Raw genomic sequence first — 142,777 nt, forward strand, 5'->3', positions numbered from 1 at the left:
AAATAGGAAAGCTTCACATAAACTTCTGGGCTGGGCAGCAGCCTCTCCCTGCATCCGGGCACATGATATCCAGCTCGTGGGAGTCTCCACCCGCTTCCTTTGCTGAACCTGTGGCCATTTGAGTTTGCACCCTGATCTAGATGGTATGTTCCTCAAGGCTCTGGGCTATGAACTGCTTACAGGGCTGGGCACACAACTGGTGCTCAATAAATGTTGGCCAGGTGGATGGACAGTGTGAGGATTTTAAAACATGTCTACAGATTTCTTAACACTTCTCCCTTCCCAAGGTGGCGGCCCCTTCAGTTGGGCTGCGTTTGGGAACTCACCTTTAAAGAACCAAATGTGGAGGTAGTGGTGGTGGGTGACTTCTGAGAGGAGGTCATCAAGGACATTGTGGCTTCCGCCTTGCCATGTCTTGGATCACTCACTCTGGGAGAAGCAGCCACCGTGCTGTGAGGACACTCAAGCAATTCTACACAAATGCCCACTTGGGGGGATCTGAGGCCTCCTGCCTATAGCCAGCACCCACCTCCAGCCATGTGAGCAAGCCGCTTTGGAAGTGGACTCTCCAGCCCAGTCAAGCCTTCAGACGACTATAGCCCCGGCTGATAACTTGACTGTAAACTCACGAGAGACCCTGAGAGAGAAGCACTCAGCTAAGCTGCTCCCAAAATCCTGATCCACAGAAACCGTGTGAAACAATAAATGTTTACCATTGTTTCAGATGCTGACCTGGAGGTTATTTATTATGTGTTAATAGATAACTAATACGGATGGATGGATGGATGGATGGATGGATGGATGGATGGATGGATCCATGAGGGGATGGATGGATGGATGGGTGTATAGATGGATGGATGGATGGATGGGGGGTTGGGGGGATGGATGGATGGATGGATGGATGGATGGATGGATGGATGGGTATATGGATGGATGGATGGATGGATGGATGGATGGATGGATGGTTGGATGGATGTAGGGTGTATTAGATAGGGAGGGAGATTCCACTGAGAAAGTGAGTTGGGATCAGGTTCCAACTAAGTTTTCATCCTGGAGAGCAAGAAGAAGTGTATAGTCTGCAGTGCTGTGGTCATCTCTAAGTTTCAGGCAGGTCACTCAGGCAGCCAGGTAGGGGAGGACAGAGTTGAAGAGCCTTAAGTCTGAGAGGTAAGAGAGAGGCTGGGTTCATCATCCTGGAGAGACAGGGAGCCCTCTGTCTCCAAACCCGGCTTCCTCAAGCAGCAGCCCCAGCCAGTCCTTCGCAGCCAGTCCCGTGGTCCTGGCTCCATCATTCCTCGGCCCTAGCTGGCCCCCTGAGCTGTGGAGGAGGTCAAGACTTTGGCATTTCTCAGAGGCCAAGTCATCCTTCTCACTCAAGAGTCTTCTTTGTGTGGAGGAAGCAGTTGTTCACCCAGCTGGTGGGGGGCTCAGCGTAGGGTCAGTGGCCTTCAGAAACCCAAGACGGGGAGTGAGGAGCTGCGACTCTGTGGACACCCGGCTGGCCCCTAGGCGTGATGGGGGGCCTCAGCCACCAGCCACCCGGGGGGTTACGTCAAGCCCGATCAGTCTGCTGGGGTTATCTGAAATGGCACACCATGTGTCCTGGGGAAATGTATATACAAATGAGCCTGACACACGGAAGAAGTTTTAATGCAAATCAAACAACACCAAAATGCCATTTCTCATCCATCAAATTGGCAAACGCTCAAAAGCTAGACAGCATGTGTTGGTGAGGCATTGAGCAAACAGACGCTCTCATACGTCATCAGTGGGAGTGCCGGTTGGAACAAGCCTTACAGAAGGGAGTTCAGTAATATCTGACAGGATGACGTGTTCTATACCCAGGAATTCTACTTCCAGGATTTACCCTAAAGTTATAACTCCACAAATGTGAAAAAACTTATGCACAAGTTTACTCATTGAGGCATTATTTGTAATAGCAAAATTTGGAATACCCAAGTGTCCATCCATGCATGACTGAACTGTGGGACCACACAGGGAGTGCTGTGCAGCCATAGAAACGAGGAGGGAGATGCCTATGACCCTGTATGGAGTGAAATACAGCATCAGCTGTTTAGCAAAAGAATAAAGGAAAAGAAAAATGTAAAGGCCTGTACACAGTATGCTACCTTTCGTGTAAGAAAATTTTTTAAAAAACCATGTATTGAGCCCGCCCCCGTGGCCGAGTGGTTAAGTTTGTGCTCTGCTTCGGCAGCCCAGGGTTTCACTGGTTCGGATCCCGGGCGCGAACATGGCACCGCTCATCTGGCCATGCTGAGGTGGCATCCCACATGCCACACTAGAGGGACCCACAACTAAAAATACGTAACTATGTACTGGGGGGATTTGGGGAGAAAAAGGAAAAAATAAAATCTTTTAAAAAAATGTATTTATGCACTTACTTATTTATTTAATTATGCAAAAGAAACCCAGGAAGGGTAAATCAGAAACTTATTGAAAATGGCTACTCATAAGGAGTCGGTGGCAATGCAGGGGAGAAGAAAAAGAGATGAGAGCGAGGCTTCTCTGAATATATTTTTGTACGGTTTTGACTTTTGAAAAGTGTAAATGTTTTACATTCTCAAAAATAAAATTAAATAAAAAGAAAATCTAAACACTAAATTTGAAAACAAAGAAAAAAATGAGCTTAACTGTATGTCAGATTAATAACATAACAACACAAAGAAAATAATTCAAGTAACTTTGGCCCCAGGCCAGCTCTTGGTGGGATATAGTCTAAGGATGAAGAGATTGCAAAAAAATCTTGAACTTTAATTGATAGCAATTTGCAGAGGTGTTAGTGTTATAATTCTGAAACTACTATCCATGTGTTGTCAGATAGAAGAAATGAGTAAATATATTGATGATTTGGGAACTTGGGTTCTCACTTTGAGAAAAGAAAGTTAAAAATATGGCTACGATTTTTAATTGGAGACATTGGTATAAGCTCATGCTTTAAAACACACAGGCACACGCACACACACACACACACACCCCTCCCCTAGCTCCACCCACTGAGAACACCAGGGAACAGCAACACCCCCACAGCAATTAGCACACCCAGAGCCCAGAGCTTGGTTCCTAAATACTATTCCTCAGTAAACAGAACTCCATCCTTAGAGAAATGACTGATTCCAGGACCAGACAGGGAAAGTGCAAGGAGCACCTGAGATATTTCATGTCGGAAAGCAAGGAAGCTCTCAAAGAAGGGTGAGGCCAAGTCGAAAGGAGCCAACTTAAAGGAGATTCCAGTAGCCAAAGTTCAGATGATTTGATCATCAAAAGAAGAATGGTGTGGGTTCCCCACTGTTGAAGTAAGAGGTTACAGACAAGCAAGGGACTAGAATGTTCCATGTGGTAATGGATTAGAGCCAGAGACAATATGATCTCATGCTCAGCTTAACATAGATACAGACACAGACAGATTGAAATGTAGATACATATAGAAATATTGATGGATATGTGTGAACACAGAAGTGAGTCTATACGCGTATATCGTCTTGCTCCATCAGCTGAGAGGGCTTAGAAGCAATGACATCCCAGTAGCAACAAGCACATCTAGCACCCAGATCGTGGTGTCTAATACCATCCTCCAATATAAGAGACCGGGGCTCCTTGGAGAAATGGCTGATTCTAGGACTGGGCCAGGAAATACACAAGACGAGCCTGGAGCTTCCTGTAGAGCCCGAAATGGAGGAAGTGCTAAAAACAGACAAACAAAACCCACAGCGATGGAAAGGGGACACAGGAACAAACTGAAAGGGCTCCTAATGACCAAAGTGGGGACATTTGAGCAAGAAAGCAAAGTATTATAGTGATATAAATAAATAAGTGGGAGAGAACAGGCAAGTCTCCCGTGCAGAGGAATTCCAAATAATTTCTGCAGATGCTTTGCCTTCAAGGAGGTGGAGCAGAACTCCCTGCTCCTAAAGCATCAGCTGTGCAGCACAGTGTGGAAAGGGGAAAAAAGAGTGACTTCACATGGAGAAAGCTGACGAACACCACCTCAGCCAGGGGACCGAGGTCAACCTCAGCAGTAAGTTCTGTTGACAGTAGCTACTCTTGATATGCTGTGCAAGCCTAGGGTAACTGAGTTACAGGCTGCCTTAGACCACCCTCCATTCTGCTCCCACCTGCCTTGCAAAGATGCCCAGAGAGGGCAACAGTCTTTTCCGAACCACACAGCATGTCCATGGTAAGTCAGGATTCAAATCCACCATCCTGACCCATAGCCCAGGGAATCTACCCCAAACTGCAGGCTGCTGGGAATGGCAGGCCCCAAACAGGCCTCCTTAGGGCATTGTCAGAGCTGCCACTGTGGAGAGACCTTTAAGACGGTAAGGGGGCTCGGAGAGCTGGTAGGATGTCCCCATATCACCTCGGAGAGGCAGAGCTGCAGGAAATCGGAAGCAGGGTTCCCCAGCCACACACACCAACAGCCGCAGCTTGGCCTCGTTCCCCGATCCCTGAACTCTACTTAGTTTCCCTCCTTTCTCATGGGGACAGTCCCTTCCTTCCTGTGGCCCCACTTCAGGGCTCTGGGGCCACCCTGGGCCTCTTCCTGCGGTGAAAGAGCCAGGGCAGTGTAAAAAAAACTGAGCAGATGGTGCAGTGGTGGCAGTGACAGGGAGGGGCTGCGGTCATCCTGTGGCCTCTCCCGCCAGCAGCTGGCCGAGAACTGAGCCCCTGATGAAAGGGCTAGATTGTCCTGCGCAGCTGCGCTTGTTTTTCCTCCCGCTTTCAATCTGCAGCCCTGAGCGGGGAGGGAGGGGAGCCGCTTTCTTCCTGCCTGTGTCCCCCTCCCCCAACGAGTCCTCCAGGACTGTCCCCTGGGGGCCATCAAGTGCCAATTTCCCCTTCTGGTTTTTTGTCAAAGCAGAATCTCAGGTCTGCAGAGCAGGAAGGGGCCTCAGAAACCATGGTGTCCAGCTGTTGCACATCAGAATGACCTGTACGGGTGCATTAATGCAGATGCCCCCTCTTCTCCAGGGTCAGAACCCCCAGGGCCAGGACTGGAAATTGTATTTTGAATAAACACAGCTGGTTGGTGAGACACCTGGTTACCAGAAAAACTGGTGTCCAGAGAGGAACACAGACGTGCTTAGGGTCACAGAGCAAGTTTTATGGCTAGACCCAAGCTGACTCATTCATTCATTCATTCATTCATTCATTCATGAAAACATTCTCTCAGCACTGACTACGCCAGGCTATATGCTAAGGATTTACCAGAGAGAGAGTTTGCTCCTAAGATGCTCCCAATAAGCAAGGCAACAAACAAGTCCTTCGAAAGCACAGTGATTAGTACTGCAATTGAGATGTCCAAGATCTCCAGGAACCCAGGAAAGGGTACATAATGCAGGCAAAGGGGCAGTGATCAGGGAAGGCTGCCTGGAGGAGGTGGTAACCCAAGCAGAATCTTAAAGGAGTCCTAGGAAATATGTATGCAAAGGAGGAAGGGTCTTCCAGGCAGGTGGATCAGCATGAGCAGAGGCTTGGAGGTGAAGAGCAGCAGGGTGTGTGTGATGAGGATTATTTTGGGCTGGTCACTTTTAAAAACTGCAGACAGGAAGGAGGGTCTGAGGAGTGGAATTTACTTGCCCTTTGATGAGAGACATTTGCATTTGTGAAGGAAGTCTCCATCTGTGGGGGTGTCTCCCTCTCTGCATCAGGAGGAAGGAGGGATGGTGTTATCTCTAGAAACTCTTACTGGGGACGGCAAGGACTTAAGTTGTTTACTGTCTGGTAACCTCATGTAGCTGACTCCCCCCCCACCACCAACATCCTCCTGGAAGAATAGGACATCCTGACCTGATCTGATTCTTATCTAAAGTTATAGGACCACCCAATAACCAGACCCCACCTGCACTGATACCATTTTAATGACTTTTTTACATATTCTTTCCTTTATCTTGTAAAGAGATAACTCACATACCTATGCCTTATAAATTTAGCCCTACCCTCAACCCATGTTTGCAGCAGCTCTTACTGCCCACAGGTCCTGTCCCCAGGCTATTCCACAGTATTCTCTAAATAGAAGAGCACTACTGCCAGACCTTGAGAGTCCAAGAAATCTTTCTTTCAACTCCTCGCTTCCCGAGCCAGCATCGTGTGTGAGCAGCCAAAAGAGGTTCAGTGTTGCTGGAGCCCAAGATGCGAGGCAAGAAGTTCACACACTGATTACGTCTGTTGAGTGCTTACTGTATGCCAGACCCGACTCAGGCTCTGGGTTTGGGCACAGCGAACAAAGTAGACAAAGCTTTGCCCTCATGAACCTCACATTCTAGTGGGAAGGAGAGAAGGACACAAACCTATAAGCAAATAAATGCATAACATGCATGAAATTCCACAGGAGGGATGCAAAGCTGGGCAAGGGGGTGGGGGTTCCTGTTTCATGAAGGGGAGCCAGGGAAGGCCTGTTCGAGAAAACAGCTGTCAGTGGAGCCTTAAAGGAGGCAAGGCAGTGAGTCATAAAGAATCTGAATGGAATGTGTTCTCCAAGATGGAGCAGCAAGTGCAAAGGCCTGAGGCGGCAGTGAGGTAGCTGCAGAAAGGTGGGGAGGGGCCAATTCAAGGAGGAACTTATGCAACATGCCAAGAATTTTCTTTTATCTTCTTTTTGTAAAGTGTAAGAAGTCACCCAAAGGTTTAAGCAGAGGAGGGAGCATGGTCAAACTTACATTTTAAAAGTCCTCCTGACTGCCTTGTGGAGAATGAAGCAGAGAGCAGCAGGAAGGCAGGCTGTTATGGTGGTCCAAGTGGGAGCAGACGGTGGCCTGGACTGGTGGAAGGGTGTGGGGGGATGAGAAAGAGAGAAGAAATGCTGAGCTAACTATCCAGGGGGCAAATGCACAGGGCTGGAGTGGTTGCTCTTGTTGGAGGAGACGGAGGTGTCCAGGGTGACACGCGGTTCCTGGGGGGGCGGCAGGGCCCCCCTCTTAGATGGAGGAACAGGAAGACAGACGAGCAGGACTGGGGAAAAGATGCAGTCAGCACTCCTGAACCTGAGGCTCCTGTGGGATGTCCCTGTAGTGGGGAGGGATGGGGGGGGCAGCTGAGGGCCTGGGACTCTAGAGAGATCCGAGCTGGAGAGGGTGTTTGGGGAGATGGCAGCATAATGAGGGGCTGTGGGGGGGCTTGACCCACTAGTCCTTTGTGATGGCCCATGACTGCTGAGTGGGAAGGGAAGGGGCTTCGGGACAGAACCCAGGAAGCCCAGGGTTTAAGGGGTGGAATGGAAGCCCATAAGGGAACCAAGAAAGAGTTGTCCAGGCCCCAAGGAGCATGAGGAGAGTCTTTCGGGTAAAGCCAAGGGATGCTTCAATGGGAGAGAGACAGGCAGCCTTAGGGCCGCTCAGAGACCCATTCGATCAAGGACTGAAATGCACCCACGGGCTCTTTGTCAGGCCTTGAATAGCATGACGCTCTCTTCAAGGCTGTGGTCGTTATCCAGTGCTGGGGAACCAGCGACTGCACAACTCAGCGGCTTAAACCAACGAGGTATGTTTACTGTTTCTACCAGTTTCTGTGGCTCAGGAGCTCAGGAATGGTTTAGCTGGCCTGTTCCAGCTCGGAGCCTCCCATGAGACTGCAGTCAAGTTGCTGTCCAGGGCTGCAGCCCTCTGAAGGCTTGACTGGGGCTGACAGACCTGCTTCCAAGATGGCTCACTTTCCTGGCTGATGAGTTGGTGCTGTCTGTTGGCAGGAGGCTCACTTCCTCATCCCGTGGGCCTCTCCACAGGGCAGCCTGAGCAGCCTCGCAACGTGGCGACGGGCTTCCCCCAGAGCGAGTGATCCCAGACAGCAGGTGGAAGCCACAGCATCTTATAACCTGACCTCAGAAGCCACACAGTTATTCCCACAATATCGTATCATGGTCAACTCTTCAGTGTGGGAGGGCACGATACCTGGAGGCAGGGTCCATTGGGGGTCCCCTTGGAGGCTGGCTTGCACAAGGCGAAGAAAGGCAGGATGGAAAGTGCCCAGCAGTGTGTGTGGCGCACAATGGTCTGTGGGAGTCTTTAAAAGGCTGCCATCTACACAACCACAGGACGCTGCCTCACAGGACATCTCTGGGAGGACACGCCTTTCACTGCTCCTCCCTTGGTATCTTTACCACATTTCCCTATTCTAATACATATATATTTTTTAAATAATTATCAGGCAACCTAAAGGAGCGTCCGTCGAGCTTGGAAAGAAGTTCTTTCATTCCTTCAAACAGCAAATATTTGCGCTGAGTTTCTGCTCTGTGCCAGGCATTGTTCTTGGCCCTGGAAACAGTGAAGAGGGCAGAGAAAGTTCCTGTGTCATCAGCTGGATTTGCTTGCTCGGCCGACATAACAGAATACCACAGGCTGGGTGGCGTAAACAACAAGAGGTTTATTTTCTCGAAGTTCTGGAGGCTGGAAGTCCGAAACCAAAGTGTCAGCGGGGCTGGTTCCTCGCCAGGGCCGTGAGGGAAGGAGCTGTTCTCAGGCTCTCTCCTCGGCTTGGGGATGGCCGTCTTCATGGGTGCCATGCCTTCTCCCTGTGTGTATGTGTGTCCGAATGTCCCCTTTTTATAAGGGCACAGGTCACATTGAGTTAGGGCCCCTCTAATGACCTCATTTTAATGTGGTTACCTCTGTAATGACTGTGTCTCCAAATAAGGTCATACTCTGTCCAACTGGGAGTTAGGACTTCAGTGTATGAATTTCGGGGGGGACACGATTCAGCTCATAACATTTGCCTCACAATCTTGGGAGGGAGGCAGACAAGAAGCAAATAAGAATTTAATGCCTCAGGACCGAGGAGGGGGAGACAGCAGGACATGGGGATGAGCAGGCCGACGGTAAGGTGTTGCTCTCATCTAGGGGGTGGAAGTTTCCAGGGCTGCGTGGGAGGGTGGCCGGAGGGCAGGAAGTGGGAGTCTGGGCCTGGGAGACAAACGGGGCTGAGAGGGGATAGAGGCCTAGCTGGAGGGAGGCCTGGGACCAGAGGGAAGTTTCATCTGATTTTAGGATGGAGAATTTTGTGAGCTGAGAAGACTCATAAAGGAAATCAGAAAAGGAGGGCAAGAGCCCAGGTGGAGGGCTGGGGCTCTTCTGGGAGCTGAGAGAAAGGAGGGAGGGAAGAGCCGGTGGCTGGTGAGTGTTGGGGAGGGGAGAGGAGGTGAAGGAGGAGACCCACGGAGAGTGGAGGAGCAGGAGGAGGAAGGATGGGAGGTGGGAGGAGGCTGAGGGCCTGGCTGAGGGACACAGGAAGCTTGAGGGTGGGGACTCTCCAGCCTTCTCTGTTCACTGGGCTCCCTCCCAACGCGCCTCCCCCCAACCCCTCCCCGCAAGAACAGCAGCCTCTGTCCTTCCAGTTTCCTCCCTGTCTCCCGCAGGAGTTCCGATGACACGTCTGGGGGACACTCCCTCCCCACTACTGTCCAGTCTGGTCAATGGACGCTGTGTTCTCTCCGGCGCCCCTTCCACGTGTCCCCCGTCATGGGGACCACATGATCCGTGATCAAGGCAATCTCCATCTGGCCAGAGAGAAGTTCTGCCCCCACATCCAAGACGATATTTGAAATTCTTCTTCTTAAGAAGCTGGGTTTTGTCTTTTCACGTCTGTTGGACCCCGCCCCACTTTTGAAAACCCTCCAGTGACGCCCCGTTGCTCAGAGAGCAGAGTCTAAACATTTCAGAGTAGCTCTGAGGTCTCACATGACTTGGCACCCACAGCCCCTTTAAAACATTTTTCTTTTTAAGATTTTATTTTTTTCGTTTGTCTCCCCAAAGCCCCCCCAGTACATAGTTGTATATTCTTCGTTGTGGGTCCTTCTAGTTGTGGCATGTGGGACGCTGCCTCAGCGTGGTTTGATGAGCAGTGCCATGTCTGCGCCCAGGATTAGAACCAACGAAACACTGGGCAGCCTGCAGCGGAGCGTGCGAACTTAACCACTTGGCCACGAGGCCAGACCCACCTTTAAAACATTTTTTATTTTGAAATAACTTTAGGTTTGCAGAAGAGTTGCAAAGACAATATAAAGAATTCCAATGTACACTTCCCCTACATTCCACTAATGAACGTGAACCTGTTACATAACCAGGGTACATTTATCAAAACTAAGAAATTAACATTGGCGCAATGATGTGTTACTTTTATAGTAAATCAATATGATTATGGATTTTTTCAATTTCATTGCGACATATGCCACAGATACAAAGGTGTATATGTGCAGTTTGAAGAATAAATGACAAATGCCCTTGAACTCACCACCAGTCCATTTAAGAAATAGAACATTCTCGTCACCCTGGAGATGTCTGTGTGCCCCTCGCTGATCAAATCCACCTGCCGCAATGATTGTGCCCATAGATTTTAATTTATGGGGGTGACTGAGTGACGACTTGGAGTGGCTAATGACGTTGAAAGAAGAATCTATTACTTACATTTCCCAAGGGAAGGGGGCACACCACGCCACTCAAGGCCACATGGGAAGGACATCTGGATGGTCAGGAGGTGGAAGCGGGAGCTTGGGGACCTCCTAGCCCATGGCCTTTCTTGGGGTTTCCATGGGAAAGGCAGGGCAGGGCAAGGAAATGGTCTAGGATTGGCTGGTTTGAATAATTCTGGCGGGCTTTGGGCTGTAGGGGTGGTCTCCAGTAGCCTGGTAACTGGCCCTGGGACAATTTAGAGCAGGGGAAATATTGGCTTGATGTGTGAGTGTTAAAGTGGTTGAGAGTAGATAAGGACTTTGCGTTGGTTTGCATATAAAAGGTTTGCTCTGACCAAACCCTTTGCTATCTCTAAGAATTGGCTAGCCCTGGGGCCTGCCCAACGGCCTGATGATTAAGTTCCTGCGCCCTGCTTGGGCGGCCCAGGGTTCACCAGTTCAGATCCTGGGCACGGACCTACACACCACTCATCAAGCCACGCTGTCTGTGGTGGCATCCCACATAGAAGAACTTACAACTGGGATATACAACTATGTACTGGGGATTTGGGGAGAAAAAGAAAAAGAATTGGCTAGCGCTGGAGTGACATCTCCTCAGTCAGCAAGATTCTTAAGATGTCAAAACACTATAAAACACAGAAAATTTAAAAAAAACCATGATTTACACACCCCCTCCTTCTATGCTCCTGCCCCCACCTGAGGTAACTTATCAGTTTTCTCTCTCATTGTACTCCTTATATATAAATCCCTAAACAAAGTATTCCTTTGCTTTGTCTGTTTTCAAACTTTATATAAATGGAAACATGCTGACTATATTCTTCTGTGACTCGCTTTTCCCCCTGGACATTCTACTTTTGAGATTCATCCATGTGGACACAAGCAGCCAAAGTTCATTTGCTTTCACAGCTAGACAGTATTTCATTGCTTGTATTTACAAAGTATATTGTACAACTGCATATTACAGTATGTCTATCTTCTATTGTTAATGGATATTCAAGTTCTCTCCAGGTTTTTTGCTATTGTGAACAATGTTTCTACGAACATTCTTGCATATGTTGCTGATTTACACAGGGGCTTCTTTGGGGTAACCGTAAGAGTGCAAGAGCATAGGCATACACGTTCACATCAGAGCATGGCATCTTCAGCTTTACTGAAGAGCATGGAAAGCTGGTTTTCAAAGCTTACACATCCACCAGCTCCCTCCAGACCCTCACCATCCTTTGGTGCCATCTGACTTTCAAAATTTTGCCAATCCAGTGGGTATGTAATGATACCTCATTGGGTCTTCATCTCTCCGTCTTTGATTGCTCATGAGGTGGAGTGTCTTTCTTCAGGTTGATGGATTGTTTCTGCTTCTACTTTGATGAAATTTCCGTTCCTGTTTTTGCTCATTTTCTATTGTGTTACTTAGTGGCTTCTTTCTTATTGATTCACAGATATTTTTACATATTATGGATGCTACTCTTTTGTTAGTTACATGTGTTGCAAATTTTGCAGATTGTGACTTGTCTTTTCATTCTCTTAATGGGGTCTTTTGCTGAATGGACGTTCCCAATGTTAATATAGTCAAGCTTATCAAATATTTCCTTTATGGTTTAAACCTTTTGTATCTTACTTTAAATTTGGTTAAAGGATCTTTCCATAAAGATGCTCTCCTATATTTTACTCTAAAGTTGTTTTACCACTCACATTTAAATCCTTAATCCAGTTGGAATGGATTTTTAATGTATGGTGTGAGGTAGGGAATCATTTTCATTTTCTTCCATATGATTTATTCTGGCACTGTTTATTGGAAAAACCGTCCTTCCCTTCTGGATTTGCAATGCAGGATGTGTTGTATACTAGCTTTTCATATATGCATGTAAAAAAAGAGTTAAGGAAAAACTAAAATGAAATAAAGGGGAATGCAAGTCTTTGTCCCAGCAAGTCTGTGTCTAGGAATTTATCCTGAAGAAATAACTATTAATGCAAAAAAATGCTTAGTTTAAGGATGTTGTTTTTAAGAGCCAAAAAATAGAAAACAATCGACTTGTATATCCACAAAAAGGGATTGTTTAAACAAATTTTTGTATATCCATACAATGAAACACTGCATAGCAATCTAAAAAGATGTGGTAGATTTTAATGTGGTGACATGGAAAGGCATATCAAAAAAAGCAGACTGTAGAACCACATATATAGTTTAATCCTCTTTATATAATCTAGAGGTATATTCATAGATGCATTTCAAAGAAGGAAGGATTTATATTAAACTACCAGCAGTTTATCTGTATCATTTGAGTTTTTCATAATGAGATCAGACAAACATTTAAAAAAACACCATTAGCTTTTTTCTGTATTAAAAAATAAGTGATGTTGCATATACTAAGATCATACTATAGGATCCACATGTTGATTGTGGTGGTGATTACACGACTATGCATTTGTCAAAACTCAGACATAGGGGCCGGCCCCGTGGCCGAGTGGTTAAATTCTCACGCTCTGCTTCAGCGGCCCAGGGTTTCACTGGTTTGGATCCTGGGCACAGACAAGCCATGCTGACGGGGCATCCTACATGCCACAGCCAGAAGGATCTACAACTGGAATATACAACTATGTACTCGGGGGCTTTGATGAGAAGGAAAAAAAAAAGGACAATTGACAACAGATGTTAGCTTAGGCGCCAATCTTTAAAAAAACAAAACAAAACAAGACTCAGACGTAAACACTAGAAAGGATGACTTTTACTGTATGCAAATTACGCTTCAAGAAAAAAGTGCCAACTATAAAAGGTGCTGCATCTCATACCTTTGTAAATTAAAATAAACCAACAATGTGAAAGCTAGAGAAAAAGATGTTGTGTAAGAATATTTAATGATATGGAAAAACATTCCCAAGATTGTGAAATAAATATCCATGTCACACAATTAATTATACAACAGGCTTCCACCTGCTGCTGTGTATATATGTGTGTACACAAATGCACACATACACCCACACACTAGTAGAAGGACAAACTGCTGGATAACACCAAAAATCCTGTCCAAAAGTCTCTGAGTGGAGCGGTTATAGCTGATCTTCATTTTCTTTTGCTCCTGTGTTTGCTAATTTTCCCACAATGACCACAGTCTCTCCTGGCTCCTTGGAACCGCTGGAGTCCAAGGCCGGCTCGAGGAGGCGGCCACTCCACAGCTGGGAAAACAGCAGCCCCGAGATGAACCCTGAGCCCCATCCTGTCGATGTTTATTTTTCCTCCCCGAGCAGACAAGGCAGGAGACTGGGAGAAGGGGCAGAATTTCAGACTCAGAAGCCCCCTTCACTTGCCACAAGGTAGCCTGGGCATCTCAGAGGCTGCAGCCCCCACCTGCACTCCCCTCCCCTGTGCTCTTGTAGATGACGGAAGGTCAAGGGAGGGGCTCTGGTGCCCCCCGGATCAACTCCCAGTTAATCACTTATCAACTGTGTGTCCCTGGGCCAGTAACTCAACCTCTCTGTGCCTCCTTGGCCTCCCCTGTAACATGGGTTGAAGACGGTGCTTACCTCATCAGGATGCTGTGTGTGTATCCGTGTGTGTGCACATGTACAAAGGGCTTAGAATGATGCCTGGCAGCATTTAAGGGCTCAGTAAATGTTTAGGGAGATTGTTGTGAAAATCCATCTGATGGATGCGTGAGCCTTCTGGTCCCAGCTCAGGGCTTGTGGCATCACAGGGTCACAGTCCTGACATCCCAAAATAAATTTAAAATGACTCAAGCTCTTCACTCGTGATTTAGAGCATCCTGAAGGGAATATGCACAGAAATACTTCCTAGGATTTCCCTCTCTTCAACCAGCCACTTCCCTCCCCACCACTGCTATCAGCTCTTCGGGGGTCCCCCTTCTCCAAACTCCCTTCATTCAGCCAACAAGTGTTTACTGAGCACCTACTGTGTGCTAGGAGCCAGTTTAGGTACTTAGCAAAAAAGACCAGAATCCCCATCGTCCACACGTGGATTACGGAGCCTGGCCCCGAGCCAGCCATAGAGCCTTGGCCTTCTCCCTCTTTCTTTCCCCACCCCATTTCTTCCTCATTCTGCCACTACAAACCAGGAAAACCCTGCAGTGCCCCCTCAGAGGGCGGGGGAGAGGGAGAGGCTGAGTCACAAAGCCAGATCCTCTTCAGCAGGTAGGGCTCGAGCAGAGACTGACACCTCCTGTCATCAACAGCCACCTCCCATTATAAATGGAGAGCATGCACTCCGGCCTGGCACACAGTAGGAGCTCAGCCAGGGGGGCCTCATTTTACAGCGGTCATCTCATCCTCAGTCAGATTGGTCACAACTTCCGGACATACAGGCCCACTGCTCTTCACTCCTTGGGGAGGGTACAGCACGGAGCAAGGCGCACAGTAGGCTCTTGGCGGCCAGCAGGGCGCCCCACGGACTGATCTCTTTCAGAGGCCATGAGTGGCCCACGTCAGAATCCACTGAGATGCTGGACAGGTGTTGGGACCGAGGGGCAGAGCTCACCGGCCCAGCCAGGGTCTTCTCTGCGCTCAGAGAGGTCACGTCACTCCGTTCCTTTAGAAACCCCCACCTGGCCAGTCCCCCACCCATTTCCTCCTCACGGTACCTCTGCGAGCTCCGTGGGGGAGGCAGTGGGTGCCGTGAGAGGAGGCCAGGGTTTGAACTCGTCCTCAGCTCCACCCCTTAATGGCTCTGAGGCCTTGGCGACCTTCTTGACCTTCGGTGTCTTCATCTGTAACAACGCAGACGTTTGCCCCTTCCTGGGTGGAGAGGGCGAAGTGAGGGGTGGGACATGGGAGCATTTAGAAAATGATTGTCTGCCCTTTTCTCTCAGAAAAGAAAGATAGTCAGAAAACAGTCTGACCTTTGGACTATCGGACACCTGGGCACAGACCCCAGAACACTGCCTTGTGTGGTTCTGTTACTGGCACATTGGGTTCTTATTGTCCCCCAGGATGGAAATCAAGAGACAACAAATGGGAATAGAAAGGTAAAAGTTTATTAGCTTGTGCACAGGAGAGGCACAAGGAAGCCTGTGTGGAAAGGAAGGGGGCAGGTGAATGGCTCGTTGGGGAGCAGGATTGTGGAGCTTTTGTTAGGCAAAGGCTGGGGAGGAGGGCCTTGTCAGGGCATGTAGAGGTGGGGTTGTGCTTGCGCTTGCGCTGTTGTTCAACATGCCACCACATGCATTGCATGTATCAGTAGTATGCTAGCTCTCCACTGCTGGGTGTGATTTTTAGTACGGTAGTGGGGCTAGGGTCACCTTCAGTGGACTCCTGGGTGCTAGGGTGCCTGCGTAAGCCCAGGAGAGTCCAGAGGCTGTGGAATGTGGACCTTGGTGGTCTCTATCTGATTCTCCTAGCTTGCGGATTGGTTAGGGGCCCTATCTTGTTAGGCCAGGGGCCTTGCAGATGGCCCTGTCTCGTTAGGCTGGTTCTTGTCTCAGTTCTTATCACTGTGGCCACCTGGGTTCCTCAGATCCACATATGCATGCTTGTATACACCTCACACACACACAGGAACTTATGGGTATTGTACTAATCAAGGTTACTAATTGGAAGCAACAGAAAGCAACTGTGGCTGATTTGAGCAGAAAAGAAATTTACAGAAAGGATAAAAATCTGACTTATGGAACCACAGGAAATTCTTCAGATCTCTACCCTGAAGATAGAGCGAACTTCATTAAAATTGAGAGGCACAGGCAGCATTGTGCCCTACGTAGACTTAGTGCTCCATAAATGCCATCGAAGACAAGAAGAATCTTCTCCAGTGACACCTCTGCTCAAAATCCTTTAACAGCTCCACCTGTCACAGGGAAGTCCTGGCCTCTGGGCAGGAGGTGCTGGAGGTGGGGGTGGGGATGGAGGCTCCGAGGTCTTTCAAAGGGTCTGCAAACTCTTTATCTGGAGGCCAGCACACATCCCCAGGTGGGTGGGAAAATCCCTCATCCCCAGCTGCTTCTCTGCTCTCCCCGTCCTCCCCCCGGCCCCTAGGACTTTGGAACTGCTGCTCTGATTAGCTGGATTCTAGGACACCGGTTGGCCCTGTTTTCTAGTGGGCGGGAGTCTCTGTGGCTAAAGGGCCACATACCCAGGTGCCCTTTCTCTATTCTTCGGACAGTGCCCTGTGACCAGTAAGCTAAAGCCCAGCTCCCTCCCCCTCTCTCCCTCCACCAAAGCCGGTCAGGTCACGTTTGAAATTTCTCCCCGACAGGGCCACCAAAGGCTAGGAGGGGAAGGGTGAGCATGGCCCAGCCCCTGTGCTCCCGCCCAGCCTCAGCCATTGGCCCCCGGCCCAGCTGACCGGGAATCACTACCTAGTCTCTGAGACTGACAGTCTCTGGATTCAGCTCCCCAGGTGTCCTGAGGGCCAGGGGGCAGGGAACTGGCAGGGCAAGTTTTGTCTGTTCAGAGGTCCCTTAGCCAAACTTTCCACTATCATCAAACATGCCCCCGTGCTCCTCATTTCAAATATCTGTAAGCCGGGAGCCAGAAAAATGCAAATTCGCTTAGAAGAGGTGTTCAGTTTGCAGTGGCTCTTTCTCAACCTACTAGTTGTAAACCTATTACCATGGGAGGACCTTCCTACTTGGAAAACTTGGGGGGTCTCTGGCCTCCAAGAACAAGACCACAACATGGCCGCATGGCCCAGGCCCCTTCCTTCCCCCTTGCAATCCCACACTGCACCCCCTGGGGATTTTCGCCCTCAGCGCCTTTGCCCAAGCTGTTCCCTCCACCGGGCCTGCCTTCCCCCACCCTGTCTGGGCAGATGCGGGCTCCCTGGACGTGTTTCTCCAGGAGCCTTGGCATTGCACAGGTACCTCCATCACACAACCCAACAGGAAGTGCTCCCTCCCCTCCTTTCGAAGCCCTCACCCTCCCTTTGCCACTTCTCAGGTGCGTGGCCTTGGGCAAGCTCCTTAACTTCTCTGAGCCTCAATTTTCTCATCTGCGAAATGGAGCCAATGAGACCTACTTTCAGGGACAGGGGAGGATTGAAAGAGAATGTTATCCAAGGGCTTGGCTTGGTTTCTGGCGTGGCTGGAGCCCTCCAAAGATGGGGCTGTGGTTATGGACGAGGACCCTGGAGCCCAGAGAGGAGCAAAGACGGCCAAGTTCACACGGCCTGCGGAAGCACAGCCAGGCCGTTCCTCACTGGCCTCGCTCTAGTCCAGGCCTCTCTGGGACCCCAGCCCCGTGCTCTCGCGGCCCCTGGGCAGGGCCAGGCTGGGAGGGCTGTGTTACTTGCCAGCACAGTTCTCTTTGGGACCAATCCTGGGCCCCCTGGGGCTGGCTGAGCACACACCCATTTCCTAGTGTGGCCGAGGGGAAATGACTCTGGGTGTTGAGGCTGTTGGACATTTGGCTAAGTAATACAACTGACTGTTGCTTTATTTCCTGTGACCCTCCCTCGGGCTGGAGGAGGCCCAGCCCGATGGAGCCAACACCGGAACACAGGTGAAGCTCTTCAGTTTCCGGAGAGAAAGGAGAAGTGAAGCCGAAGCCTTCAGCCTCCTTCTGTCAGGTGGGCTGCCACGCCAGGGCCAAGGCCAATTCTCGCCTCTTCCTGGAAGCCTTCAGGGATTGCCAGGTCAGGCCGAGCTTCTCCTTCTCAGGCTCCAAACACTTACTGTCTGGGATTCATGCTCTGGGTTCTGACCCTTCTTTCATTTCTTCCCTGCTGAACATATCCTGTGATCTACTCTGGGACTGTGGCAATAATCATAAGCATAATCATAATCCCACGGGAAGACGTGTCTCCACCTCCTGGACCAGTGTCCACCCTCTCGGGGTGATCTGCATGGTGCCAAACGTCTGACTGCCTTTTCCATACTCACCTCGTGGCCAGATCTCCATGAGGGCCTAGTCCTCTCCTCCCTTCTACCCCCAGGACACACCAAAAGCCCCCACCTACTCCCGCAGCCCCAGGATCCATCCAGAATCGGAGGAGGCGGGCTGTGCTGGGCAAAGGAGGGAAAGAGTTGGAGAATCAAGGCTGAGGGGGAGGGAGAGGTGATGGGGCCGCAGCTCACCTCAGATGGCCTCATGGTAACATCTGGGCCTGATGAGGGACATGTGCCTGAGGATGGAGTGTGGGGACAAATGAGGAAACTGAGGGTAGCAAGGTTAAGTGACAAGCTCAAACTCACCCAGCGAGTAAGTGGCAAGCTGGGATTTGGGCCCAGGTCTGCAAGGTCCCCAACCTGTGGTCTTAACTGCCTTGCCAGCAGCTGTCTCTCCTCATGGTGCCTGGCCGAGTGGCAGGCTCACACAGGGGATGTGAGCAATGGATTCCTCTCTCTCTGCCCATATCCAGCCCAAACCCAAAGACTAGAGGAGCAAGAGCTCAGTTTACGGTACCCCGTCTGTGTTTTCCTGGGGGCTCCAGAACCCTCCAGCCAGCTGGTGATGAAGACTGAATTATGACTATTTACTGAGCACCTTCTCTGTGCAAATTGATTCAGCTCTATTATCTCATTTAATCCTCAGAAAACCTCCCATGACGGGCATTGTTTCCTGGTCTTGAAATAAAGAATCCAAATTTCAGAAGGGTCAAAAAATTTGACCAGTGTCACACACAGAGTAGGTAGCTGGCTGCTCAGACCATGAACCCCTATGTACCGGTTCCAAACCGAATACACTTTCCTCCGGAAAAAGTCGACATCCTAAGGACCACAGAGTAGAAAGATGAACAGAAGCAGCCCCTGAATTAACCAACTCTTGATCCACCCCACCTCTGAATTCCTGCTGAGATCATTTATTTTCTTTATGAGTTAAGCCATGTTGAGTTGGGAGAGCAGAAGAGAATTTAAGGGGATGATCAAACTATTCTATATCCTTATCGTGGTCCTGGTTACACAGAGCTATACATGTATTAAAATTCATAGAAGTAGAAGAAACTGTTAGAGGTAAATATGTCATAATGGTAAGATTTTATTGACCTGGGTAGTCTCTTCTTATCTATGTTTGAAATATTTTACGACAATAATAAAAAGACCAAAAAGAGGAGGAAGAAGAGGAAGAGGAGGAGGAGGAGGAGGAGACATTGGAATAAGCCTGCTTAGATGTGATGGCTGGAGCTGTTGCAGCCATCCTACAACCATGAAAGAAGCCAGTGTGAGGGTAAATCTGAGACACTGGGATGGCAGAGATGGAGAGACAGTAAATGTCTGTTAGCTGCTGAATCAACCAAAACCTCAAACCTGCAATCTCTCTGGGCTTCTTCTCTGAGATAACAGATGTGCTTAATTGTCAAAGCCAATGGGAGTTGAGGATTTCTGTTACTTGGGTTGAAGACATTCCCACTTATATAGAATTATACAGAGCAGAGAGTCAGATCTGAAGCTGTGGGGCACCTCTATCGCCAGAGGCAACACTGAAAAGGAGGCTGCACCATCACTGACAGCCTCATCCGGACTGGGCTGGGCACCAGCCATCAGAGGGAAGCCTGTAGGGATGGCTTATTCAGAAACTTGCCATCTGGTTTTAAGATCCCGATTTTGTGGCAACGTAAGTCATAGACATGTGAGTTTCATCTCAATGCTCCTTTCCTGTCTGACACCCTTGCAGAGGCAACATCTGTCTGAGTCCAGGGGACTCAGGAATTTCGGGCAATTAGAGCTGCAGGGGTTCAAAACTGTGTAAGATAATTTTTCAAAAATCTAATTTTCTGTCAAGTCATCGATCTATGCCTTTTGGCTGCTACTTAGAGCTCTCTTCCTTGTACAGAGGAGACATCTGACCCTGGGGGCCAGGAAGGTAGAGCTGGGGTGAGGACCTGGGGTGACAAGTCCTCCCCGCAACCGCCCCAGGTAGGGGGAAGAAGTCTCCTCTCCGTGAAAGGCGGTGTGACCTTGACAGAGACATAGCCACTCTGTGACTCAGTTTCCTCATATCCCAAATGGAGAATAATCGTCCCTCCTTGCGGTTGTTTTTAGATAACAGACAGAGATAATGTGTGTAAAGCACCTGGCACACAGTAGGGGCTCTGCACATGGCCACTGTTCTCGTTCTTAAGCAAGCCAGGATTCTTGCTGGTGTGGATGGGGGCAGGAGGGGAGGCCCTTTTAGAACCAGGCAGAGAGAGGAAAGAAAGACAAAACCTCAGGGGGTCTCACGTCCTCCTGGCTCAGCGGGCTTCATTAGACTTTCATAAAATCAGACTGGGGAAACAGGGCGCCAGGGGGCTGATGGGGACCCAGCGGGAGAGAAGCTGGCCTTCCCCTCCGCAGCCCCACCCTTCCTCTCATTACCATGGAGACTAAGCAGGCTGCCCGGCAGGGTTCCTGCCCACCCAGGGCCTGAGGATGCTGCAAAGGGAGGGGCCGGAGCTGAGCAGACAGAGTCCCGTCTGGAAAGCTGGGGTGGTGGGGGGCGTGTCTGCGTGGCCCCAACCATAACGTGCTGAAGGACCCAGGCTGGTGTGGGAAGCTTCTGGTGGTCTGCATTTGAATCCCAGCTCTGCTAGCAGCTAGCTGTGTGACTGTGGGAAAAACACTTCCCTCCAGAAGCCTCAGCTTCCACATCTGTCAAAGGAAGGGGGAAAAAGGAATGAAAACAAAAGCTTGGTGAGGAAAACTGTAGGATGAGGAAGCAATGAAATATGGTGCGTGTGGAAGGATATCTAATCCTGGTAGAGACGGTCACTCCATACCGTTTATTGAAAAAAGGGAACTTTACAAAACTCACCGGTGCGATCCCACTTTTCCTTTTTGTTAGTTTTGGGTTTTTTGTTGTTTGTTTGCTTTTGAGGAAGATTGGCCCTGAGCTAACATCCATACCCATCTTCCTCTACTTTATATGTGGGACGCCTGCCACAGCATGGCTTGACAAGCGGTGCCATGTCCGCACCCGGGATCCGAACCGGCGAACCCTGGGCCATGGAACCGAAATGTGCAAACTTAACCGCTGCGCCACCGGGCCGGCCCCTCGATCCCATTTTTCTTTGTTCAAAAAACACACACTCTACCTATACTTACCAAAAAAAGGCAGGGGGAAGAGAAATACTCTAAAACACACTTCTGTCTGCCTCTGGAATCAGGGATTGCATGTAACTTTTATTCTCTTGGTTGTTTCTCAAATTTTGACCAATGAACATGGATTCCTTTTAGAGTCAGAGAGACATTAGCAGCTACCATCTGTGTGCTTGTCACGCAGGGGCTTTGTGCTAAGTGCTTTACCGGATTTAAAGCCCTTTCTGCTTCACAAGAGTCCAGGGAGTGTGGCAGCTCTGATTGTCCCCACTTTACAGAAGAGGAAATTGAGTTTCGGAGAGGCGAAGGGGCTTGACCAAAGTCAGGCCACCAGACAGTGGGAGAGCTGAGATTTAACAGCACAGCTAAGACCCTGGGCTCCAAAACTCAAGCATGTAATTATTGGCACTACTGCCTCTCAGGACAAGAAAAAGCAAAGGTTCTCTTGTCTTAAATGTTTTACTATGAAAAATAGCAAGGAAACCAAAAGTGGAAAGAAAAATAGAACAGTTACAAAGTGAATAAGTTCTGGGGATCTGACGTACAGCACGGTGACTATAGTCAAGAACAGGACGTCGTATGCCTGGAATTTGCTACGACAGTAGATCTTAAGTGCTCTCATCACACACAAAATACAGTAACTATGTGAGGGGATGGATGTGTTCATTAGCTTGGTTGTGGCGTCATTTCACAATGTATACATGTATCAAATCTTCATGGTGTATACTTTAAATGTATACAGTTTTATTTGTCAACTATACCTCAATAGAGCCGACAAAAAGAAAAGAAAAATATAATGAAACTTGACGTACCCACCACCCAGGTTCAAGGAAATCCATAGACAGAAGGATTTGGGTTAGGGGTCAGAGAGGAGGATGGGGTGCTTAGGGAGGGGAACGATGCCCAGAGCCAGGAGTCTCACACACACACACATGGCTCCCAGGCTCCACTTCCCATTGCCTCTGGGGCTGTGGCCCCAACCATGGTGGGAACAATGGGCAACAGTCCTCCCCCTCGCCCGCCCCGCCCAGGTTCCTTCCTTCTTTCTACATTCTTCTGACGTGTGCTTCCCCAGCCGGCTCCTTTATAGGTCCCCGGTTCCCCTCCGAGGCCTCGAGGCATTGGCAGCTCTAGAGGACGAAGACATGGCCAGGGGTCCTGACAACACACTGCAGTGGGCAACGCTGGTGGTGCTGGCCGCCGTGGGCACAGCAGTGACAGCGGCCACCAACCCCGGCGTTGTGGCCAGGATCACCCAGAAGGGCCTGGATTACGGTAATCAGAGCCTTCCTTCCCTCATCTCCCACCCCTGAGGAGCACTTATTGAGAACCTGCTGTGTGTAGCCCTTTTAATCCAGTGCGTGGCATGCTCACAGCTCCCCCAAGCAGGCCCTCTTACCTCATCTTACGTATGAAGAAACTGAGGCAGGGTGAGTCGCCCAGGGCCACAGGGCTGGGAAGTGGCAGTGCTGGGACTGGAGAGCTGGTCTGGAGGACTCCAAGTCCAGTGCTCAGGCCCCTCAGGTCCTCACGCTCCCTTCCCTCCCTCTACCCAACCCCCAACTCGGGCTTCTAGGCCCTTCACTTCCCTCCACAGCTGGTTCTCAGCCCTGCCGTTTGCCTCGAGACCCCTGGCTCAGTCTTCAGCCTAGGCAGAACTTAGGTACACGAGGAGGCTGAGCAGGGCCAGGGCGAGTGTGGTGAGGGCCCTTCTTATTGGGCTCCCCCAGGGCAGGGGCTGAGCAGCCATACTGTGTAGCCCCCCATCTGGATGACCAGAGGGCCTCCCCCAGGCCACTCTCGAGGCCCAGACAGAGGAGAGAGGGGCCTGAAGCAGCCCCTGCGGACCTGCTCAGATCTGTGCCAGGCACTGTGCTAGGAGCTTGGCACGCTCCATCTCGTTTCGTCTTCATTTCAACGCTGGGTGGGACATCCTGTTGCTAGCAACATTTACAGGTGAGCAACTGAAATTTGGAGTGGGGTCTGGGGAAGTGGGCGGCCTGGCGTTGAGCTCCCGTCTTGCCCCATGCCCCAGCGTGGGCTGCTCGATGCTGCCTCCCTGTGGCAGAGAGATTAACTGCAGAACAGTGGGGCATAGCCAGCCCCAGAGAAATGAGACCAAGCAGAGGGCAGAACCTCTTGGGCCAGTGACCCCTGGGGGAGATCACCTCTGATTCCAAAGGTGCAGACAGAAGGCTCCACGTGAGCTAGGAGGGATGAGGACAGCTGTGCTCCGAACCCAGAGCAGGCATGGCCCCGAAGGCTTCCCGGAGCAGAGGCTTAGGCTCAGCCTTAACCCCATAAGTCTTCATGTTCGGTCCCGGTGGCCTCGGTTTCCCCTTCTTCTCATGCCCCACGGGGCAGCCAGTGGGTTTTCTGAAATGCAGCCATCTGCTCGTGTCCCTCCCCTGACTTACACGAGTCAGGGGTCCCCCAGCGCCTCAGAACATGTCCTGCCCTTCAGCACGGCACTGAGACCCTCCAAGACCCGGCCCCTGCACCCCGGCAGATCCGGGCCGTGTCACATCTTCTCTCCCCTCCAGGCCGTGACTATGTCTGTCTTGTTTAATTTGAACCCCCAGATGGCCTATTTCAGGGCAGGGTCTCTGGGACCAGAAAGCCCGGATTCAAATCCTGCCTCTATCATTTGTCAGCCGAGTGTCCGCCTTTCTGGATCTCAGACTCCTCATCTGTGACTCGGGGGTGGTAGCAGGACCTCCTTCCCAGGATTGTTCCAGCGACTTAATCCACGCGCAGAGCCCTGAGTGGTGCCTGGCCCAGATAAATGTTTATCATTGTTATTCTTATTTCCTAACTGGTTCTTGGAAAACACAAAGCCTGGGGTCCCTCATCTCACGACTTACTCCTCCCCAGGTAACCAGTGTGTCTTTTCATTGGTTCTTTGATGCTGTTAGCCACACAACTGATGGCAGAATTCCTGACCTGGGGGCATTCATTCCTGTATTCATCCAACAAATATTAAGAAGTGCCAGTCATTGTGGTAAATGTGGGGGACATTTATCTACAATAGTAAATAAAACAGATATTGCCACTGACCTTGGGGGGCTTACATCTGGTAAGGGAGAGAGAGATTAATCAAAAAGTCACGTGAATAAAGGCATAACTACAAACAGTAATGGGAGCGCCAAAGGAGATGCCCACAGCATCGTGAGAATGATAACAAGAGGGGTTCCTCTCGTCTGCTGGGTCAGAGGAGGTTCCTGGAGGAAACGGTGATCGAACTGACTAGAAGTTGGCCAGGTGACGATAGGAGGGAAGGGTTTCCCAGTCAGAAGAAATGGCTCATGCAAAGGTCCTGTGAAGACAGAATCCAAAAGCCAGAGAGATGTGTATCTGTGAGGCCACAGCCCAGAGCAAGGCACAGAGGCGGGGTCCAACAAACACCCCTAGAATGCATGACTGGGTGTTTGGGGCTGATATTTCAGACCAGAGTTTGGCAAACTATAGTCCACAGGCCAAGGCTGGCCCACCACATGTTTCTGTAGGCCCATGAACTAAGAGTGCCTTTTACATTTTTAAATGGTTGAAAAAAAATCAAAAGAAGAATAGCTCACAACATGCGAAAATTATATGAAACTCACATTTCTCTGTCCGTAAATCAAGTTTTACTGGAGCACAGCCACGCTCATCCGTTTACACATTGTCTACGGCTGCCCTTGGACGCTAACAACAGGGTTGCGTAGTCATGACAGACAGTCTGACCCACAGAGCCGAAAACCTTTACTACATGGCCCTTTACAGAAAACCTCAGCTGACCCTTGCTTTAGACATTTTTCCAAACCCTGCATCCTTTCTGTGGAGTGGGCGAGGCCCCGCTCACAGCCTGGGCCTCTGACCATGACCTCTGCTCTCTCCCCTCAGCCTGTCAGCAGGGCGTGGCCGTGCTGCAGAAGGAGCTGGAGAAGATGAAGATTCCCGATATGTCAGGAAGTGTTAAGATGAAGCCTTTCGGGAAAGGGCATTACAACTTCTACAGGTAAGGCCTGTCGAGCTCAGTCCGCAAGTGCTCTGGGGCCGCCAACACCTCGAATCCCAGAGTCACAAACTCCTGAACCCAGAGAGGTTAGGATCCCAAAGCCAGCGTCTACACATCCCAAGGGGATGCAACCTCCCAAACTGAGCGTGGAGGAAGCCACAAAAACTGTCTTTCGGGCACTCACCGTGCCCCGTGGAGGGATGTGTCATGAACCCCAGACCTTGGCACTGGGCCCATAGATCAATTAGAATTTTGGGGGGTGGGAGGTGGGGGTTCAAGGATAGAAAACCTAATCCCAAATGGCCTAAGCCAGAACTTACTGGCTCACAGGACTGAAAAGCCCCCAAAGCAGTCTGGCTTCAGGTTCAGCTTGAAGCAGCTTCAAATGCCATCAGACCCCGTTTCTCTCTTGCCATCTATCAGCATCTCTCCCCTTGGGGAGGTCTAACCCTCAGGGAGGGTGTCCCCTCGAGGAGGCAGGACAGTGGCCACCAGGGTCTCCTGAGAGCCCCCAGTCCTGAGGAAAGAGAACGTGTTCTGCTCGCAACTCAGGCAAAAACCCTAAGATTCACCCTGATTGGTCCATCTTCCGTTATGGACACACTCCTGAACCAATCACTGCGGGGAGGGGCACAGAATACGTCGATTAGCTTATGCCTACGTCACAAGCCCCGCCTCCTGAAGATGGAGGTGGACTCGACTTTCTTTGCAGCGGTAGCGGTAGATGTGGGGAGGGGTTCCCCCAAAGTAAAATGGCAGAAGGGGGCATGGGTGCTGGGCAGAAAACCCATAAACGTCCTCTACAGAATTTTATACGCCTGTTCATTCAACGGATATTTTTCAGCACCTACTGTGTGACTAACAACAGAAGGCTTTGCTACAATAGTGAGAAAAGACAGACACGTTCCACCCCCTACCGAGCTTGTAGGCAGTGGGGTAACATTTGTTGTCTTCACTGATGCCACACACCCTGTAAGATGGAGATTACTGTGCCCATTTTACAAATGAGGAAACTGAGGCTCAGGATGACTAAGTGACGTGCGCAGGGTCACACAGTAGTAAACTGAAGAGCAGGATTCAAGGACAGATTTGTCTGACTTCAAAGCCTCGCCCCTCTGCCCATTGCCCACAGAGTTCCCAAGGCTGCTCTGGTAGCTTCTGGGTTCTCCTGGAGTGGGTGGGGTGAAGGGCCAGGGGCGCGCAGTGAGTCTGCGTGAACCATTAACTGAGTCCTTATGTGGGGGCCCGGGAGGCTAACTGAACGTTTCCTCTTTGCAGCATGGATGTCCGTGGATTCCAGCTTCCCAGTTCCCAGATGAAACTGCTTCCCGATGAGGGCCTTGGTCTCTCCATCAGAAACGCCAATGTCAAGATCGGTGGGAAATGGAAGGCACGAAAGAGTTTCATGTGCGTTTCCAGGCTTGGGGTTGTTGATTGATGGGTGAGCTTTAGTGACTTGGAAAGGATGAGAGGAAGGCCCAGTTTTCGCCTTGTCCCTCACCATTTGTCCCCGAGGGGTTCCTGGGGGAATTTTTCACATTTGAAGTTTCAACATAACCCTTGGTTAGTAGCTGAGCATTGGTCCGCCTCTCGATGCAGGGTGCTGGCAAGGCTGAGTTGGTGCATGTGGCTTGGGATGGAAGGCTAAGTGGGACTTCAATTTACTGCCTTATCAGTTAGCCACTGCTGAGTCACAAACCATCCTAGACTCAGAGGCTTAAAACAAGTCACATATCATCGCTTATGGATCTGTCGGCGAGGGCTCCCCGACCTAGGCCGGGCTCAGCTGTGGCGGCTTTGCTCCGCGCGTCGCTCCTCCTCCTCCTGGCCCCGGCGGGCTCCCCAGAGCCTGTGCTTGGTGGTGGCAGAGATGCAGAAAGGGCAGCGGACGCGTGCAGGCCCTCTGAAGGCCTAGACTCAGAACGGGCCCACGGTCGCTTGTGCTCATGGGCCCCTGGCCAAAGCAAGTCACGCAGCTGAGCCCAATGACAAGAGCACGGAAGTGCACACGCCTTCCCACGAGGCAGGTGGTGGTGAGGGTGTGGAAGCCAGGAGGGGCGAAAATTTGGGGCAAAGCATCAGAACGACGGCTCTGACTAGATATCGGGCTCTCGACGCAGCGACCTTGCCCACTGGTGACAGCGGCTCAGAATGACCAATGGCTCTAGCAATTTCTCCTTGTGGGAAATCCAGGGAGAAAATAGAATTGGTGAGGAGAGGGGCGTGAATCTGCCTTCCCCACCGAGGACCGCTGGGTCTGTCCATTCCCCACAACCAGAATTGCTCAGTCCTTCCCCCGGCTCGTTTGCGTCTATCATTTCTCTTATTTATGACCAAAAAAAAAATAACACTTCATCACATTATAGAAGAATTGACAAACTACATTCATGTCCTCTGTCTTATCTAACGCTCATGGCATCCCTGAGGAAGGGGTTATTTACCCCTTTAAATAAACAAGGGCATTAATTAATAAAAGTTATTGGCCCCAAACACCCTGCGTTTTAGTGGCGAAGCTGATGTTCCACTGCTGGTCCAGGGTCTGGGTGAGGAGACTGAAGTTCAGAGAGGTTAAGAAACACGCCCAAAGCCACACAGCACGGAAAGTGGCTGAGGCAGTGGGTAAGAGCAGGGTTCGGCCAGGCAGACATGGGTTCACACTCCAGGGTGGAGTCCTGGTTCTTTCACTGAGCTGCTGTGTGACCTTGAGCAAGCTGTCTCCCCTCTCTGAACTCCACCTCCTCGCCTGGAGTGAGGAGACTAGCAAAACTACCTTCCGGCCCTGGTGTGGAGTTCGAATGGCAATGGGGAAGACCGTGCTTGCTCCAAGTCATTTCTCTTTGTCTCCCATCAGCAAAACCAGCGGCAACTTTGAGCTGAATGTGGAGGGCGTCTCCATCTCTGCTGGTCTGAGGCTGGGCCAAGAGCCCGCCTCAGGCCGCCTCACCGCCTCCTGCTCCAGCTGCAGCAGCAACATTGACGGGGTCCGCCTGCACGTCTCAGGCAGCAGTCTGGGGTACGATCTCCCAGGGCTGTGGATGGGAGGAAGGACCTCAAGGAGGACTGTGCCAGCCATCCCTGGATTCAGGAAACACACCCCGAGTGCCACCTCCTTGCCAGGTCTTGTTCAGAGGCCTCGGGTGAGGGGCAGGGGACAGGACTCCGCAGAGGGAGCCCACACCGTCTGCCTCGAGGAGCCGCTGTGCGTTCAACGTTCCTTCAGCCACCTTTCCTGAGCCCTCGCTGGGCCACGGGCTGTGGGTTACACACTTTACATGTACCAAGTTATACAATCCTCACCCAGATCTGTAGGCGTCCATCCAGCCGCCCCTCCAGCAAATGCCGGCTCAGAGTCTGCCCTGCAGCAGGCTGGTGCCACGCGCTCGGGCGACAGTGGTGGCTGATAAAACTTTCTCAATAGCTAACAGCAGTGGAAGGCTCACTGTATGCCAAGCACAGTTACAAGCCTGTGTGTTATCTCATTCAAGCTGCACCACGGCCCTGTGAGGCTGGTCTCCAATTACCCCATGTTCAGGGGAGAACACCAAGGCACAGACAGGATGGGAAATAATCGGAGTTTTCATACCTAGTGAGTATTGAGAAGGGATTCAGCCCAGGACTAGCTGGCCCCAGACTCTTAGCCACGCAGTCCCTGTTTTCTGGAAGCTTCCAGTCCAGTGGGGAAGACTAACATTAATCAAGTCGTTGCACTTATGAACGGCTCACAAAGAATTACGAGAGGATATCAGAAAGAAAAAAAAAAAGGTACAAAGTGCTGCAAACACATAGAACAGGAGGATCTGACCCAGTCTGGGGACTAGCCACTTCTTCCTTGATGAAATGACATTTGAATTGAGATGAAAAGAGTAAGTAGGAGTGAATTAGGTAGATGTTGGGGACGGGGAGTGTTTTAAGCAGAGGGAGCAGCATGTGCAAAGGCCCTGTGGTGGGAGGACAGAAGAGGATGTGGCAAAGTGGTGTGGCTGGAGTGCAGAGAGGGAGGGGAGTGGTGAGGAAGGAGGCTGGGACAGGGCAGGGGCCCGGGCATGTGCCCATGGAGGGAATAATCTCATAAGCAGGTCCCTGCACACAGGGTGAAGTGTCTTATGGGGGTGTGTGCAGTTGGAGCCCAGGCCCGAGGATGCCTAGGCCTCTTTGGAGGAGGGAGGAAGCCTTCCTGGTTGAGGCAGCCTCCTGAATGCAGCCCAGAGACAACTGGGAAGCTCACACATGTCCCCACGTGTCAATCTCCAGGTGGTTGATCAAACTCTTCCACAAAAAGATCGAGTCTTCGCTCCGAAAAGCCATGAACAACAAGGTAGGAGGGGCTCAGAGTCCCACGGCGGGTCGGGGATGGAGGGGCCCTCGGGGTCCACGCACCTCATGCATCTCTGGACACTCCTACCGTCGCCCCAGCCCCGTCACCAGTCCTTCCCGCCTCTGAAGCCGCTAGCCCAGCTCGGAGGTCAGTCATGTGCCTTCCTGCGGAGTCCAGCAAGGCACGAAGGACAGTCTCCTCACACAGCAGGGCCCCAGGCCGCTCACACCACCTCTGCTCTGCTCGCAGCCTCCTTCCCTGTCTCTGCCCCACCCCGAGCCCCCGTGGTGCTGCCCACCCAGAAAATGCAGTGGATGCAGCTGCTGGCCTGAAGGGTGGCCAGCTGTGCCCTGAGCCTGGAGCTGGTACGGAGGACGGCCCCCCAGCCCTGCCTCCTCCCTCACCCCCACCTGCTTCCCCAGCTGAGCAAAGGGCCTGTCATTGGGCCGGCTCTCTAGTCGCAAGCCGTCGGCTTCCAGGAACCCCCTGAGCGCCTTGCGAGCCGCATGAGCTTGGGCTTTCTCCAGAGGACAGTGGGGAGCCACTGAAGGTCTTAGTGAGGGGGTGACCTGGCCAGATCTGTGCTTTAGAACCATTTCTTTGGCCGTGAGAATGGCTGGAGAGGCCAAGAGTGGGGGCAGGAGGCTCAGGGGGACCGAGGAGGCCTGTGCCGTCTTCCCGATGGGAGACGTTGGTTTCCCAGGCAAAGGCACTGCCGTGTGGGTGGGGAGACGTCTCTCCAATGAGATCATCCAACTGAGGGCACTCTGTCAAAAGTTAAAAAAAAAAATCGGTGCATGTTGGTCAAAATGCGCAACGGTGGGTTAGAGAATGGGTTTTAGAGTCAGGATCTCTGGGTTTTCATTCCGGAGCGCGTAACCAGCTGTGTGATCTTGAGCAAATCACTGGACCTTCCCCAGCCCCCGTTTCAGCATCTGTAAGATGGGGACATGGGTGCCTTCCTCCGCGGCTGCGGTAAGGGCGGCCGAGATGGTGCTGGCCACGTGCAGCCTGCCAACCTGGCTCCCCAGTGCGCCACTGTCTTTGTGGTTAAGTAACAATAACAGTCTGAGGGGAGCGTTAGCAGCTCTTTAACACGTGGGGCCGGGAGAACAGGTTCTTTCCCGGTAGACAAGCTCATGAGGAGGACGAAAGAGCCGCGTGTGCTGCTCCGTGTGCTGAGGTCACAGCGGGCCTGGTGCCGGGCCGAGTTTACGAGGATTCCAGCGTCTAATGCACACAGAGTCCCTGTGAGGGGTGGGCGTCCCCATCACCTCCATTTTACAGATGAGGAGACTGAGACACAGGGAGGAAGCGTCAGTGCTGGGGTTCAAGCCACACCCACCCAGTGCAGAGGCGAAGCTCTTAATAATAATGAGATGTAGTTTAGAAGAGAGACTGAATGAATTAATGAATGAGTGAGTGAAGGAATGAATGAGCTGTCAGGATGTCCGTGGTGCTAGGAAGAGCTGAAAATGGGGAAGAGTGAGTTGTGAGTTAACTCCCAATGAACACGGAGTGAGGGTGGGTGTCCGAGGGAGGGCAGAGCCCGAGGCTGGGAGGGGTGCGTGTGGTGGGGAGGGGAGGCCGCAGGCTGGGTTGTGGTTTGCTGTGGTTTGGAGCCATCTGGTGGCCCTTGTAGGGGAGCGGGACTGGAGGGCCAGCTGGCGCTGCTGCCAGATGTGCCACCCCTGCCACCTCTGGGCCACTTGGAGAAGAGGCTCCAGTTCCTGAGAGGATGCTATTCTAAATCGTCTTGGGATGTCCAGAGTCTTACGTGATAGAAATACACTCCGGGAAACCAAATTTTCTCTCTTTCTTCCCTCCCTCCCCCGGGTAAAATGACTTGACTGGTGGTGGGGAAGGAGAGAGGAAAGTGTGGAGGCTGCCGTCTGGGCAGACGATGGGCCAGCCCTGTGAAGGAGTAAGGACCTGAGGGGCTTCCCTGGGATGTGCTGGCCTTGGGGGCCTATGGGACATCCAGGGACAGCTGTCCAGGAGGCTCAGGGGAGAGTCTGGGAGTTGGCCACGTGTCCGGAGCCTGGAGGAGGTGACTCTGCTTGGGTCCCCACCACCTCCAGGCAGATGCTGAGACAGATTTGGGTGCAAGGAGTTTATGGGGGGGATCCCAGGCAGGACAGCGAGGGGCGGTAGGGAGCCGGGGATAGGAACGTTACTGAGGGGGCCACTGCTGTGGCACCTGGGGCTCACTCAGTCTTGTTCATGAGTCTCAGCAGAACCATCCCCAAGGGGTGAGGAAACTGGGGTATTTATCCACCAGCTCGCACCCCTCTTTGGCTGGGGCTGTTTCTGGAGGCTGTCCCTCCTTGGCACTTGGAGCGAGGCCCAGGGAGTAGAGACTGTCCCGGGCAGGGCGAGGTGCTGGGGCTGTGGGGAGCTGTTCACAGCACGAGCAGGTGACCTCCCTCCCAGCAGGACCACTGATGTCAGAGGCGGGGCTGTGGGTGTGCACGACACGGCTCCGGAAGAGCACCTGAGCGGAGGAGCAGGGAGCCCAGACGGAAGCTCCAAGGAGCTCCGACACTTTCACGAGGGAGGAGCTGCAGACGCGGGTGTCCGGGGGAGAGGGACAGACAGAGAGATCCTGGGGCTCTAGACGGAGCATTTCTGGGAGACAGTGGTCCCTCATGCCAGGGGCCGCCCAGCAGTGGAGAAAGGCGAGGACTGGAGAGACCCCATGGATTGATGAGGCAGAGGTCGCTCGAGACTTGGGGCGAGCAGCCTTGTGAAGGGAGGGCCTAGTCTGCCCAGCTCGCCCTCAGCCCCGGTGCCTGCGGTTAGGGAGGCCGTGTGGTTCAGCCTACGTTCCGGCTCCTTATTGCTTTATGTCGTTTATACATTGCAAGTGTAGCGCCATAAGGCAGCCACGTTTTATGATGCCCATGGGTTCTACGCGTCAGAAAATCAACAGGCACGGTGGGGCCGGCTCAGCTTGTCTCTGCCCCGTGATGTCTGGGCCTCGTCTGGGAAGACTGCAAAGCTCAGGGCTAGAGTCATCCAGAAGGGTCTTCTGTCATCTCCACGGTGCCTGGGTGGGGAAGACCGGAAGGCTTGGCTCAGCTGGGGCTGTTGACCGCAGCAACGACCCGAGGCCCGTCCAGGGAGCTGGGGCTTCTCGCAGCTTCTCACTGGGTCCCCCAGGGAGCGTTTCAGGAGACCGAGGGGGACGCTGCACGGCCTTTGGTGATCTGGCCTCTGAGGTTACACAGTTGCTTCTGCCAGGTTCTGTTGGTCAGAAGCGAGTCACCGCACCCACCCAGGTTCTAGGGGAGAGGTCACAGCCCCCATCTCTTCATGGGGGCGTGGCAAGACCACATTCCAGAAGAGCAAGTGGAATGGAGAACAGAAGCTGCCCCGTCCCATTTTACAGATGAGAAAATAGAGGTCTAGAGAAATGGAGCAACTTCCTCAGTGCTAAAGTCAGCGTGGGACCCGGGTCTTCTCAAACCAGTGCTTGTTGCTCTGGGAGTCAGGTAGGGGAGGGGCGGTTGGGGAAGGCTTCTCTGGCCACACACAGCAAAGGTGAGGGCGCCCACCAAGACTGGAGCAGAGGCCTGACCCCTGCTCCCAGAAGCACAGACAGCGGAAGGCTGACCACTGACCACCTTCTGTTTGTTCTTTCACCACCTCATTCCACAAAGGATCTGAGACAGCAAAAGCAAACAGATAAATAGACCAAAAAATCCCACATTAAAAAATAGAAACATAAATATCCATCAGGAAAGTTCCACACCAGAGAAGGAAATGAAATGCAGATATTCAGGTCATACAGTGATACACACAGTTTCCAAGCTACTTGTTGGACTCTGAGCTTCCTGGTGGCCAAAGAGAAAAGGGAAACTTGATTAGTTACATGGTTTCAAGGAAATAGAAATATTCAAGGAAAGCTAAACATGTCTGGATCATTATTCCCCAAGGACATTTTTTGCTGTGGGAAGCCATCACTGATCACTTCTTTTGTTCTCCCCAGATTTGCGAGATAACGACCCATTCTGTGTCCTCCAAGCTGCAACCTTATTTACAAACACTGCCAGGTGAGGGCTGGGCGGGGTCAAGGAGGCTGGGATAGAAGGGGGAGGGGGTAAGGGAGACAGAGAGAGTGTGATGGAGCCAGCAAGTTTCCCAGGCAGGCCAGGTCTTGGGCGGGAATGGGTGAAATAGGTAATTTTCAGATGGCACTTGGCATTGGATCACTATTGGGCTGGGTCCTTGAGGCAGGTCCAGAAGTGAGATGGGAAAGCAGCCCACCCCTACTCGTTCCCTTGCTGGAGCCAAACAACCAAATACCCCCAGCTCTCTGAAGCCTGAGATCTGAGGCTGCTCATTTCTCCTGTCTGGGCCTCAGTTTCCATGCCTTTAAAATGGGGACGATTCTCTCTGTCCCCAAGTGCTCAGGAAACTGTGAAGAGCTGCGGTAGGTGGGAGACGCCCTCTCTGGCCACGGGCTCACCACGGGCCATGCACCCAGCAGAATTGTCTCCCCTCGGCCTCCCAGCACCTCACTAAGGTTGCTGAATTCTCCCAAATTTACCTGAAGGATACTGAGGCTCAGAAAGGAGCCGTGACTTGCCCAAGGTCACAAAGCCAGTGAGAAGCAGAAACAGGATGCAAATGCAGGTTTTCTGACTCCAGAACCCGTGCCCCAAACTGCAACCTGGGCTGCCTGCCCCGGAGCCCGGCGTGACCAGCACGTGGTACCTGCCCGTTTAAGACGCATTCCTCCCTCCAGGCCCCGCCCAGCGCCCCAGGAGCAGGGCCCATCCTGGGCGTGGGCAGTGCAGTTGCGGTGTCCGAGGTTTGGCCCTGGGACTCAAACTCCCCTCCTTCACGCTCCAGCCACCGTCTGGGACTCGTTACCAATTCTGAGCCTCAGTTTCTTCTGTATCATGGGAGGAATGGCTAAAGGAGGGGTCAATATTTATTTAATTCTCATTGGTTACTGCTGGGAAACAGAAGCCATTCAGGCCTGAGCCAGTCTGGGCTCAGCCCGGGATGTTATCACTGCTAATAAGGATCCCTTCTGGTTTTTGAGCCCTTACCATGTACGGGGCGTCTTCGGGTCACCAGTCTTGCCCCGTCCTACAAACAGCAGAAGGTGACTTGGAGAAGTGAAAGCACTCATCCAAGGTCGTAGAGTTTGATTCAAGCGCAGGTGTCTCTGCTGCTGTGCTGTAGCCACATCTCAAGGCTGCTGAAAGAAGGGAGGGAGGTGATGTCTGTGCATGTGGGGTGTGGGTTCATTTCCCTTTAAAGGGAACTCAGGGAGGGCTCCCTGGAGGAGGCGGGAATGGAACTAGCAGTGCAGTTCTTGATTCAACTTTCAGGGGATGCTAACGCTGCATCCCAGGCCCCAGAGATGCCGTTCAGCTCATGGTCCGTCTTCTTTCCCTCTAGTGACAACCAAAATAGACAAAGTGGCTTGGATCGATTACTCGCTGGTGGCACCTCTGAGAGTCACGGCTGAGAACCTGGATGGGCAGATGAAGGTGAGACTTGTACCGAGAATCATATAGGCTCGCACCTTGGCCTCGGGCCCTCCCGGGGCTCCCCATCAACCTTGGAAACAAATCTTACAAGGACTCCACCCCCTCCTCTCTATCCTCACCGCTCCGCCTAGTCCACCCTCTGTGTCTTCTCCCTGTTCCAGCCACACTGACCTCCTGCCATTCCTGGAATGTTTTGCACCTGCTCCCTCCCCAGGGCCTTTGCACTTGCTGTACCTTCTGCCCAGGGACTCTCCCAGAAATATCCATCTAAGTTCCCCCTCCCTTCGTTCAAGTCTTTGCTGAAATACCCTCTCCCTGGAGATGCCTTCCCAGGCCACTGTCGCTGAAATAGCTCCCTCCTCTTCCCCCATGGCCGGCTTTATTTTTCTCAGCAGCACTTATTACACACACACACACACACACACACACACACACACATGAACACACACACACATGAACACACACACATGAACACGCACATACACACACACACACAAGATGCTGAAACAAGTACGTACAAAAACCACATATACAGACGCAGAAATAAACGCACATATGCATATTCACACGAGTCCTGCTGCACATACCGCTTTACAGCTTTTTAAAAGCAGAACAGTGTGACGTGGACGCCTTCCCATGAAAGCTCCCCCTGCAGCCCTTTCACTGGCTGCTGGGTCTTTGAGGGGACAGCTCGTGATAAAGTGGGTGGACAGCGCCCCCTCCTGGAACATTTGGGCTCTTTCTTTTTTTCCCACGAATGTAACCAGAGCTGCCGTGAGCATCCTTGCCCCTGGATCCCGCTCATCCTTGACTATTGCCGAGAAGTGGAATTGCGGGTCCACATGGTATACTTTGTAAAAGTATACGTGATGCAACAGAGTAAAGGATTTAAACCCTGCCTAATTCTCCCCAGCGAATGAGGAATGAAAATGCCCTATTGACGGTCCCCCCCCCCCAGGCTGCTGCCCAGAGCGAGTGACCATCAGCCCCAGGGGGTGTCAACCCCCACTAGCCCGGGTTCTAAGCATGCGCACACAGGGACGTGTAAACCCATCGCGATTTTCCGGCTAGTCTGAACGGATACGCACGCTTCTTCCACTTGCTCTCCTTACCTCACAATGTGTATAGAGATGAGTCCTGGCTGGGCCGTTGGTCCATCTCATTAGGCTTAGAGTCACGTGGTAATCTACAATATGGGTGGGATGCTCGGTCATTTTAAATGACGAAACGATTCAAAGGTACAGAGAATATTACGCCCTCTCATGTACCCACCACCCACATGTAAGAAATGTTCCCATTTTGTCATATTTGCCTCTGATTTTTTAAAATGAAACACTGTAGAAATAAATAGGCCAGGCCCCCTTGGGCACCCTCTCCAAACCTGCCCGTCCCACCCCCCTGAGATGATCACGCCGATGATGTCAGCGTGTGGCCGTCCTGGGGCTGTTTACATCCTTTTACTACATATCTGTGTGTGTCAACAACTCTTCTATAGTATGTTTTATAGGCCTTTCGGTTTTACATAATGGTATCCTACCATATGTATCCATCTACAATTTGCTCTTTTATAACTCAACGTTATTATTTTTTAGCTAAACGATCTGCTTTTGCAGCATGTTGCCAAATTGCTCTTCAGAAACATATAAACATATATTCTCCAGCAGCATATGAATGCTCTCACCAAAAACTGGGAAGGATGGGTTTAAAATACACACACACTCAGAACAGCTTAGCTCTCTCTTTAAAAATTTTGCTAGCTTGATAGATGGAAACAAACAGAATCTCATTGTTCTATCAGTAGAATTTCTGTGCTTATTTGTAAGGTCAAGGCGGAGCCGGTGGAGCGGCTGGGGGTGTGCTGCTGGACCCTGGATGGCCGGGGTCAGTTCCTGGCTCGGTCACCTACCCCCGAGTGACCTGGGGCAAGTCACTTCACCTCCCCCTGCCTCAGTGTCCTTTTCTGTAAGATGGGCACGACCACACCTACCTCACAGGGTTGGCGTGAAAAGCACGTAGAATCTAGCGCGCAGGAGGCGTTGATGCTCCTGTCGGTTTCCTGCCTCGGCGTTCCCCTCTGTGAATGCACGATTGGTGTCGCCAGCCCGTTTCTTCCTGGAATGGACAGGTCAAATTATGGCTCCTGAAGGATGCCCAGCCTCACTCTGTCGCCTCCGCCGCAGGGGGAGTTTTTCAATCCGGCCCACCGTGACCCGCCTCCCTTTGCTCCGCCGGCGCTGGCCTTTCCCGCCGACCACGACCGCATGGTGTACCTGGGCCTCTCTCACTACCTGTTCAACACGGCCGGGCTCGTGTACCATAAGGCTGGAGTCCTGAAAATGACCCTCAAGGACAGCATGGTAAAGCCGGGCGGGGGGCGCAGGTGGGAGCGCACGGGCCTCCGAGGGCAGTGGGCTTGGATCCGAGTCTGTTCACACCAGAGGAGCTCCAGGTCCCGACTCCAGAGTCAGCCAGACCTGAGGGCCGATAGCAGCCCCCTCTTCTCCAGCTGGGTGACCATCACTAGCTTTTTCACCTCTGAGAACCTCAGTTTCCTCATCTATAAAACACCAGGGACAGTAGCTTCCTCCGAAGGGTGGAAAAGGGGTGAGATGAGATGTGACCGCGTGCAAAGCTCCTATGCAGGCCTGGCTGTAGGAAGCACGGGCTGAATGACAAAGCGACCGAGGACTCGCTAGGTGTCAGCTCTGTAATCCAGCCTTAGCGTCGCATCACCATTAGTGTCCTCATCGTCGTTGTCTCTATTCGTGGCCAAGTCCCTCTCTGGGCCTCAGTTTACCCACCTGTAAAATGAAGAAATGACCATCCTTTCTAGTCTAGGTGCACCCTGATCCCAACCTGGTCACTGACATGTGGGGCTCCTCCTCTGCTGCTCCTGGAAGAGGGACCAGGTTCTCGCTCTCTGTCGTGGCACCGAACGGATGCGGAGCCCCCGCAGGTCCCCTGTGGAAATAAACAAAGCCCACCCGAATGAGAACAATTCAGGGCCAGGGTCAGCTGCCATCACATGCATCTGGCAGAGACTCATAGGCAGGCAGGGGGTGGGAACGCCTTATAGGGAGCAAAAGTGAGGTCTTCAGACATGCTCTGTGGAGGCTGTCTCAAGGGGAAGCTGGAGGTGGGCCAGCAGATGCCGGGCATCCTATGTGATCGCTTTGGGGAGCGTATTTGACTTTGTCAGGGGCAAAAAAATAGGGCAGCTGGCCATCACTGACCACGTCCTGACTGCTCTGGGCTGCTTGCCACAGAAGTTGTGGGTCTGGTTCTATTGTCACATCTGGTCTGGGCATTGTCTGCCTGTATAGTTAGTCTCTCTCTCCTCAGATGGGAATCGCCTCCTACCCCTGATCTGTAACAGAACCCCCCAGAATCCTCTCTTTTTTTTTGTTTTTGAGGAAGATTAGCCCTGAGCTAACATCTGCCACCCATCCTCTTCTTTTTGCTGAGGAAGACTGGCCCTGAGCTAACATCCATGCCCGTCTTCCTCTACTTTATATGTGGGACACCTACCACAGCATGGCTTGCCAAGCGGTGCCATGTCCACACCTGGAATCTGAACCCGTGAACCCCGGGCTGCCAAAGCGGCACATGCGCACTTAACCACTGCACCACCAGGCCAGCCCCCCCAGAATCCTTTCTTCTTCTTCCCTTGCTTACAGCTTCCAAAGGAATCCAAATTCCAACTGACAACCAAGTTCTTCGGAAGGTTCCTGCCCGAGGTGAGAAAGCGCCTGCTCCCCTTTAGTCAGCTCAGGAGGGACTGGGGAAGACGGGTCTGCCGAGTGCCTGATGAGAGCCCCTCTCCAGGTCCAGAGGCGCCCCGGCCCGAGAGAGGGGCAGTAGCTTGTGCAGCCCGTGCGCAGTGCAGAGAATGGCTCGAAGCCCCCGGGCACTGAGCATAAGGGTGGAGGCTGGGGCTGAACCATTCAACAGACGGTTGCTGAGTGCCCGCCCTGTGCTGGGGGCCCCACATGGGCATCCAGCAAAATAGACCGTGTCCCTGCCCTGCCAGAGCTGCAGTCCAGCTGAGAGAGAAAATGATTATTCAGGCACCCAAAACACCAAAAAAGAAGATGCAGACTGTAATAAGTGAAGCCACCAGGTCGATGAGGTCACATTAGACCAGGCAGTCATGGAAGGCCCCATCTCAGTCGGCTCGGGCTGCCGTAACAAAATGCCACAGACCCGGTGGCTTCAACAGCAGAAATTTATTTCTCACCCTCGGGCAGCTGGAAGTCCAAGATCCAGGTGCCCACAGATTCCGTTTTTGGCGAGGGCTCTTTTCCTGGCTTGGAGATGGCTGCCTTCTTGCTGTGTCCTTGCTTGGCCTTTCCTCTGAGCACAGGCAGGGAGAGCGAGCACTGCTGTCCCTTCTTACAAGGACACTAATCCCATAGGATCAGGCCCCCCCATGACCTCATTGAATCTTGATTACTTCCTTAGGGCCCCATCTCCACACACAGCCACATTGGGCTTAGGGCTTCCATAGTATGAAATTGCAGACGGCACAAACACTCAGGCCTTAACAGGCTCTCCAGGGGTGACACTTCCAGAAATTTCTATAGAGAAGGTACTGGTGTGGAAGAGCTGTGGGGGGGAATTACTTGAAGCTTTATTTGCATAACAATCGCATCATTTTTATTCAGACTGAGAGTTTACTTGGGGGAGGTTTGGAGACCAGCAGAGCTGGGAGTGTCGCCAAAGCCCACCTCAGTTCCTCCTTGAAGCCACCCCTGCTCTCTAAGGAGGCAACATGTGAGCTGAGACCTGAAGGAAGGGAAAGAGCCAAGCTATGGGAGAGCAGGGGGACAAGCATTCAGGGAGAGGGAACAGAGTGTACAAAGGGTTTTAGACGGGAAGAAAGCAGGTCATATTTGAGGAACGGGAGCTGCATGTGGCTGAAGTTGGAGGGTAAAGGGGTAGAGGGATGTGGAGTGGGCTGATGTTGGCAGGGCACCAGGTGTCACATCGTGCAGTCTTTAGGATTTATTTGGAAATCAATGGGAAGACATCACAGGTGTTCATGCAGAGCTGGGACAAGACAGGATTTAGAAACATTTTAGGGGCCGGCCCAGTGGCTCAGCGGTTAAGTTCGCACATTTAGCTTCGGCAGCCCGGGGTTTGCCGGTTCAGATCCCGGGTGCAGACATGGCACCGCGTGGCAAGCCATACTGTGGTAGGCATCCCACATATAAAGTGGAGGAAGATGGGCATGAATGTTAGCTCAGGGCCAGTCTTCCTCAGCAAAAAAGAGGAGGACTGGTGCTAGATTTTAGCTCAGGGCTAATCTTCCTCAAAAAAAAAAGAAACATTTTAATAAAATTGCTCCCTTTGTTGGTTGTCCCCGCGGGGGGCTGAAGGTGGCCAAAGTGTTCCCCAACATGAAGATGCAGTTCTTCTTCGGAACCGCCTCCCCACCACAGCTCACCATGAGCCCCGCTGGCCTTGTCCTCACCCCTACCTTGGAGGCCCAGGCCTACGTCGTCTTCCCCAACTCCTCGCTGGTCCCCCTCTTCCTGCTTGAGATGGTAAGCTATTCCCGGGTGTGGGCAGACGGGGAGCCCTGGACAGAGCTGAGAGCACGGCCCTTGGGGTCAGGGCCGGCCGGTGTAAGTCCCACCCAGATTCCATCCTGGACTGTGTGGCTGCAGGGTCTGAGACCAGAGCCACTCTACTAACAGACATGCATTCATTCAATTACGAATCCCGTCGTTGGCTTGAAATAGGTGTACTGCTTCCGGTTCATTCATTCCTAACATTGGTCCTACAATTACGCATTTGTGTATTTGTTCACTCATTCATTTATTCGTTCGATTATTTATTCATTCAATTATCCCTTAGGCTGCTGACTTGCAAATGCTGTACCTTGTCTGCTTCGTACACGCATTCATCTATTCCGTTGCTCATTCACTAGTTCACTTATACGTTCATTCAGTCGTTCATTCGCTTGTGTATTTGTTCTTCCATCCATCGTTCACTCATCCATGCATCTTTGTTTCTGTTTTCACTTGTGTGTTTAATCCTTCGCTTATCCAAGTTTTTATGACCCTGCTGATGTGTGCATTCAACCATTTGGTCACTCTGTCACTCCACAAACACTTGGTGGCACCCTCTACGGCCACCAGGAGTGAGGGCTGGACTCTCTCCCCCCCGAGGAGGCGCTCACAGGCCTCGGGCACATCTGCCCGCTCTCCACTCAAGACCCATTTTGCCCACTTGGCAGATTCCGTGGGTTCCGATGGGGTCACCTTAGGTCACGCAGACAGTGGGCAGAGAGCTGAGGTGGGAGCCTCAGTTTCCCAATTCAGTAAATATTTGTTGAATGAATAAATGAATGAGTGACTGTGAGAATAGGCCTGGCCTGAACTCCAACCCCCCAGTCTGTCTCACCTAGTCCACGGGAGTGGCCTGGGAACTCTGCAAGGGTCTCGGAAGCAGAGGGGAGAAAGTGGTAATTGGTTGAGGGTCCAGGACACACCAACAGGAACAAAGCAGGAGTCCCCCCTTCCTTGGGCTCTGTGGGTCTGCCCCTTGGCGAAGCTGACCCTCCTGGTCTTGGAGGCCCCGCAGAGCCCCGGCCCCGGATCAGGACTTCACCTCTTGGCTTGCTGCTTTGCAGAGCACGAACATTTCTCTGGAGGTCAGCGCCAGGTCCAACAGGCTTGTTGGCAAGGTCAAGATGGACAAGTAAGTGGGCCTGTGGGGATGGGAGGGGGGCTGCCCATCCATTCTTGGTGCCCATGGGCTAGCCAGGAGCTTACGACGTGCCAAGTACTGTTTCGTTGCTTTCCTGTTCATCCATCACATTTAAGCCCAAACAGTGCACCATGGGCACAATAGCCCCATATTGCAGACAGTGAAACAGATGCTCAGACGTGAAGTGACCTGCCCAAGGCCATACATTGTAAGGTGACCAGTCATCTCAGTTTGCCCAGCGTGTCCCAGTTTAACACCCCTCAGTCCTGGGCCGACTCATGGCTGGGCAGCGCCTGCTGGCGATTCTGCTCCACACTGAACCACAGCATCCCCCAGCCACCCCACATCCCTGGCCTTCCTCGGCACTTGGAGGACCCACTTCAACTTCGTCACACCCGGTCCTTGGTCTCGGTCAGCCGCGCCCTGCCGGGAGCCTCTGGAATCCACGTGACCGGGTTGGAGTCTGGCAGGGGAAGTGGCGGTTGGGCCAGTGGGCTCTGGCGTTGAGGCTGCCTGCACCTGAAGTGCGGCTCGCCTCGGCAAGCACCGGACTCCCCAAACTTCAGTTTCCCTGCCTGTGAAACAAGCCCAACGATTATCTTTTGCCAACAGCATCGTTGTGGGGACTAAATGAGGTATCCATATGTGCTGAAGTGTTTGGGACACTTGGTAAGCAAGAGAGAAAGAGAGAGATGCACAGAAAAAGAGAAACACAGACGTGGGGGAGAGACAGACAGACAGATGGAGAGACACATTAAGAGGGAGACTCTGAGAGACAGAGACACAAGAGGAGGAAAGAGGAGAGAGAAGGAGATTGTCAGAGAGAGGGTCAGTCTCTCGGGGACCCCAACACTCAGACCTGGTGTCTCTCTCTTAATCAGCTGCACGCTGTTTAAACTGAGTCTTGACCCACCTTCCTGCTCACTTCTGCCTTCTCGCTTGCACAGAGCTGTCCTTCAGCTTGAGATCAGCTCCTGAGGTTTCTGTACTGCTGAGTTCTCTGGGCATCATTTTGACATGTGTTACTCCTTTGGAAACGTGAATTTCATTTTCCTGGAAACACCCGCGGGCCTCTCCAGTAGAGGAGCCAGAGAGGATACAGCTGGGTGATGGCTGAGCACAGACTCTGTAAAATATGCAGGGTGGAGGTAGTGAGGGTCCAGGGGGCAGGAGTCCTGGGGCTCCCAACTCCTGTTGAAGAAGAGCGAACTTTCAAGTTTTGTATGGTATTGAAGACAACAGGAGTTTTGGCATCAGAGAGACCTGTTTGAAATCCTACTTTGCTAATTGTAAGCTGTGTGATCTTGGGCAGATTGCTTGACCTCTCTGAGTGTCGGTTTCCTCGTCTGTAAATGGGAGTGTGATGGCTCTTGCCTCCTACGGTGTTATAGGAATCTCAATGGGATAAAGTACTCAACATAGTGAATGATAGGGGTTCATTAAAATGCCATTTATTTCCCCCTCTCTGTGAAATCGCTGTTAAAATGCCATAATGGCTGTAAAGAGAGGATAGTTTATTCGCTCAAGTAATTGGAAAGTCCAGGGGTTTCAGACAAGCATGAATCCAGGTCCTCAAATGATGTCCTTAGGACTCTGACTTTGTCCATCTCTTGGCTCTGCCATCCCCTATTGCTGGCTTCCTTTCCCAGCAGGCTGTCACCAAGTGATGGCAAAAATGGCCACCAGCCGCTCCCTAATTTTCCTGGAGAAAAGAGAACACCTCGTTCCCAATATTTCCAGCAGAAGTCCTGGGACCAGCTCTCACTGGGCCAGCATGGGTTGCAGGTCCATCCTTGAAGCAGTCCCTGTGGCAGGGGAGATGCACTCTGCCCTTCGGCCAGCTCTCCCCACAGCCCAGCACTGACCATGTAGGGGATGGGAGTGGATACTGGGTTGGGAAACCAGTGGCATCCACCAGAACGGGCCCCTTCTCCCCAGCAGCTGGGCCCTCGGCAGGGTCAGGTGAATGAGGTCTCAGCTTCCCCTCCCCTCTTCACAGGCTGCTCCTGAAACTGAAGCACTCGGTCATTGGCTCCTTCCCGGTGAGTCTGAGGCCCGTGGTGCCTCCTTCCTTCCCCTGATCTTGAGATAACTGTCCTGAGGGCCGCTCAGGCTCATGGCATCGTTTCTGGAGGCCACCGGTTCATTTGCATCTAATTTGCACCTGACATAGTGATGGGAGGAGCCCTGTGGGCAGAGAGACCTGAGCTGGCATCGCTGCTCTGTGCTTACTAACTGTGGGCCTTGGACAAGTCACTTCTCCTCTCTGAGCTTCAGACCTTCCCCTCAAATCAGCGGTGACCCTTTCTACCTGAGTGAGTGTGGTGAGATTGAAATGGGGTTAAACATGCGCAATCTGGAACAGAAAATCTCAACAAGTGTTTGTTGAATGAGCAAGTTAATTACTTTGTTGAGCACCTACTATGTGGCAGGCACTGCTCCAGGTGTGGGGATATGCTGATAAAGAAGACAGTGACCCCCTTCGAGAGCCTTACTTCATGGTGGGGAAACAGACAATAAGAGGTGAAGATCGTTTCAGTCATGATCAATGCAATGAAAAACAACATGGAGGTGGGGTGGAAAGTGCTGGGGAACCTTGAGGTTAGACCCTGTGATCTGGGAGAGCCTCTCTGAGGAGGTGATATTTGGGCTGAAGGAGCCCTGAAGGGGAAGATCTGTTGCAGGCAGAGGGAATAGCAGGGGCAAAGGTCCTGTGGTGGAAACAAGCTTGGCGCGTTTGGGGAATGGAAGGAAGCCAGTGGGCCAGAGCAGCGAAGTAGGGGGCAGAGGAGGAGATGTGGCTGGAGAGGCAGGCAGGGGCTGGCTCACCTGGGCCTTCTGCGCCACAGTAGATTGTGTTCCAAGGGCAGTGAGAAGCTGGTGAACTGTTTGGTGCAGGGAGTGACGTGATCTGATTTATACCTTGACAAAGATGGCCCTGGCTGGGGCGGGGGAAATGGATTACAGGGAATGAGAGTCAGACCACGTGGATCAGTGGGGAGGCTGGTGGTTTGTCCTTGTGAGAGGTGATGGAGGCTGGGACTAGGCCAGGAAGAAAGAGGAAGATGTATTTTGGAAGTAGAATTAGACAGGACTTGGTGAGAGGTTTGGTGTGTGTGGTGAGAGAAAGGGCGATGAAGAAAGGCCTAGAATTTTGGCTTGAGCAGCTGGCTGAATGGTGGAGTCACTTACTGAGATGGGGAAGGGCAGGTGGGAGGGAGGGGAGGAGGCCCCTCGCCAGCCCACGTGGATGATTTCACTCCCCGGAATCACTGACCATCCTTAAGGAGACTCACCCCTGCCTCCCCACCGGGGCTCTGGGATTGAGTTCCCCATGTAAGTAGCAGCTAAAACGCTCTCCAATAGCCGTCCTGAACGCACATCGCCCTGTGACTTCCATTAGAAGCCACGGCTGCTCACTCCGTCCTCAGCGACTTACTACACGCGGCCCGAATCTCCCAGGGGGCCTCTTGTCGAGCCCCTGGAGAACATTTCCTTAGATCTCTGAAATGCCCTCCAAGATCCCCTCCGCGGGGGTGCCTTGTAAGCCACCCAGCTCCAAAGTCAGACTGTCCCAATGTCCCCTCCAAATCTGATGGAGATCCAGCCAGCCGTTTCCATCTGGTAAGATTACAATAAACGGAAAGATCCTAAGCGACCTCATTGTGTTTTCCTGGAGATACTGGTGCCAAGCCTCTCTCAGTGGCTTGACCTTGTCGGTAACTAACTTCTGCTTCTGCAGAGAATAAAAATGTAAAGTTCCCAGATTCATGGGAAAAAGGGCACCACATTTGATGAACCCAGGGAATTACCGCCTGGGGAAGGAAACTCAATTGTTCCAGAAACGAAAATGTACATATTTACAAGTTGTAAATGTCACCAAGACACGCAATCATCTTGAGGGTGTTACATTATTTTTGAAAAACTTTTTTTATTGCAAAAGCAAAACATATACATTGTAGAACAATCAGAACCTACAGATTTGCAAAACAAAGAAAATCAAGACCATTTCTATTTTCACCACTTAGTTAATAATTTTTTTCTTTTTTTTTTTAAGATTGGCACCTGAGCTAACAACTGTTGCCAATCTTCTTTTTTTTTTCCCTGCTTTTTCTCCCCAAATCCCCCCAGTACATAGTTACATATTTCAGTTGTGGGTCCTTCCAGTCTGCGGCATGTGGGACACCGCCTCAGCGTGGCCTAACGAGCGGTGCCATGTCCGCGCCCAGGATTCGAACTGGCGAAACCCTGGACCGCCACAGCGGAGCACACAAACTTAACCACTCGGCCACAGGGCCAGCCCCTAGTTAATAATATGAGGTGTGCCCTTCCTGACCTTTTGCTGTGCATGTTTAGTAATGAAATGGAATTACGTGGTTTCTATTGCCTACTTTTCCTTACTCAAAAATATATCCTGAATATCTCTGTGTTGATAATGATAGTTCTATAATATCAATAACAGTTGCATAGTATTTCCTAGAATCCAAGTGCCACCATGTCCCCAGATGAATCTCCAGTCATTGGACATGTAGGTTGCTTTTCATTTATTGTTTTGGTTGAATGTATCACTCTGATGAGCATCCTTGCCTCGACACTTCTGCCACACCCTGCGTCATTTCCTGAGGATAAACGCTTCCCGGGCGTGTTGGCTGGCCCACCAGGCACACGCATCTTTAAGGCTTTTGATAAATATTGCCAAACATCTGCCAGAAAGATAGAAGCAATGTGCCCTCTAGTCTGAGGATGCGTTTTCTTACGCAAAGGTTGTCATGTTTGAATCCTCTCTGAGGACCTCCCTTGTCTCTGCCCTGCTCTCTGCAGTGTAGAGCATGCTTTACATCCGGACCTTTTAGAGTGAAAGACATCACTTCAGTGACCTTGATCGGGCTGCAGACTCACACGTCCTCACTTGTGTCCATCTCTCGGTGGTTTTCCCAGCCATGGGGTTGCTCTGCGTGGGAGGGGGGTGATGGAGCACTGCTGAGGCCGCAAGGCCCTGACGGGGGCCCCGTCCTCTGATTTCCAGGTGCAGTTACTGCAGTCCATCATGAACTATGTCGTGCCCACTCTGGTGCTTCCCAAGGTCAATGGTAAGGAGCTTTGGAGAAACAATTCATTTTCCGTCCTGGGGGAAGCAGAGGGGTTAATTCCTAGAGCCACCTAATGCCCGGCCCCTGCTGTGGGAGCTGGTCACCTCAAATGGCCTCTGCCCCGGAGAAGGGATGGAAAAAAGGGAGCACAGGAGGTGAGTTCCTACTGCAGGCCCATCCATTGTTTCAGCCAGCCCTTAACGACAGCGCCATGCGAGGGGGGATATTGATATCTTCAGTTTTCAAGCGAGGCTATAGAAGATCAGAGGAGTTCAGTGACCTATTCCAGGTGACAGAGCAGGTGAGACATGGAGCACAGGTGTGATCCCAGCTCTGAAGCCAGAGTTGGTCTTTTCCTAACTCTGAGAGAAAGGCCAGCGAAGACGGGCTGAGCTTGCTCACCACCCTGGTGACGCCTGCAGAGTCAGGGGAGAACAGAGAGAGGCCACATAACTGTGACTGGAACAGCCAGCAGTCATTCATTAAGACAACAAATTAGTATAGACAGTGTGATTGATCCTCCCACCTTGGCACACATCTCTTCATAATGACCTGGGAGACCAGATTTGATCTAGAATTCTCCAGGGTTCCAGTTCAGAATGTGGTGGTGCTGGGGAGCCGGCCCCCGGCCACTGACCATCTCTGCTTTCATCCTAAACATCGACGGGCTTCATGTGCACACGAGTGGACACCCCCAATGTCATGTCCAGGGACTGTCCACACCCCTGCAAGCAGCCGCCCCTGGCTGTCACTCGGGCCTGGTGACACCAGCAGTGCTGTGGGCAAGAGGCCTGCACAGGTCTTGGATGTGGGCGTGGGGCCGATGGGGTGAGAATGTGAGGGTCCCAGGTCTCTGGAGCACGGTGGAGGACAGGGCAGGAGACCCAGGGCAGCCTTTGTTTCAGTGCCCGTGCCAGCCCCTCCCAGAGCTGGACACACCAGCTCAGGGAGGGCACCCGCCTGGCTCTCTCGGGTCCCTGCCCCTCCACCCCTCCCCTCCCCCGGTCCTTACCTCCACCTCCGTTACAGAGAGGCTGCAAGAAGGCTTCCCTCTCCCGCTGCCCAGCCACATCCAGGTCTTCAACCTGGTGATTCGGTCTTACCAGGTGAGTCCAAAGGTCTGTGTTCACCAAACCTCCCACAACACTGGCAACCCACTGCTGGAGAGCTGCCTCCGTGCCACCCGGTACGGAGCGCCTTCCGCCCTGACGACAGCCCTGGAGGGTGGGGGCTGTGAATGACGGAGTAGAGAGACCATGACGCAGGAAAGCCAGCAGCTGCTACATGAAGCCCAGGGTCAAAATCAGGTCCCTGCTTTTAACCATCATTGTCCCCACACTGCTCCCATGGAAGGGGAGCTCACTGGTGGCCGCTGAGCCTCTTCTATAAAGTGGAGGCGTGTACATATTTGGCAAATACGTATTGCCTGCCTTGCTTAGCATCCAGCATCCTTCTAGGCCCGTGGGGTGTAAAGCGCGGTCAGTGTCTGGCGGCTTTAGATGTCGGGATGGACGGCCTCTGCTTGCCTTTCTCCTCGTCTCACCGCCCCCCCACCCCCACCCCACCGCAGCATCTGTCCTTGGGATGCTTTCTTCTCTCGGCTTTGGAGACCCCCTCTCCTGGTTTTCCAGCCTCCTCTCTGGCTGTTGCCACCTGCTTGGCTGGTTCCTCCTTCCCGGAGGGGATTCTCCAGGCCCCTGCCCAGGCCCCTGCCCTTCCCCCACGATCCGCGTTCCCTGGTCACTTTCATCCACTCTCTAGGGCTGAACAGCCACCTTTGTGCCATCCAGTGGCCCAGCTGCACTTCCAGTTTCTTCTAAACTCCTGACCTGTGCATCTGCTGGCTTCCTCGGTGCCTCCACTCTGAGGCCCCCTACACCCAAGACATCCCAACAAAGCCAGTATCTCTGCAATGAAACCATTACCCACCGTCGCATTCCTTACCCAGACAGTGGCCTTCCTGATAACCTTGAGGCCCCCGGGAAACCCCCTCACCACCCAGATTCCTCACTCTCCCTCGCTCCCAACGTCCTGTCAATCAGTCCCCAATTCTTCCAACCAGGGAGCTAACGGGGCTCAGAGACTTAGGAAAACAGCTGAGAGCACAGAGGAAACATCCCCCGTGTTCCCCACATTTTACCAAGTTTTTTTTTTTTCAAAAAAAAAATACCCCATGGGGCAGTTTAACTTCTTCATTTCTGAAAATCCTGAGTGAAGGGCATGAAAGAGCAAAGAGAAGTGGTTTTTCAGCCTTGCTTGGCACAAGGGCTCCCTGGGGCTGCCATGAGGCCGGGATGACAAATGAAGGCCTCCATGCCGCCCGGGGCTCCCCACGGCTGTGAAGGAAACAGCCACAAGGGAAGTTGCTGGCACATTCATGGGCAGTGATGCGGTCGCCCCGGAGGCGAGACCCCGAGGGCCCCGCATTCGCTCTGACCTTTCTGTCAGCAGACAGGCCCCCCTCTCCTCTCTCCTTCCCGACAGGCAGGCTCCCCAAGTTTCCTTCTAGAAACCCAGCAGCCCCACACCCACCAACAAGGGGTGCCCTTCCAGCTGATGACAGTGTTTCCGTCTCTCCCTAGAATTTCCTGCTGCTCGGCGCAGATGTTCACTATGGCTGAAGTCGCCATGGGTGCCCGGGGCTGTCACCCACACCAGGAGGTGAGGGGTGGCCAGCACCCGCTCCTGACCGGCCTGTGGGGCACAGGCTGCCTTTCTCCAGGCATCCCTTTCTAGCTCTTGACCCAGAGACCCTTGCAAACTTCTCTGAATTCAGATTCAGAAGTGATCTAAACATGGGGGAAGCTTGTCCTTGGAAAAATGTGTCATGTGTATTTTGGGGATTATGAGCTTCTTTTAATGGCTAAGTCGGCATGGTCATTTCCTCCAGGGATTGCATTTCAATTGTAGCCACAGTATTTCTCTTTGTGCTTCACAGAAAAAAAAAAAAAAAAAAAAAAAGGCCTGCTCTTTTTTTTGATGGACTGCTGTGTGACGGTATGGTTTCTTGTTTGGTATCCATGCATTCTCCCATCAGCTGTACCTGCAGCCCAGTGCACAGCACAGATACAATCACCTCTTTACTTCTCTAATTACTTCCTTGAGTCCTCACATCCCTCTGTCAGCAAAAAGCCCCATCAGGGGCCGGCCTGGTGGCGCAGTGGTTAAGTGTGCGCGTTCCGCTTCAGCAGCCCGGGGTTCGCCAGTCCGGATCCCAGGTGCAGATATGGCACCGCTTGGCAAGCCATGCTGTGGCAGGCGTCCCACATATAAAGTAGAGGAAGATGGGCACGGATGTTAGCTCAGGGCCAGTCTTCCTCAGCAAAAAGAGGAGGATTGGCAGCAGATGTTAGCTCAGGGCTAATCTTCCTCAAAAAAAAAGAAAAAGCCCCATCGTTTCTTTTGAGGACAGCTTTCATGCCGCACTGCCCAAGAGTGGGATTTCCTCAGTCCAAAAGAGTGAGTCTTGCTTCCAAGGTCCCACCCAGCGGGTCTGCCCAGCAGATCAGTCCACCGGGCTGTTGTTCTTGTCACCACCACACGGTGTCGCTGTTGAACAGTGAAGCCGCGCAGCCTGTTTTCCCTGCCCACTGGGGCTCCGCGATGGTGGCCCTCCTAGTCCACACTGTCCTGCCCAGCCAGTGGGCCCAAAGCCGAACACTGAGCCAGGGGACAGAGCCCACTGGGGCTTTTTCAGTCACTCACATCCCAGGACCCGCCATATCACCAGCCCAGACTGTCCTTGGACCCTTGGTGAGTTTCCTTGGGGACTTTGGGCCATTTCCTGCCATGGGACATCGGGTGTGGCTATCTCAGGCCGTTAGGCAGGTCCTACTAGCATTGTACTTCACATCAATTGGGCGGTCCTGGAAGGCCCCGTTAGCTGCTGACATTTGGTCTGAGACAGAAGGATGAGGAAGAGTTTGGAGCAGGTAGTGGGTGTGGGACGACATGACCAGCTTTAGTTTTAAAAACGTTTTGTTGTCTCTTCTGAAAGCTTTGGAGGGGCAAGAGTGGAAGGCGGTGGGCACAAATTAGGAGTCTGTTGTTGTCATTCAGACTTCTCCAAGTGGGTGATAGTATAAACGGAGAGACGTCTTTGTAGTGAGGAAAAACAGATAAAAGATATTTTTACAACTGTATTTTTAAAGAAAAATGCACATGCTTCTGCTAACATCATTGATTCTCTGTTAAATGGAGGTAGAGGGTCTGGAGCCACACAGGGGAAGGGAGGGACATCCATCAAGCACAGCACATGAGCGACTTGCTTTAATCCTCACGGCACTCTCCATGCCCCCAGGTGGGAATTGTTCAATGCTTTTAGACTGAGTCACTCTCCTTGGGTCACAGAGCTGCCATGTGACAGAGCTAGGATTCCCCCCCTCCCTCCCTTTCTACCATCAGAGCCCATCCTCTTTCCACTCCTCCCAGATGTCAAAATCGTGTCTGTTTGGGGCTTGACATATTTAAGGCAGGATGACCGTGTTCAGTTGCGTGGGTTGTGCACTGTAAAAAGGCACCAGGCTGAGGAAACAAAATCTGTTCTCTAACTTGTCCCCCAAGAGGGTGCACGTTTCTCTATTTTCCAAAGGCGCTGAGTAGGAACAGACAAGCCACCTGTGAGGCTGGAAGGAAGAGAGCAAGTGGGAGCACTGCATGGGATGGGGCTGGGAGACCCGGAAGACTGTTAAGGACTCTGGATTTTGTTCTGAAAAATAGGGGAAGCCACTGGAAAGTTTTGAGCAGGAGAATGACACAACCTAATTCATATTAAAAAAAATTATTTTATTGAGGGTGTATTGCCGTATAACACTGTGTAAATTTCAGGTGTACGTCGTTCTGCTTCTGTATGGACTACATCATGTTCACCACCAATAGTCTAGTTTTTATCCGTCCCCATACACATGTGCCCCTTGACCCCTTTCACCCTCCCCCTGCCCCCTTCCCCTCTGGTAACCACCAATCTGTTCTCCGTATCTGTGTTTGTTTATCTTCCACATATGAGTGAAATTTGTCTTTCTCTGACTTATTTCACTTAGCATAATACCCTCAAGGTCCATCCATATTGCCACAAGTGGCACGATTCTGTCTTTTTTATGGCTGAGTAGTATTCCATTATATCTATCTACCACATCCTCTTTATCCATTCATCCGTTGATGGGCACTTGGATTGCTTCCACGTCTTGGCTACTGTGATAATTCACGCTTTTAAAGGACCCCTCTGGCTGCTGTGAGAAGCACAGCTGATGAGGATGGGGACACAGCCCTGCTTCCCCTGCCCTCACTTCCTCTTCTGTCATTCTCTTTGGAGATGGTTGGTCCTCTCCCACACCTACCCTCTACTTACCAAAGCATTCAGGCAGTCCCCGCCCCACTCTCTATAGAAAAAATGCACATATTTCTTGGAGCTAAAGCCTGGTGAGTGGAGCACCCTGGGCCCTGGGGACCTCTCTCCAGTGGCTGAGCACAGGCAGGAGTTCGGAGGTGTGACTTGAGGAGCATCCCCAACACGCTCCGCATTGTCTGCCATGCTGCCTGCAAAGCCACTATACATTCTCCCTTCAGGCTCAGCATTGTCTGCTCCGAGTGGCTGCTCATGGGTGCGGGGCTTCTTTTGGGGGTGTTGAAAATGCTCTAAAATTAGATTATGGTGATAGTTGCCCACAGATAGTATATTCTGTGAATATACTACAAACCGCTGAACTGTACACTTTAAATGGGTGAATGTTACGGTATGTGAACTATATGTCAATAAAGCTGTTTAAAAAAGAATTGCCCGCTCCAGACTGCCTGCAAATCTCCCTACCAGAGCCGCTTCCCTCTGGGTTAAGCATTGCCCTCTTGGGCTTCCTTTGGAAATGCTGACATTAAATATGAGGGAGGGGTACCCTATGGGGGGAGATGGGTACCCTATGGAGGGGTTACAGGGAGACTGACCACTGTGTTCACCATTTTGTCACATCCCACTAGTGGCCATGAGTGGCCCTGCCCTGGGCCAGTCTCTTCATGGTCAAAGGCAGATGGAAGCCGCATTTTCCAGCTGAGGAGTCTGAAGTGTACGGAGGTTATGCAGGCTGCCCAAGGTCGCTCAACTCCGTGTTCAGGGCCTGGGCTATGGAGTCACCCGTCCCTGGTTTCAAACATCAACCCAGCCCCTCATGGGCTGGACAACTTTCCAATGTTACTTAACTTCTCTGATCCTTTATTTCTTCCTCTGAAAAGTGGAAGTAAACCCTTGCCCTCCTCTTTGGTGTGAAGTTCTTGGGAAGAATCGGTGATAGAATTGATAAGCTCATAGCATGGTGGTGAAGAGCACGAGCTGGGCTCCAAGACCCCGTGGGTTCAAACCCAGCTCTGCTATTTACCGGCTGTGTGACGCTGGACGATTAGCTCTCTGGCCTTCGATTTTCTCATCTGTAAAGTGAGGATCATCATAGTACCTACCTCACAGGGTCGTTAGGAGAATGAAATACGCGTGCCATCTGTGGTAGGGGACCTGCCAAGTAGTCATCAAAGTCAGTTCTACGTCTTAATAAACCCACTTCTTCTCACTGCGTGGTTAGGACAGTACCCGGCCTGCCATAGCTGTAAATTCCTGATGCCTGGCGTACGCAGGTGCTCGATAAATAGTTATTTTTAAAGTGATCTAGGATTTGAATCCACATCTGTGTGACCCAAAGCCACTATGTCAGCGATTCTCACAGCATGATCCAGGGCTGGCTGCCTGACAGGCCCGATCCCAAGAATTAGAGCCGCTGGCTGGCCAGAAATCCAGGCTGAGCGCTGGGTTCCCCGTGGGACCGGGACCCCTTCCCTCTCTAGGTCTCAGTTTCCCCATCTGGAAAAGCAAAGGCCCTCTGGAATCCCAGGAAAGGAATCCAATAAAGTGAGCTCTGGAAAATATCCAAGAATCTTTTCTTGGTGAGAAATTTTCATTTTAACAGAAGCTCCTTAGGGTCCCCAAAGCCATCAAGACCCAGTGAAATGAGGCCACTGCTGGAATTTTAGATGCAGAGGCAGAGATGGGCTAGAGGGAGAGAAGGGGGTGTCCTCAGGTTCCCTAGAGACCCCCTGGGGTGAGGAGCTGTGTATCCACAGGGACAGCCCTGCTCCACAGGGTCTCCTAGCATCCTAGGTAGGTGACACACAACCTTCACACTGGATTGTCACTGACAGTACTATTTTTCTTCTGTAAATGCACTTGCCTCAGGGCTTGTGTGTGTGTGCGTGTGTACGTGCACACTGAGACCTGGAGGTGATAGGGCTGGGGAGGAGGCTGCCATCAACATCAAAGTGTCAACACCGAAGTGCCCTACAGGGATCCAGAACTGCGGGTTCTCCTCGAACTACAGTGATGTTCTCAGGAGGGTGGGCACCATCATAGACAACTGCGCCGAAAATAGGAGTGAACAGCGTTATAGAAACGCAGAGCTGGCAGGGAACTTAGAGCTCATTTAGTCCCTTGTTCTCCAAGCACGGTCCAAGATCAGCATCTCCTAAGAGCTTGTTAGAAGTACAGAGTCTCAGCCCCCAAAGGAACCTGATGAATGGCATTTGCATTTAAACTAGATCCCTGGTATATTCCACAGCTGCTTTGTCTGTCCATCATTGGACACTCAGGTTGTTTCCATATCTTGGCGATTATGAATAATGCTGCAATAAACACAGAGGTGCAAATATCTCTTCAATATCCTGTTTTCATTTCCTTTGGACACGTACCCTGAAGTGGAATAACAGGATCATATGGTAGTTCTGCTTTTAATTTTGGGGGGAGCCTCCATACCGTTTTCCATAGTGGCTGCACCGATCTGCATTCCCACCAACAGTGTACCAGCATTCCCTTTTCTCCACATCCAGAAGTTGTGCTGTATGTATATTCAACAGAATGTTATTCAGCCACGAGAAAGAAGGAAATCCTGCCATTTGCAACAATGCAGATGGAACTCGAGGGCATTATGCTAAGCGAAGTAAGTCAGTCAGAGAAAGACAAATACTGTGTGATCTCACTTATATATGGACTTTAAAAAAAGCTAAACTTGTAAAAACAGAGAGTAGAATGGTGGTTAGCAGAGGCTGGTGGTGGGGGAGCTGGGGAGATGTTATGTAAGGATACAAACTTGGAATGAGTAGATAAAGAAGTCCCCGAGATCTAATGCACAGCACAGTGATTAGAGACAACAATACTGTATTATAAGCTTCAAAGTTGCTAAGAGACTAGATCTTAATTGTTCCCACCACACACACAAAAAGTAATTATGTAGCGTGGTAGAGGGATCAGCTAAAGCTACAGTGTAATCGTATTATAATATATCAATGTATCAACTCGACACATTGTACACCTTAAACTAGGACCTCAATGAAAATCAATTTTAAAATAAATAAATAAATAAACAAGATCCCTGGGGGATTTGAGAAAAGCTGTCCTGGTCCACCGCTGTCATCTGCATTTGGGGGGAAATTGAGGGTCAGAGAAGGGCATGGTTTGCCCCATGTCACACAGCCCATCAGAAGCAGAGCCTAGACGAGGACCAGGCTTCCTTGCTGCGGGTCCTTCACATGTTGTGTGTCTGTCTTTTGGAACATGCTGCTCCCTCCTCCGGGACGGCCCTTTGCTTTCTCCTCCACAAAATCTCCCTTTGACCTTCAAGATCCTCCAGCAGGATGTCACCTCTGTACAAAATCTTCCTCAGTGACTCCCCAGAGACTTCCTTGGTGGCAGAACATGGGTTGCTGTAGATTTTTAGTCGTGTCTTTCACAGTCTACTGTCTCCGTGGAAGACTTGGACAGACTTGGGAAAAGAATTCAGAGTTCGCTGCCGGAAGAGGAAGGCATTTGCTACAAAAGGTCCATCAAGCAGAAGAAATGCTCGGTGTACTAATTATATCAATCAGGGTCGAGGCAGGAAACCAGAATCCAACTCAGATGGTTCTTGGGATTCGAACTAAGGGGCTATGTATAGCCTTGGGGGGCAGGCTTAGGGACACCGTGAAGGATGCCGAGGCCCCAGAAACTAGCATCCCTTAGCTTGAAGCAGCAAAGAGTCAGGGTCCAAGGCCAGTGAGGGCTGGAGCCACAGGTGAGGGGAGTCAGGAGTGACATGCCACAACCTGAACTGAGACCTGAAGCAAGGAGGGGGCAGGGAAGCAGTGCCCTGACCACTCACTCTCCCTGACCTCTGACCTCTTGTCGTGCTGCCCTTGGGCTCAGCCCAACTACAGATGAGGAAACTGAGTCACAGAGTCAAGCCCAGGCCATCTGGCCCCAGAATCCATGCCCTTAACCTTGCAATGTCTTCTGCCACATGTCCCTTCACTGTCAACAATGATCTATGTTGTGCTGCCCAGTAGGCCAGACACTGTGGTTTCCAAATTGTGGGTTTTCCAGACTCTTTTCAACCAACACTTTTGTAATCCACACAGTGGGTGGAGGCCTGGCCTGGGGCCATGTGGCGTGCTGGCCAGGCAGATCTAAGGTCCACAGGTCGCTGCTATGGGAAATCCCGCCCCTGCAAATAGCCCCCAGCTAGGGACATCCTCGAACTGTTGCCAGAGGAAGAGTGACATCTGTGTCCCCATGAGGTCCTCACTCTTCAGACTGTCCTCTCCCACTCTCCAAGCTGGAAGGGCCTGTGGGAGTCACTTGCTCTGCCCCCCTCATTTCACAGAGGGAAACTGAGGCACACGGAGGAAATTAGGCTTGCTGAGGGTCACACAGCCAGGCAGGGCTGAGTCAGGGCGGGAGCCTGGTTTCCTGACTCCCAGCTTAGGCCCCTCCCCAGGCTGAATCCAGGGAGCAGACCCCCCCCACCATTGCCCCCAGCATGTGGGGAGAACCTGTGAGCCCTTGCCCTCTGCCAGGCCTTGGCCCTGCTCCCTGCTCTGCTGGAATGGCTCTTCCAAAGGCCAACTCCTTCTCCTCCTTAGGGCTCAGCTCAGATGTCATCTTCCCAGGGAACCCTTCCCTGACCTCCTTTTGAAATGGCGTCCCACAGATCTGGGTTCAAATCCTGCTGGGCGACTGTGGCCAAAATCACTTCACCCCTCTGAGCCTCCATTTCCTCAGCTCAGAACAAGACTGGAAGACCCACGTTAGAGGCCACCGCGGGGCCCAAGGAGGAGTGTGCATAACCAAGATGGGATCTGTCATTCAACAGGAGCTCAATAAATGTCAATTTCCTGCCAACCCGCTAGATGCTGCAAGGATGGCGGGATATGGAAGTCTCGGCCCTGCTCTTGGGAGCAACCAGGCTGGTGCAGGACAGACGGGGCCCCGACAAACCTCAGTCAAAGGGACCGGAGCAGCAGGGTACAGAGGAGCAGAGGGGCCTGGGCTGGGGCTTCCCTGTGCTCAGCGTGGGAAGTTCTGATCTTAATGTCTTTTCCGACCCACTGGGAAGAAATTCTGTTACTTCTGCCCCATTCGGCTGTTGAGGCAGTCACAAAGACCTGCTGGATTTCACGGGGCACGGTGCAGAGACTTTATCTTTAGATGGAAAGAGTATCAAAGAATTTGTGGACGTATTTTTACAAGACCACAATTATGAAAAAGCAGGTTGATGCTGTGATGGTGAAAGTGCAGAGGATTCTGGGAGCTCAGAGGAGGACTTTTCCCTAATCCAGGGAAACGAGGGCGTGATCAGGGAAGGCTTCCTGGAGGTGGAGGTAGAACAAAGCTCACAAATATAGGGAGTCCTGGGGCAAGGGGATCCCTACGAATTAAACACAATCCCTACTATAAATTTTGTTTTCCAAATAAAATGCTATTATCTTTACTTACTGCCAATATAGTATATCCCCAAGAAAATTAAAATTTTAAATACCAACAAACAAAAAGACTTTAAAAACACCGGTAATCCTGCCCATCTAACCAGAGATAATCTCTCAAAACTCCTTGCTAAAAAGTCTCCATATGGGCAAACATGGGAGTAGAACAAAGAAGCAGACCCTCGCTGTGTGGTGCCCTTGGAAACCAACCCCTCACCAGCATGTTTCTCTAACAAGAAATACATTAATTTCCACAGCATCACTTTAAATGTGTCATAATGCGTTTAACCGATGCTCTGTCCTTGGCACTTTGGGTCGGGTCCCACTCCCCCTGCCTATTTCACCCAGCGCAGCAATGGGCATCTTCTCGAAGGGACGTATTTGCACGCTGGCTTAATTCTGTCCACAGGGTCAAGTTCCAGAAGTAGAATGACTGGGTTACCAGGCAGACGGGTGTTTAAAGACTGGCCACGTCACCTTCCAGAACATTTTACCGCCAGCAAGGTTTGGGAAAGCCTATTTTCCTAGGGTGGGCGTGGGTTTCTTTTTTAAATAAACAGAGTCGAGCATGAAGAAGAGAGAATTTGGATGGCTCCGGACCTGGCTGTGACTCCCAGCTCTGAGCGAGTGACATGGCCTCTCTGAGCCTGTTTCCTGGTCTGTAACACCGGGCCTTCCTAGCAATGACTGCGGGGTTTTGTTGTGGGAAGAGTGGACAGAGATTATCACCTGGGGCCAGGCCAACCCACCCTCTGATCCTGGGGTGGCAGCAACCAGCTTCTCTGTGTGACCTGTGACCCCAACAGTGTCGCAAGCAGGTTCCGGTCCCTGTGCCTCCCTTTCCCGATCCCAGGAACCCGCCCCCAACCCTCAGGCTGCTTAAAGGATCTGGGCCCAGCCCACAGTTGTGACAGTCCTGGCCCCCTGACCCGGAATCCAGGATGGAGGCCTCGGCTGGGACCCTGTTCTGTCTACTCCTGATATTGCTGTCCACCCCGGGAGCTCTGGGCTCCAACCCCGGCCTGGTTGCCAGGATCACCGACAAGGGCCTGGAGTATGGTAAGAAGCTGCGGGTTTGGTAAGGAATCGGCTGGTTTTGGCTGACCTGCTTGACACCAGGCTGCTCTGGGCGCAGTGGGGGCACAGACCGGGTACTCTCCCTTGGCTGGTGCAGCCTTCCCGGTCAGGTGGCCCTGGCTCAGCTTCTAGCCAAGTCACCCAACCGCTGGGCCACTTGGGCACCTTACTCGTCTTAGCTGGGTCCCCACTAACCATCAGAGATAAGGATTTGGGTCAAGTAGTTGATTTGGGAGATGGTTCCAGAAAAACCATAGGGGAGTGGGAACGTGAGATGGGAAAGGAAAGGCAGCCAGGAGAGGCACATTATTAAACCAGCTGCCACTGCAGTGTCTGGAACAATTCTGCTGGAAAATCCTTGGTAAAGTTTGAAAACATATGCCTTAAAACTAGAAGTCAGAATGGTGGTTGCCTCCGGAGGCAGGTAGAGACCGGAAGGGACGTGAGGGAGCCCGCAGGGGCTCTGGGGGTGAGCTGCATCTTGTCTGGGTGGCGGTGACATGCGTGTACAGACATTTAAAAATTACTTAGCAATACCTTTAAGATTAGTGCCTTTGAGGACTTTACGTATGTCATACCTCAATTTTAAAGGGTAGGAAAAGGAGGACTATTTTTAAGATGCTGAAACAAAGCCTCAGAATTAATCCATCTGAGTGGCCAGGGATCTGGGATGTTTATATACTCCTCCCACAGCAACTGACCAAGGGCTGCTCCTCACGTTTGTGGAGCCTCGATTGCCTTATGTGTTAAATGGGGTCATAACATGCCCTGGGGGTAGGGTTGTTGGGAGCCCAGACTGGCTGAGGGCAGAGAGTGAGTAAGCAGGGAAGGCTTCTGGGAGGAGATGAGGTGAGCAGAAAAGATAAAAGGGAGTTAGGCAGAGACAAAGGGTAGCGTTCTGGCAGAGAGACCAGCATGTGCATTTGCTAGAGGGAGGAAAGTGGTGGAAGTGGGGCTACTGGTCACCGGTGTACACATGCCCTCCTCGAGGGCAGAATCCTGGCTCCCTCACATCTCAGAACAAACAGAAGCTCCTAATAAATGCTGTTTATATTGAAACCCTAAATCGGGCAAAATCTGCCTTTTGTCCCTTCCCACTGTGTGGACATACCATGTTCACTGAACCAATCCTGGAGAGTTGGACATTTGGGTCCTTTCCGTATTTTTAGTAACGTAAACCCTGCTTGCTATTCCAGACACTTACAGGGTGCCCCGCTGTGTGCCGGCACCAAGCTAGGCGTGCTGTGCATCCCCGCAGCCCCATTGGTGATTTGCAACGATCTACTTTAACCTCAGGGCCCCCCATTAGGAAAGCATTGTTGCCATCGCTATTTGACAGAGGCAGGAAGTGAAGGCTGAGGACTTGCTCAAGGTCACCCAGCTAGAAAGATGCTAACGCCAGGATTCTAACCCTACAATCCTTACAGTTTCTTCTACGCAGGCTAGACACCGTGAAGGACAGGAAAGAGGACTGCCCCCAGCCCAAGCACACAGCACTCCACCCCTCGTGGAGTTGCTGACAAAGGCATTCTGTTTGCTCATCCCTCAAATGGGCACGAATGTAACAACACCACATAAAACGTGGTGACCCTCCTGAGTGTTTCTCATGCCACTTGGCACGCAAGAGGGGCTCAGTCAGCTGCAAGTGTAATTAGTGCTAATAAACAAGTTGGCCTCTCTCCCCAGGGCAAGTGGGAGCCCCTGAAGGCTTTAGAGGGGAAGGAGGCAGGCAGAGCAGGCTGACTGCCAGCTTTTTCCTGTCCACAGTGGCCAAGGAGGGGGCGATGGTTCTGCAGAGAAAGCTGCGTGGAATTTCTCTGCCCGACTTCACTGGGGACTTCAAGATCCGCCACTTGGGCCGTGTGCACTATGAGTTCCACAGGTGGACCTCCTTTCTGCTGGGGCCCCGAGGTGGCCGGGCAGGTGGGGGGGTTCTGGAGAGGAAGGGAGGAGAGCCCCAGGATTCCTAGGTGGACAGTGGGCTAGTTCCTCGCAGAGTTCAGAGGGAAGTTCTGGGAGGGACTCGGGCTCCTGCATTCATTCATACAACAAAGATGAATGGAGACCTCCTGGCTGTGTGGCTGAGCCTCAGTTTGCCGATCTGTACAACGGGGAAGACACCTCTCCTCCTCGGAGGGACGTGCAGGCTCTGGTCTGGCGACTGGAGGGTGTCTGGAAGGGAAGACAGACCTTCAACTTTAAATATAGTAGCCCAGCTGTTAGAGCCGCGCTTTGTTCATCCAGGGGAGTCAACAAAGGCTTCCCAGAGGCAGTGGCATCTGAGCCTAGTCTCCAAAGGGTCATTCGACATGAGCAGCTGATGCTGAAAAGAGACATGAGACACTTTTTGACGGACGGCAATGGGAGGAGGGCAGCTGAGCCCACTGCTCATCAGGGCCCTTCCTGCTCCCTACCATTGATTGCTTCCTTCATGCCTTCTTTTATTCAGTCCACCGCAATCGTTTATTGAGCACCTACTGTGTGCCAGGCAAATAAAATGGAACCTGACAGCTTTTTTCCCACGGACGACCCCACAATGTGTGTCATCGTCTTGGTTTGCCGGTCCCAGCCATTTTGTGTCTTGAGGCTGCCCTTGACCTTCCCTGAACCCAGTTCCCAGACATGGATGTAGGGAAGGGATGGCTGGGAGAAGGAGCTGCAACCCCAAAGGGGTGTGTCTACGTGCCCTGCTCCGGATCCCACCCAGGATCACGAGTTCGTGGGCTCTGATCCTGACCATGTGGCTTTGGGCAAATGCACCCCTTCCAAGAGGTTCTGTTTCCCTCTGTGAAGAGGGAACAAGAAGCATTTGGACTCCTCTGTGAGGCCTAACTGACTTAACAGAAGGAGAGCACTCCTCACGGCAGCAGCAGTGCAGGCATACAGCAGGCACTGGAGAAGTGGGGGCGCCAGACACCTGCCCGAAGCAGACTCTGCTGGCCTGGTCCCCACGGGGAGTGGGGGAGGAAGCAAGATCCAGGCTGAGGCTGGACCCAAGCTGGGGCTGATGCTGCCCTGCCTGCATCTCTTTCCGCAGCCTGGACATCTCCAGCTGTGAGCTGCTCGGCTCTGCTCTGATGCCTCTCCCCGGCCAGGGCCTGAGGCTCACCCTCTACGACTCTTTCATCGGGGCCCACGGCAAGTGGAAGGTGCGCAAGTCATTCTTGTAAGTAGACTCTGCTCCTAGGCTTTCCAGCCCTTGGCCTTGATTTCAGCCTTGGCCTTGGCCCTCTTCCCATCCTTCTTGGGTCAAAGGTCTTCCTAACTCAACAGAAAGGCCACATGGTGGGTGGAAGGAGCCCAAGCCCAGAGGTCGACCTGCCTGAGTCCTGGCTCTTAGATGAGTCTCTTGCCCCCTCACGCTTCCCTGACGGGCTTGTGGGCGAGCTAAACCAGACAGAGTTGTCTTCTCGGTTTGCTTTCCCCAGCAGCCAACCCCAAGGCAAGAATTCAAGGGCACTTAAGCCCCTTAGCTGGGATCTTTCTAAGGAAAGATCCGGATGGGTCTGGAGTGAGACAGGGAGCTAAGGAAGTCAGTTTGGCGGCCCATTGGCACTCTGCGCTCCTGGGGACCTCTGCAGACACTGTGGGCAGAGCCCAGCTCTGAGTTACCCCAACTCGGCCGCGTGACCCCGTCTTCCTGTTTGCGTTGGTCAAGGCTGGCTCCCAGGGCCCTGACTCTCCAGCGCTCCGAACCCCTCTCTGACTCCGAGGTCCTTGCGGGGAGGGTGGGTTAGTCCCCCCAGGCTGCCTTACCGAAATATCACCGCCTGGGGGGCTTCAACAGCGGAAATGTACTTTCTCACACTTTGGGGGCTCCAAGTCCCAGATCAAGATGTCGGCAGGGTTAGTTTGTTCTGAGGCCTCTCTCCCGGGCTTGCAGGGGACCCTCTTGTGCTGCATCCTCGTGTGGTTGCCCCCTCTGTGCTAATCTCTTCTTAGAAGGTCACCAGTCAGACTGGATTCTGGCCTACCCAGTGGCCTCACTTTAACTCAATCACCTCTTTTAAGGTTCTGTCCCAAATATGGGCACATTCTGAGATGATGGGGTTTGGGCCTTCAACACATGAATTTGGGGGGACCATTCAGCCCGTGACAGGAGGGTTGACCAGTCTCTCCTGGGTGACCTGACCACATTTACACTTTAGACCTGCCCCATCCAATACGTAGCCTCCAGCCACATGTCTTCATGGAGTACTTGAAAAGTGGCCCAAGGAAGACCTGCTGTAAGTGGGAAACAGTAGATTTGAAGATTTAGGACGGAAAAGAACATAAGAAATCTTCTTAATAACTTATTTATTGATTACACGTTGAAATGATAATATATACTATTAAAATTAATTTCACTTCCTTCTTTTTGCCTTTCTTTTTTTTTCTTTGAGAAAGATTAGCCCTGAGCTAACATCTGCCAATCCTCCTCTTTTTGCTGAGGAAGACTGGCCCTGAGCTAACATCCGTGCCCATCTTCCTCTACTTTATATGTGGGATGCCTCCCACAGCGTGGCTTGCCAAGCAGTATGTTGGTCCACACCCGGGATCCAAACTGGCGAACCCCGGGCCGCCGAAGCAGAGCCTGTGAACTTAACTGCTGCGCCACCAGGCCTGCCCCTTCTTTCTGCCTTGTTTAATGTGGCTACTGGAAATTTTAAGGTATCTATGGGGCTCACCGTCTATTTCTTTTGGACAGCGCTGTTTTAGAAAGCCGCTCAGGACATGTAGCACCTGTTAAGTGCACACCCTTTCAATCTTCACGAGAGGAGTCAGACCGTGCTCTTCTGTCCTGGCCTTTTTCGCTGACGTGTCTCAAAGCTTTCATTATATGAGCCTACGAAGACCTACCTCACTCTTTTTTAAACTTTTTTTTAATGTTCTATTTTTATTGAGGGGAAGTTCATATAACATAAAATTAACCATTTTAAAGCGTACAATTCAGGGGCATTTAGTACATCCACCACGTGCTGCAATCACCACCCACATCTACTTCCAAAACTTTTTCATCACCCAAGAGACAACTCCGAACCCATTAAACGGTCGCTCCCCGCTTCGCCCTCCTCCGGCCCCGGGTGACCACCCGTCTGCCCTCTGTCTCTGTGGATTTGCCCGGTGCGGACATTTCGTATAAACAGAATCTTACAATACGTGACATTTTGTGTCTGGCTTCTTTCACTTAGCATAATGTTTTTGAGGTTTATCCACATTGTAGCACGCATCAGTACCTTATTCCTTTTTATGGATGAGCAATATTCCACTGTATAGATAGATAGACCACATTTGGCCTCATTCTCTCTAAAGGCTGCATAGCATAGACGCCAGTGACTTCCAATCCTGTCCCTACTAGCTGACATTTAGGCTGCTTCCTCATTTCTTGCTATTACCCATGATGCTTCAGTGAGCTGCCCCCCACACACATCTTGGCAGGAAGAGCCACAAAGTAACAACTTAGAAGCAAAATTCCTGGGCCAAAGATATGTGTGTGAAAATTCGGAGAGATTGTACCAATTTGTGCTCCAGACACGCTGTCCTGGATGCAGTCTCTGGGGCTTCCACTTAACCTGCACCTTCGCAAGCGCTGGGTGTTAAAACTCCACAGCTTTTATTAAGCTGATAGGCAAAAGCTGGCATCATTGTTATTTCCATTTTTAATAACTTTCATATGCTTCTTTGCAATTGAACTTCTTGTTCATATCTTTAATCTTTTTTTTTTTTTCCTTCTTTTGGGTTGTTTTATCCTTTCCATATTAATTTATAAAGGCTTGTTCTTTGTGATTTAAGGAAATTAGTCATGTATTAGCTCAAGATAAGGAAATTACTCTTTGTCTGGCTCATGATGCCTTTCTTTGTTTTGCTCTCATATGGCATTTGTTTGTTGACTGAACTTTTAATTTCCTATGGTAGCAAGTGTATCAGTCATTTCCTCTATGGCGTCTGAGATTGGGTCCTGCCTAGAAAACCCTTTGCCCTTCCCTGACCAGGAATAAGTGAACACAGGCTTTCTTCTAGATTTTCTATGATCTTATTTATAATAAATCCTTGCTTTCTAATAAATATTTGTAACAGCTATTTGTAATTAAATGTTTACTCCAGCTCCACTTATTTTCGGGTAAGAATTGAGCTCATATTTCCCCCCTAAATGGTGGCCAGCCCTGGCCTACGGCTCAGTCACGGCTTCTCCAATCTCCTCCAGGAAACTAGATGGCTCTTTTGACGTGGGGGTCAAGGACATCACCATTTCGGTCGACCTCCTCCTGGGCAGCGAGCCCTCAGGGAGGCCCACAGTCACTGTCTCCAGCTGCAGCAGCCACATCTCTGACGTGGAGGTGGACATATCAGGAGATTTGGGGTAGGTCACCTCTGGGACACTCACCAACTTAAGTCCTGGTTGCCGCTCGAGGCCCATCCAGCCCGCAGCCTGGCCTCTGATAGGCGTAAGAGTCCAGGCTTAATGCAGGAGCCCATCACAGGCACTTGCAGGTAATTCTTTGGGGGACCCTGCTGAAATTGACAGATGCAGATTCAAGCCAGAATATTGGTGTGCTGTTTCCACCAAAACATGAACTTCTGGGGGCCACCATCAGGAAATGAAATTTGGCTGTCGGCTGAACACAAAGGTTTTAGGCCAAAGGAGAGTTTGTGAAAAATATATAAGCCCTTGGGCAAGTCTCTTTGAGTCTCAATTTCCTTGATGAGAACAATGTGGATTCTTGAGCCCCTCCCTCAAATCTGCTGAATCTGATTGGGGCTCAGCCAGGGCCTGGGGTGCCAGAGGCACCGAATCAGTGAGTGCGCTCAAGCCGGGACTGGCGTGTTCGTCCTGTTCCAGACCAGACACAGCAGGGTACCAGGATGGGGTGTGAGGGGTTCCCTTGGAGACTGGCCTGGTCAGAGGCCAGGGCCTAGCCTTCTCAGCCACCCTGCCATCCCTGCATTCAGTGGCACACAGCTGACCATCCACTGTGCTCCATTCCCCAGGTGGCTGCTGAATCTCTTCCACAGCCAGATCGAGTCCAGGTTCCAAGAAGCATTAGAGAGCAAGGTAAGAATGTCTGAGCTGCTGGTGTCCCCTGAGCCACCCAAAAGCTGGATGCAAGTCCTCAGTGACCTCTGGTCCTTGACAGCTGTGGGAGCTGGCCCAGACATACTTGGGTCCAAGGCCCAGAGAGGACAAATAATTTCCCAAGGTCACAGAGCCAGTGTGTGGCAAAACTGGGGGCAAAAAGTAGGTCTCTGGACTTCAAGTCTGTCCAGCTAGGGAGAGAATGGTTATATGGTTGGCCAAGTGTCACACAGCAGGGGCCGAGCGGAGACTCCCACCCCTCCCTCTGCTTGCTCACTGCCCCCCACTGCCCTGCATTCCACAAAGACCAAAAAGGAGGTCAGCGGGGACCAGGCAGGAAACTTCCGGAGCGAGTTCGTGAACCAGGTGGGTGAGCTCATGAGCACCTGCCTTGGATGGAGAGGCAGCGACGCAGCATCAAATTTTCTCATTAAAAAAATAATACGAAATCTCTTAATTTTGTAATCTCTGGCTAAAACAAAGAGGTTTCCTGTTGACCTTCTGTTACCCCCGAAATCCTATTTCTGAAGTATCGTGTAACTGGAGCTGTGTCTGTAGCAAGGGCTGTGCTTGGGAAAGGAGAAAATGATGAAGGAGGAAAGGAGAAACACAAACACACACACACACACACACACACACACACGAACACACACACACACACACGAACACGCACCTCTCTTGGTCCAACCTCTGGTCTGCCTTTGAGTGCCCCCTGGTGGTCTAATCGAGAATAGCAGGTAGACCCCACAGTTGGGCGTGACAAGCTGCACACGTTCCTGTTTTTGTTCTGGGGTCCTGGGGTCTGGGTGAGCTTGGGAAATATGCCACCCTCCTTCTCAAGCCCCCTGCTACCATGTTGCCATGCCATTCTGAGTGGGACATAATATTCTTTAGCGGTGTGGATTTATACTCCCCTGTTGATGGGGATGATAATAATGACTAATAATATTATATAGCAATAGCAATATATTATAATTAATTGTAACATAATAATTATCAAAGTAATAAAGTACCATGACAATTACTGTTTTGATAAATTAATATGATTACTGTTATATAGAATATATCATTGTATAACTATTCTTATTTGTAATAATAATGGCGGCTATTTATGGAGCCGGGGGTTTGGCCAGGAATAGCGTGCTAAGCACCTGGCACAGGCTTTTGAAGGAGTTGCCCTTTTGCACATCTGACAGAGGAGGCTGCAAGAGGCAGAGTAACTTGCCCGTGGTCACCCTGTTGGTGGGAGGCTAGGTCGGGAGTTGAACTTCCCAGAGCGGGGAACAGCTTGTACCAAAGGCCTTATAGGGCTGAGTGTCTCTCACCTGACTCCCGAACAGCGTGGGTCTTCAGAAATCTCCTTCTCCGGGGAAAATGTATTGCCCCGCACAAGATCCTTCTAATTCCCTGCTCAGGGCAGGACGTGGTGTCTGACCAGCAGGGCCAAGATGAACGAGCACTCACTGCGTGCTTGCACTCTGGGTCAGATATACTCATGCACCCTGCGAACAGTTGGCCTTGTCACTGTATCCTGTGGGTGAGGACCCAACAGCAGAGAGAGATCTGCAAAGGTCACACAGCCAGTGGGGCTGGACAGGATTTGAACCCAGGTTTGTCCAACTCACCTACTACACCTTTAACCACTACCTCAATCTGCTTCTCCAGGAGGCCCTACTGTGTGTCTGGGACAGAGGTACCAGAGTGCCTCCTCCCCGCCCCCCCCCCCCCCCCATCATTCAGGTCCCCTCGGGGTGGGGCATCCAGGCTCAGGCCTTTGGGATGGTCTGAAGGAAAAGCAAGAAGGAACAGCCTTGGGCGAGTTTTCTCATTCCCGTGAAATCAACCATGAACGTTCCTCACCATCCCTTTGCATTGCTTTCTGGCAGCTCCCCACTGCCAAAGCCCTCTCCCCAAACTGTGCCGGCTCCAAAGGGGGCTTAAGATTTCACCCCTCGCCTGCCCAGCCGCTCGCATAGCCCTCCCCACTGCCCTGTCCCTGATCAATGCCTGCTCACCCCTTTTAGCTTGTCCTTACAGTGTCACCTCTTCAAGGGAGCCATCTGTGACCCGACACTAGGCCAGGACCCCATCACGTGCTCGTGCAGCGCCCCCATGTTCCTCTCCTTTGCTGCACATGTGGATTCACTTGCACAAGAGGTGGTAGCTGGTTAATCAGAAAAGCTGTTTAAAGAGAGGACTCTCTCACACGTGTATAAAGGAAGAAAATATTTACATATAAATCCAAATGTTTTAAGATAACAGCCAATGTAAATTCATTTGATGTCAGGCTCAGAACTGTTCTCTGAAAATAGTCTCCCACAACTCGTAGGACCCACAACTAAAAAAATATACAACTATGTACTGGGGGGATTTGGGGAGGAAAAAAAGCAGGGGAAAAAAAAGAAGATTGGCAACAGTTGTTAGCTCACAGTCTCTTGATTGGCGTTGCCTTTCTTGCATAAAACATCAATCTGCTACAAATTCCAGCTCCGATTTCTTTAACCACAAGGAGAATTTAAAGACATTTGCAAAGAAATCCCAGTGCAGAATCCTTCTAGATGTTTTTGATTTTTTTCCTCCTAAGCTTTTCTTGTCCACACCAAATTTAACAGCATTTTCTTTAAGCAACGTACCTTTCCAAAGGGTTTATCGTCACACTCCATCAGTTTACATAATAAATAATCTGAGTGATTACAATAGCAAGTGCAGCAAACGGGTTTGGGAACACACAGTTCCTTTTCCTGAGAAGCATGCACCTCAGGCAGTGGCACTCAATCCCATGTGCCCGCCTCCTGGGGCAGCACCCTCAGCGTGAGCATCCGGTCTTCCCTGGGCGTCAGGGCAAACGAGGAATATTCGTCAGTGCAGCCAGCCTAAGTGATGACATTTAAGAAGCATCTACACTAATTACGCATTCATTCGTGTGGCCATTTCTACCTACTGTCTAGTTCTGCTGCTCAACTCTAAACTCTGGGCAGCCAGGGCCTCCCAAAGGAAACACCTTCAGTGGCAGAGCTGCAGTCAGTGCCTCTAGGCTCTGTCCCCTCATCAGGCTGTAGACGTGAGTAGCTAGCACAGATGTCCAGCCTTGGAACTGACTTTGAAAGGGCCAGTGGGACTCTACTGGGGTCCACACAGGGGTCTACATGTTTTTGATCATTTCTGTTTCCTCAGTACCCAACACATGATAAGTGCTTATAAATTTTTATAGAATCAATGATGAATGAGCAAATACGTGAAATAACGGGACTAAAGCAAACAGCACAGCACAGGGCCAGACCAAAGCCAGGGAACTCACGCAGGCTTTCTCTTTCATTTCTTTCAGATTTGTGAAAAGATCCAGAATTCAGTGACCTCTGACCTACAGCCTTATCTCCAAACTCTGCCAGGTAGGGCACCTCACCCGCTCCTGGCTCAGTTTATTTCTGTTAATTTTTATAAAAGCATATACATCCATTATAAAACCTTAAATGGGGCAGAAGTATAGAAAGTAAAAATTAAAAGTCCCTTTTTCTCCTCAAATTTTCTTCTAAGAGGTAACTTCTATTTTGAGTGTATCCTTTTGGATATTTTCTTTGCTTGCACAAATATAAATATACACATACATAAGCATATGAATATACCTTGATATATGTATTCCTTTTGTTCATGAATATGTGTATATATGCATAATTATGAATATCTATTAATCTAATCGTTGTATAGACATTGTCCTTTTGTAACTTGTGTATCTCGGAGATCTTTCTATATCAGCACACGTAAGTTGATTTCATTTTTTAAGTTTTCTGTGGAAGTTAATATATAGAGAAAAGTGCTCAAACCACAAGGGAACAGTTTAAAGAATTTTCACAAACTGAGCACACGCACGTAACCAGCTCCCAGATCAAGAAACAGAACATGAATGGCCCTTCAGAGCCCCCTGGTGTCTCCTTCTGTCCCCGCCCACCTCTCCAGGGTAACCAGCATCCCAACTTCTACCAGCAAAGATTAGGTTTGTAACTTGTACATGAATAGAATCATCCAATATTTGTCCATTCTACTGTTGAAGGCCATTTGGGAAGTTTCAGTTTTAGACCATTTTGGGGAGTGCTGTTATGAATATTCTAGAACATGTGGACGCACGTCTTTGGGTCTATAGCTGGGAGTGAAGTTGCAGGCTCATGTGGTCTGCACAGATTCAGTATTATCAGATCCTGCCCGACAGTCTTCCGAGGTGGTTGGAACAGACGTCATTTTAACAGCTGCATAGTATTCCATCACATGGATGTGGGTTCATTTGTTTAATAAGTCCCCAGCTGCTTGACATGGAGGGTTGTTGCCATCCTTTGCTATTGCACAACCTCTTTGCCCGCACACGTAAGTGTAACTGTAGGAGAGTCCCCTAGAAGTGGAGGCCCCAGATCTAGGGTGCACACCTAGAGTTTGGAGAGACAGTCTGACAAGTTGTCTGAGGTGTTCTCTGATGCCTTGGCCTCCAGGGCCCCCCACGCTCACTTATTGACATTCCCTTTCAGTGGGGTCCCAGGCAGGCACAGACGGCCCAAGGCGTGGGACATAGGACCCCTGTTCCCCTAAGGCTTTATAAGGGAGTGGCTGGGCCCTGGACATGGCCTGACCTTCCTGGTTATTTGGTTCATGTTGATAGGAGGCTGGTTTCCCCGAAGATCGAGGCCTCTGTTGTAAACCTGGGGAGTAATACCTTTGGCTGGAGAATTTTCCGCATTGTGTGGCTTCCTTGGCATGAAGCTCCAGGGGTGGAGGGGCAGCCAGAACTGAACTCCCCTGCCCTTGGGGTGTGTGCGTGTGTGCATGTGTGTGTGACCCTGGAACCCACTCAGGCTCCACCCTGAGCATACCGCACCCCCCACGGGTAATTCACCGGCGGGACAAGAGAACCCCCGTCGTCTCTTTCTTGGAGAAGCAGCTCTTTGCCCCAGGGCTGGGCTGGCTGGAGGGCCTTAAGGCAGAGGGGCAGGGGGTTCTGAAGAAAGTCACAGGGAGTGTGTGTCAGCCAGAGCCCCTACCCTTTCCCCATCCCCTGGCTCCTAACTCCGCCCTTCCCCCACTTCACAGTCACAACAGAGATTGACAATCTCACCAGCATCGACTACAGCTTAATGGAGGCCCCTCGGGTAACAGACCACGTGCTGGATGTAATGTTTAAGGTGAGGGTCCTGGAGCAGGGGCTTGGGTGGGTCCAGCCCCAGTGTGGATCCAGCTCCTCTTTCTTGGAGCCTCCTATCCCCTTGGCTTCAGATCTGTCCTCATCTCCCCAGTGGTTCCAGCTGCATCGAGGATAAGGCAATATGGAGTGGTGGGGAGTGTTCCCAGAGCCAGGATCCTCCCAGAGGTGTCTTACAATTCTTAGGCCTTGAAACTTCCCCTCCCCCTACTTCCCATCCTTCGCCTGTCCCACCATGCAGGTGAGGTCTATCACAGCTGGCCCTGGGTGGGGGAGAGGAGCCGGCCAGTAAGTCCTGTGGGTTAATATACCAAAGCTTCTGGGGAGCTTTTCATTAAGAGATTCTGGAAGCACAACACTTAGACCCAAAGTCTGTAACGGTGGAGTTTCAGACAGTATCTCTAGCCAATGCAACCTCATCAGGCTGTGGAGGTGGCGACCTAGCCCAGAGGTTCAGCCCTGGGATAGACTCTGAAAAGTTCAAATGAACCCTACTTCTCTCTCCAGGGTGAAATTTTTAACCATGATCACCGCTCCCCAGTTACCTTTGTTGCTCCTGCCATGAGTCTTCCTGAGGAACACAGCCGAATGGTCTACTTTGCCATCTCGGATTATGTCTTCAACACAGCCAGCCTAGTTTATCAAGAGGCGGGGTACCTGAACTTCTCCATCACAGATGACATGGTAAGGATGGTGGCAGAACAGGACTCACGAATGACAATGTAACTTGACCTTCCTTCCTTCTTTCCTTTCCACCTCATTTACATCAGTGACATAGTAAATTATAACTAGGAAAAAAGATCAAAGACCAGGAAAAATATGTTAGCACAATTTCCCTTTTCACTTTGGCTGCCAGGAACCTCAAAGTCAAAGTTCTTTCTCCCTTATATAACAACTGTGGAAGACTTTGTGGCTTGCTTGTCTGTTTTATTTTCCCCTAGTCTAGATCTGTTGTTCTGATTCATATTTTCTCTCATCCTGATGGTTTTTGGAGGATTTTTTTGAGAAAAATATGTTAGTGAATGAAGCAGAATAATAGACACACTGATAAATGCATAAAGTCACATAGAGCAGGAAATAAAGACCGAGTGAAAAGTAAAGCACAATTATGAAGACACTGGATCCAGAAACTGATTTTTTTTTTTTTCAATCACAAGCCTGTCTGGGAGCTTCTTTGTAGCCAGAAGGGAAAGGGTACATGGTTTAGTGACTCATGGTAAAAAGGAGAGACCAAGTCCTCCTAGCATTTATCTCTGAAATAACTGTCTCCAATGTGACTTTGTCTATAGGATACTAAATTTGGTAGTATAATGTAATATTCTGGGTTTCAGATGGTTGTTTCTTGTAGCTCTTGGTAAAAGCTGAGGCCTCGTGTACAGTGTCAGGATGGCGACGCAACACGATGTGGTCCAGCTTGGAGGATCCAGCTTCCCCTGGTGATAAGTCGGGGACCACCCGCTGGATGGGTGGAGTGACTTTTTGTCCTTCAAATGGCTTCTCTCTCACACACAGGCTTTCTCCCTCTATTATCACATTTGATACCCCATCCCCGCTGCAGGTCGTCCTTTCTCTTGGTGAATGGGACCACACGGCTGTGTTTAATTGAGTGCTCACCATGTGCTAGGCCACGTGCTGGATACTTTGGACCCACCACCTCATTTATCCCTCTCACACTGACCCAATAGGTGTGGACCATTATTGTTCCCATTTTATACGTAAGGAAGTTGAGGCTCAGAGAGGTGAAGAGACTGGTCTAAGACCACACAGTAGCAAAGCCAGGAGCCAACCCTAGGTCTGTATGACTGCAAATCTCACCCTCGGGGACCCTCTGAGTGGGTCCTGCATGTCACCTAAGCTCCAAGGAGAGCAGCCAAGACCCTGGGGACTCACGTGCTCATGGTGAATGCAGGATGGGCATCTTGTCACTGCCGTGGTGAGCCCAGGCAGTCGAGAAGCTACAAGATTGAACCTCCCTCCACCTCCCTATGTCTCTTTACATCTTCAGCTTCAGCAGGAGCACCGTAAAACTTCTTTGTGTCTCTTTGCTATAGGTTCCGCCTGACTCTCCCATCCGACTGACCACTAAGTCCTTCCGCGTCTTTGTCCCCAGGGTGAGTCCCCTCAGCCCTTCTTGCGCGCAGGTCGGGCCCACTAGCCTTCAGGGGTTTCTGTTTAAAACCTTCGCACTCTCTCAGTTTACCCAAGAGCCAGAAGGCGGCAGCAAGGCCCCCAGTGAAGCCTGGAGTGCTGCAGGCTTCAGGGCTCCCTTCTCTTCAAAGCCCACGTAACAGATGTCTGAGTCCCGTGTCTCATGGGACCACAGCTTGTCCGGTCTTTTATTGGTGATATCTGAGGGTCCCAAGGAATGCCAACATGTCCCACAAAATGTACGCTAATCAATATCATCAAACAATTACAGAGGCGTCCTGGGGTCCAGGCACTGTCCATGGTGCTTAAAAAATTATTTTTTGACTGAATAATAAATTCTCATGGCTCAACATTCAAAAGACATAAAAGGTCATAGAGAAGAAAGTCTCCCATCCATGCTGTCCCCTAACCACCCAGTCCCCATCCCGAGCCCACCAGTATGATCAGATATACATCCTTCTGGGGATGCTCCATGTATATACAAACAAACGTCGTGTGCCTTTTCCCTCATTTTTTTACACAAGTAGAGGCACCACTTTGTACCTTACTTTTCCCCTTGCTGTACCAGGAGATCATTCCATATAGGTAGATAAAGAGCTTCCTCGCTCTTGTTCTCCTGGGTATCCAGTCTGCCAGTGAATGGATTTACCGTAGCTGTTAAGCCAGCCTCCCATGGGAGGACTCATAGGTTGTTTCCGGTCTTTGGCTCTCTCAGCGTTGCAGTCAATAGCCTTGAGCCCCATCATCACTGGGCAGCATCTCGTTTAATCCCACAGAAACCCACCTGTCCTCTCCCCCACCTTCCGAGTCCCCCAAGATGCGCTCAGACAGGCGGTAGTGTTCAACATGTCCTGGCATCAGGCAAGAAGGCCTGATGACGGTTGAGGGGAATTAAAATGGTGGGAAAAGTTTTAAATTTCACATCCTGCTGTGCCTGGGTCATGTCCTTCCATAAGTTTCCCCCTACAGGCCCTTCCCCTCCCTAGAGACCTGCGACAGCCCAACCAGCCTCCGTACTGTGGGTGCTAGCTTTGCAGGGCCTGTGGCCACATCCTGGCTCCAATGTCCTTTTGCTCCAGCAAGAGGAGGGAACGCTCTCTCCCCCTTCCTGCTTGTATGATAATCAACTCAGCCCACCTTCCAAGTAAAGTGGTTGCCCCCCTCAACCTTCTCTACATCCCCCTTTTACAACTGAATGTAGATTTCACATTTGCATAACCAAAAGGCTCACGGGACTCTCGCTCTTCCACCAACCTCCCCCTAAAAAGGAACAGTCTCACCTCAAAATTAAATTCTAGTTAAACAGAAAATTGCGGGCACTTTTGAAATAGTGGCATCTAGTGGTATCGTATTTCCAAAACATTGGCGTCCGGTCTCCGCATGTACAGTTACCCGAGTGTGATGAGGATGCGGAGAAACCACAGCTCTCGCCTGCTGCCCGGGGAGGGGTGGCCGGTGAGAAAATTGGCCCGACCTTTCTGGAGGACAGTTTGGTAATGCCTGTCAGACGCTTGAAAAATATCGCTGCCCTTTGAGTCTGCAATTCCCCCAAAATAACAGCCAAGGGCACACAGAGGGGTGGTCATTTTAATGGCGAAAACTTGGAGACAACTTGATGCCCAGCGGGGCTCGATCAGTCACAGTACTCATGCACGATGGAACACAATGCGGCCACGAAACAGATGATGCAGACTCTGGCGTGGGAAGATGGTCCGTTGTGTGGTTAAGAAGAAAGCACTCAGCATTTGTGGAAATAAAACCAGCCCAGAAGCATTCTCAGTTTTATCTGACTCCCTCAAGCCTCTCCCAGCAAGCATGCATCTTTCCTTCTCTTGACCTAATCTCCTCATTTTGCCCCCAGTTAGCCAAGCTGTACCCCAACATGAACTTGGAGCTCCAGGGAGCAGTGGTCCCGGCCCCATTCCTGAACTTCAGCCCTGGGAATCTGTCCTTGGCCCCCAACATGGAGATTGACGCCTTTGTGCTCCTGCCCAGCTCTGCCAGGGAGCCTGTCTTCCGGCTTGGTGTGGTAAGTTTCAAAGCCTTTGCAAATTTCTGCATACTTTTCCCCTCACTCACGTCCTGGCTAATTCCTTCAGATCTCGACTTAAACATCACTTCTTCGGAAAGCCCTTTCTTGGTTGCCCTGACCCCTGACCCACCTCAGGCCCCTTGTCCTTTTTTTCTTGTAACACGTAATATTTTTCTTCATGGCATTTATAATAAAGATGCTGATGCAGCTGTTGGCAGGTTTATTTGTTTAAGCATGTATCTCCCACTGAGTGAGTCTGGGCTGTGGCGGGGAGGAAGGTACAGGGGTCTTTGACCCATTTTCTCTGCTCTGTGCCTGTATCTGACCCCGGAAGACTACATTTCCCAGGCTCCCTTGCACTCTGACTTCCACCTAGGTCAGCCAATGGAAGGTACTGTCAGGAGAATGGAGGGGGAGAGGAAAGAAGTGAGTGTTTTTCCTCTCTCTTTGTCTTGCACAGAGACTGTCTCCTGCACGGCGGCTCCCATAACCCCACTCCCCACTCTGTCCCCCAGGTCCTGGGGTGGAAGCAGCTTCCTCCTCTGCTAACCTCTGAGCTGCCTCTCCAGCTCTTTTATTGGCTTCTCAGCAATTCCATCACTTGTATAGCAATTCCCTGTATTAAATTCCCTCTGCATTAAATACCCAGAGTGGTTTCTCCTTTCCCAAGGGGCCCCACCTAGTAGGGAAGGGATCTGAGTCCTTCGGGGTCCTGCTCACTGGATGGAGAACGTTGCTCACTTGTTTCAGGTTTGAAACTCAACAACACAAACCTCTGGAAGGGTAATTGCTCCTAGATGCTGTATCTGCAATTTGATGTTGTCATCAATATATTTTAAATTAAAACAGAATCTATTATTATTATTACTAAGGCTGAATCTTGAGATAGCTAAATCCACCCCATTTAGAGATCTCCATGGATCGACCTTCTCCTGGTGGTCTGTTCAAAGTTGAACTGCTGTCATAGTCAGCAATTCCAAGTGGAGATGTTCAAGGTCACACACGTATTGAGTACCCACCGTGAGCCTCCTGGAAGTCCACAGTTAGTGGACAAGTCCCTGCTCTGACTCACGGAGCTGTTGTTTAGAGGAGAGAGCTGGTCCTCATAGGCATCCTTCCTGTCTGTGACAACCTCCCTCATTGGGACCCGTTTCCTTCTACTGGCATTTCCAGACCACTAATGTGTCCGCCGTGTTGACCTTCAACACTACCAAGATCACTGGGTTCCTGAAGCCAGGAAAGTAAGTCCTCCTCCTGCCCCCTGGGCTCCATCTGGGCACTGTCTCTGAGGCTCTGTGGCTGGGGTGGGATGTGAGGAGACCCTCCTGTCAATATTGGGGGCCCGCCATTTGGGAAGGAAACTTAAATTTCACCCCAGGTGGCTCAATTCTTTTGCCCCACTGGTCATGCCCCCACAAACTTCCTTTCCACCTAACCCCCATTACTTCCAAATTTCTAAAGAATTTACTAACACTGCTTTTTCTTAAGCTATCGATTTTAGATATCCGCTGTACTGACTTCCTGAAATGATAAAGATTGAGGTCTTTTTACACCACCTCCCTCCCCTCTGCCAGTCTTCATAATGTAATTGTACCACTGTTTTTTGTTACTCACTCATCTTTTCCACTCCCACCTCTACCCCACCTTTGGCCCTGTGACTTCTCAAGTAGGTACCTCCTACTTTCTTGGGACCCCCACATTGCTTAGGTTTCCCACGGATGTAATACCTATGTCTCTGAATCTTCCCTGATTCCTTGTAGGGTACAAGTGGAACTGAAAGAGTCCAAAGTTGGAGTATTCAATGTAAGTTATCTTTGTTTTTATTTATGACATGATTAGGGCATTAGTCAATTTAGAGTGTATACTAAGCAATGCTATGGCGCCTATTGAAGGAAATAGAAAAGAAGAAGAGCAGCTATCTGCCCCAAAGAAGTACAGAAGCTCTCAAGGACACAAAACATAGGGCCAAGAACAATTACCTCCCAAAATAAGACAATATATAATTAAACATTAATTAAACATATAATTAAATCATCTATTGGACAGAATTCTTTTAACTGCAAGGAAAAGATAACCAACTCAAATTGTCTTAAGCAAACAGGAGGAACGTAGACAGTCATATACCTAAAAAGCAAAAACCAAAAACCAAAAAATTAGGGCCACAGGTTTCAGGCATAGCTGGATCCAGGTGCTCAAATTAGTGCATCAAGAATCTCTCTCTGTCTGTCCATTCTGCTTTCATCAGTGTTGGCTTCATTCTCAGGAAGGTTCTTCCCATTAGAGGAAAACCCCCAAATTTTCTGTAGTTTCACTTTCTTAAAAAAAAACTTACCAAAAAGAAATCCATATAGTAACTCATTGGATTAATCTTAGTCATGTGCCCATTCTTAAGCCAATCACCGTGGCCAGAAATTGGACCAATCAGCAAGCATCCATTTTATCTACAGTCCTGGAACCAGGATTTGCAGTCCCAAATCATGTGGACTAAGACTGGAAAGGCAGGTTCCCCAGGGGAAATTAAGGACCCTGTGACAAAACCAAGAGGAATTGCTTGCTGGGCAGGCAAAACCAAGAGATGATTTCTCAAGGAGGACAAAGTGGTGAAATAGGCAGTCCCCTATTAAAGGAGGAAAGAGAATGGGAAGATCAGGGTGGGCTGAAGGCATCAAGGAGAGATCTCTGAAAAGAGGGAAGGCGGACGATGGCAGCTGCTCTTCCCAGGCCAATGGAGAGATGCAGTAGTCGTCTTCCTTTCTCCCATCCCACAATGCCTGCCCCCTCTCACCACCCTCCCCCCGCCCTCCTCTTCCCATGGAGAGACACTGCCCACAGGGACCCCAGAGGATGACTCCTTTCAGAGACTAAAGGATAAAGTGAATAATGACACACTAACATCGTATCTGCGCATGGCATATAAAAATGTCCTAGAAAGTAAAATGATCATATGTAAAGATTCACAAAAAGTCATCCCTATCAGGTTTCCTGAACATGGCATGTAACAAGCAAGAGCTATAGAATCAGATAAATCTGGATTCAAATTCTGACCTGCTGCCCAGTTTCTAGCCAGTCACTTTCCTTCTGGGGTCCTCAGTTTTCTTATCTGTGAAGTGGGGGCATTAATATCAACTTCGAGGGGCTGTTGTGAAGGTTGACTCAGATACAAATGTAATGCTCTGAGCCGACAGCTGGCACACAGTGAGTGCTCAAAGTTGTATTTCATAATTTTCGTTTTGACTTACAAATTTCTTTATTACACAGGTACTTCAGGAGAACATTCTCAATGCAAAAAAATTAAATACTAGAGATAAGGCTAGGCCAAGCCTTGATGTTCTTCCCAGAGGAAAGACAGTTGGCTGTGCAATCTTCCAAAATTTTTCTATTCCTTTGCACACATATAAATGTGCATCTCAAAATAGTTTTATCTTATAAAATAGTAGATATCTGTCCGCAATTTGCTTTTTTCAAGGCTTTTGCCATGTCAGCACTTACAGAACCCCCCCCACCCCCGTGCCCGGGGGCGGGGGTTGGGGGGGGAGCCTGGTGGAGGGTTATTGGTGAGCAAGAGGCTGCCGGTGGTGACAGTGTACCTCTCCTGCTCTCCACCAGGTGGAGCTGTTGGAGGCGCTGATCAACTTCCACATTCTCAACACCCTCTACCCCAAAATCAACGGTAAGAACACTGGATTTTTCCAGTCAAGAGGGGACATTGCCCTTTGGGTGAAAGAGAGCTGGCCTTGCAGTTGGAAGACAGGGCTCTCCTACAGGCTGTGTGATCTTGGGCGAGTCACTTCTCCTCTCTGAGTTTCGGTGGCTTGTCCGTGAGATGGGAGTGTGGAAGCTGGTGTCATCTTCCTTCAGAGCTCTAATGAGGCTTGGGGACTGAGCTCTTTGGAGCATGGGAAACCTCTTCATAAAAGGGAAGGACGGACTCACGGACGTGTCCCCCACACCCTGAAGTGGCAGGTGACAGATTGAGGACCAAGTTAATATAGAGGACATAAGGCAGCCCACCTCTGAATTCATTTTCCCAGGCAATTGCCAACTCTCTAGTCAAAAATTAAAGCGTAAAGACCTAAACCCTGTTTCCGTGAGGCCCTGCTTCATTGGGCTGAAAGAGAAAGCAGGGGAGGGTGGGGAACGGGTCCACCAGCTTCTCATCGTGAGTATCTGCTGCCCCAGACCAGCCACTTCCTCCATAAAGTGCCCTGGGCTCAGGCTCCTGGGTCAGCCTGCCTGGGTTCAAATCCCACTTCTGCCACTTTATAGCTCTGTGACCCAGGACAAGTTGCTTGGCCTCTCTGTGCCTCAGTTTCCCTATCTGTAAAATGGGAATAGTAATTATACTTACCTCATAGTCTTTGGTGATAATTAAATGGGTATAGCGTTTGCAGAGATAACCTTTTCATTTTGTGTAAAACTTCATCTATAATCGTTATTTATTAACTAATCTCTCTCATTGTCATGCCTCAACTTCCAGATAAGTTGGCAAAAGGCCTCCCCCTCCCTCTGCTGAAGCATATTCGGCTCTACGACCTTGTTCTCCAGATCCACAAGGTCAGTGGGTTCATGGGGGGCTCTGAGGATTGGGGGGGGTGCAGTTAGCTTGCCAGGTTCAGAGGCCGTAACTCAGTGAGCAGGACCCAGCCCAGCCCAGTGGCTGGGAAACTCTGCACTCGGGGAGGATGCCCTGGGCACAACTAGATGCCACAAAGCCATCGCGTGTCCTTCAGAAGTGCCCCTCTATTGAGGCGGAGGGCGTCTGCCCAGCTCGTGCCCCCTTGCCTCCCTCTGCCCACTGTGGGTAGCTGGGGGAACTCAAGACCAGCTCGTTTTGAAAATCCTGCGATCTTTGACTGGGCACAGGTTGAGTTCTGAAAGCCATTTTTAACTGTTTAAAATTTCTTCTAAATTCTTAAGTGGAAGAGCTTTATTACAAATATGTTTGGGGGCCAGCCCCCGTGGGCTAGTGGTCAAGTTCAGCACACTCTGCTTCAGCAGCCTGGGTTCGGTTCCCCAGCACAGACCTACACTACTCATCCGTCAGTGGCCATGTGGTGGTGACGACTCAAGTATAAAAACAAGAAGATTGGCAATAGACGTTCAGGGCGAATCCTCCTCAGCAAAAAAAAAATACATATATATATGTTTGATATGCTCCTCCTCCCATTTTAAACAAGTAACATAACCATATTATACACATTTTTAAAAATTATTCATAAACCCATTGCCCCACCACATGGACAGTTTGAATTTCGGTGTACCTCCTTCCATTCTTTTTTTCTCTCTAAGCATTTTAAAATGTTGTGTTTGTTTATTTTGGATAGTTGCGTTGCTGGTGCTCACACCTGTCTTTTTTTCTTTTTAAATTTATCATCCCTTGGGCTTGTTCCCTTGTTGCAATCTAGTCCCCCCTCCCATGTTAATTACTGTCCCATCCATCAGAAGGACCATAATTCATTTAACTATTTTAATACCAGGGAATATATCTGATTCTCCCCTACTCTGACCAAGGATTTTATGGTCCACTCGTGTCCCACAGTTCAGGTTATCTTTCTAGAACAGCATCTCTAAGGTGGGATGACTGGTGGGCTAGAAGCGTTAAAGGAGATGCTGCATTGTGCCCGGTAATTGTCAACATCTGGTAAATAACAGTTACTAAGGAGTGTGAAGGGCAACAGAATGGTCAGAAACATTGACTAAATGTTATGTTTGAAAAACAAATGTCCAAAGCCCCTTTGGGCCCAGAGATATCAACACCCAAGTACTATTGAGTGTTTACAAGGAATCAGACAGATCTTGGCCCGGTGACTCAGCAGTTAAGTTCACACGTTCTGCTTCGGTGGCCCGGGGTTCACCGGTTCAGATCCTGGGTGCAGACCTATGTATCACTTGTCAAGCCACGCTGTGGCAGGCATCCCATATATTAAGTAGAGGAGGATGGGCACGGATGTTAGCTCAGGGCCAGTCTTTCTCAGAAAAACAGAGGAGGCTTGGCGGCTGATGTTAGCTCAGGGCTAATCTTCCTCAAAAATAAAAACGAAACAAAACTGGAGTGACAGTTCCTGCAGTTGGCCTCAGTTTTCCCCCCTGTAAATGGGGTGTAGCCCAAACTCCACTGGGCTCTCATGAGGATTAGAGGCCAAGTCTGAAAGCATCTTGCTTAGTTCAGGACATGGGAAGTGATTAGAAGATTTATTATATGTCATCATATTTGTTAGAATTTTGAGGTCAACTCCATTCATTTGTTTGAGCGCCAAAGGCAGGGAATGGATCGCTGTGGGAAAGAATTGGACTTTTCCTTGAGTTCAAAATTCTTGTCCCTTTGGGTGATGGAAACTTATGAGAGGGTAGGAGAGTAAATCCCCACAGCTCGCAATTTTGTGTTATTTGCCAAGGAAAGAAAATTTAGGTGACACAAAGGACATTTATGAGGACTGCCAGGAAGCAGCAGCTTGGGAAATGACAGATAAATTGCCGCCTCGGAGAAGGTAGCTGGCAAACCTGTGCTTTATGGAGACCTTGGGGATGGAGACACGCGCACGATTTATGCACTGACCTGGTTTCTGCCAGAACTTGTGTTTCTCCAAGCACGGGCCTCCCTTTAAACCAGAGATGCTTCTTTTTGGAGTGGAGGATGCGTTTACCATCCTGTCCTGTCTCGTCTCTCCTAGGACTTCCTGTTCTTGGGCTCCAACATCCAGTACACGAAAGTCTGAGGGCAAGGAGGAAGGTGGGGCTTGGAGGTCACAGCTGGATCAGCACGTTGCCCTTTCAGATGTGCAGCATCCTCCCGGAGATTCTGGGAGGAGGAAGACACTTCTGTTCTCAGCTCTGGGGGCGAGGTCTGCGGGGCCTCTACCCCGACACTCCTCTTCAGCAGGTGCACCCACGCCCTCTCTGACTCCAGACTTTCCTTTCCTGCCGGGATGGACCATCCTCCCTCTCAGGCCTGTAATGTCTTTAAGGGCAGGCACTGTCTTTTTTATTCACCATCCAATCCCCATGCCTAGCGGAGGGCAGGCACTTAGTAGGTCCTCAATAAATATTTCCTGAATGGTTCAGTAAAGGAACCACCTGGTACTCTAGCTGGACCTCCCTACTGCCCACGCTCTTTTGCCTAAGGGATCTTTCGATGGTCAGTCCCGTCTGTGGTCTGCGAGGCTCGACTCTGACCACATTCCCCTTTCTCATGGGCTGCTACTTTGGGACCTGACAGAGAGAACAAGGGATCCCGCTCCCCGCTCAGCCGTGGCTCTGGCACTGATGTCTGCTCTCTAAGGAGCTCGTCCCTCTCAGTTCATGGGCAGTTCAGGGCTCGCTTCCACATGCGCCCCCTCCCTCGCTTCTTGCCTGCTGCACACACAGGGGCCAATGGATCTCCTAGAGCAAAATGTCAGCCTCCCGCTGCTTTCTCTGACGAAACGGGTATCAATTAGGAGGAAATGGATCCATCTAGTTTTTGGTCTGTCCCAAATAAAAAGCTCATCCAACGGTTGTTTATGAGCCCCAAGCCTGGAGGAAGAGGCTTGGATTTCTGATCACTGAACAGCCAGCCTTTGATCAGACTTACTAAAGAGTCATTTCCAAGTTATGTAGTTGTCCCTTGGGGACTGGGAATCAGCAGTCTCGTTTGATTTTTTTTTTTATTGTGTTAATGAGCAGATGGATGGAGCTGCCAGCTAGCAGATAATTCACAGGGAATAGACCCATTTACCCTGTATGTGACAGCAATGCATTCCAAGATGGGACGACACGCTGTCACCCAGCTGGCGAAGCCGTGGCTTTGACTTCTCCCTCCTCTTTCCTTTCATCCACCATCGTCCCTGTGCAGGGCTGGTGGAGGGCTCCAGCTCAGTCCAGTACTAGCCATGTGGCCTTGGGCAGGTCCTTTCCCCCCTCAGCTTCCTTATCTATAAAATGAGGATGATAATGATATATTAATAATAATGATGACGATATTAGGTAATCCACATCAAAGGCTTCATTTAGCCATAATGGGGATTGGAAACTTATTGGCTGGATTGCCTCCTGAGCATCTTCTATTGGCAGGCACGGGGCTGCTCCCCACGGGGACACAGAGACAGCACAGACCCGGATCCGGTCCCTGATTTAAGAGTGTGGCCTCGGGTGTGCTGGAAAGAGCCAGCCTTGAGTCCAGCTTACTTGCTTTAGGCCCCTGGGCAACGCCTCTCTAAGCCTCAGCATCCTCACCCTTCAAAGGGGGCTGGGAACTCCTCCTCGCAGGGTGACTAGGGACCCCACGGGGTCAAACTTGTGGGGGTGCCCAGGGCATAACTAGGTCCTGGTAAACAGCTGGTGCGATCATCACCTGCTTTCCTTTGGGCTCCCCAGAAGTGGACACTGAGACAAGAAGGTGAATGCAAGTAGTTTATTGGGAAGAAGATTCCAGGAAATACCCGCAGAGGAGAGAAAATGAGGGGAGGAAGGGAAGGCAGCCTGTAAAGGATGTGTGACCAAACCAGTTACCAAATGGCGGGGCTGGGATTAACCCCACTGAGGAAACTCCGGGAGCCAGTGCAGAGCACTCCTGAGTGTCCACCCCAGGGCCAGGGCAGCTGGGATATTTGCACACCATGTCCCATCAGTCACTGGTTGAGGGAGCTCCTGGAGGACCTTAGCTCCCTAGTTCTTCTCTGAGCAGACCGGGCTCCAGTGGCCACAGAAACCTCTCAGACAAAAAAAGAAAAATGCAAGTAGCGGCAAGTAGAAATCAGGTTGGTGTGCACTGACGTGGTAATGTGGGCGGGGCGCTGACATGGCGGCATATAGCCCTATAGCACGGTAGGAAATTCAAGAGCTCACACTCCTGGATGTGCTGTAAAACCGTCTGCCACATTGCCTGGAAAAGTTGTGGGTTGTTCTCCTCTGCATATTTTTAAGAAACTCAGGCTAGTTTGCAAGCAAGCCTGCATTCCAGAACCTTCTAAGACATTCCAGGGGATGGCTCCAAGAAAAGATTCAGGGAGCCCCAAGCAAGTCCTTGATGAGTATGGAGCAACCAGGTTTGCTATGAGACAGGGGAAAAAACACTTATTTGTGAAAGAATAAAATATTTCTTATTCACAAAGCAAGGAAAGGCCATTCTTACCCGGTGAGACTAAACGCATTCCCTTCGTAACAGAGCCTCAAGTTAGAGTTCATCGTGCCTTGCTGGGATAAGTCCAGGACCACCACACTGGCCCTGGGGTCCCATAGAAGGTTCTGACATCCTGAAATCTGACTGTAGACTTGTGAGTCTCCTGGACAGCTCAGTCTTGTATAGAAGGACTGGCCTTGGGACAGGACATTCTGACGTTAATGACCAGGACTCTGGACTATCAAAGAACCATCAAGAAACCACAGTCTCATTGCACATAGACCTCATCTCCACACCAAACTAAGACGCCACCCTGGAGACCCTCCTCTTGACCACAGCCTGTTTCCCCCTCTCTGCTCCTCACTGACTTCCCCACGACCCCTCCCTACAGCTACACAGTGCTCCACACTTGTGTACAGACAAGACAACTTCCTCTTTCTTAAAGATGCACAGGATGTCCTGGTGGGGATGTACCACAATTTATTTAACCAATCCCCTACGAATGGATCCTTAGGTTATTTCCAACATTTTGCTTTTATACATGTGGAGTCCAGCTCTTCATTTTAACCAGAGTCCAACAATTTAACCAAAAACTTATGTGTGACTTCTGAAGTCAGACCGTAGGAAAGCTGCCTTCCCCGCCAGTCTTGGTGCACAGCCGATGCCTCGCAGCCTCTGGAGGGAGTTGCAGCCAGGGACACAGGCGCCGGCTGGCGATGCCCCTCCGTATCTGCATCCCTAGCCTGAGCGCCTGCATTTCTAGGTCTCTATCTGAGGCGCCTCTGCTGAGGACTCTTTATCAGAGAGACAAGGGCAAACTTTGAAGACGTTTTTCCCTGCCATGACTCAGCACTCAGTACTTTGTCACTCCCAGCCCTTCCTTCCCCTGGCCTAGGGTCCATAAAACTGCCAGAAGCTACTGTCTGGGGCTCCCTCAACAATGAGATGGCCCCCATGTCTACACGGATCCAGTTGATCCATCGCTGGCACTCGGTTCCATGAGGAAATGAAAGGCGGGTGGGGGTGGTGGTGCAGGTCGGAGCCTCTTGCTTGCTTAGACTATGGAGTGAGTGACAAATGGCTTCAGTGTCACTTTCATTTGGGCTTGTTGTTGCTTTACCCAGCTACTACGACACCTGGCAGCTCAGCTCCCTCTCCTGCTCGGCTCCGCCCCTGACAATAAATAGTGCTTCAGTGAATAACTTTATGCGTACATCATTTCTTGTTCATACATCCGTACATGTGTATGTGCAGGTACTTCTGTAAAATAAATGTCAGGAAATCGAATCCAATAATTTACAGAAGCTCTTCGGTGAATTTAGCGCTTGGGTACTTGCTCAGTCTCTCCTCTCACATGCTCCCCTCTTCCTGCGATGGTGCCTGAGTAGAGAGAGAGGGTTCACCTTGGATCAGGCGGTGGAGGGGGGCGGGATGCATAGTAAAGAATTCACCCTGGCTCACAGAGAGGTCTGGTCTTTGCTCTCAGCCCTAAGAGTTAATCTCTGCACCCTTGGAACTTATGTGTGGTCTTGGGGACCCTCAAACTTACAATTGGTGTCAGAAATGAGGGTGGTCTCGTGGACTGTATACTTCTAACTTCACAACGGGTCTTCTGTTCTCTGGCTCCTTCGGTCACCAGACACGCTGCTGGCCTCAGACACTGAGCATGAGGCCAATGACACTTGATATGTATTTTCTGTGGTCTGGCTGGGCCTGGAGGGTCCCCACCTCCTGCCCCCCGCTGACTCATCCTCAGCTTGGCTCTGGTTGGCACCACACACCCGTATTGCTCAGGGTCTCTAACTGCCAACTTCAGAATCCACTCTGGTTAGCAAAAGCAGAGAGGGGGTTTCAGCGTTCCAGACGTTGAAGAGCATCAGTGGTTGCGATGACCCCCATGTCCATGTCTTCGGTCCAGACCTCCCTTCTGAGATTTGACCTGTCCCCTACCTCCAGGCTGACGTTCCCCGCAGTCTGACTGGATTTGGGAGCTGCACCTGTCTCATGTGACAAAGGGACCTCTAAAGGCATCCTGAGGATTTCCCCCCGAGGCCGGTGGGGAAATTCCCCCACAGCACATCCACCTGGCCCTGCTTCTCCCAGCCCGCAGAGGACGGCTGGTGGTAAAGCACAGCGGAACAGAAGGCTGCTTTATGGGCCAGAAGAAAGCGATTTCCCACCAGGGGCCACTAAAGAATCCAGAGCTGGATTCGCTGCTTCCCTCAGAGAAGGCTTTCCTCCCGCCTCAGGCGATCTCCTGGGGCCCTCAGGGCAGCCCTATCAGCAGAAACCCCTGAGACAGGTAGGCTGTTCTCAAAAGGATGCTCTCACCACTGCCGTTTCGTCTTGGGGAGCAGGGTGGGCCCAGAATGATCACCTGCATCCCCCAGACCCAATGCAGCCCAGCTCTCCCTCAGCCCCACCCCTCCTCCCCCAGCTGGCTTTCTAGGACCAGCAGTTCCGTCAAGAGTGGTTCTCTAGGAACTGTGCAGAATCATTTTAAGAGTCAACGCAAAATGGCTAAAGTGAAAAACACAGACAAAATCCAACTGTTTGCTAGAATGTGGAGTAACTGGAACACTTGTCCAGAGCTGCTGGAAGCGTCAATTGGTACCACCACTGGGTGGATCCGCTGAGGTTGAATATGCATGTGCCCGGGACCCAGCAATTCCTCTCCTCAGTAGACGCTCACCCGAAATGCCCACATATCTTCAACAAAAGACACATCCTGGTGACTTCATAAAGCACTCTTCCTGACGACTCCTAATGGAAAATAACCCAAAAGTGCATCAGTGGTCCATCAGGATAAATGGTGGAATATGCACACAATGGAACATTAGACAGCAACGAGCACCAATGAACTTCAATGCATGCAATAACATAGATGAATCCCGCAAACAGAAGCTGATTTAAAGAAACCTGACCCAAAAGGGTGCATACCGTATAATGCAACTGATACAAAGTTCAAAACAGGCAAAGTTAGCTCATGGAAGTAAGAATCAGGAGAGTGTTCATGCTTCCAGGGAGGAGGCATGACTGGAAAAGGACACGAGGGTCTCCTGGGATTTTGATAGTGTTCTGAGTGCTGGTTACGAGGGTGCGTTCACTTTGTGAATATCCATCCCTCTGTACGCTTACTTGTACACTTTTCTGCCTGTGTGTTTACTTCAAAGAAGAATACATAAGATGAATATCTGTATTTAAGAGGCCCCTTATGTCTTCGATTAGTTAGGCTCCCAATAAACAAGCTTCCATTTTCCAGGTTTATTCACCTAGGATACCAGGATGTACACCTTGGATAGGCTGTTTATTGTGGCATTGTTTGTAAGAGCAAAACACAACAAAACAAAACCTGAAAGCAGCTGATGTGGCCCTTGATAAGGACTGGTAAATAAATGACAGTGCATCCATGCAAAAGAATACTAGGCAGTCGTTAAGAAGAATGACTACATGTGCAGACATGAAAAGATGTCAAGGCATTATTCATTGGAAAGAGTAAGCTATGGAACAGAAGGTACAGTATTATCTCCTTTCATTTAAAATGATATAGACATATACATGCATGCTTATATGTATACAGGAAATTTCTAGAAGGTTACCCAAGATACTGGAAACAGAGGTTACCTCTAGAGAGTGGAAATGAAGGGTTTGTAAAGTTGGGAAGTTTTTATTTTCCTCTTGTGCCATTTTGTACGGCTCATGTATTTTTTTTTTAAAGATTTTATTTTTTTCCTTTTTCTCCCCCAACCCCCACCCCGGTACATAGTTGTATATTTTTCGTTGTGTGTCCTTCTAGTTGTGGCATGTGGGACGCTGCCTCAGTGTGGTTTGATGAGCAGTGCCGTGTCTGCGCCCAGGATTCGAACCAACAAAACACTGGGCCGCCTGCAGCGGAGTGCGCGAACTTAACCACTCGGCCACAGGGCCAGCCCCTGGCTCAGGTATTTTTTACACAAGCAAATATTACTTTTTAAAAATAAAAATTTAAAGATGCAAATCAAAGTAATTTAGGCACATGGTTTAAAAATCAAACATACAAGAGTCTATAATAAGAAACAGTGGACTCAGAGGGAACAATTTTTAATCCCTTAAATGTTTCCATTTTCAATTCTTTGGATAGATACCTACAAATATCAAATAATGTTCCTATTTTGTTTTTGTTTTGTTTTGTTTTGTTTTTTAAAGATTTTATTTTTTCCTTTTTCTCCCCAAAGCCCCCCGGTACATAGTTGTGTATTCTTCGTTGTGGGTTCCTCTAGTTGTGGCATGTGGGACGCTGCCTCAGCGTGGTCTGACGAGCAGTGCCATGTCCGCGCCCAGGATTCGAACCGATGAAACACTGGGCCGCCTGCAGCGGAGCGCGCGAACTTAACCACTCAGCCACGGGGCCAGCCCCCCTATTTTGTTTTTTTATATACAAATTTTAAACATAATTACTGAATTCTTAAGGGTTAAGCTCTTTAACCTGCTCCACTTACCTTCCCTCACTCAAAATAGTTATATAACTTAATATGTTTGGTTTCTCTACTGGTAAGCTTATAATTTTAGATACTATATTTGCACATTTGGTTTTTGCTCCATCAACTACATATAGATGGTGCCTCTTGAATTCTCTTTACTCACTGACCTTGGACCTCTCTGAGCCCAAGTTTCCTCATCTGAACAAGAGGCAGGTGTGGAAGAGTCTGACTAGACAGCTAGCCATAAAAGCATTTCTCTTTCTTCCTGGGCACACAGCTATGTTTCCCAGCCTCTCTTGCAGTTAGGTGTGGCCATGTGGCTGAGTTTGGGCAAATGGAATGTGGGCAGAGACGACTTGTGCCACTTGTGGATGATTCTCATCCATTCTCTCTCTCCTCTCTCTGCTAGCTGAATGTTGACATCTAAGGTGACTTGAGATAAACGTGTTGAAGATGGCAGAGCCTCCAGCAGCCTGGGCCCCTGAATGATTGCATGGAGTAGAGCTCCTCCTACCTCCAACCATCAATTGGACTTTACAAAAACACAAATAAAGCTCTGCCATATTTAACTACTGAGATTTGGGCATTTATCTATTACAGAAGGTAATGTTGTTTAATTGATACAGAAGTGACAATAGCAACCCATGAGACTGCTGAAAGACTTAAATGCCATGAGTACGAGGAATGTAAATTACCGAGTCTGCAGTAAGTGTCCGATAAATGGGAGCCATTATTATTGTTAACACACTCCTTGGGTAACAGCTTTCTCGCCTGCTTCCCCACACAGAGCCTTCCTTGGTGGCTCTGCTCAGTCTTTTTTTTTAAGTAGTAATGTTTATTTTAATTCAGCTTCTAAAAATTTTTTTATTGTGTTAAAAAAACACCTACCATGAAATGTACCCTCTTAACAAATCTTTAACTGCACAGTACAGTATTGTTGATTATGTGCATATTGTTGTTCAGCAGCTCTCCGGAACTTCGGCAGCTTACATGACTGAAAGTCTACGCCAGTTGAACTGCAGCCCCGTGTTTCTCCCTTCTTTACATGTTTGGTAGAATTCTCAGTGGAGCATCTTGTCCTGGGCTTTTCCTTGTTGGGAGATTTTTGGTTAATGATTCAATCTCCTCACTAGTTACAGGTCTGCTCAGATTTTCTTTTTCTTCATGATTCAATCTTGGTAAATTGTATGTTTCTAGGGATGTATCCATTTCTTGTAGCTTCTCCAATCTGTTGGCACATAATTGTTCATAATAGCCTCTTATAATCCTTTTAGTTTCTGTGTCATCAGATGTAATGTCTCCTCTTTCATTTCTGATTTTATTTGAGTCTTATCTTTTTCTCTTTGTCTAGCTAAAGGTTTATGAATTTTGTTGATCTTTGTGAAAAACCTAACTCAGTTTCATGGATTTGTCCTGCTCTGTTAACCCTTCCTTTCCCCCAGGAGGAAAATATGCACCTCTCTAGACCATAAATAACCAAATAATCTCTCCTGCTTCAGAATTCTAAAAGCTTGTTACCAGCTTGGCAGTTCATTTGGCAACTGATCATGTGCTATTGTGAATTGCTATTTAAATATTTTGTTCTCTAACTTCTCCTGAGTTTTGTGTCTAACCTCCCTAAGCAGATTATAATTTCCTTGAGGGCAGGAAACAGATATTACTTGTCTTTGTATCACCCACGGCTCATTGCAGTACTGAGGCAGGCACTTAATATGTATCTGATGATTTGATGGGAAGTCTCTTGTCACTTAACCTAACACTCCAATCTTTTCCGCAGCTACGGGCTGCCCTAGGCCTTCTCACACAGCTCCTCCAGTTTGCAGTCAGCCGTTAATTGTCTCCATATCTTTGCCTCTGCCTGTGCTGCACATGCTCAGCTGGCCCTGTGTTTCACTTTCATAGCACTCCTGTTCGGACCACAGAGCTCCCCAAAGGATATCTCACCCTGTTCTCACTCCTTCTGATGGTTCTCAGCTGTCTACTGGGGCTCCAGAGGGTACTCAGGAGGTGGATGAATCATGAAATGTTAAGTTAGGGAAGAGAAGACACAAAGGGCCTACATTTTGGAAGGTGGTCAAGGGCCGCAGCAACGGGAGACCTGGTGAGAGGTGATGACCTTTATCACAGTTAATATTTTAGTGAATTTCCTTCACAACTTCCCATTTCAGGAAAGCCTGGGCATGGGTAAGGTCATGCAAAGACAGGGTATAGAGTGGGGTAACTCCAACGGAGAAAGTCTCTTTTAGCTTTAACATTCCATGATTTCAAGTTACTTCCTGTTATGAGTTGAATTGTGTCCCCTCAAAAGATATGCTGACGTCTTAACCCCAAGCACCTCAAAACGTGACCTTATTTGGACATAGGGTCTTGATAGAGGTAATCAAGTTAAAAGGAGGTTCTAGGGTGGGCCCCAATCCAATGACTGGTGTCCTTATAAAAAGGGGAAATTTGGACACAGAGACAAGATGATTTAAGACACCCATGTAGTGATGGAGGCAGAGATTGGACTGATGCAGTTGTAAGCCAAGGACCATTCAAGGCTACCAAAAGCGAGGAAGAGCAAGGCAGGATTCTACCCAGAGTGTCAGAGGGAGCATGGCCCTCTGGACACCTTGATTTCCGACTTCTGGCCTCCAGAACTGTCAAACAACAAACTTCTGTTGTTGTAAGCCCCTCAGTTTATAGTGCTTTTTTACAGCAGCCCTAGCAAACTGATACACTCCCCTTCTCCATGCTTCCTTCCCCTGATCCGTAAAACTGCCACCTAATGTCAACCTCATGAGAATGGGAGGGTTTCAGCTGACATGAAGATGCCAATGGGCTTCAAATTAGCCATGCAAAAGTCAGCTTCTCACTAGTTTGCAAAATAACCGCAGCTGTTCCAAGTATCCTTTCGAGGGGAAAATCTTCCAAAGTGTTCCCTTAGTAGATGGGCTCCCAGGTTGCCATGTTCTTTTCTTGAGAGAATGTCCCAGACTGCTCAGCTCCTTCAAGACCATCCCTGCCCACCCATGTGAGTCTCAGATGTGCTGAGGCAGAGAACCAGATGGTGGTGGCTGCTGATGTTTGCTGTTCAATTATTTGAAAAAATTCTTTTTATTTCTACTAGAACATTCAGTTTCCCCAGTCGACATGCCAAGGGGAGGGAAAGAGAAAATTCACTCATTCCACAAATATCTGTTGAGTCTGCACTATATTCCAGGTACTGTTATGGTACTTGAGATATATCAGTAAACAAAATAGACCCCAAATTCCCACTTCTGTAAAGCTTACATTCTAGTGAAGAGAGAGAGGCAAGAAACAAAAACATAATAAGTTAATTACATGGTAGGTTAAGAGATGATAATGGTTGTGGGAGAAGATAGAACAGGGTTATAACTCAATCTTTATTTTGTTGCTCAAATAGTCACAGCTTTGAGCCGTCAGGAGTGACTGCAGGTTGACTCCTGTGTCCTTCGCTATGGCCCCATCATTTTCTGGGCACTTCCTTAGTGGTAAGCACCAAAATATTTGTCAGGATCATGTTGTACTTTCCCTTTCCAAGCTATGAAATCAGCCATTTCTCCACGGAAATCTACACTTTTTTAAAAATAGGAAAATGGCGTTTAGAAACCAAGATGTGGGCGCTAGATGTCTACGCGTGCTCTTTGCTTTTGGGACGTCATTGCCTTCTGAGAACTAGGAATACACATAGGTGCACACATCCACATTTATTTCTATGTTTATCCATCTGTAAAAATATTAAAAACCCTGGGTTCCTACTTATATTTCTGATTCCAATCCAACACCACACAGAGTTCATTCTAGCTCTTTCCTTATTTCTAATTTCTTTTTCTGACAGTGAGAAACCTGGCTCTCATTATCCACACCGTATTTCCTGTTATTCACACCTAGTATACACGTATTTACTAATAGAGTACAAATTGTGTGCACTTCTTTTTGTCTGTAGTCTTACGGTATCCGGTCAAAATGGATATTGGAAAATACTGTTTCCCAAAGTTACTTAGGCTCGCTCTTCTATTCTCCAAAGCCTTCGGTGGGGTTATTTTATTCACATGTAATGCAGGTTCATTCACTACTCTTTGTACATTATTTGGGGTTCCTCCCACATACCCTGGATGGTTTGGGTCATTTATTTGCTTATTGAGTATGTGAAACATTACCATGGTTCTAGGAGTCAGGGCTGTACAAAACGGTGTACTCGCCAGCACTTGGTAGTACTGCATTTTTAATTTTAGCCTTCCTAGTAGGTGTATGATGGTACTTACTGTAACTTTAATTTGCATGTTCCTAATGGCTAATGATGCTGACCATCTTTTACTGTGCCTACTTGCCTTCTTTATGTTTTCTTTGGTGAAGCGTCTGTTCAACTCTTTTGCACATTTTCTAATTGGATTGTTATCTGAGTGTTGAGTTTAGAGTGTTCTTGGTGTACTCTGGATACACATCTTTTGTCAGCCATGTGATTTGCAAATATCGTCTCGCAGATTGTGACTTGTCCTCTTGTTGTCTTAACAGGATCTTTCACAGATCAAAGTCTTTAATCTTGATGAAGTCCAATTTCTCAATTATTTTTCTTTCCTGGCTTGGCTTGTGGTATATTCGCCAAGCCCTAGGTCATGAAGATTTTCTCCTATATTTTCTTCTAAAGGTTTTGTAGTTTTGCATTGTATTTTTAGATCTATGACTCGTTTCGAGTTAATTTTTGCACAGTGTACAGTTTTTGTCACGGTTCATTTTTTTGCCTTCATAAATCCAGCTGTGCCAACACTTCACCATTTGTTGAAAGGACTATCCCTTCTCCACTGAGCTGCTTTTGCACCTGTGTCAAGAATCAACTGGGGGCCGGCCCCGTGGCCGAGTGGTTAGGTTCGTGTGCTCCGCTTCGGCGGCCCAGTGTTTCATCAGTTCGGATCCTGGGCGTGGACATGGCACCGCTCATCAGGCCATGCTGAGGCGGCATCCCACATGCCACAACTGGAAGGACCCACAACTGAAATATACAACTATGTACCGGGGGACTTTGGGGAGAAAAAGGAAAAATAAAATCTTTAAAAAAGAATCAATTGGTCCCTTGTGTGGGTCTATTTCTGGACTCTATTCTGTTCCTACACCAACACTGCTATCTTGGTTCCTGTAGCTACATAATGAGTAGTAAAGTCAGGGGGCGTGATCCCTTCAAGTTTCATTTTCAAGCATTTTACCTATTCCAGCTCCTTCAGCTTTATGTATAGAATTTGGAATCAACTTGCTTGTATCTACAAAAAATCCTGCTGGAACTTTGATAGGAATTATGTTAAACCTATAGATAAATTTGGGAGAAATGTCATCTTTGGTATGTTGAATCATCCAAGCCATGAACACAGCCACTCTCTCCATTTATTTAGGACTTTGATTTCTTAACATTTCATAGTTTTCATCATATAGATCCTGTACATGTTTTATTAGATTTATACCTAAGTATTGCATTTTACAGAGATACTGCAAATGGTATTGTGTTTTTAATTTCAGTTTCCAGTTTTTCATTGGTAATAAGTAGAAATATGACTGACATGACTGGTTTCTGTGTGTCAACCTCCTACGATTCAGCTATAGTTTATTATTCCTTAACGGTATTACTAGATTCTACTTCTTCATCTTTCATAAAGAAGTTCTGCTTCAATATTCATAGACGAAATTAGTCTGTGAGTTTCTTTTGCTGCTTTGTCAGGTTTTGGTAATTGTCTCAGTCAGCTCACACTGCTGTAACAAAACACCATAGACTGGTGGCTTAAACCACAGAAATTTATGTTTCACACTTCTGGTGGCTGAGAGGTCCAGGATCAAGGTGACAGCCAATTCAGTGCCCGGTTAGGGTCCAGTTCCTGGCTTGCGGATGGTCATCTTCTTGCCATGTCTTAACAGGGTGGAGAGAAAGGGAGGTCTCTCAAGTCACTTCTTATAAGGCCACTAATCCCATCACAAGGGCCCCACCCTCATGACCTCATCTAAACCTAACCGCCTCCCAAAGGTCCCACCGCCCAGTGTCATCACTCTGGGAATTAGGGCTTCAACACATGAATTTAGGGAGGGGACACAATTCAACTCATAGCAATATCGGTACCCTTATAAAAACAACTGGGCAGTTTCCTTGTTTCTTTATGCTCTGGAGGAGTTTGATGAGCCTGTCACTGGTAGATTTGAAAGAAACTCTGCAGCTCTCCGGGACAGCTTCCTCAGCCACGTCTACAGCTATCAGTCTGTTTAGGTTTCCTATTTCTTCTTAAGTCAATCTTGGTAATGTGTTTTTTAAAACTTATTTTGGTTTCAAAGCATCTTGATTTTCAAGAGGATCAACATTGCATTGTGTCAAATAAGCTTTTATAATTCTTGCCTTTCCCCTCACCTTTACACTGTGTGATATCACGCAACAGTTAGAGAGAATAAAGTAGATCTATGTATGCTGACATGGAAACATCTAAAAGACATAATGGGGGACAAAGCAAGTCTCAAAGAAATACAGAATCTATGTTTTTATTTTTATTTATTTATTTTGAGGAAGATTGGCCCTAAGCTAACATCTGTGCCCATCTTCCTCTCTTTTACGCCTGCCACAGCATGGCTTGATAAGTGGTGTGTAGGTCCGTGCCCAGGATCCGGACTGGTGATCCCCAGGCTGCGAAAGCAGAGTGCACAAACTTTACTGCTATGCCACTGGGCCAGCCCCAGAATCTATTTTTTAAAATAAACTTTTGTTTTGGAGTTAGAATCTCATTTTTTAATATATAAAATGGTTGTAAAATGGTCTGAGAAGATCCCCAGTAACAACCACTGGTGTAGCAGTATCACCCTTAGACCTGAGCGAGGGGGCCTCCACCTCGGACCTGCACTTCAGAGGGGCCTGCTCCAGCGCCCTCCACAGGCACCCCACCCCACAGGGGATGCTTCTAGACCCATCTAGAGCCTGAGATTTGCTTCTAGACCAGGCTTCCACAGTCTCTGGGACTCGCCCCAGGCACCTCCACCTGAGGATGGGGTGCCCCACTGCTGTGACCACTGCCAGGCCCAGCCAGCAAGCAAGGGTTGCTCTTTGGTGGGGGGGGGGGGGGGGGTGTGGAGGAACCCTGGATGTACAGGTTGCAGTCTCCTTACACATCAGCGTGAGGCCATCCTGGTGTAGACAGAGGTTTTCCAGGTCAAGCTGAAGATATATTTGTCCAGGTAGGAGGATAGAACATTCTTACCTAACTGTTTCTTAGCATTTACAAAAACCATGTAGGTATACTACACGTAGGCCTCGCTTTGGCCCTTGTCCTGGGCCCCACAAATGTCGTGGGAGAGCCTGGTTAGTCATGCTACTTCTGGGGAGAGAGGTGGGACTTGAGGGGAAAAGGTGAAAAAGAGTGTCATGGGCTGAATTGTGCTCCCACCTACCCCCCCAAATTCCTATGTTAAAGCCCTAACCCCCAGTACCTCAGAATGCAGCTGGGCGATGCAGGACTTTTCACCTCAGAGGGGAGAGCTGGTTACGTCACAATATGGCCTTTAAGGTGCACCCTAATCAATCTGGCTCGTGTCCTTATACAAAGAGGAAATTTGGACGCACAAATTGGAGACATCGGGGGCACGGGTACAGAGGGACAACCATGTGAAGAAGCAGCCATCGGCAAGGCAAGGAGAGAGGCCTCAGAAGACACCAGCTCTGCCCACACCTTGGTCTTAGACTTCCAGTGTCCAGAACGGAGAGAAAGTAAATTTCTGTTGTCTGAACCACCCAGCCGGTGGCATTTTGTGATGGCAGCCCCACCAGACTGATCCAGCAGGCTTTAACTTTTCACTCTATTTTTATTTCTTATTTGACTTTTGTTTCTAATGCATTTTTCCATGCATTATTTATGTAATTAAAAAATACATATTGAAATGTTCTCAGCGTGCTTATCTTTCATTTCTCCTTCCTAATTGTGCCTCCTCTGTATGTGCCTTTCCCTTGATCAGGCTGGTGAGTGGCTTATCTGTTTTACTGTGTGGGTTTTTTTTTCCCTAACGAATCAGCTTGTCAATTTATCATTTCTACCTTTGTTTTGTTTTCTGATACATTCATTTCTGCTTCATCTTCACTCTGGCCTTCTTTCCTTAGATTCATTTTGTGGCTCATTTTATGTCTTCCTGGGTTGAATGCTTGATTCATTTATGTTTGTTTCTTTTTTTTTTTTTTTTCAGAAATATAAGCATTTAAGACTGAATTTTCCTTTCAATGTGGTTTTAGCTGCAGCTCATCGCTTTTGACACACAGTGTCTTCTTTTTTTTTCCATTTTGGTTCGAACTCGCCATTTTGACTTACTTTTCTTCTCAAATAGAGTTTTAAATTTTGAGGAAGAGGTATTGATTTTTCCATGTGGTTGGGTTTTTGTCTCATTTTTACTTTCTTTAATTTCTGGTTTTATTCCTTGGTGGTGAAAGAGGTCCCCCCTATTCCTATTTTAGGGAGAGCTGCTGATATTTTCTTTACAGCCACGGTCAATCTTGTAAATGCTCTCCTGCGTGTTTCAGTGGAAGGTGTATTGTCTGTTTGCAGGACACACAATGCGATATTCTCTCTTACTTCGACCTGATTAGTTGTTTGATTCAGGTCCTCCGTATCCCTCTGTGACCTGTGGCTAATGGGAAAGCCCTTTGTCCAGTGTGCAGTTCTGTTTATTTGTCTCTGCTCGGCTGGCATTGTGCAAGGGTGCTGTCAGAGTGTCGTTCCCACCTCTCTCTCCTCTCCCTGCCCTCAGGTTGGTGGTTTGGGTTGGGAGCCGACTCAGAGAAAATAAGGGTGTCAAGGGTACCTTGTCCTCCCCACAGCCCAGCTTCCACAGTCCTAGGGCTTGAAGACAGGCCTGAGGTGGGACCTTCCCTAACTCTCTTGAGTCCACCTCTGCCCTGAGTCTGCATCTTTCCAAGTAAAGATGTTGTCCAGATGCTTCCAGATCCTCTCACTTTTAAGAAGCCTGCACCCACTCATTATCTGCGGGATAGGCAGTGGCTTCCTTAAATGTGTACAGATACCTCTGTGTGTCGGGAAGACACTCTTGCCAACTTGCTCAGACCTGCCAAATTCATTATAAGCGGCACATTCTTCCGTTATGAGCCCTGGCGTTTTGTCACTGCTGTTGTTCAGCTGAGAGGCGCTGGAGAGGGTCGTTGGGGGCTTTCACCCTCCTCATGCCCACCCAAGCCGACTGCTCCTGTCTGCTGCCACGTTCGATGAAAGCCAATAGCTGGATCCTCACTAAATTGAGAGACTACGTGTGGAAGTGTCTGACTCTAAACAAAAGCTATTAACTTTTCGCATCCCTGGGGACGCCTCGAAGGTCTTTCTGAAACCGGACTCCAGCGGGAAGCCTGTGTGCCTGCTGATGGGGACAGACAGGCGTGTTAGGATGGGCTGAGGGAGGACACAGTGGCTTCATATAGTAAGTCACAGGGATAGAGAGATGCTCCCCATTGCGTCTCACACAGGCAGCTCCGTGTGGCCTCTAGGTGGGCGGCAACCAGCTTGACTGGTTCAATAATATTCCTTTTACTTTCCTGAGCGACGTCAGGGGGTCTGTTGAGTTGTATACAAATAGTATCCTCAAATTTTCCTTGCTTTTCCTTTCATGTTTTACCTTTCTCTTTTGTTCGTTTTATTCCTCCTCCTGGTCCTGTAACAAATTTATAAGCCCCAGTACTTCCAATGTCCAGGAAGTATTTTTATGACTCCTTCCCTTTTCCTTTGAATAAGACCTTATTCGCTCTTTGTTTAACCATAATTCTTACCTCCTCATAGTCTGTCTTTTACAAAACATTTATTTGTTATATTATTTGTTTTCATAAAAAAGGCTAGAGGGCTTAAAATTATCTGACACTTGAGCGTTCAGAAAGTCTACTTTTGACATGAATCCTAGCCTGAGTGCACCCTACCCCAATTTTTCTGGTTGATTCCAAAGTTAATTTACAAAAGAGAAGCTGAAGGGTATGTATTATTTGTCTCCTCTTCATCTCATTTATGGCAGTTGGCATTGTCCCAGAGGAATCTTCCATGTACTTTAACTGGCAACTATGATATAAAACATTCCTCATGTGTATTCCTCAGGTTTCACCAGATAATGCTGTGGAACAAACAACCCCAAGATCTTAGTGGCTTGTCATCACGACGGTTTATTTCTCACTCACATTACGTGTCAGCAGCAACTCTGCTCCAAGTCCTCTTCATGCTGGGACCCCGGCTGCAGGAGCAGCTGTTATCTGGGACTCTGCCAGGGGCGTATCCCGGCAGATGGAAATGAGAACAGACGAAATCTCTTGATTGCTCTTAAAGCTTCTGTTCAGGAGCGGCACAGGCCACTTCCACTTACATTTCATTGGCCAAAGTAAGTCTCATGGCTGAACCCGGTGTCAACTTCGTGGGAAATAGGATCCTCCTGCAAGGATGGCCTTGGAGGGAAGGACTGGTAGGAAGGGCTGGTACGAGGTGGCTGTAGATGTTTTGAACAAATAATGCAACCTATCACAACAAGGTTTACCCACTTTACCCTTGCTCTTCCTTCATTTAGCCTCTTAAATGTCACTTGCATGGGTGTGTTTTACTGTGAATATTACAGACATACAGAAAAATGCATAATTATCACTATACAGTATAGTGAATATGTCTCTCAGGGCTGGTCCATAACGAGTAGGACTCATCTTTTTATATACAGTGGACAGAACTTACGATGTCTGATCTACCTGGAAAGAATGTTAATTTGCCAAGCTGGCTCTGTTCCCTAGATCAGGAGCCAGCAAACATTTTCTGCAAAGTGCTGGATAGTAAGTATTTAGACTGTGTATGCCATGTGGTCTCTGTTATACTTCTCGAGTCTGCTGTTACAGGACAAAAGCAGGTGTAAACAGTGTATAAACAAACGGATGCGGCTGTGTTCCAATAAAACTTTATTTACAAACATCAGATTCATGCATTATAGTCTACATGCCCTATAAAATGTGGGGCATTTTATGTGAATTGTGCACATTTGAGCTATTTTATATATAATAATTAAGTCAAATTATACACCCAAAATATGAAATCATGTAAATTCCCCCCAAATCAAAAGGTCATCAGGGATCACAAATCTGCAAAGCTGGTGAGCAGACATGAATCATGTTTGTGCAGTTAACACATGTTGGTGCCATTTCAGTTGGTAAACAGAAATTCTGACCATCCTTTGTCAAGAATAGCCTAAAATTATCTGTTTTTGTTTTTTTTTTTAAAGATTGGCACCTGAGCTAACAACTGTTGCCAATCTTTTGTTTTTTGTTTTGTTTTGTTTTTTCTCCCCAAATCCCCCCCAATACATAGTTGTATATTTTACTTGTGGGTCCTTCTAGTTGTGGCATGTGGGACCCCACCTAGACATGGCCTGATGAGCTGTGCCATGTCCGCGCCCAGGATCCAAACCGTCAAATCCCTGGGCCGCCGAAGCGGAGCGCACGAACTTAACCACTCGGCCACGGGGTCAGCCTCCTAAGTTTTTAATTGTGTGAGACGTAACACTCATGTAAAGGGAGGGTGCCCATCTTGGACACTTTGGAAGCATCTGTAGGGTTTGATGGGTATAAACCATGAAGACCAACCGCACCTGTCTTAAGCCAAAACAGAGGAACTTGTGGAAGGAAGAGCTGCACAGCCAAGCCTGGAGAAAATAAGGACCTTGGTGGCTCCCAGGACCTCAACAGCAGTTTATTAACAATGGTGGACAGTCCCCTCAGGGCCCCACACCGGGAACATCTGAGCTCCGTTTTCTATCTTCATATGTCTTCTATCAAGACTCCAGTTCACAGGAGACACAGCCTGGTTGGCCTAGCTTAGACCACACAGCCATCCCTTTTGGGGTAGGACCAGGAAGGAGGCCCTTGACTGGCAGTCTCATGGGGATCACATGATATGGAGGAAGAGCAGGCTCCCAAAGTAAACACAATTTGCCATTCCAGGAAAGGATGCTGGGCAGATGCTCACTATAATATCTAAGACATCGACAAGTCCCTCCTCCTTCCAGCTGCTTTCAATCAAGGAAACCCTTACAAAAAATTTAACATTACGACAAAATTCATAGAATTTTAGCCAGGGAATGAGCATCCTGGGTGACCTCTCCAAATGCATATGTGACCTAGAGATGATGACTGACTTGCAAAAGGTCAAATAGCCAGATAGTCAGGACCAGACCCAGGGCTCCTTGAAATCCAAGTCTTTGCTGTTTCTGCTGCTCTCTTGGCCTCTTCACCCCATGTACCAGGCGGGGCTAATTCCCCAAGTGCAAGTCTCAGAAAACCAGCCAAACTAGTTGTAGCAAAAAAGAGAATTATATGGCTCACGTAACTGAAAAGTCCAGGAGTAGTCGGACTTCAGGCTCCCCTGGATTCAGGGGGCAAGATGAAGCCTTCAGGATCAGTTTCTTTTTCCTCTGCTCCTGCCTCCCCTGTGGTGACTTCAGTATCACACAGGCTCTTTCACTGTGACATAAGATAGTGGCAGCAGGTCCAGCCTCACGGTCTTCTATTTAGGAGGTAGATTCCAGAGGACTCCATGCTAGGCTCAGATGAGAGAGTTGCAAAATAAATACATCATAGCAAGAGGGAGGTAGGCAAGATTTTATCCAAACTTTATAAAATGTAGAGCTTACGTTGTAGACTATTGATTCACGGAGGTCTTTGAAAAGAAGATGTCTTATCTGTTTATGATCATTTGAAGGCCTAAAGATGGGCCACAGCGGGGCAAGTGGATAGGAGAAGGATTGTTACAATGATCTCTTGAGAATTCAAGAGATTTATGAGTCCAAATGATAGCTGTTGTGTAGAGAATGGCCTTCTGGCCCCAGGACCTTGGCTCTGTGTGTTAAGCTGCAGACAGGCTTCCTGATGAATGTGATAGGCCATCAGCTGCCCTACCTGGCCATGGACATCTGTGCCCAGAGCGTCTCCCAGCTAGGCCCCCTCTCTGCATGCGTAGCAGCAAGCAATGCCTGTCCACCCTCCTCCAGCCACTCCTCAGGGTCTGAGCTTGGCAACAACACGGGGAAATGTCACGAACATAATGTTAAGAGAAAGAAGCCAGACACACAAGATTGCATACTATACGATGCCATTCATGTCAAGTTCCAAAACAGGCAGAACTAATCTATGTACTTAGAAATCAGGCTAGTTGTGTCCCTTGCAGAAGTGATGACTGGAAAGGACAATAGGGGGTGGGGGGTCCTTCTAGAGAGCAATTAATGTTGTTTCTCCATCTGGGGGGTTACATATTTGTGTCCACCTTGTGGAAATTCTTTGAGCTGTGCAACAGATGATTTGTGCATTTTTGTATGTGTGTTAGACTTCAATAAAAAGGTTTTAAAATATTAAGTAAATAAGCTCTCAGAAACGCTTACTGTTCTTGTAAACACTACTTACTTGTCACCTAAGAAAGGCAATGCGTTGAAATTATACAAAATGATTTCACATGATTTCTGGAAGATTTCTGTTCATTGGCTGAAGTGATCTCATGACAGTCATGGCCAGGGGAGCATTTGATTAAGCATAGTTTTATCCTTTAGGAATTAAATTCACCTGCAAGGCACCTAAAAACCCAGGTAGAAGTTTCTGAGTCAAGGTAGGGACTTGTTTTTCTCTCTCATAATGAGGGCTATGAAGAAAGGCAGGCCAGGATTATCAAAGAGACAAGAGATAAGCACAGGTAAGGATGTGGAGAAAAGGGAACTCTTTTCCACTGTTGGTGGGGATGTAAATTGGTACAGCCACTACGGAAAACAGCATGGAGCTTCACCCCAAAATTAAAAATAGAACTACCCTATGATCCAGCAATTCCAGCTCTGGGTAGACATCTGAAGGAAACGAAATCAGTCTCTTGAAGACATATCTGCACCCCGTGTTCAGTGCAGCATTATTCACAGTAGCTAAGAAGTGGAAACAACCTAAGTGTCCACTGATGGATGAATGGATAAAGAAAATGTGAGATAGATACATACATACACAATGGAATATTACTTGGCCATAAAAAAAGAAGGAAATCCTGCCATTTGCAACAACATGGATGAAGCTTGAGGGCATTATGCAAAGGACAGTCAGACGAGAAAGACGAATACTGTGTGATCTCACTTATATGTGGAATTTTAAAAAGTTGGACTCATCTAAACAAAGTAGAATGGTGGCTGCCACGGGCTGGGGAGTGGGGAGAGTGGGGAGATGTTGGTCAAAGGGTATAAACTTTCAAACATAAGATGTAGAAGTTCTGGGGACCTAATATACAGCATGGTGACTATAGTTAACACTACTGTATTGTGTACTCAAAAGTTACTAAGAGTAGATCTTAAATGTTCTCACCACATACACACAAAAATGGTAACCATGTGAGGTGATGGATGCATTAACCAACCTTATCATGGTAATGATTTCACAATATATATCTACCTCAAATTATCACACTGTACACCTTAAATGTACACAATGTTATGTATCAATCACATCTCCACAAAGCTGCAGGAAAAAAAGGCAGTGCAGGGCAGCTCCATACATCAGGTATGCAGGCTCCTTCTAGCTTTTCTGTCCACCATCCTGAGAATGAGGCCCTCTTCCTTCCTCATGCTCACAAGAAGGATGGCATGGCAGCAGCCATCATGACCACGTTCCAGGCAGGAAAAAAGAGAAGACTAACATGCAAAAAGGATAATCTAGCCAAATATAATCCCTTTTAGGGTTTCTTTTTCTTTTTAAAGATTGGCACCTGAGCTAACAACTGTTGCCAATCATCTTTTTTTTTTCTACTTTTTCTCCCCAGATCCCCCCAATACATAGTTGCATATTTTTAGTTGTGGGTCTTTCTAGTTGTGGCATGTGGGATGCCGCCTCAGCATGGCCTGATGAGCGGTGCCATGTCCGCTTCCAGGATCTGAACCAGTGAACCCTGGGCCGCCAAAGCGCGGAGCACGCGAACTTAACCACTAGGCCACGGGGCCGGCTTAGATTTTTTTTTTTAATTATTATTTTTGTGTGTGTGAGGAAGATTGGCCCTGAGCTAACATCTGTGCTCATCTTCCTCTACTTTGTGTGTGGGTCCATGGCTGATGAGTGGAGTAGGTCTGTGCCCAGGATCCCAACCACGAACCCCAGGCCACCAAAGTGGAGGGCAGGGAACTTTAACCACTTGGCCATGGGGCCAGACCTAAAATCTAATCCCTTGTAAAGGGTCTTCCCACGAGCCACCCTTGCCGGTTCAGGTGTGCTCGCTCAGCGGCCTCCTAGAGTGCAGCTGGCTATTCCAGCACCCAGCTCCGGCAGCCACCGCCACCAAGGCCAGCAGCACCCTGCCCCCTCAGCATCCCCGCCTTTGGCGATTTTGTAGCGGAGTGCCTCCCTTAAGGCACCTCCCTGTGCGTAGCTTTCCCAGGCAGCACAGAGGGCAGTGTCCTGGCAAGTTCCAGAGGACAGATTTCCAGCAAATTCCTCCAGCATGACCACAGTGACTTCTCTGCCATGCAGTGAACCATAGCCGTGCCCTCTCCAACAAAGTCTGGATTTCAGCCCTGGGAGGAGAGAACGGGGAGCCGGGGGCTCTAGCTCAACCCTAAGAGGAGTGGCTGCTCCCTGTACCTGCCAGTCCTGTATTCTTCAGAGTTCTCTTTACATCTTACTAGCCAATCCCTCACTACTGCAAGCCCCTGTTACAGTGAATAATTCTTTATGTTAAACTTTCCTTATTCAAATTACCATGTGGTTTTTCTCTCCTGATTGGATCCAGACTAATACACTGCCCAGCATTGTGGCTCACGGCTCACAGGCCAGGATTAGTTGCCAGTGCTGGAAAATACAGTCTTTAGCTGGGCAGGTGACCACTTCAACTAACCCAGGGTTCTGCTAATAAGGAAGGAGAGGAGATGAGGTGTTGCATGAGCAGCTGGCAGTGTCTGAGTCGATAGCTGTGTATACGGATAAGGATGCCTTCCAGAGCGCCAGGCCACCGCTCCGCTTTCAAGGACACTTCTCTTGACCACACCCATTGGTGAAAATGCCCACCTGCCCGCGTCTCCAGGCTCATTTCACACCACCCTCCCAGACACAGTGGATCCCTCCTCTTGAAAATCCCCTCAATGTAATCTATAGAAAAGGATTAAATAAGTGGAAACAAACTCAACAAGTGTGATTTGCTCTATAGTGGGCACCACACAGACTGGCTGTCCCACTGTGTCCCTCCAACCTCTGAGTCTGCTAGAGAGCAGCCCCATTGGCCCTCAAGTGCTGTGACCCACGTCGTTTCTGCCTCCCTGACCATTTGAGCACCCCTTTGCAGGGGCACTGACCTGGTGTCTGTCCTTTGCAGTTCCGTGCCTGGTCACCCCGGCCCCACAGGCAGGGAAGAGCATCCCCTCCTTTCTCAGAACAAATAAGAGCTCTGAGAGCACGTGCCTGCGATGCAGACAGTATTGTCCCCATCACCTCCTCTAACAGAAGCACACGTTCCAGCCAAGATGGAGACAGGAGGTGGTGACAGTCACTTGTGTGACTTTGGGCAGCTCACTTCCTCTGTAACAATCCCTTCCTCAGGGGTTGTTGTGAGCATCACACGGGAAAGTGAGTGGATTGAGATTGTCACAGTGTCTGGCACACAGTAAGCTCTCAGTAAAGGTTGATTGAGGCTATTATCACTATTATTATTTTAATAGCTCTTCAGAAAACTGGGGAGGGCTCTCTCCCCGGGAAGAGTAGGTCGTCTCTGGTTTAGGGACATCCAAGTGAGTTCTGACCCCTTTAAGGCCTGGGGCATCAAGAGAAGTCATTCTGAAGGGGCAGGAAGGGAGAGCAGGAGGCAGGCAGCTTAAGCAGTCATGCTCTCCTGGATCTTAGCTTGAATCCACAGGAAGCATCTCAGCCAGATCTTTCCGAAACCCAGGGAGCTGCGTTGAAAGTGTGGACTACAGCGCCATCTACTGGCGCTATTTTGGAACGTTATGGCTGGAAGGAAGGCAGACAACTGGTCACGTAGGATATGGGTTAACCAGGCGGACTCCTGGCTCACGCTCTCAGGAGGACTGGGGGGATCCGCATGTTTATCAAGTCCCTGAGGGTATTCCCATGCGGGGGGTCCAGGGCTCCCCACCTCTTCCCATGAGGGGACGCTGTTTTAAGGTTGTGAACAAAAATGTTCACGATGACGTGATGCACTGAGATGTTCTCCTGCCCCAAATACCCAACCTGGATCTGATCCTGATGAAACATCAGACGAATCCAAAGAGAGTGACTGGCCTGTACTCTTCAAAAATGTCAAGGTCACGAGAGACAAAGAAGCTGGGGAACTGCTACTGAGTCAAGATTAGAGGGACAGGGGCTGGCTCCGTTGCCGAGTGGTTAAGTTCGCGCGCTCCGCTGCGGTGGCCCAGGGTTCGGATCCTGGGCGTGGACATGGCACCGCTCGTCAGGCCACGTTGAGGCCGCGTCCCACATCCCACAACTAGGAGGACCTGCAACTAAGATATTCAACGGTGCCCCCCCCCCCCCCCCCACCCCGTACCTCCCCAGGTTTGGGGAGATAAAGCAGAAAAAGAAAAAAGATTAGAGGGCCAGAGCAACTGAGTGCAATATATGACCCAAGACTTTCTTTTGTTATAAGGATACTATGGGGGGCTGTAATTTTGATCATTGTACTGCAACTATATAAGAAAATGTCCTTGCTTTTAGGGAATACACACCAATGTGTTTAGGGGTAAAAGGCCATCAGGTCTGCATCTGACTTGCAGATAATTCAGGAGGGAAAGAATCTTAGCAAAGGGCGTTCAAGAATTCTTTGTACTGTTCCTGCAACTTTTCTAACAATCTGAAATTCTACAAAAATAAGAAGCTAACATTTTTTTTCACAGCCCTCCTGAAGAAAATAGTGACACAATGGCACCACAAGTTCAGTTACACATTAAAACAGTCACACCTCACCTTTTTATGGAGCCCTTAGTAGGAGCCAGGCATGTGCTAATCATTTTTCATGGTTTATCTTATTTAATCCTCATGGCAATCCTATGAGAGAGATGCTAATATCACCCCTAATTTTCAGATGGGGAAACTTCCACCTTGGAGAGGTGAAGTGATCTGCCCAAGGTCACACAGCTAGTAAGAGATGGAACTGGGATGAGCTCTCTGAATCCAGAGTCATAAAAACCAACTAGCAGCGTGTACAGTCCACAACACTAGATGACGGGGTTCTCATTATTCAAAGGACTGGGGACCACTCCTGCGGCCACCAGAGTGAGCTCCACAATCTCCTCCAAACATGCCCGGGCCTGGGCTCTGTGCATGTCATTGCTGCTGGCCCACGTCTCTCTAGACACGTCCCTCCCTTACCTCCTCTGGGGCTGAGCCCCCTCTTCTCCCATCATTCCTTCCCAAGGCCCCGTCCTCCTCCACGTCCCACAACCCCATACCTGCGTTAAAGAACAAAGACTCGAGCAGTAAATTTAAAGATCTAATTGGCTTTGTTCATGAATCAGGCAGCAAGCCATCGAACAAGTAGAGAAGAGCACCAAAGAGTTGTACAAAATGGAAAGTTTTTTATAGGAAGAAAGAGAGTCAGTCAAAGAAATTGAAAGAGTGAATTATTTCAGGCAAGGTCACCTTCCCTTGGGGGGAGGCAAGGGGTCTTATCAGGCAGATTGCCTCATTAGGGTTGGTGGGGAAATTCCAGACTGATTGGCTTAAAATTCCACTCCTGGAAGAGGCTGGAACTTCAGTTGGGTTAGGTATTAAATCTTGGTGGGGCTTAGCATGAGTGACTCCGTCTTGGGCCTGTTGTTTCCTTTTAACACCTGTCCTTCTCACCTATCCCACGCTCCATCTCCCATTAGCATTCCTTTGACAGAGGCGGAAGTGTGTAGCTATTGCTGGCTCCAGCTCCAAACTCAGACAGGCCTGGATTCAAAACCTGACTCTGACATTTACTGGCTGTGTGATCCTGGGCAAGTCACCTCACCTCTCTGAGCATCTTGTCAGTAAAGGTGAGCTGCTATAACCGAACTCATTACGAAGAGTCAATGAGCTGAGCTGTACAGTACCTTTCATTTAATGTCTGGCGAGCAGCAAGTACTTAATAAATGTTGGCTACCATTCCTATGTCCTATCTCCATAATGACTGTTCTAAATTTTTTCAGATAAATTAGTTATGAGCGTGTGTCAGAGTTTAATTTCAATCTTGCCACAAAGCCGAGTCACAGTTCCCTTTTGTTAAGGCCATTTCACAGAATTATAGAAAGGTTAAATAATCAGTATTACACTGAATACAAGACAAAGATAGTCTGATAATCAGCTGAGCGTTTGGGTAGCTGATTTCCCCAAAGAGGTTTTCATCTTGTTAAAGTTTATCAGAAAATTGCTGGAGCATTTATCAGGGATGCTAATTTCCTCCCAGAAGGAGGTTGTGAATTGCATCAGCAAGAGCTTCTATACCAGACCCAGACTGGGACTCTCCTTCCTTAATCACACCCATGATAATCCAGGCTGACATTTCTTGAGGCCTCATCTGTGCGCAGCTGGGAGCTGGCATAGGCCTAGCCTTGAAGCAGACCCTGGATGCGTTTCACCGTTGCCCCCACGCGCCCACTTAGCTCAGGGTCAGACTACGCAGGTGCCTACTACATGCTGATGGAATGGGTGAGTGGGAGTAGGGGCGATCACGTCCCAGGCCTTGGCACAAAGTGGGACACACGCCGTCTCCTGTCCTCCACACCAAGAGAGTAATAAATGGGTTTCTGAGAGTAGAAACCACCCAGTGCTCCCCCAGTTTAGTGAGGTGTAAGTAGATGCTACCCAGGAGCATGTGGCCTGGTTAGGCTTTCTGGTCTAAGACTGTCAGGTAAGGCCTTTACCAGATAGATGACAAGGTGCTTTATTTGGGCCACAGAGCCTGGGAGAGCAGCAAAGGCTCGTTACCAAGCTTGGATGCCTTTCATCTGTCAGACAATAAAGAGCTGGATCCAAGTTGATCTTTAGCCTCCTTAGAGATGTGTTGGTCATCTCGCTATTGGGTGAACAAACAGATGGACTTGGCTGCTGGCTGCAAGTCTGTCTTGGAAGGAGCAGATCTGCCTACCCGTTGTGAGGAGCAAAACACTGTATCCAAAAGGGCTGCATGGTCTCCAACCTGGTTTTGGATGGCGTCAGTGATCCTCAAGTGTGGTCCCCTGATCAGCAGCATCAGCGTCACTTGGGAATTTATTAGACATGAGAAGACTTGGTTCCCAAACCTGCTGAATCAGAAACTCTGGGGTGGGCCCCACAATCTGTGCTTTAACAAGCCTTCTAGGTGATTTGGATGCATATTCCAGTCTGAGTTAATTTGGGTTAAGTGGTGATAACTTTTCCTCTTTCTGTCTTCTCTTGCTTCCTACCGTCTTTTCTTCCCCCCCATCTTCTCCCATCCTTTCTCCCCTATAAACCAACACCTTCTCAGAAGCCCCTGAGATTCCGTCTAAGTACCCCAGCAGAGTTGCGAGACCTCTTGGGGGATCACCAAGAAAGAAAGAAGATTATCAAGCTCCAGAAAATTGTCACATTCTCCCAGCTGAATGTTTGAGAGCAGGCCTGCCTGGATGCGCTGGAAGGCATATTGATGGCTAACTGAGGCCGTGACAGCACATACTTCTGAGGCAGAAACGGGACCAGGCCAGAGTTTGGAGTCTGTACTGTCCTGGAGCCAGCCTTAGCTAATCACGAGGATGTTTGGAGCAAAATGGCTCAGGAAAAGAGCGACAGTTGGGAGAGGAGGTTAAAAAGTGGCCGTAGGTGAACACGAAGAGGCCTGGAGCAACAGAGCTGTTCAGAGCAAAACACAACAAACAGCCACAGGATGGATCTGTTGGAACACGTCAGCATTTTCTAGAGACTCAAACATACTTCCTGCAGAGCCGGGGGCTGATGCTCAGTAGAAGTCCAAGGAAAGGGTGACTCCTAAAGGCTAGAGAACTGGGGACACTCATCCACGCAACAAGAAGTCACAGCTGATTCTTGCAATGAACATTTGCCAAGTGCCAGCTATTCACTACAGCACATGCTGGATCTTAAGTAGAGGGCAGATCTGGTACCTCACTCTGGTACTGTGATCCCTGCTAGCAAGCTCTCCAGCCAGCCCCTCCGTCACCTCTGGGTCTGCTTAGACCACTCAGGACCCCAGAGCATCTCAGGGAAACTAAATTCCAAGACCTCCGCTATGGACTGAATTGCGTCCTTCCCAAATTCATGTTAAAATCTAACCCCCAATGTGACTGTGTTTGGAGTAAGGAAGAAATTAAGGCTAAATGAGGTCATCAGGGTGGAGCCCTAACCCAGTAGGATTAGCATCCTTGTCAGAAGAGACACCAGAGAGGCCACTCTCTTCTCTGTCTCTCTCTCCACCGTGTGAGGACATAGCAAGAAGGCAGCCATCTGCAAGCCAGGAAGAGAGCCCTCACCAGAAACTGAGTTGGCAGGCACCTTAAGCTTGGACTTCCAGCCTCCAGAACTGAGAGAGTAAATTCTGTTGTTAAGCCACGCAGCTGTGGCATTTTGTTATGACAGCTCTAGCTGACTTAGACACCTCCCTCTGCCTCACCACACCAGCTGTCCACTTGTCATGGCTATGCTACGGCTGGGGCAGAGGACAGTCCAAGAGGTGGCCTCTTTTGAGTGTCAAATTGCACACAGAGTCACTGACTCCCCTCCCTGTCCTCAGTGTCCCCTCTAATGCACGTTTCCCTCTCTAAGCCAAAGTCCAGAGAAGGGAATCTGGGAGCCCCATCTTAGCCATTTGCCTCCTGCTTCTCTGTTCTCCTCTCCTTCCTCCCTCGCCCAAGGTCAGAACGGCAGCAGGCTTTTCTTTTGTGACTCCTAATTAGATCTTTCTTCCTCACTCCAGATGTTCCCCCACTTCTCATTTCTCTTCTATTTCCTCCTACACTTTCCCCCGAGCAGCCTTGGGGAAACTTCAGCCTACAATTGGGAAGTTGTTAGAGACCACCTCCCACGTTTTTCATTTCCCCTCACTTCCAGGCAAGCAAGATATACCGACTGCTTGAATAAAAGTGAATTATTGATCCCGTCTGCAGTTCCCTGCAGTTCCTGCTAAAGTTTCCTTGAGCACACATGCCCACAACTGGCCCACAGAGGCTTATGGGAAACTCTCTGGTCTATGTAGTGATGTGATAGCAGACATCACCCCTACATCGATTGTGTCCCGCTTGTGATGCCAGGGGGGAAAAGTCTCTCAGGTCTGCAACCAGGAGATGCTTTGCTTCTTATGAATAGCTGTATGTTTTCTCCATACCTTATGTGGATCTTGTTTACCACTTCCATTTGGCTGTAAGGAAGCTCAATGTCTACCACTAGTAACCTTCTACACGCTAACTTTTCCTCCAGTCTTACCTCACTCTTCTAACTTTATTTTCTTTAGGTAGATTTCTTTATCTATCTAAATTTCTTTATCTGTCTAGATTTCTCTATCTATTTTCAGCTTATCGTAGTGTTATTGCATTTGTAAGTTACTTTGAAGTCTATTTAAGTGAACTGATTATACATATAAGCAAACTCCTTGAGCTTGCTGTGTGTTGTCCAGAATTCATCTGGGACACCTGGAAAAATTAGCTTGAATACTTCTGCCCCTGAGTTGCAATGTCTTTGAAAGTGGAATCTCCTCCCTAAGATTCTGGAGAGTTCCTGGTGGGCTTAGAGTCTCACTTATTCAACCGACTTATATTTTGTGAGCATCTATCATGGTTTCCTCTGTATCCAGTGGTGCCACACTTACAGCCTCGATTCTAAACATAAAATGTAGCTCCTTGGTTTCTCAAAAAATTGAATATATTTGATCCAGCAATCCCACTTACGAGCACATATCTAACAGAATTAAAAACAAGGACTCAGATATTTGTACTCCAATATTGACAGCAGCCAATTATTCACAATAGTCAAAAGGTGGAAACAACCCAAACGTCCACCAATATATGAATGAATAAACAAAATGTGGTTGGTTTTGGGTTCCAGGACCCGATTCCAATGTGTGTGTTTGTGGATGGAGGCTTTCCCACACTAACAAGCAATTCTTAGACACCAGCAGGGTGTCTGAGGGTTCAACTCAGTTCTGACGCTACCTACCTGGAGATAGCATAGGTTCCACAGGCTGAGTTCCCCAAGACTGCCCCGCACTGCAGACGCTGGTTGCAAGCCCAGGTTGCCACCTGTGCTTCTGACTGAGCAGCCACAAACTGGAGGTTCCAAAGACCCCTCCTCGGGTTCCATTAATTTGCTAGAATGACTCACAGAACTCAGAGAAACATTTTATTTACTGGATTACCAGTCTATTATAAGAGGAAATGAAAAAGGATGCAGATGAACACCTAGGTGGAAGAGATGTGTAAGGCAAAGCACGGGGAAAGGGCACAGAGCTTCCATGTCCTCTCCAAGCGCGTCACTGTCCCCAAATCTCCACATGTTCACCAACCCGGAAGCTCTCCAAACCCCATCCTTTTGGGTTTAATGGAGGCTTCATGACAGAGGCATAATTGATTAAATTATTGGCCATTGGTGATCGAACTCAATCCCCTCCCCCATCCCCCAAGGTCAGCGGGTGGCACAGAAAGTTCCAACCCTCTAACCACACGGTCCGTTCCACTGGCAGCCAGCCCCCATCCTGAGGTGCTTTCCAAAAGTCACCTCATTAACATAACAAAAGACACCTTGATCAGCCTCAACATTTAGGAAATTCCAAGGGTTTTGGGAGCCGTGAGCTAGGAACAGTGGAAAAAGACCAAATATATATGAGAAATATATTTTGGTCATCTGAGTGATCAAATAAATGTTTTTCTAATAAATCACAATATTGCAGCAGTATATACATGCAATGGAATATTATTCAGTCTTAAAAAGGAATGAAATTCTGACACACGCTACAACATGGATGAACCTTGAAAGCATTATTCTAAATGAAATAAGCCAGACACAAAAGGACAAACGTTGCATGATTTCACTTATATGAGGTACCTAGACTAGTCAAAGTTATAGAGACAGAAAGCAGAACAGTGGTTAGCAGGGGCTGGGGGGAGGGGCAATGGGGAGGTAGTGTTTAATGGACAGAAAGTTTCAGTTTAGGAAGATGAAAAAGCTCTGGAGAAGGATGGTGGCGATGGTTGCAAAACAATGCGCATGCGCTTAATGTCACTGAACTGCACACTCAAAAATAGTTAAATGATAAATTTTGTTATATATAACCACAATAAAAATTAAACTTAAAAAAATGCAGCTCCTTCACCAGTTTCTACCAAAGGAATCCATTAAAATAAAGATTCCTAGGTACCTCAGAGCCCGCCCTCGTGGTCTGGTGGTTCAGATTCAGCGCTTCCACTGCCGTGGCCCAGGTCAGGGAACCACACCACCCATCTGTCTTTTGTCATGCTGTGGTGGCTGCCTGCTGCTGTGATGGTGAAAGCTATGCCACTGGTATTTCAAATACCAGCAGGGTTAGCAGCACCAGCCGGAACGTGAGGGGATGGCGTAAAAAGACCAGGTAGGGGTCCACTCTGCTGTGCACAGAGTCCCTAGGAGTCGTAATTGACTCCACGGCACTAACTACAACAACAAACACCTCAGAACTTATCAAAACATTGGAGGCCATCAAGAGGAGAGTATAGAATGCACCACTCAGAGAATCTCCAAGCCCACAGTCAGCACTGCCATTCTGAAATGTCCCTTTTGGCAACTTGCAACCTGAGTTTTCTTTGACCCTTTCACCTCACTCATCTCCGTCTTCATTGCGGTTCCTCTCTGGTCCCTTCCCTCCTCTGAATTTCACTTCCTGCTGCTCTGAAATTCCAATCCCCACCCCTTTACAATATAAATAAGTTCAGTTGTGTCTGAAGTCTAGTCTCAAACTTATATAATCAGTGTTTTCCGTTGAATACAAGCCACCTGCTTGGAAGGCAGAAGTGGTTATAGGTGCTGTTATTTCTTGGGGACCAGGTCAGGATGAACTTGAAGGTCAGCGTTCAAGGATATGAGGGTCTGAAAAAAGGTTCACCCACTTCACGCCTGGATACTATGAGTAACATAAAGGACAGCTCTTCAGCATAAAGAGTGGCTACAAATGAGACACGCTACAAGAGTCAGATAGATCGTTCTGTCTTTCCAAGGCCAAACCCTCCACCAGAACTCTTTTACCCTCTTTGAGATTTTGTTTTATTGCTAATCGCTCTTCACAGCTCCATTTTCTCCTCTCTCCTCCCTGTGACTCCATATGTCATGTGAACATTGGGCTCAAATGTCTGACATGCTGAAGAAAAAAAAAAACGACTTTTCCTCAACTCTACCCGCTCAACAGTTCCTTATCTCGCCTCATAGTTCTTTAGAAAGAAGAAACTTGTGGGGAACATCCTCAAGTTCCTGCTACCAAGTTTACAAGGCTTCCTGCATCTGTCCTCGAGCTCTCTGCCCTCCACCTGGCCATTCACAATAGAAGTGTCCCTGCTTGCAATGGACTGAATGTTTGTGTTCCTCTCAAAATTCATCTGTTGAAATTCTAACCCCCCATGTAATGGTATCAGGAGGTGGGGCCTGTGGGAGGTATTTAGATCGTGAGGGTGGAGCCGGCATGAATGGGATTAGTGCTCTTCTAAAAGGGACTCCAAAGAGCTTTCCTGCCCCTTCTACCGTGTGAGGGCACAGCAAGAAGGTGGCCAGGAACCAGGAAGCAGGCCCCCACCAAACTCTAATCTGCCAGCACCTTGATCTTCGACTCCCCAGCCTCCAGAATTGTCAGAAATAAACGCTTGTGGGGCTGGCCCCGTGGCCGAGTGGTTAGGTTCGCGCACTCCGCTGCAGGCGGCCCAGTGTTTCGTTGGTTCGAATCCTGGGCGCGGACATGGCACTGCTCATCAAACCACGCTGAGGCAGCGTCCCACATGCCACAACTAGAAGGACCCACAACAAAGAATATACAACTATGTACCAGGGGGCTCTGGGGAGAAAAAGGAAAAAAATAAAATCTTTAAAAAAAAAAGAAAGAAAGAAACGCTTGTGGTTTCATCTGCCCAGTCTGTGGTGTTTTTGTTACAGCTGCTCTTTCAAAGGCCAAGCTTCTCCACCTGAGTCTTGGACCCTCCTCGTTTTCTCCAGGACTTTGTTCCTTCCCCCTCCTGATTCACCAATCTCTTCCTCTATGCGACATCACTCTAGCAGCAAACAGATGTGATATTTCCAGCCTTATTGAAAAATGAATAAAACCTCCCCTCCCCTTCCAGCTACCATCCCGTTTCTCTGCTTCTCATCCATCAAAATCTTCGGAAAGAGTTGTTACCCACACTACCATCTCAACCTTCTTACCTGCCTTTCCCTCTTCAACTTACTCCATCTTGTGCTTGTGAGGGTCAGCAAAGCCATGTGGCCAGACCCCGTGGTCATTTCTCTGACTTCACCTTACCAAGCTTCTCAGTAGCATATTACATGGTTGACCATTGGTCCTTTTCAAAAGGCTCTCTTCTCTCAACTTTTGTGACTCTAAATACCCTAAGTCTCTTCCTCCACCATGAGTCATTCCTGCGGAGCTTCCTTTATGGGCTCCACCTCTTTTCCTGGGCTCCTAAATGTGGCCGTGCCTCAAGGCCATGATCCTAACACTCATCCATCTCTTCATTCCCTTCCTAGGGGACCTGGGCTGCAGTAATCAAACTATTCAGGTTTGCCCAAGACTGTCTCCGTTTTAAAACTGGAAGTTTTGTGTCTTGACCTCATCCATCCACGTTATTACCATTAAAGACCCGGCAGGAAGCACATGGCTGATTCAAAGGGGATTTCATAAGGTGCAGAGTTTATAAAGATGTGAGTGAGGATAAGAGGACCAAAAAGAAATGATGAAACACTGGGGACTAGCAATAGCTGAAAGCTTTTCTGACCCCTGAACCTGAAGGAGCTATTACCGGAAAGAGTACTAACCAGAGGACAGGAGCCCCCCAACAGGAGTTGTGGCCTTGGGGAGAGCCACTGCCTGGTTTCTCTTTTTTACTTCACACTCTCATCTCCTGCCAGTTCCTCCAATTGTCTGAAAACCAACCTGAGGCATGAGGACAACAGAGTCCCAGTAACACCTCTGTAGATGTCAGCCCTTGAGGGCATAGACAGCACGGAGAAGGGTGGAGGGTCCAGTGGAGACTATCTAGCCACTTTAATCCAGCAGGCCTTTAATGGGATCCAAATACAGAGGACTCCCAGATTTATATCTTCACCCCAGATCACTCCCCCGCCCTCATATATGCAAATGCTTGCTTGACAGCCTCACTCAGCTGAACCACAGACCTGCCAATCCAAATACGTCCAACATGGAGATCTTGATTTCATAACTGATGGTTCCCTGATCTTACCCACTCCAATGGATGGATCTCCCAACCTGCATGATCTAAGCCCCAAAAAAGCGAGTTATCCTTGATTCTCCTTCATGCTTACTGATGAGGATTTTTAGGCTGCTTAATTTTAAAATGGCTTATGATGAGGATTTTTAGGCTGGTTAGTTTTAAAACTACAGATGAGATTCAGGCTCCAAGGAGTGGAATTTGTTTGCCCCTTTGTTGGGAAACATTTACATTTGTAAGGTAAATCTCTATCTGTAAAAGGTGCCTCCCTCTCTGTACCAGGAAGAAGAGGAGAGATGACCTTGTCCCTAGAAGCTCTTAATGGGGAAGGCAAGAACTTAAGTTGGTTGCTGTCTGGCAATCTCATGTAACTGGTTTAGGGTGGTGGCGTCTAACCTTTCTAACCTTTACTTAATCCGATTTGATTCTTGTCTAAAAGTCATGGGATCACCCAATGACCAGATCCCACCTGCACTGATACCATTTTAACTTTTTTTCATGTTCTTTCCTTTGTCTTGTAAAGAGATGAATCATATACCTATGCCTTAAATTTAGCCCTAACCCTCAACTCGGGGCAGCAGCAGGAGCTCTGACTGCCCGTGGGTCCTGTCCCCATGCCAGCGGGGGCAGCAGAAGCGGCAGCAGCAGAAGCTCTGACTGCCCATGGGTCCTGTCCCCATGCTATTCCACACTATTCTCTAAATAAAAGAGCACTACTGCCAGATCTTGAGAGTCTAAGAAATCTTTCTTTCGACTCCTCGGCTCACCGACCCCGCATCACTTACCCCCACACCCAACACATCAGAAGCCCCACCCACACTGCCACCCAAATCTGAGTCTCAGTCACCCCTCCTCAGATCAAATATCTTCTTCATAGGGCTTCCTTCTTAAACATTCAGCCTCCTCCAAACTATTCTCTGCTCAACAGCCAGAGGGATTGTTGAAAATGTTAACCAGCTTGTTGAGCTCATCTGCTTTGAATTCCTCCTTAACAGAACAATGTCCAAACTCTATCACAGCCCCCAAAGCCATGCATGAGTAGAGGAGTTTTGCTGTGAGCCACTGAATTTCTATTTGCCCTTCCTGGCCCACACTGCATTCTTCTCCACTCTGCTCTGTGCCCAGGGAGGCTGATCTGTATGGACCAATGGACTCCCTACCGTCTGGGTTCCAAGTGAGTTTGGCAGGAGATGAGAGGGAGGAAGATGAGCGGGGTATCCTCTAGAGGAGGCCTCTATACCACTCTCCTCTTCCAGTTCCAGTGACTGCTTCCTCCCTTCTCCTTTCATGCCCGGGGGTATAACAGCTCAGCTGTCACTAACTCCGGGTTCCTGCACCAGCCCTTGTGGTTCCTTTGCATCTTGCCCTTACCTTTGAAATCAGTCCCTTTGTAAATAAACCCTCCTTGCATTGTCCTAAGTAAGTGTGTCCTCCACTTCCTATTGAGACACTGACTTATAAAGCTATAAGCCAACAGCTGAGCAGGTGGCTGGAAACCTTTAAAAAAACACTTTTTTAATAAGAAACATTTCACCTTATATTAGAGTAGAAAGAATATTATAATAAACTCCCATGAACCCATCATCTAGCTTCAGTAACTAACTTATGGCCACTTGCAATTCATCTAACCCCTGTCACTCCCCATTCTTGCCACTGGATTATTTTAAAAGAAGATCATGGACATCCTGGACATTCTTCCATAAGTAGCTCAGTATGAGTCTCTAAAAAGTAAGAATTTTTTACGTAACTACAGTACCATCGTAGGGAGGAAGACTTTTCCTCTACCTAATGTGGGTTCGTCTGGCCGGAGAACGAATTAAATTCACGTGACAGAATAGCAAGAGAAAATTAAACAAAGCTTCATAACATGTATACATGAGAGAGGTCAGGCAAACTGAGCAACTCGCCAAAATGGCCAAAACCACCACTTAAATATCTAAAGACAAAGGAGGATGTTGGGGTGGAGGGGGAGTGATCATGGGCGATTACCACACGAGTGCAGTAAACAAATGCAGGGTTAAGTCCTTGCCTCTGGCCTTGATTAAGAGTTTCCAGAGAGAAGGTCATCGCCCCTTCCTGGTTCAGAGCGGGAGACATCTTTACAGATGGAGATTTCCTTTACAATGTAAATGTCTCTTACAAAGGGTAAGTAAATTCTACTTTTCAGTTGCTTTCCTGTCTGCAAAGTAACTAGCCCCAAATAATCATGCCAAAGAGACATATCTTGGGGTGGCCAATTCCAGTCCCCACACCATTATCACATCTTAGAATTTAATACTAATTCACTAATATCTCAAAATAGCCAGTCACTGTTCACGTTTCTCCAATTGTCTCATAAATGCTTTTTCCTCCTCAGTTTGTTTGTACCAGGATCCAAAGAAGCTCTCTTAAGTCTCTAACTGTCCCCTATATCTACTTTTTTTCTTTTCCATTTTTTGGTTGAAGAAACCAGATCATTTGTCCTGTAGAATTTCCCATATTTTTAACTTTTCTAACTACATCCCTATGGGGTTAGTGAACATATTTCCTGTGGGGACCTGAAATTGGCCACCCCAAGATATGTCTCTTTAGCATCAGGATTATTTGAGGCTGATTGCTTTTGATAAACTGGGACAGGGAAGGAGGAATGGAACTCGCTCTTTGTTAGGACGCATTTACATTTGTAAGGTAAATCTCTATCTGTAAAAGGTGCCTCCCTTGCTGTACCAGGAAGAAGAAAGGAGATGACATTCTCTCTAGAAACTCTTAATCAATACCAAAGGCAAGGACTTAAATGTGCATTTTATTGTGCTTCTCTGGTAACCTCCTGTAACTGACTTCCCTCCCCCTCCCAACGTTGGCATCTCCTTAAAGATTAAGCATCTTTCTTTAGGCTGGGAACCATTGCAGCGTTCATCTGTGACCCCCCAGCCCAAGGCAGCACACCTGCCACCCCGCGGTGTTCACTGAGGCAGCAGACCTATCTGCCTCCATCAAGCGCTGTGCTGACAGAGCAGCCTCATGACTGTTGTAAAAGGGACATTTCAATCACATGTGAAACACCCCGTTTGGGGGTATATAACCGCTCTGTGCACCCCACTTCTTCGGTGCCCTTTCTTCCTTCAGGAAGAAAGGCCCCGGGCCATGGTTCCTCATAAAGCTTTGTTTAATTTTCTCTTGCTAGTCTGTCTCATGTGAATTTAATTCGTTCTCCGGCCAGACGAACCCACATTTGGGAAGAGGAAATGTCTTCCTCCCCTACATTCCTTTCCCTTGTATTTTCTGTAAACTATTAAGATTCATGGCTGGTCACATTCAGATTTGAGTTTGTGGCAAAAAATACTCACAGATGTGTCTGTGTACTTACTTCTATTAGAATCATATCAGGAGTTACATAATATCTTTTTGAGGGCAATGAGCACAGCTACCATCTGGATCTTGATTTCTAAACACCAGTCTCCATTAAAAGAAACCAGGCTCCTTGGAGAAGTGAATGATACCAAGGCGGAGGCAGGAAAAGTATAAGTTGAGCCTGAAATATCTTCCTGCATCAGAACGTGAGGAAGTGCTCAGAGAATGATGGAGACACCTCAAGAGGACACATGAGCCAGCTTGAATGGACTCCCACTGAAGAAATGTGGGATAATCTGAGCATCAAAATAAATAATGACATTAATGCATTACAACCCACTGAATAAAATAAAGATCCATGGGTCCACACTGATGTAAATAGGTAAGTGAGCAAATAAGAAGGAAACGCTCTTCCTTATAGCAGAACGTCAATTAATATGTAACTTTATGTTTTGGTAGCTTTCTATTTTGAAATAATTTAAAGCTCACAGAAAAGTTGCAAAAATTGAACAAAAATCTCCCATATCCCTTTCACCAAGATTGCCAGATTATTAATATTTCACTATATTTAGTTTAGCTACCAAAACATAAAATTACATTCTCACATAGTTGAATTGTAGTATGCAAATTTTCATCCTCATTTCCCCACCAATGACTCCTCATACATGTGTGTTGGTGTAGATATGAGAGAATACCCTTACAATAATTTCTTGACAGTGGAATTAATGAGTCAAAGTATTTTAAACTTAAATAAATACTATCAAATTGCCCTTTGTATTAGCTTCCTAGAGCTGCTGTGTAACAAATTGGCACAAACTTGATGGCTTACCATAGCAGAAATTTATTTCTCACAGTTCTAGAAGCCAGAAGTCTGAAGCCCAGGTGTCAGTGGGGCTACAATCCTTCCAAAAACTCTAGAGGAGGGTACTTCCTTGACTATTCCAGCTTCTGGTGGCTCCTGGTACTCCTTGGCTTGTGACAGCATCACTCCAATGTCTGTCTCCATCTTCACATGACCTTTCTCTGTGTGTCTCTCTGTGTGTCCTCTCCTCTCCTTACAAGAACACTCTCATTGGACTTAGGGCCCGTCCTAGTCCAGTAGAGCCTCGTCTGGATTCTTACCTTAATTACATCTGCAAAGATCCTATTTCCAAATAAGGTCACAGTCTGAGGTTCCAACATGAATTTTTGGGGGACGCTATTCAATCCATTATACCCCTCTGAAATGTGTAAATTTATACTCTAGCAACAGTGTGTGCATTTGGCCCCACATTGCTAACTCTGTGTAGCATCCACATTCTTTAACTTTTTAAAATTTTGTTACCCAAGACCAGCCCCAGCCCCACTAAACTACCTGCTCCATGATGGGGCCCAGATATGTTCATAAGAAGTTCCCTGGAGAAGCAGGTGCCCAACCATGACTGTGAATTCGCACTCCAGTTCTCTTGTCCTGTAATTGCCTTGGGTCCACTGTTTCTTACATCCGTCCCGGGTGACTTTCAAAGCTGCTGGAAGGAAGAAGAAGCTCTCTCCCCCAAAAAGCCCCCTGCTTGGTCTGTAGGGCAGCGAGAGGGAAAAAGCTCCCTCCATCCTACCAAGGAGGAACTGAACATGCTGTGCACATAAACACACACAAGCAACTCCTTTCTGGAGACCACAATAGCTGGCAGGGGAAAACCAACCAGGAAAGGACAATCCAGCAGCTCTTAAGATCCCCTGCCCAGCTCTTCCTTGCCTTTGTAAGAACGCTGTGATTTCCCGTGTCTCTTTCTTTGGGATTCAACACTTCCAACTCCCTCCTCTGCCACAACCCTGAGAGGTCACTATCATCATCCAGATTTTATAAAACAAATGCGAACATTTATAGCGGGGATATGATTTCTCCGGGTCTCAAGCTGAGTGGCGGCAGAACTGGTGTTCTCTGCACATCACATGACCCTCTTCACTGCTAAGCGCGTCTCCTTCCCTGGCCTTTTCCAGGCCTTTGAAGGTCAGACTGAGCTGGCACGGGTTTGCTAAGACCACCTTCAGTCACCTCTTGGGCAGACAAATCCAAGAAAGATTTTAGCCAAGCACATGGCAGTCTCTGTTGTGGCCAGGACGGAGAAAGAAGGGTTGATGAAAGAGCATTTCAGTGGATTCTGTCCTGTCTTATTTTAAGGCTAAAAAGAACAGGAAAAGTCCAAGGAAAGGTCCTTCAACAGACAGACAGATAGATAGACAGATAGATACATAGATGATAGACAGATATGCTAAATAAAACAAAAATAAAATAATATAAATATTATATAAATAAAATACTATATTACATATTATATTTGTATTATATATAATAAAATGCTATCTACTTTTTGCATTTTAATCAGGAGGAAAATTTTTCCTACCAGGTGCACCATGTATTATTATGGGTTGAATTGTGTCCCCCCAAAAAGATGTTGAAGGCCTGTTCTCCAGGACTGTGACTATGACCTTATTTGGAAATAGGGTCTTTGCAGATGATTAAGTTAATGTGAGGCCATTAGGGTGGACCCTAAACCAATATGACTACGTCCTTCGAAAAAGCAGAAATTTGTACACACAGACAGACATGCACAGAGGGAAGATGATGTGAAGACACAGGGACAATGCCATCTACAAGCCAAAGAATGCCTGAGGCTGCCAAAAGCTAGGAGAGAGGCCTGCAGCAGATTCCTCAGAGCCTGCAGAAGGAACCAACACTGCTGACACCTTGATTTTGGACTTTAGCCTCCAGAATTGCGCAAGAATAAATTCCTGTTGTCTTAAGGCATTTAGTTTCATTAATTTTTTATTGCAGCTCTAGGAAACAAAGGCACCTACCTTATAAGATAATAATGAGGATTAAACAAAATGATGCTTGTCAAGACCTGAGCACAATGGTTGGCACACCATGTTGTTAGTCATCCTTACTTATATTATTTAACTCCATGTTTCCTTTTTCCAACCTTGTAATTAGTTGTATAATATGCGTCTTCTCTGATAGACTGTATGGTCCATGCGGGTAAGGACTTTGACTACCTTCATTAGTATAGTCAACAAACATATATTGAGCCCCTATCGCGTGCTCTGTACCGATGAGTTCAGGATGCACTTATGAACAAACTTGACACATCACCTTCCCCACCTTCCCCCAAGAAATTTATAGTCTGTTGGGAGAGCAGACAATTAGAAATGATCAAAAATAAATTTTAAAATATGACATGCATGGAAGAAAATGGAGATTCTTCATCAAGTATTGGCCAAGTAGCTCCTACCAGGCCACCCTCCCCTATATAACAACTCTAAACACTGGACAAAATGTGAAAAACAACTCTCGGAAGGCACTGGATAGCATTCAAAGCAGGGAGATGCTGGAGGGGAGTTAAAACTTGAAATGAGGGATAAGCACTGAGTGAGTTTCCCATTTTTTATGGCTTTTTAATTTAAGGAAAGGCCACAGTCTTGCTGGTTTGAAGAACCGGAAGACAGAGTTTGTGGCAACCATAGTGGCTGAAAGTGAGGGAAGAAACTTTTCAGAGAGGGAGGAGCCTCAAATTCTGTGCATAAACTCTGCTTAAATCTCCAGCTAACTCCTGAAACTGTGCATGCACAGTGCAGACTCTAAACAGCCTAATTACAGCTGAAGTAACTGAACTGAGATTTCAGCTGCTTCCCAGCACAGAGGAGACCAAGTTTTCCATTTAAGATCAACCAAAGTGACTGCCTGCTAAAAAAAAAAAATCAATACATAACAAAACATAACATAACGTAATCTATAGAAACATAACAAAATCTATAGTTTTCACATCATTCACAATGTCTAAGATACATCCTACGTTACTCAATATGTGAAAAACAGAAAAATATGGGCCCCCCTCAAGAGAAAAGACAACTAAAAGAAACTAACACCTAGAGGATCCAAATGTTAAAATGATCAGACAAGGATTTTTTTTTTTTTAAAGATTGGCACCTGAGCTAACAACTGTTGCCAATCTTTTTTCTTTCTTTCTTTCTTTTTTTTCTTTCTGCTTTTTCTCCCCAAATCCCCCCAATACATAGTTGCATATTTTAGTTGTGGTTAGACAAGGATTTTAAAGTAATTATTGTAACTACGCTCAAGGACATAAGGGAAATACACTCGTGATGTATGAACAAACAGAACATCTCAGCAGAAATATGGAAGCTTTAAAAAGGAATCAAATGGAAATCCAAGAGCTGAAAACTTACTGTATCTGAAATTTTTAAATTCATTGGATGGATTTAACAGCAGATTGAAGGTGGTAGAAAAAGAAAGAGTGAGCAAACTCAAAAGAAAGTATCTAATATGAAGGACAGAGAGAGAAAAGATTGAAAAAATAATGAACTGAGCCCCAGGAATCTATGGAACAATATCAAAAAAACCCAACTTACATGTAACTGGAGTCCTAGAAAGAGCAAAGAGAATGAATAAGGCAGAAAAAAATTTTGTAAAAATAATGGCTAAAAGTTTCTCAAATTTGGTGAAAGATATAAAATTGCAGGTTCAAGAAGTTCAACTAATTCTAAGCAGGATAAATATAAAGAAAACCACACCTACACCCGTCATAATACAACTACTAAAAACCAATGATTAAGAGAAAATTATGGTAGAAGTTAGAGGAAAATGTTACATATAGGGGAACAGTGATTTGAATGATCAATGACTTGTTCACAGAAACAATGGAGGCCATAAAACACTGTAACAACATCTTTAAAGCATTGAAAGGAAAACTGTATTCTATACCCTGCAATAGTATCCTTCAAGAATGAAGAGGACATAAATTAAGGAATGAAGAGGATACTGAAGTAGCGACTAAAAATGGTGCCTGGGGGTGGGATCCCATTTAGAGCCATCCAGCGAGAGGGGGACACTTAAGCTGGAAGCTGACAGATGAGGAGCAGTCAGCCTTGGGAACAGTCTGCCTCACTACTAGACCTTAGCACCAGCACAATGCCTGGCACATGGTAGAGACACACTGCATTTATATCGAATGAACCAAGAAAAGAATGAATGAACGAAACATTGTATGTGAAAGGGATTAGGCTTTTCTTGACAATTCTAGAGTCAGAACTGGGGCCAACAAGTCAAAGTTGCAGAGAAGAAGGAAAGAGTTATCAATTATAAGTCTGATAATAGAAAGTACTGATAACAGAAATTAGCTCAAGATTCCCTAGGGTCTGGAGCAATTGTTTACAGAAGAATTATAAAGAATAGTGCAAGCCAGGAGAGGGAGAGACTGGCTTAAAACCTAACCCACCCAAGATGGACAGGGAAGAAGTGCCCCAACTCAGGTTGTGAGTGGGCAGTTTTCACCTGGAAAACGATCAGAGACAAGAACTGTGGTTCTTACACTTCAGTGTGCATCAGAATTACCTAGTGGGCTGGTTATAGTTACAGACTCCTGAGCCCTACCCATAGGGTTTTCTTCAACACAGCTGTGGTAAGTTCCTGGAATCTTCATTTTAAAGTATTCTTTGGGTGATTTTTATTGCAGTGACTAGAAGTCCACACTTTGAGAAACACAGGCTCACCACACTTGTTCACCGTCCTTTAGACTGTTGACAACCAGGGAGGTGGAAGGTGAAGTAACTAGATGTCCCTCACTGGAGGGCAGGGTGCTACAATGGAAAATCCAGCATAGCAGTTCCCTAAATGCACCAACCATCCAAAAGCACATTATCAAAGGCTGTTTGACAACTGAGAGAAAAATGTTTATGCTTACTGAAAACAAAAACAAAAAAACACACTAGATATTTGCCACTATATTTTACTATTATATATACTTCTTATGGAAAGAAACAGAGATAGAGAAAGAATGCTGGAAGGATATATTTTTAAATGTTGAAAGTGCTTACCTTCAATGATAAAGAAATGGAAATCTTTTATTCTCTTTGTGCTTGCCTATATTGCCAAGTTTTCAACAGTGCATATATAGTACTTTCCTTTTTGTTTTTCCTCTTGTTTATTAGACAAAACAAATTCACAATACAAGGCTTCTGGCATTTCCAATGTCCCTTGTCTGCATTGTAAATGCACTTCAGGTATGTGAGTTTTTTAACTCTTCAAGGTAATAGGTTTCATTTAGGATGCTTTTGGCTGCAAGTAAGAGGAAATGGTAATAAATTATCATCTCACATAACGGCAAGTACCAATGTCAGCAGCTCCACATTTGGCTTATTCAGTGACTTCATATTTAACCAGAGAGATAGTTTCTTTCTCTTTCTGCTCTGCCATCCTCCACATGTCGGTCTGTCCTTGGCTGTCTCCCCTCACGAACCCAAGATGGCTGCCACAGTTCCAGGTATCACATACTGACATGACAACCTCCAGCAGAAGAGGTGCTATGTCTCCCCAGGCAGTTTATTTACAGTCAGTCCCCCTTCCTCAGGGGACTTCTACATCTATCAGTGGCCAGAATTGGATCATATGCCTCTTCTAAGCTAATCACTGGCAAGGGAATGGTATTGACGGACTTAGACAGGTCAGAATTTACTAGACGAACATGGAGGAGGAGTGGACATGAACAAAACCTAGGCTTTGCTCCCAGGAAAATGGCTTTGGGTTAGGCAGCCAACTGGGTCTACTACACAATGTTTCTTCATTTTGAGCACTTGAGTCTGAGATGAAAAGTCAAGGTCTTAAGTTCATCAGACTCCCTTCACTAATTCATTTACTCACTCATTTATGAAATATTGGTTGAGTGCCTAATATGTGTCAGATATGTGCTGGGAGGTAGATATACAGTTGTAAATAAGATAAGGAAGACTATCTTGTGGTAAATGTATTTTAGCATGTGTTTTTGACAGAATGGCACCAAATATTTTTTTAAAGGGGAAAAAAAGTTATAAAAAAGTGGTCCACGTGGGCAAGAAATAGACATGTGATGGGCTACAAATGAGAAGTGGGTTTCAGTTCCTGGCACAAGTTTCAGAGGCAAAGGTCCCAGCTCCTCCCAGAATGAACGAGACAGATGTGAAAGAGTTCAACTTGTTACAAGGAAGTATAGCAAGAACCTAGCAAAACTTGTCAATGCAAATAAGCCGCCAGCCAGAATATTTGCTTCTAAGAATAATTCCCACAGACATAGTCACACTGCACACAAATACATTTACACAATGGTATTCTTTGCGGTGTAATTTGTCATGGCAAGAATAGAGCTAATCGCAACGTCCATCAAGAGAAGACAGGTTAAATAAATTGAGAACCTCTAGATAATGGACTACTCTACAGTCATTAAAATAAACGAGCCTGATCTGCACGTTGATATGAAACCATCTCCAAGCTCTATTGTTAAGTGCAAAAAGCAAGATGTAGAGAACTTGAGTTACCATGCATGCTTCCGTGGTCACAAAGTGCTTCTGGAAGGATGAGAAAGATACTGCCTCTGGGGAAGGGAGGTGGAGGACTGGGGACAGGGCTGGAAGGAAGAGTTATTTTCATGCTTTTGTACTACATGTACCATTTTTTATCGTGTACAGATATTGCCCAGGAAGATGCTTTTCAATCAGGCTAGTTGGAGTTTCAGCCCAGTTCTGGAAGAAGCAGACGAATGGAATTGAGCCAGACAAAGGAGCCTTGTTGCAAGTCAAGATCTGTGCAGGCCTGGGGTGGACCCAAGACACAAGTCAAACGGTCCCACCCAGGAGGAGAAGAAAAAATGCCAAGGCTAGGACACCCATGGTGTTCACAGATTGGAGTGAGCTAGCTCCCTGTCCTTGGGAGAAGAGGCATTGGGGTAGAGGGCAGTGGGGAGACCAATCCTGGGATGAACTGGCAAAGGGAACACACTAAATCAAACATGTTCAAGAGCCCTGGGGGCCGGATGAAGAGGATAGCACCTGTAAAAATGTCTCAAAGGCACATTTTCAGCCCAGAGGTTTTGAGGAGCTCTAACCCTTGAGTTCTAAAGCATGAGCTCCCAATTTCCTGGCCCTAACCTCAAATTTCAGCCAAAGGAGGAGTGAAAGCCATAATTGGGAGTTTTTCTCTACTGGGGTTCCACATTTCCAGCAAATGTGAGATCCCAGGAGTCCAGCTCAGGGGATGGTCCCTGATCCAGATGACCTAACTGTCCAGGCTCAGCAGGTACCAGGCACTCAGTACATCCCTAAACGTTATCTTATGTAATCCCCATAAGAACCCTGCAAGGTGGGTAATATTATGCCCATTTAGGGGATGGGATACAGGCTCATAGAGGAAAAGTTATACAGAATCCTGACTCAAATCTCAGCACCGCCATGACTTTAACTGCCATCCTCACTCCTTACAGCTGAGGGGACACCGTGGGTTGAATTGTGTCCCCTTCAAGTTCCTATATTGAAGTCCTACCCTCAGAACTTCAGAACGTGGCCTTCTTTGGAAATAGGGTCGTTGCAGATGTAATTAGTTAAGATAGTTTATTAGGGTGGGCCTCTAATCCAATATGACTGAATTCCTTATAAAAAGAGGAAATTTGGAGACAGACATGCACAAAGGGAGAATGCCATGTAGAGACGAAGGCAGAATTCGGGTGATGCGTTTACAAGGCAAGGAATGCCACAGATGGCCCACAAACCACCAGAATCGAGGGCAGAGGACTGCAACAGATTCTCCCTCACAACCCTGAGAAGGAAGTGATGCCGCCAACACCTCACTCTCAGATCTCTAGCCTCTGGAACAGCGAGAAAATAAAGTTCTGTTGCGTAAGCCCCACAGCTTGCGGTACCCCATTACGGCAGCCAGCAAACTGATACAGGCAGAATGTTCCATCCCCTAAACCATTCTGGAGTCCAACACTGTGGGCATCCTTAATGCGGATCTCCGTCCTCCACCTGCTGCTGGACCTCTGTGTAGAGCCCAGACCCGAGCTGACCGCTCTGCTGATTAAACCATTTCCTGGGGTTTGTAAAGAAAGACTCTCGGCGATCCCTTCCCCACACCATCTTATGGGAGAGGGAAGGATTCTTGGCTGCTTCCCCTAAACAAAGCCAAGGCAGAAGGGCCCCCAACAGAACCACTCTCAGAAATGTAGAGACTCTGCAACAAGCAGAGACTGACATCGCATTTCCTTAGCTGGTTGTCAGCTGAGCCCAGGGCTTGCCGGAAAAGAACGTTGATGAGGGAGGCAGTAGTGCTGAGGGCAGACAAAGAAGAGGCAGGGACCACCTCCCTGGGATCCCATCTTCCAAAGGAGGAAAACTGGACTCAATTCTGGCCACAGGGTCAAGGATGTGAAATGGCGGCCGCAGGCAGAGGAGGATTCCCCCAAGGGCTGATCCTTGCCTAGAGCAGCTGCTTGGAATTGAGTCCCTCGTTGACAGGGCTTACGGGGCCTCTGTTTACCCACCCTGAACTGTCAGACATCGTTTGGTCAGTGGTGACGACCTTCAACAAGGGTCACTTCATCACCACTGAGATAAAAAGAGAACTTCCAGCTCCCCCAGGTGGCTTCCCTTCCCTCTCCCTTACAGGAACAGAGCAGGGAAGGGGGAGGGGTACATGAAAGAGAAGACCAGCTCTACACACATCAACATGCATGCGCACACATCAACATGCACGCGCACACATGCACACGCACGCGCACGCACACACATCAACATGCATGCGCACACATCAACATGCACGCACACACATGCACACGCACACATGCACACGCACACGCATCAACATGCACACGCACGCACACACATGCACACACACGCACATGCACACGCACGCACACACATCAACATGCACGCACACACATGCACACGCACACACACACATCAACATGCACGCACACACACACACACACAGACTTGCCTGCTCCAAGCCAGGGGAGCCTCAGGAAGCCTCCACAGGGAGAGGGAAAACATCAGGCAGAAGACGAGATGGAGGTTTTACATGGACAAGACCAAGTCGAAAATTAAACCAAACATGACTGAACCGTTCGAATCAGGACTGAGATGTCATGAGGGGAGCCCCCTCTCCAGGGAAAAAGGAGACTTTAACACAGCATAGGGAGTATCTCTCACTGGAAAATTAGAACTATCCCATGTTCGTACTTCAACAAGGATGGGTTTGTGTCTCCTCTTCCGCCACTCTCTCCTCCATCCCCAGCCCTCACCCCTTACTCTCCCACAATTCCTTGTGCCTTCCAGAATGTGCAGTGCTCTCTCAGGTTTCCATGCCTTAGCTTACGCTGTCCTCTCTGCCTAGGACAACTTCCCTCTCTATGTCTGTTTGCCAAACTCCTACACATACTTCAAAACCAAGCTCGAGCACCTCTACTGTCTTAATGGCTCCCTCTCTGTGCTCCCATAAGCCCTAGAATGTAAGCTCTCAAAGTACCTTCCATGTCTCCTAGCGCTTATCCCAGGAGAATTTTTTGTTAATTTGATGGGGAGGAGAGAGGAACTGGGAAGATGCAAACGAGGAAAGAGAGGAAGATTTTTCACTATACATCTTTTTGTTACTGTTTGATGTTTGAACCATGTAAATGTATTTCCTATTTGAAGAAAATTAAAAATATAATACAAATAAAAGGATCTTTCTAGCTACTGTGTGGAATACTACTCAGCAATAAAAAGGAATGAATTGTTGATGTGCAAAACAACATGGATTAGTCTCGAAAACACAATGCTGCATGAAAGCAGCCAGTCAGAAAAGAACATACTGGATGATTCCATTTATATGAAGTTCTAGAACAGACAAAATGAATCCATGGGAACAAAAAGCAGATCAGTGGTTTTGTGGGATGAGAGGTGGGGAAGGAGATTGGGAAGAGGTACCAGGGAACTTCTTGGGGTGATGGAAGTGTTTTTTATCTTGACTACGATGTGGTTACACAGATGTCTACATGTGTTAAGGCTCATTGAACTGTATACTTAAAATGTGTGCATTCTATTGCATCTAAATTATACTTTAATAAAGTTGATTGACTTTACTAAGAGAATATAGGCAAGAGAAAATCCGAAAGCATCTGGAGCGTAGAGCTGCAGAACCCACTCGTCGTGGTTGTGGCCTGGCCCCAGATGGTCTTGCACGATGGGAGTGGAGGACAGCGGGTTTCAGCAGAGCCACAGTGCAGGCAGGCTTGGGCAGGCTCGGACCGTGGAAGGTCCAGTTGGAGAGCTTCATTGCAGCCAAGCTGTGATGGCCTTCGCTGCCAGGCTGGGTGCTGAGAGTTCAGTCTGCAGACAACAGGGGATGAATGGAGGGTGTTCGGCTAGAGAACGGCGTTGCCAGGAGGCTCCTTGGGTACCAGTGCTTGGAAGAAGAAGAGGTTGGAGCTTGTGGCACCACTTCCGCTACTCTCAGACCAGAAATAAACCTCAAATGGCTTCACAAGCAACCTCCTCCCCATCTCAAGTTGCTGGAAATTGGGCTGCCCCAAAGCCTTGAATCTTCCCCGCCCTTCCTCCCAGCTGGCTCATTTCCTCATCTGGCCCCTGTATTTATAAACATCTCAGCCTCTGCTGTCACCTTCAGTAAGGCGGGCTCTTACAAAGAGACTCTGCCCGGGAAGGAGCTGAGGACGTGATGATGGCCAGACTATACTGTGTGGTAATGGTCCTACTGCTGCTGGCAGAGGTCGCCAGGTTTGGAGAAGGGGCATCGAATCCTGGGTTGGTGGCCAGGATCACCAGAAAAGGCCTGACATATGGTAAGGGGGTTTGATCATTCCTACAGCGCCCATTGTTGCCCACCAGAGTGCTTTGGTAACCAGGACAGGCTCGGGTTCTGCCACTCCCTGTCTTAGAAACTTTGGCTATGTCACCCCTGGGCTTCGGTTTCCTCATCTTAACTATCAGAGGCTAAAGATAGGACTAGATCGGCATTTTTCCCAGGGTGGTCTGTAGACCACCTGCATGAGAACTGCTCAGACAAATAAATACAGATTCTAGAGATCCACTGAAGATTGACCGAAGCTGGGCCTGGGAACCTGCATTGTTAACATATGGCTCAAGCAATAGTGGAAACCCTACGGTTTGACCACACTGAACTAAATGATGCCTCAAAAGCCCCGCTGTATTCCACCACCGTTTCCACGGTCTTGTGGAATGAATAAATAACAATGATTGTCATTTATCTGACATTTTGAGTTAATGATCTAATTTAATTCTCAGGCTCCGGTTGGCATCACCATTATTATTACCATTTTACAGATGGGGGAACTGAGGCTCAGGGAATTTAAGAGGTTTGCTTGGGATTCTATCAATAGTAAGCGGCAAATCCTGAATTCGATCCCAGTTCACGTTATCACAAAGCCCAGCCACTCAACGGTTACACTTAGCTACGTTCCACTGAACGAGCTGACTCCCTCTGTTTGCCTGCAGTCCACGAACGTGTAGCAGCCGCCCTGCAGAAGGAGCTGTCGGCCATCGAGGTCCCTGATTTCTTAGGAAGCTTCCAAGTCGGTTGGTTTGGAAGAGTGAGCTACGAGTCTAACGGGTGAGGTCTCTGTTCTCTACCACAGGGGCAGCAGAGGAGGAAGAATGGGGGCCTGGGGTCATGGGGGAGGGCCATAAACTTGGGACCATCACTTGGACTAATGGCAGAGGGATCATGACCAGCTCTTGTGGGGTTTTCTGGAAGGTTCTATGTGTTTCTTGAATCATCAGGATGGGAGGGAGACACTTAGAAATGATTCACCAGCCCCTACGTCAGTCCTGCAGAGATTATCCCTGGATTTTTGCTCTGCCAAGGACTCCTGGCTACTCTCTTAATTGCCCAGATTAGGGACCTGCTTGAGACATACCATCCATCCCTCCAGAACATGGTAAGGGTCTGTAATCCAGGACTTTAAGTCTTTCTGGAACCTAGTCACATTTTATTTGCAGAATACCCCTTGAGGGTAGCATCCACACATATCCCCAGTGAGGAATAAAGCAGAGGACCTCCTGGTTCCTGGTGACAAGCCCTGGTCCTCGTCACCCTCCCCATAAGACTTAACTGATCTTAATCTCCCTCCAGCTTGTACACATTCAGTCTTAAAGCCCTCACCCCTTACTCTTTTTTCGTCCATTCTTTAGTTGCATGGATTTTCCTTCCGGCCTCCTCAGTGTCCAGAATAGGTCACTGGGGATGAATTATCTATCACTGATAGAAAAGGCTGCTTCTTGGAATCCTTTCCAAATCTCAGACAATTTCCTGAAGTCAGTAGTCAAAGAAGAGCTATTTTAAATTTGAACACACACACACACACACACACACACACAGATATCCAGGCCACGCCTCTTAGAGGGCAATGCCTTCCCACAGCCTTAGAGCACCCCTTGCACCTATTTTTCACAGCAGGTTCCTGTGGTCTGTTAACACATCCAGATTTGCCACCAATTGTGAACTCCTCAAGGGGAGGGACTGAGTTTTGAATCTCTGTCGCTTCTGTGCCTAGAACCAGGTCTGACAGAGCAGGATCTCAGTGAATGTTGAGTGAAGTAATGAGAGTGGATCTGACAAGAGCCACAAACCCAAATGGTCACAAGGGAGTGGGTAACGTAGATGAGCATACTGGTCCATCAGGGACCAGCCAAGAAAGCAGAACCCACACCAGGAACACCAATGGAGGGGATTTAATATAGGGAATTTGCTTCAAAGGTGTTAGAAGAACTGAAAAGCAAAACAGGGAGTGGCGAAGCAACCCAGAAATTAGTAACAACGAAGAGTCTCTAACATCCCTAGAGCTGGAGAGGTAAGAAGGGGATGAGGGGTCAACAGACCACAGGAGCCAGTCCCTCCAGGGTGGCAGCTAGGATCATAAAGGAAGGGGTTGTCTGGCAGGAGCTGGTCCCAACACAGAAATGGAGCCACTGTCAAAGACACAATCTGAGGCATCCCCTGTCTTCTCCCCTTTTCCTATTCACTCATCTCCCCCCAGTGCTTCCCATTGGCCAATCCTAACTAGAAGCCAGTGGCAAAGGATCCTGGGAAATGTAGTTTGTACAGGGCAGTCCCATCCAATATAGGTCAGAGCAAGGGAATGGCAGGGAATGGACCTGAGAGCAAATGCGAGAATGACCAGCGCGATGTTTACCTGGAAGGCACCTGCCCCATTTAAAGGAGGCAGCTGCTACTCACCTGCAGTTGATTGATGCTGTAAGGGAACATGAGTATTGTCTTTTGATTTTTTCAAGAGAAGCCAGAAATTTAGGTCTTTTTTCCTTCACATTTTTAGGGTGAAATTCCCCAATTTTAAAATGTTGGCAACTGATTCAAATTTTTTTAAATGCTGTAGGAAAAGAAAAGCATGTCGATAGTCTATGTATCATAAATATGACCCACAGGTGACCAGCGGGTGATCTCCTATCTATATCGTGAGCCCTTATTTGTATCTGAAGCGTGGGGAGCCCAGAGGGGAAGCTGGTTCCTGGAGGAGCCCTGGCCCCAGCTGCGGGGACAGGACACAATGCACAGCCAGCTCACAGGGTCCTCGCGATGTTGAAGGTGGAGTGAGCAGGATGGACAGGAGCAGCGAATGGGGGTGGGTGTCAAAGGCGAGAGGAAGGTCTTCGGTCTTGGAAGGCTGGGGAAGTCTTCCTGGAGGAGGCAGTCTGATCAGACCTTGAAGCATGTGAAGGAGATGGTTTGTTCGTCCTGGGTGGTTTAGGTCAATACATTTGAAAGAGAGTGTGACACGTGGGAGGGGACTCATTCAGAGGACTGGTGTGCCCCTGTCTGGGTTTGATGGTCTGCCTTCCTCGCCCAGCCTGAGGATCCAGAGCTTGGAGCTCAGGAACTCGGATCTCAGTCTTCGCCCAGGGCGGGGTGTCCGCGCCTCCCTCTTCAATAACTACGTGTCGGTCAGCGGGAACTGGAAGGTGACGACGGCTTTCGTGTGAGTAGTCCTTGGCTTGGAATGCCTCTCAGCTTTGGGCAAGGGCTTGTCCTCCCACCCCAGGCTTTCTGGGTTCTTAAATGCCCAGTCTATAAAGGACCCAGATCTGACTATCCCTAATCCTCAGTTTTATTATCTGTAAAATGGGCTAATAATAACCCACTTCACGGATGCAGCTGTGGATTTAATACAATAGCAGCTGCAAGGCATTTAGCAGATAGTATTTACATAGCAAATACTCAATAAACACTGGCTATATGCGCTAATGGTAAGTTGAGGCTGAGACAGGACACACAGCTGGTCAGTGAGGAACCGGAAGGCAGATCTGAGTCTGCGTTCTTCTGGCTCCTCTTCCTGGAGGTGACTGGTTATACACCATCTGCTTCTCATTTCTCCCAACCAGCATCCTAAATGGTACTTTTGGTCTGAGTGTGGATGGCATTTCCATCTCAGTTTCCTTGAACTTGGGCAAGGACCCGTCTGGACGACCCACTGCCTCTGTGGCCCACTGTGACAGCTCCATTGATGGCATCGACATTAACATCTCTGGACCCCTAAGGTAAGTGGCCCCATACACTTGCTGGAGATTGTCAGAGCTGCTTCGGCATCCAGATCACCCAGGGGACGTCCCTGATGGGGCATAAGGGCAAGATTTAAAATCCATCAAGATCAGAGGTCAGTGAACTGAGGCCTGCAGGCCACATGCAGCTACCGTCTGTTTCTGTAAATACAGTCCCACTAGCGCACAGCCACGCTCGTTCGCTTACATTTTGTCTCTGGCTGCTCCAGCACTATGACAGCCCTGTTGAGTAGTTGCAACAGAGACCATATGGCGTGCAAGGCCAAAATCATTTACTTTCTGGCTCTTTAAGAAAAAGTTCGCTTACTCGAGGGCAAGATTGTCTTTAATGGCAACCCAGCATACCACAGTGACTGGCCTGGAGGGGATGCTCGGGGAATCTCAATGAATGATGGCAGTCTCCGGGGTGAGTGGCACTCTCTAGGGACTTACCTAGCCTTGGAGCAGGGACAGTGTCTTCAAGGAAATGATATCTGAAACTAGCCTTGAATTCTAGCAAACGGGGAGGAGGAGAGAGTTTTTCTAGCAAAAGGAGAAGCATGTGCAAAGATCCTGAGGCATAAAAAAGCCTGTGCTTTCCGGAGGGTAAAAGAAGGTCAGTGTACCTGGAGGGGAAGTAAGTAATTAGAAGAATTGAAGGGAGTGGGCAGGAGCGAAACTCTAGTCTTTGTTTTAAAGTTAGGCAGTGGGGAGCCTTTGGAGAATTTTAAGAAGGGCAGTGATATAATCAGATTTGCTTTTTTGAAAGATCACTTCCTTTAGAAGAGATTAAAGAGGGCAGATTGGACAGAGGGAGGCGGAGAGGAGACAGAGGCAGATGTCCAGGGGAGAGATGATGATGACCCCGGCAGCCAGTGGCAGCGGAGGTGGGGAAAGGATGCTCCTAGGCGTATTTAGGAGGTGGGATTGAATTTGGGCAACAAGAGGAGGAACAGTCCAGGCTAACTTTGTGCAGTCTGTGACCCACGGAAAGTCTCTTACTGCTTCAGTCTTTAGACCTTGACTCGTTGTTGGAGGGGTACCCATAGATGTCGGAGGGGGCAAGCTTTTCTGGAAGCGGCATCCCAACCACAGGTGTCAGGCCCTCAGCCATGGTCTCTACAGCCAGTGTCCCTCAGGCCCACCCAGGGGCCAAGGTTCAGCTGAACTATGAGTCCCAGGCTATCTCAGGGGACGGAGCCCCAGAAAGTTCAGGATGCTTTCTGCAGAACCCCAGGAAGCGCTTGTGTCTGAAGTTCCCTCATGAATTTATGGCACACACATTCATAATCTGCATCACCAATCTTTCAATCAGCAAGCATTGAATGGCAAAGAAAACTTTATGGGAGAAAAGATTTTCCTGGAAGTAATTCCACCAGCTTAGTTCACTGATTTCCCGCCACCTCTCACGGTGACCCCTCAGGCGAGAACACAGGGTGGAAGGCCCTGTTCTGGGCCACATTCTCACGGAGCGGGGGCTGTGGATGGAAGAGGTTCTCTGCGGGCATCTCCACCTGAAGGGGTTAGACTCACATTGTGAGCTCCATGAGGTTACCCCCCAGAGACCCCTCAGCAGCTAACTCAGTGCTTGACCCGTAGGAGGGGCTCAGTAAATGTTTGTTGAATGAATGAGTGAGTGAGTGACTAATTGCTAAACTTCCAGGTAAGTTGTTTGGTGGACTTTGGAGGGTATAAAGAATAGGCCTTGGGGCCGGCCTGGTGGTGCAGCAATTAAGTTCACACGTTCTGCTTGGGCAGCCGGGGAATCACCGGTTTGGGTCCCGGGTGTGGACATGGCACCACTTGGCACGCCATGCTGTGGTAGGCATCCCACAAATAAAGTAGAGGAAGATGGGCATGGATGTTAGCTCAGGGCCAGTCTTCCTCAGCAAAAAGAGGAGGATTGGCAGCAGTTAGCTGAGGGCTAATCTTCCTCAAAAAAAAAAAAAGAATAGGGCTTTATTCCCCTTCTTATACCTTAAAGAAATTTAAATGTTTTCGAGTGGGTAATTCATCTGCATAGTTCAAAATTCAAAAAGTGCAAAAGGGAACAGAATGAAAAAAATCCCTTTCCACTCTGGTCGCCCCCCCCCCCCCCCCGCCAGTTCTCCTTGGTGGAAGCAGCCAACGTTAACAGTTTCTCACGTATCCTTCCTGAGCAAGTCTATGCCCACACACTTGGATATTTTTCTCTTTTATTTTTTACACATGTGGTAGCGTGCTATATTCACTATTATTTCTCTGGCTGTTCTCAACTACCAATGTATTTATGAGCCCTTCCACATCAGAACACAAGAGTTTCCTTTTTAAAGGATCCCATTATATGAAGACACTAAAACGTATATAATTAGGCGTCTGTTGATAGACTTTTCGTTGGGGTATTTTCTTCCGGTCTTGGGCTGCTGCAAACGGTGCTGCGAAGGATAACCTCGTGCATAGTATCATTTTGCACCTGGGTAAATGAATTACAGGATGAATTCTTAAAGTCGTGTGTGCAGTTTGTGATTTTAATACATACCAACAAACTGCCCTCCAGGGGTTTGCAGTTTCTGCTCCCACTAGCAGGGTGTGAAAGCGTCTTTCCTCTCACTGTCACCAACACGGTGTGTTACCAAAGGTTTAGCTTTTTGCCACTCTGAAAGCTGAGGGTATCTTGGTTTTAATCAGTGTTTATCTTGTTGTTAATGTTGAGCATCTTTATATGTATTTGCGTCACATACTTCCTTTTTTCTGCACAGTCTGTTCATATCCACTCCTATCCTCTCTGTCCACCTTTTCCCCCTTCCCAAACAGCCCTCAAGACTTCTGACCTCTAAATTCGCCAGCCTCCTTTAAGTTGCAAGTTACAAAAATTCAACTCAGCGGCTGGCCCCGTGGCCAAGTGGTTAAGTTCGTGCACTCCGCAGCAGGTGGCCCAGTGTTTCGTTGGTTCGAATCCTGGGTGCAGACATGGCACTGCTCATCAAACCACGCTGAGGCAGCGTCCCACATGCCACAACTAGAAGGACCCACAACAAAGAATATACAACTATGTACCGGGGGGCTTTGGGGAGAAAGAGGAAAAAATAAAATATTAAAAAAAAAATTAAAAAAAAATTCAACTCAGACATTTCGGCCTTAAGAATGGACTTGACTGGCTCACATATGCCTGAAAAGTGCATGGAATGAATCCAAAGCTGTGTCTGGATCCAGGAGTTTGACTCATGTCACCAGGAATCTCTCTGTCCCTTAGGTCTGCTTCTTTCTCAGGCAGGGTCCTCCATCCTTAGAGTGGCAAAGATGGTGGCAAGCAGCTCCAGGCTTCCCTGGCCATTAGTGCTGCCATCTCAGCAGGTGGGAACAGCCTTCCCATACAACACGGGAGGGGGCAGGGGCTGGGAAAAGCTCTCATTGGCCAATGTGGGGTCACATGCCCATCCCTGGACCAAGCATTATGGACTCTTATTGGCTGAGCCAAGGTCTAGGACCCACCCTTAGACCTGGGAGTAGGCGTAGGGTTAGTCCCACTGAACCACAAGGACTGGAAATGGAGAAGAAGTGGGTTTGAAGAAAGGAAAGGCTGCTGGAGAAGTTAAAATCAGAGATGTCCATAGTTAACACCCCAACTTACATTTCTGATTCGGGAGAATACAATGGGTCACCCTCCCTTGGATTAAATTTAAATGGCTCAGTCCCATCTTGGGATAACATGAGGAAAGGTCAGATTCATGGATAGCCCTCCTCTTGGGAGTCTCAGTTAATCACAAAGTGGGTCCTGACCCTCTTTCCTCTTTTCTACAGCCGGATCCAGAACTTCTTCCATGGAATGATGGAAATCTATTTCAAAAATATCTTGGAACAAAAGGTAAACAAAAGAATCATCAGATCCGTAGTTAACACAAGGATCTTTGGCATGTACGTATTTGAGATTTGGACAACAGCCTTGTCTCTTAAGTATGTTGTCATTTGAATTTGCTTAGCAAAACCTTCCTCATTCATGGTGCAAAGGCAAACTTCAAGGCTTTCTCCAGTTTGTGTGACCACATATGCTGAACTGGCATTTGGAACTGACACAGTGTTTGATATCTAGTTGTAGGTAATATTAGGGAGATATGGAGAAGTGACTTTGGACCCCTCCCTCACACCATACACAAAAATCTACTCCAGGTGTTCTAAGGATTTAAATACCAAAACAAATCTAAAACTTTTTAGGAGAAAATCTAGGATATCTTTCTCACCTTGAGGAGAAGAAAATGTTTCTTAAACAATCAGATTCCCCCTGCCCCCCAAATGCACCATATTGAGAACAGTCGTGGGGTTGGCTGTCAGGATCTCTCATGTCTGGAAAAAGCCCTGGTCTTGAAGGCAAAGAGGTGGCTTTTCCATTTCCCCTCTGTGTATCTTTGGGCAACTTGATGGATTCCCTCAGAGCCTCTGTCTCCTCATTTGTAAAATGGGGACAATGACCCCTACCTTGAAGGGTGTTGGTGAGGATTTGATTAGATAACATAGAGGGCCTGGTACACAGCGGGTATTCAGAGCAGTCACTATCATTACTGTTTCAGTGTCATTTCCCACCTGGATTTTGCCTCCTTGAGTCTTCCCTGTTGAGTGCATGAGCTCTGCAATCAGACACTTTAGGATTAAGCCCCAGCTCTGCCACTTTGCTGGCTCTGAGGCCTCGGTTAACTGACTTAACCTTTCTGAGGCTTAGGATTCTTGTCTATAAAATAGGAGTAATCATAGCATCTACCTTGCAGGGTTGTTGTGAGGACCATATGACATATACACATATGACATATATACCATATGGTGTATATACCATTATGTCATATACACAGGCATCAACTGGTACAGAGGAAGAGCTGGGTAAATGGGGCTAGGTTATTTTCATTGCCCAATATCCCTGTGCTGAGGCCAGAGGCATGTGTCCAAAGGAGAATGGGGCTGATGCCAGAGAGGCTGAGCCCAAGGAATGGACAGTTTCAGAGGATGTGGTCAATGACTTTGGCCTCCACGGAGCCGTGAGTGCAAAGCCCTGAGTGGCTCTGCAGAAAGAGGACCTCTGACCAAAGGACCTGGGGTGGGCAGATTCAGGCCCCAGAAGGGCTGGCTGCCTGGGTAGCGCTGCTCTTCCTCTGTGGTTCAGGAGAGGCCAGGTCGGGCCCACCTGACCCAGGCTGCCTTGGAGTTTGAACAAAACAATGGTTCCCAAAGTGAGAAACTTCCCCCAAAGGAGAGTTGATTTTAAGTGATGCAAAGTGTCAGTATTACGTCATGCAGGATGATGGAGCAAACAAGTGATTCCCTGTCAGTCCTTTTTCTTTCTTCTCACATCAAAGGGGAAGCAGTTTGGGGCCAATGTATCCTGAACACTTTTGTTTCACAGAAAGGGAGCATTATCCAACTAGACAACAGTGTCTAGCCAGACTTCCAGAGCATTTTTCCAATTCCTCGTATTCTTTTTCCCAGTCACTTTCTGTTTATGCCAAGGGATACCAGTTTCCCATTGACAGAAGTGATATAAAGTTTCTGTATTTTTTGCTAAACATATGTAATTTTTAAAAGGCCACTTGGCATAAAGAAAATTTTAAGTCTATTAATAGATGAGAAAGGCAAAGTCATAGGAACAGCTGAAGTCAGGAAATCGTGGACTAGGGGCTTCTGAGATCTCCCCAGCTGGAATTCCTTTTTTTTTTTTTTTTTTTACTTTATATTATTTTATCGAGGTCACATTGGTTTATAACATTGTGTAAATTTCAGTTGTACATTATTATGTTTCATTTTCTATATGGACTGCATCATGTTCACCACCAAGAGTCTAGAATTCTTGATTTATGGGGGACTAGGCTGGTGGCTGACAGAGGAAGGAAATTCCCGGGGACCCCCCTTGTGGCTCTGCTTTGGGGCCCTCTGGTGGCCCTAATCGGTACTGCTGCAGACCAGGCACCACGCTCTTTACAGATCCCTCATTCCCAGGCGGCAAGGAACCCAAGCAGGAAGAGGACGGACACAAAGGGACTGAGGATGGTGGGGTGGAGCCGCCGATTCACAGCCTGCCTCCTGCACCTGACACTCTTCTGCTTTGTCCCCTCTGCTCTTTAATAAATACACCACCTGCCACTGAGCCACTGAGACATTGAACTGAGGACCATGACAATAGCAGACCCTATGGCAGTGCCGATTGACCACCATCCACTTTTAATGTGGATTCCAGAAAAGTCTAGGAACTTAAGCAGGGCCCACCTGTGTGAGAGGCCAGTCCAGATGGGACAGTGACCAAGTGCTGTGTGTTGATGGGATTGTGGTCTCTTCTCCCTTTTCACCATACTCTCCCTCCCCTCACACACCTACCTCCACTGGGGGGTGGGGGGGATATAACCCAGGTTCCTGGAGTGATGGTGGGGATGGGGGTGGGGGCATTGCCAAGGAGAGAGGCGGAGGAGGACTCACCTGGCTTTCTCACCCACTTTCGGCAGATCTGTGAAATGGTGAGGATGTCGACGACCTCACGCCTGGAGCCCTACCTCCGAACTCTGCCAGGTTTGGAGCCCCTCTCCCTCCTCTGGGTGCAGAAAGATGCCCTGGTACCCGGGACCGCTGGCACCATCACCATGGTCTCCCGAGAGCCCTGAAAGAATTTTCCCCATGGAGCATCTCTCCATCCTAGAGCTGGACATGGGCTGACTCCTCTCTTGAGGTCTGCTCTCTGGAGGGGGAGTAAGGCACTGCAGGGCGCTGACTCAGAAAGCTGCTAGGAGCTCGCGGTGGGCAGGGGATGGCAGAGCGTCCAGTGTGTTGGCTCCAGACTGCCGGCTTTAACAAAACACGGGTGCTCTGAGCCCCCTGTGCGGAGCTGGGGGCCCTCCAGCCCTGCCCCTCTGGCTGCCATGGGGCCCTTTCACAGTCTTACATCAGGTCAGGCCTCCCCCTCTCCTTGAAACCCATCAAAGACTCCTCAGAATACCGAGCCCAGCTGTGGGTGCCAAGGCCATGTGTGGTCTGGCCCTGACCGCCGCACCACACTGCTGTCCCCAGCTTCCTCTTGGGGGCAACTCGGCCAGCCACTCTGGTCCCTGTTAGTTCCTCTGCTGTGCCATGCTCCTCACTGCTGCAAGATCTTCGCACATGTTGTTCCCTCGGCCAGGAATGTCCTTCCCCCACATCCACCCCCACTTCGCCCAATCACCATCTACTCCTCCTTCAGATCTCAGCCCAGGCAACCCCTCGTCTGCGTCCCTGTCCAAATCAAGTTCCCTCCCCCGACTCTGCCCCTGTTCTATGGCTGGCATCATCCTACAGACTTACGCTAACAGAATTGCAATTTTGTACTTATTTTCTCAAGTATTTGACTGTTTTTTTCCCCCTCTGGACTGTCAGCCCCATGAGGACAGGGACTTTGACTATCTCACTCAGAATTTTATCAGCCCATTGCACTGCGCCTGGCATATAGCAGGGGCTCAATAAATGTTGCATGAATGAATGAGTGGATAAACTCTCTTTGTGACGGAAGGCAGCATGGATCAGTCCCAGCCCCATTTCCATTCTCCAAAGGCTACAGTTCATGTGAAAGGAGCTCCCTGGAGTTATGCAGTACACAGCTGGTACAACTGTGTTTGGCCACCCTGTTCATAATGCTGTTTCTTTCCTATTCCATAGTCACCTCGATGATTGACCAGGTAGCTGGCATTGACTACAGCTTAGTAGGAGCTCCCCAGGTGACCTCCCAATGCCTGGACACACCCTTCAAGGTAAGGGGCTGTGGCAAAAGGGCTGTAGAGCTGAGGGTTGGCAGAAAATCAACTCTATCTCCCAGAGTCAGCTTCTGCCCTCCTTCTCCAGTCCATCTGCCTGTCAGTCCACATCCCTGGCCAGTGCCCTCAGTGGGCATTTGTGGTACTTAGCACTGCAG

General features: G+C 48.8%; 3 protein-coding genes across 3 annotated transcripts in view; all 3 read left to right on the plus strand.

Moving 5' to 3' along the window:
* Positions 1-22,493: 22,493 nt before the first annotated feature.
* Positions 22,494-49,869, plus strand: BPI (bactericidal permeability increasing protein). The gene is made up of 15 exons (XM_046679622.1): positions 22,494-22,647; positions 25,255-25,369; positions 26,648-26,776; positions 28,221-28,382; positions 29,621-29,684; positions 33,676-33,739; positions 35,100-35,191; positions 37,372-37,548; positions 38,869-38,928; positions 40,570-40,737; positions 41,829-41,896; positions 43,905-43,947; positions 46,932-46,995; positions 48,025-48,101; positions 49,578-49,869. The coding sequence occupies exons 1-15, from the start codon at positions 22,518-22,520 to the stop codon at positions 49,614-49,616; spliced, it is 1,452 nt and encodes a 483-aa protein (XP_046535578.1). The 5' UTR covers positions 22,494-22,517; the 3' UTR covers positions 49,617-49,869.
* Positions 49,870-58,646: 8,777 nt separating this feature from the next.
* LBP (lipopolysaccharide binding protein) lies at positions 58,647-85,548 on the plus strand. Its single transcript, XM_046678152.1, has 15 exons — positions 58,647-58,818; positions 60,604-60,718; positions 61,874-62,002; positions 65,021-65,176; positions 65,806-65,869; positions 69,216-69,279; positions 70,964-71,055; positions 71,580-71,756; positions 73,124-73,183; positions 75,082-75,249; positions 76,426-76,493; positions 77,013-77,055; positions 78,859-78,922; positions 79,730-79,806; positions 81,924-85,548. The coding sequence occupies exons 1-15, from the start codon at positions 58,701-58,703 to the stop codon at positions 81,966-81,968; spliced, it is 1,440 nt and encodes a 479-aa protein (XP_046534108.1). The 5' UTR covers positions 58,647-58,700; the 3' UTR covers positions 81,969-85,548.
* Positions 85,549-131,035: 45,487 nt separating this feature from the next.
* Positions 131,036-142,777, plus strand: part of LOC124248204 (lipopolysaccharide-binding protein-like) — a 24,385-nt gene continuing 12,643 nt past the window's right edge. Inside the window, exons 1-7 of the mRNA XM_046678047.1 lie at positions 131,036-131,156; positions 131,830-131,944; positions 134,199-134,327; positions 134,731-134,886; positions 138,667-138,730; positions 141,345-141,408; positions 142,525-142,616. Of these exons, the coding sequence (XP_046534003.1) occupies positions 131,036-131,156; positions 131,830-131,944; positions 134,199-134,327; positions 134,731-134,886; positions 138,667-138,730; positions 141,345-141,408; positions 142,525-142,616 (741 nt within the window). The remainder of the gene's footprint in view (positions 131,157-131,829; positions 131,945-134,198; positions 134,328-134,730; positions 134,887-138,666; positions 138,731-141,344; positions 141,409-142,524; positions 142,617-142,777) is intronic.

The sequence above is a fragment of the Equus quagga genome, chromosome 12 (assembly GCF_021613505.1).
Source record: "Equus quagga isolate Etosha38 chromosome 12, UCLA_HA_Equagga_1.0, whole genome shotgun sequence".
NCBI classification, from domain to species: Eukaryota; Metazoa; Chordata; class Mammalia; order Perissodactyla; family Equidae; genus Equus; species Equus quagga.

What these genes read in the sequence shown, in the direction of transcription:
- BPI (XM_046679622.1), top strand. Translation starts at nt 22,518, where the DNA reads ATGGCCAGGGGTCCTGACAACACACTGCAGTGGGCAACGCTGGTGGTG. An exon ending in TTATTTACAAACACTGCCAG is followed by an intron (nt 33,740 to 35,099) that starts GTGAGGGCTGGG and finishes CTTTCCCTCTAG; the next exon opens with TGACAACCAAAATAGACAAA. An exon ending in TCGGAAGGTTCCTGCCCGAG is followed by an intron (nt 38,929 to 40,569) that starts GTGAGAAAGCGC and finishes GGGGGGCTGAAG; the next exon opens with GTGGCCAAAGTGTTCCCCAA.
- LBP (XM_046678152.1), top strand. Translation starts at nt 58,701, where the DNA reads ATGGAGGCCTCGGCTGGGACCCTGTTCTGTCTACTCCTGATATTGCTG. An exon ending in AAGGTGCGCAAGTCATTCTT is followed by an intron (nt 62,003 to 65,020) that starts GTAAGTAGACTC and finishes AATCTCCTCCAG; the next exon opens with GAAACTAGATGGCTCTTTTG. An exon ending in CCTCTACCCCAAAATCAACG is followed by an intron (nt 78,923 to 79,729) that starts GTAAGAACACTG and finishes CTCAACTTCCAG; the next exon opens with ATAAGTTGGCAAAAGGCCTC.